Below are 143,147 nucleotides of genomic sequence, written 5' to 3' on the forward strand. Positions count from 1 at the left end.
TCTTGTTCAAAACACTCTTCCCTATCTTTCTTACTTTCAATTTATTGTCTTGTGGCATAGGAATTTAAAGAAGCTATTTTATTCCATGACACCAATGCAATGAGTCAAATAGAGCAGGTATTCTTGTCACCTTGAATGACAAATGAGCAAAGCAAGAAACAGAGTTCAAGTGCTTCACTTCAGGGTGGTTACCTGTGAGCCTGTGCATCCCACTTTATCAATACTTTCTATCACTCTTGCTACCAAGAGAAAGAGAACACTGAACAATCATGGCATTCATTAAAGACAACTCCCCTGACCAATTTCTCAAAGCTTTGATACCTTGAGCATTTTGTGATTTCAAGAATAGTATCAGAGGGGAAAACGTACCAACTGCTGTCACAGCACTGGATTTTAATTTAGATACTGTCATTTCCACTTATTCCACCCATTTATCTTTATTGTCCAAATTTCCATGCTCCAAAATTCTCTTCTATTCCATTCAATTCAGCAAACGTTCGCCGAAGCTCTGTCATGCTCAAATACTACCAGGTGATACGGTCTGGTCTGTGACTGGCCCAGGAAGAGACGTCCCCAAAATCATGAATAGATGTTGATGCTCAGTCACTCAGTGGTGTCCGACTCTTTGTGGCCCTGTGGACTGCAGCACACTGGGCTTCCCTGTCCTTCACCAGCTCCCAGAATTTGCTCAAATTCATGTCCATTGGGTCCGTGAATAGATGAATATCGAATCCATGAATAGATGAGCAACCAGTTATCCATTCAAGAAATATCTAGGCATCCCTCTTCCACCGGCGAAGCTCCTTACTGGTTGCAGTAGAGAACAGAAAGCCAAGTCCATCGGGAGAGCCCATCCTTCTGGAGCTTGTTGCTGGAAGAGAACTGGTAAGGTCATTGATTACTGATGAGTGAGGCAGAAAATGACAAGTGGCAAAGTGGACTCCGCAAGGACAAAGGAAGAGGGGCCAGATTCAACCAGGAGACCAGCCCAGAAACTCTGGCGAGATTCCTGGTAAAAGCTGATACAGGCCAGCCTTTGGTAGGGGCTTCAGAAATGAAAGGAGGAAAACACAGTCCCGAGGTCACTTAGAGGGTGAAAGACCACAGTCAGAGGTGACACCCTGTTGCCGCTGGAACATCAAAGCCATCCTCAGCAAGGAGAGAAGACTGTTTCTGCTGGGAAGTCTTTCTGTGTGTTTGGGGGGGATGTGGGGAGGGTTAGCAAGAGAAAGGATATTTTCACTCTAATCTGCAAGGTGAGTGGATCTGAGTATACCGTTGATTGAATGCCCTTCAACCTACCCATAGAGGAACTCAGTAAACACTGAATTGAACTGACTAGTCATCCAAGGAGAAGATTTGATTATTGATAAAAATTGTAAGGAAAGGAGTCTGAGTTCAGACTAGGACATAACTTAGAATAATGATTCAGTTTCAAGATCAAGATTGTTATCAACCAGCAAGGACCTACTGTACACCACAGGAAGCCATACTAATATTTTGTAATAACCTATAAAGAGAAAAGAATCTGAAAAGTAATATATAAATACAACTGAATCACTGTGCTGTATATATACAAGTATCACTGTGCTGTGATACTTGAAACTAGCATAATATAAATTGACTTTACTTCAATAAAAAATATTTTAAATAAAATGAACAAAAAGTTTAAAAGTTAATAAATGAAAGATTGCTTTCCAAATCTTTTCACTGTTTACAAAGCTTGCACTTACAGGTATTTTGGAATTTGCCTTTCTAAAGATTTCCTTTGACTATTTTCCCTCTCATTCCCCTTTGAGTCATGCCAGATACCACCCTTGATTTCTTCACTTATTCCTTCAATTCCCATGGAGGACCCACAGAAACCCACACGAATCTAGACTTCCAGGCTGAGGTCCCGGCTGAAATAACACAGAAACCATGACAATGGCTGTGTTAGAATGGACAGATCACTTCTAAAACAGTGACCTTCACACACATTCCCAGAAAGGCTGCCTACGCTGATTTTAAATTCAGGCTTGCCAATGCCCTTCCTTTTCAGGCATTTGGCCACAAGAGTGCTTCTGTGTTATCAGGAATTGGAGGTACACCAAAATAATCTCTGACAGGCAAAGAACTGAAGAGATGCTAATCTCTCTCCTGCATCTCCTTGTTCTTTGGTTGAGTAAAGCAGCCAGCACATTGCTACCTTTGTGATTTTAAATCCACAGCATTTAAAAGGATTAGATATATGTAAGTGTAAACTGGATAGACAGAGTCTAAAAAAGTAAATAAACACAAGGGAAACGTTTGTATTCAAATGTAAACACTTTATGTGTAGATTTAGTGTTCTTTCTTAGCCATAAATAACATTCCAGGCTGTAATTAATTTATCCATGTTCCTATCGGGCCAGCATTATTCCAGGGCATAAAGGGGTGGAGAAAGGCGGGGTGGGGGTAGGGGGTAAACCAACACTGTTATTTCTTTTGGAAAAGCTTTCTTAATTGGATTTGTGCTCTTGTCATAACAAGGTGAAGGTTGTTATTTGTCAAACACAAGGGCAGCTGTGATGCCTGGATTCGAGGGTCTGTAGCCAGATGTGTCGTCTTGTTTGGATGACTCAAGGGTGACAAAAATTAGTGCAGGTGCCCCCAAGACCTGGACAGTTGCAGCTTAAATGAGTATTTTAATGGACGAACTTGCCATCCACCCATCAGGCAACATTCAGTGGAACCAGTCACAGTAGCGCCCCCTAGAATTGATGCTATAGAATTGAATTTGTTTTATGGGAGAGACAGTCTCTGCTCTAAATCCTAATGTAACAGCCATGAATCACCCAGCATATCAGGGGTCCATAGGTCTGCAGAGGTATAGGTAAAATGTTGCCCATGTGTGCCTTTGGGGTAAGGGTTGGGGAGAGCCATAGCTTTTCTCAGATTCCCAAAAGAATCCTGAAAATTCAAGAACTGTTGCTCTGAAAGGATAAACAGAACATATACATCAGTTCAGTTCAGTCACTCAGTTGTGTCTGACTCTGCAACCCCATGGACTGCAGCATACCAGGCCTCCCTGTCCATCACCAACTCCCGGAATTTACTCAAACTCATGTCCATCGCATCGATGAGTCCATCCAACCAGCTCATCCTCTGTCGTCCCCTTCTCCTCCCGCCCTCAATCTTTCCCAGCATCAGGGTCATTTCCAAGGAACAGCCAGAGAAAAGGCTTTTGCAGAAACTTTGTTCTGGAAGGGACCTAGAACAAAAGAGACAAACTGAATACCCACAGAACCAGGCAGGACATTCCATAATGTCCTGGAAGCAGGCAGGCCTGCTAAGTGTCCTTGTTAGTGAAAGTGTTAGTCAGTCCATGTCTGACTCCTTGAGACTCCATGGACTGTAGCCCTCCAGACTCCTCCGTCCATGGAATTTTCCACCAAGAATACTGGAGTGGGTAGCCATTCCCTTCTCCAGTGGATCTTCCCGACCCAGGGATTGAACCCAGGTCTCCTGCATTGCAGGTGGATTCTTTACTGTCTGAGCCACCAGGGAAGCCTCAGGGAGAACACAGAGTTTGCATTTTTCTGAAAAGGGGCTGTGCCATCAACTCCAGTCACTTGCGGTTCTGATAAATACAGGCATGAAGTTTCTAGATCCACTGGGTTTGATGAGAGAAGCCAAACATCTAGATATTTAGTATAAGAGCTCTCAATTTTTTAATCTGAAAAACCAATTCAGAATTAAAGCAAACAAACAGACCCTCTGCCTGGAGGCTTGAACTGGCCCACGTTCCCTCCTCTAAGACCTTTGCGGAAGATCTGGGATTTGACCAAGTCCTGAGCCCCAGTTGGAGGATGATCCTCGACCTGTGGTTTGGGAAGCTGGAAGCAGAGGGCCGAACCCAAGGAAGGGTGTGGGGCAGGGGAAAAGATGGGCCGTGCACGGAGGGGCCGCGTCTGCTGCTCCGGGAGCTCAGGGGAACAGAGAGGTGGGAAATGAGGTTGGGGAGCTGCAATGGCCTGTAGGCCCCGTGCAGGCTGGGGATGGTTTCCTTTTGGACCAGGAGCAGCCCTTGAGAGGGTGTTAGGAAAGTGCTTCCATTGGGAAAGATGTATCTTACGGGCAGGACTCCCAAAGAGGAACCCCAGGAGGAAACTGATGCTGGCTTCCTGTGACCAGGTGAATCAGGTGGGAGATGCCGGCTAAAGGAAGAGGGACAGATAAGATGTGAGTACCTAGTGGCCAGCAGAGAAGACACAAACAGGTTCACTCATCTGTGAGGGATGCTGACACGGCTGCAGCAGCACTTGGCGGCGGGGGCGGGGGGGTCAGGTCCCAGATGGCATCACCAGGCTGTCTTCCACCATCCTGCCTCTCCCCACCTGACACCAGAGGCAGGACGGGGACTTCAATGTCCTCCTCCTCCTCCTCCTTGTCCTTCTGGGGGGAGGAAGTATTACAATTTCAGCACAACGCAGCACCCAGGTTATGCCCTGTGGCTGCTCAAGAAAAGTTGCTGGCTTTCCAGGCATTCTTATTGAGAGGCGAGAGCTGCAACTGGGGATAGTAGCAGCCCGGGGGAAGGGGTCCAAAAGCAAGAAGGAAGGGGGCCTCGGGGGAGGGAATGTCCCCAGGTTAATGCCAGGGCATCTGGACACCCATGGGACTGCAGCCAGAGGGAACAGAACTGTCTCCATGATGCCAGGCTCCATATGTGCATCCAGGATGAGTTCCAACAAAGACGGTCCTCTCTGGTGAGGGTGGCAGCGGGCGTGCGGAAAGGACTGGGAACGTGACCAGGCTCTCCAAGCTGTGAGCTGAGATTTGTGATCTCGCTCAGAAAGAATGAGAAGTGGCCGGAGCTCTGGTCTGATTGAGGTGGAATGCAGGAAGAAGAGGAATAAATCCACTGAAAAGAACAAGGCTCCAGTCTGTAGACCTTCTTCCTGAGACCAAGAAGGGAGAAGGTGGAAGAGCCAGAGGAAAAAAAAATAAGGCAATGACTCAAGGACTCTGCAGCTCTGTGGTTAAGATTGTTTAAGGCCAATTACACCTGTTAAACGGGAAGAGGCAAAAATGAAAGAGTAAAAGTAGAAGGAGAGAAAAGAAGCCACTTCAAGTTCGCCAGAGGCAACAAAAGACACTCTTTCTCATCCATAATCGTGTTTGTCATTACAAACAGGAAGTGACAGCAACGGTATCACCAGCGATAAGATGGCTCACCACAGGTGGGACGGAGAGAGTCCGAGAGAGAAGGAAGGACACCAGCGTCCATCAGAGCTCTGCGCTCGCCTCCACGCACCGCGGCGCCTGCTGCGCGGCAGAGAGGACTCACCCGTCACCCCGCTACTGCGCAGACTCTACATTTGTATGTTTGGAAGTGTCTTCAAACAGCTATTCTGTGGATGGCAATATTTTTCTTCCCATGCCTTTGGGCATGCAGGATCTCAGGTCCTCCGCCAGGGATTGAAACTGGGCCCCCTGCAGTGGAAGCAAGCACAGGGTCCTAATGAGCGGGGATGCTCTTATTTCTCTCTCTGATTCCATCCCACGTGTAAGGAATTACTTTATTGCTGATAATACTGTCAAAGGTTGAGACACTGCCCCAACCCCTGACAGGGCGGGGTCTCTGCAGATGTGCTGGGGTGCCCCATCCATGCGTGCTTACCTGGTCCACAGGTTATTACTGAAAAGGGGAGCATGTAGGTTCAAGAGGACAGAGTTTTGCTTCAGTGATCCATCTTTTCCTTCTTGGTGTGGTGAGCAAAAAACTACTACATACATACAGCATGACCTTGAGGGAGTAGAATCTAAGGAATTTTCAGATATACTTTATGGATTTTTCCTAGATATTAAAGAATATAGTTGCTGCAAAAAAAGGAAAGGAAAATACACAATGGTATAAATATGAAAATGAATCCAATGGAAGCCATCAGTAGCAGATAATGTTAAGATTGTGGTATGCTTTCTTACAGTCTTTTGAAATAATGCAAATAAAGTAGGGAAAACCACTAGACTATTCAGGTATGACCTAAGTCAAATGCCTTATGGTTATACCATGGAGGTGATGAATAGATTCAAGGGACTATATCTGGTAGACAGAGTGCCTGAAGAACTATGGACGGAGGTTTGTAACATGATACAGGAGGTGGTGACCAAAAGCATTCAAAGAAAAAGAAATGCAAGAAGGCAAAATGGATTTTTGATTAGACCTTACAAACAGCTAAGAAGAGAAGTGAAAGGCAAAGAAAAAAGGGAGAGATGAAATATCAAGGAGAAATAAGAAAACCTTAAATGAACAATGCAAAGAAATAAAGGAAAACAATAGAATGGGGAAAACTAGAGATTTCTTTAAGAAAACTGGAGATACCAAAGGAATATTTCGTGCAAAGATGGGCTCAACGTACCATTTAGGGTTTGCACTTTTCACTTAACTGTACAAACTATTTGTCAACATTGTCCATTACGTTGTTACCAGCTATTTATAAGCATTATGCTCATGACCACATACAATGTTCCAGTGTGTAGGATAACATTATAAAATACCTACCGTAATGCAACCACTTTTCTATTTTGAGACACTTCAGTTCAGTTCAGTCGCTCAGTCGTGTCCGACTCTCCGCGACCCCATGGATCACAGCACGCCAGGCCTCCCTGTCCATCACCAACTCCCGGAGTTCACTCAAACTCATGTCCACAGAGTTAGATTCTAGTTATTTAAAGTAAAACTGCAAAGAACTTTTCCAAGCATAAAGCTATTCTACAATTCAGATTCCCACCACAGAATAGATTTCACACAGTATAAGTGCACATCAAGGCCATGGACCCTTGAGGACTTTCCAGAGTGGCTGTATGGTTTAGACTAGCAACTATGGTGCAGGGTAGTGCCAGCTTCACTTGTACCCACTGGGCTGTGTCCTAAGATGCCACACCCATTGGACTGCTTACCAGAGCCTTCAGTGGGGTCCTCCCCAAGAGAATTCCCAGGTGAAGGAGCAAGAAGCGACTGACATCCTTGAAGGCTTTAGGCACAGGAGAAAATGTCTTGTATCTCTAGGTCAGGAATCGAATTTCTCTGCTTCCTGCCTGCAGACTGCAAGCCTGGACCTTGTTCCCTAGCACTTTCAAGGGACTGTCATTAGGAACTATCCAAGCTGGTCTCCCTCACCACCTCCACGCTAGTGGGCAGCTGCTGGGAGATCTGCCTGGAGGTTACTGGGGTCATGGCTTAGTTTTTGCCCCTAATGGCCCCAAAGTCTGTTCCCCACCACCCCAGGAACTTGGGATCCAGGCTGCCAGGGCATGGGTGGCTCCAGTCACTGACACCTGTGCACCCTCCTACACCACCCACCTCCAATCTGTCTGGTCCATAGCTGCACCCCGAACTCAGGACAGGACACCTGGTCAGTAAGTGCTCAATAAAACCTTGCCGAACAGATGCATGGCCACTCAGTTCAGTTCAGTCACTCAGTGGTGTCCGACTCTTTGCGACCCCATTAATCGCAGCATGCCAGGCCTCCCTGTCCATCACCAACTCCCAGAGTTCACTCAAACTCATGTCCATCGAGTTGGTGATGCCATCCAGCCATCTCATTCTCTGTCGTCCCCTTCTCCTCCCACCCCCAATCCCTCCCAGCATCAGTCTTTTCCAGTGAGTCAACTCGTCGCATGAGGTGGCCAAAGTATTGCAGTTTCAGCTTTAGCATCAGTCCTTCCAATGAACACCCAGGACTGATCTCCTTTAGGATGGACTGGTTGGACCTTCTTGCAGTCCAAGGGACTCTCAAGAGTCTTCTCCAGCACCACAGTTCAAAAGCATCAATTCTTCTACAATCAGCTTTCTTCACAGTCCAACTCTCACATCCATACACGACCACTGGAAAAATCATAGCCTTGACTAGACAGACCTTTGTCAGCAAAGTAATATCTCTGCTTTTTAATATACTATCTAGGTTGGTCATAACTTTCCTTCCAAGGAGTGTCTTTTAATTTCATGGCTGCAATCAGCATCTGCAGTGATTTTGGAGCCCCCCAAAATAAAGTCTGACACTATTTCCACTGTTTCCCCATCTATTTCCCATGAAGTGATGGGACCAGATGCCATGATCTTAGTTTTCTGAATGTTGAGCATGGCCACTAGTGGGTTTCAACTGATGCTTTTGAACTGTGGTGTTGGAGAAGACTCTCGAGAGTCCCTTGGACTGCAAGGAGATCCAACCAGTCCATCCTAAAGGAAATCAGTCCTAAATATTCACTGAGAGGACTGATGCAGAAGGTGAAACTCCAATCCTTTGGCCACCTGATGTGAAGAGCTGACCCCTTGGAAAAGACCCTGAGGCTGGGAAAGATTGACAGCAGGAGGAGAAGGGGACGACAGTGGATGAGATTGTTGGATGGCGTCACCTACTCGATGGACGTGAGTTTGAGTAGGCTCCGGGGAGTTGATGATGGACAGGGAGGCTTAGCGTGCTGCAGTCCATGGGGTCACAAAGAGTCAGACACGACTGAGCGACTGAACTGACTGACTGGGCACAGGTAACAAGGGTCAGCTGGGGTTTTGAACCTAGCTTTGGTACATAGACACAATGGAGTATTTTTCAGCCATCAAAGAGAATGCATTTGAATCAGTTCTAATGAGGTGGATGAAATTGGAGCCTGTTACACAGAGTGAAGTAAGCCAGAAAGAAAAACATCAATACAGTATACTAACGCATATATATGGAATTTAGAAAGATGGTAACCTTAACCCTGTATACGAGACTGCAAAAGAGACGTAGGTGTATAGAACACTCTTTGGGACTCTGTGGGAGAGGGTGAGGGTGGGATGATTGGGGAGAATGGCATTGAAGCATGTATATTATCATATGTGAAATGAATCACCAGTCCAGGTTCGACGCATGATACAGGATGCTCGGGGCTGGTGCACGTGGATGACCTGGAGGGAGGATATGGGGAGGAGGGAGGTGGGAGGGGGGTTCAAGAAGGGGAACACATGTACACCCGGGGCGGATTCGTGTCAATGAATGGCAAAAACAACCAATATATTAATGTAAAGTAATTAGCCTCCAATAAAAAAAAAGTGAGAGAAAAAAAAAAGCGTCCTTGAAGTGATTGTTTGGAGCTGTTTGCAAAGGAGTTTAGTGAGTGTCTGGCTGAGAGTCGGGGGTCTCCGGGACTGATTTCTCTTGGCCATTGCGGCCTCTTGTTTGCCAACTCCACCCCCCACCCCCCACCCCCAGGAAGGTATAGCTGTCTGGCTGTCCTGCTATCTGGCAGTTCTAATACAAACTCTCGGCGGGCTCTGCGCCTACTCCGAGTGCCAGAGCATTTGCTGGGGCTAAACACAGGGTGCGGAGGATCGGGGTGACCCCGGGGCTGGACCGGGGTGGCCCGGGGGCCGCGGGCTTGGCCGGGACGCGCAGGGACGGGGCGGGGCGCCCCGTGGCTCCGAAGGCCCCGCCCGCCGCGCCGCGCTCCCGGCGAGCGCGCTGCCTGCCCGCGGCTGCCGCTGTCTGTGCGCTGCGCTCGGCCTGTGCGGACCCCGCTGAGCGCCCGGCTCTCTCCGCGCCCCAGACGCGGTAAGTCGAGGGCTCCTGCCTCGCGGCTTCTCGCCTCGCGGCGCGCGATGCCCTAAATCTGGAGACCCTGAGGGGAGGGTCCAGGCACAGGGTTTCAGCCCCTCTGGGCTGCCGCGGGTGCCCCCAGGCAGGGGCACCGCGTCCCCCTTCTTGAAAGGCAGAGTAGATGACCCGGGCTCACGCCTGCTTCCCCTCTGCCCTCTTCAGTTCTAGAACGCATGCAGAGAAAAATCATCTCAGGGCCGAATAACAACTTTCCCCGTTATTAGTAAATGTCAGTCGTTCCTGTAGAAAGTTGGGGAAATACTTAAAAGCGTCCAAAGAAAACTAAAACTGCCCACCATCTTAGCCCCCGCTTGGGTTCAGAGACCTCCAGATCAGGCAAGATGCATACACACCAGCCTCAAAGGGGACTTTTTCCTTTTGGAGGACCAGAAAAGTTCTTGGGCCTTGGCATGTCCCCAGGGAAAAGGCATGGGACACGGAGGACATTACTGATATCTGATCTTGATTTTAAGTGGGGAAAGCCTGGAACTTTTAGAAGAAAGTTGACCTGGTACCAATCACCTGTTATGCCCCCAGGCTATTAGATGCTAACCCACCCAGCCCATCCCCATCACTCCCAAGCTCCACCCTCGATTTTTTTAGATTGCTGTACCTGAACTGACCGTTTGAGTCCCCTTTCAGGTTAAGAAAGAGCTTCTAGCTCCATAAAGGATGGTCTTGTCAATAACCACATCTGTTACTTATGGTCAGGATGATGGGGAACTTTGCTGTTTTCCACCACTGCTTTAAATCATGTGATCAATAAATTGCCAGCTGGTGCAGTGGTTCTGATCTACGGGCTTCTAACCAGGGTGCAAAACCCCTCAGCTTGCTCTGGTCTGTTTCATGCTGCCCATCAGAGATGAGCTGAGGTTGGGTCTGAGGAAGGCAACCTTGGTTTCCAGAATATTCAGGTTATCTCTGGCTTTTGACAGGTTCTTAGGAAGTGGATTGTTTTGAAAACAAAGTACACTGTGAAGACCTCCGAGGGACTGGCTCTTGTCATCTCAACTCTCTGAAGGCAGAGCTGGTGAGACAGTTTCTATGTGTTTTGGGCTTTCTGGGAGTTGAATGTGCCATTTACTCACTCAAGTATTCATGCATGCATGCCTGCATCTGTGAATATTGACTCTGTTCCTGCCGTGTGCCAGACATCGTTCTAGTCTTTGGGGTACATGGGAACAAGACAGGCAAAGATCCTGGCCCTCCAAAGCCCTCCACAGATAGGGAAGAAAAACAAGAAACAATGAACACAAGAAACAAGAAATCTATACTGGGTGCAGTTGATAAGTACTATGGAAAAAGGCAGAGCAAGATAAGCGTTACGGGAAGTGGATGGCAGGAGTGAAAATGTTGCTGTGTTATTGACAATTACTGATGGCCTTAAACCTTTTTAGGAAAAGAAGAGTTGCATATATATATATATAAAACTATATTAATATTATATATAATGCATGCTATATATAATATAATATACAACTATATTAACATAAAGTTTAATATATAAAATAAATAATGGTAATTAACTATACATAAAAATAATTTAAATTTTATTACATAAAAACAGACTACATTGAAAGAGGTTTTCATTTGGTTACCCACTAAGGGCTTCCTTGGTGGCTCAGACAGTAAAGCGTCTGCCTGTAATGCGGGAGACCCGGGTTCGATCCCTGGGTTGGGAAGATCCCCTGGAGAAGGAAATGGCACCCCACGCCAGTACTCTTGCCGGGAAAATCCCATGGACAGAGGAGCCTGGTAGGCGACAGTCCATGGGGTCGCAAAGAGTTGGACATGACTGAGCAACTTCACAAGCTCTTTCCAGTGTGAATTCTACTTTATTGGTTATTTGCTCCTCACATTCATGTCGTAGTTGATTGCACTTTCCTATTTAATTCGGCAAACCCTTACTGAGTCATTCTGGAGGGGTTGAGTGAGGTCAAGGTGAACAAGACATTCTCTGACCTTCCTGAGCCCCCTGGAAATGCACAGAAATGTCTACAAAGGATTGCAACACAACTTAGAATCTGGGCAGTAGAGACAGGGTGCTAGAAGGGCCCAAAGTAGGGGAGGGTACTTCTTAAAGGGGCTTCACCGGTTGGCATAGACATGCACTTATGGTGGACCCATGGAATTTTGACAAGCAAACACCGGGGTCTCGCCTCTTTTGCAGAGAAACCAGCAAAAGTAAAAGACAGGAAAGCTGTGGGCTCGTTCCACGCCTCCCTTAAACCCTGTAGTATAGTCAGGGGGAATCCCATTAACCTCAGTTTTCAGATGAGGAAACTGGGGCTCCCCGAGTTCATTTAATTTGCTGCAGGTGAGATTTTTCCTTCTCTGTGACTTCAGGCGTCCTCCCAGAGAATGCCCTTCCAATCTCCATGCCAAAAGGCTCGTCCTTTTCACATGCAGAGTTTGACCTGGTCCCTCTCATCAGCTCCCTGGTTCCCATCTCCACCCTTCACACCTCAGAGTTCCTCTCTGTAACCCACAGAGTCTGAGAAACTCTTGGTCCTGTGACCAGACTCAAGAGCCAGCAGGGAGTCCTTTTTTGATCTCAAGTCCTTTTCCAATCTTTGAGGGCAGTTGGATGTTGTGTCTCTGTACAGGTTTCATCCTGATTTTTTGAAACTGTGGGAGGGAAGGAGGTAAAAAGCCCAAAACAAAGCCAGCTGATTGCCTGGAAGGGTCTGAGCCCCTGTCGGCTTCTTTGCTGCCAAGAGGCAATTTAGACATTCGGTGTTCAGTCACCCAGTCGTGTCCAACTCTTTGCGACCCCTATGGACTCCAGCATGCCAGGCTTCTCTGTCCTTCACTATCTCCTGGAATTTGCTCAAATTCATGTCGATTGAATTGGTGATGCCATCCAACCATCTCATCCTTACCCTCTTCTCCTCCTGGCCTCACTCTTTCCCAGCATCAGGGTCTTTTCCAGTGAGTCAGCTCTTCGCATCAGGTGGAGAGAGTATTGGAGCCCCAGCTTCAGCATCATTCCTTCCAATGAATATGCAGAGTTGATTTCCTTTAGGATGGACTGGTTTGATCTCCTTGGACATAATGTTGTGATAAAGATGAAAACAGTTGACAGTTACTTCTGAGGAAAATTGGAAATTTCCTCACCGAATTTTGATTCAATAAGATCCTGTTCACCCAAATGAAGCTTATCCATAATTGTTTGTCCCTAGTTCTGCTTCCTGAAGCAAAGAATGTTGTTTCAAAACTGGTTGCTCTTTCGAGGAAAGGCTTAGGGAATGCTGTCAAGCGTGACGGGAATGTCACCCCCATCCTACCTAGATAAGTCCGCTACAGTCCCCGGGAGCCTCCTGTTTCGCTAGAACTGAGCCAGGGCTGGAATTTGTATCCCTGACTTCCTTCTTCCTGGACTCCACCCCAGAATCTGGCCCTTTCAGCAGAGAGCCTAGAGTCAGCCACAAAAGCCCTTTCAGCAAACAAATAGGAAACAGTGAGAGGTGCAGTGCTGGGAAAACTGCTCTAAAAGCCTGTTATCAGTGCTGATACGTGACAGAGCCGGAACTCCAGGGAAAAATGCAGAAGGTGAGGCCTGCGCCAGGAATTCAGCGACATCGCTTGCTGCCCCCTCTTCCCCCGGGTACAGGGGGGCAGTGCTGGAGGCCCACTTGGTCTCCATTTGCGACTGTTCAGCTCACCCCAGCGGCCCACAGTCATGAATCCTGAGTGAGTCTCAGTGGACCAGAAGCCCTGGGACTAAGCTTTGGAAAAAAAAAAAAAAATTGTACTAACCTTAACTGGGCACAAGGAGATCCAACCAGTCCATCCTAAAGGAAATCAACCCTGAATAGTCATTGGAAGGACAGATGCTGAAACTGAAGCTCCAGTACTTTGGCCACCTGATGGGAAAAGCCAACTCATTGGAAAAGACCCTGATGCTGGGAAAGATTGAGGCAGGAGGAGAAGAGGGTGACAGAGGATGAGATGTTGGATGGCATCACCGACTCAATGGACATGAGATGGTGATGGGCAGGGAGGGCTGACATGCTGCAGTCCATGGGGTTGCAGAGAGTCAGACATGATTTAGCAACTGAACAACAACAAACCTTGATTAGGGGCAGTGAGACACTATGAAAGGTCTCAAACCCAGGCAGAAGCAGAAACTTCTGGAACCAATCTTCCCCTCTTTCTGGGCCCAATAAGGCCAGTTTGAAAATGTTCAGCACAAGCTGAGCATCAAGCTGGTTGTGTTTGGAGTTGGACCTTCCTGGTTCCTACTGCTTCTGCCTCCTCCAGCCCCATATTCCCTGAGCAAGATACAAAAAGCTGTGGTTCTCCCTGGTCCAGGAGAGGGCTCTTCCCTATTGTTGCCTATTTAGATCAGAAGCCAGTCCCCACTTGGGTAGACCCAGTTTTATCTGATACAAATGGCTGGCTTCTCAGTTTCTCTGAGCCTAAATACAGATCCACCTTCTCTCTGCAGGATCAGGAGAACTCCCTTTTCTGTGCTAATAAAATGTGAGTCCATGGGTAAAAGATTAAAGTTTACAGATGCATTTTTCATAGGAGACATGACCTCAAGCAAGTCAGCTCACCTCTATTCAGCCCAGTTTTCTAAAAAGTTAAGGTTGTTGAATCAGCTGGTCTCCAAATCCACTGGAATCCAACAGTATTAACTGTGGCCACCAGGCAGTGCTTTGGCATTATAATGGATGTGAACTTAGGGAATGGGCCATAAGCCCCCAGCTGTCGTGCAGATTAGGTTCTGTGTCATTTGTACCGTGCTGATTATTAGAGGATGTTGCCAAGCTCATCCTGTGACTCATTATGCAAACACACCATGTGACCCAGCAGGCAAGCCTTGGGGGCACAGAAGGCATTTAGCAAAAGCAATACAATAAAAGTGTAAAGTCAGAAAAGACTTTTCATTAAAAATAACAGCATTGTTATTTGAAAGGCAGTTAATTCACTTGGCTTTTCTGGTTTGTCATCAAGTTCTGACAGGCTCAGCAGAGATGCCAGCGTGAGTTCAGATGGGGGCAACTGAGGTCACGGTGATGACAGGAATTTTTCTCCAAAACTCCTGTTCAGGTTGTGTGAGGGATGCACAAGACTGAAAACGAAAAGCTGAAAGACAAACAAGATTAGAAAATTATGCTATGAAATTGCTATTTCTCTTCTTATAAAGTTCTTCCAGGTATTCAGGGAGCACTATGGAGCCTGGTGGGCTGCAGTCCATGGGGTCGCAAAGAGTTGGGCACGACTGAGCGACTAACACTCACTCACTCACTCACTCACTCACTCACATACACTGATTGGTCAGTTTCCTAAGGGTTAGGGTTCTCAATCATGGCTACCAAGTAGGATCACCTGGGAAGTTTGGAAAAGTCACAGTGCCAGACAGGAACCCAGGCCAAGGGTCTCTCTTCCTCTTCTTTATACGGCCACTGCCCTGTCAGATTAGGGCCTTACCTTCAGGATCATACCTAGGTAGCTCCGTGGTAAAGATTCCACCTGCCAATGCAAGAAACCTAGGAGACGCAAGTTTGACCCCTGGGTTGGGACAAGCCCCTGGAGTGGAAAATGGCCACCTACTCCAGTATTCTTGCCTGGAAAATTCCAAGGACAGAGGTGCCTGGCCAGCTGTAGTCCGTGGGGTTGCAGAGTCAGACACGGCTGAGTGACTGAGCATACACGCACAACCTTAATTAGCTCCTAAAGACCCTACCTCCGGCTGCATTAGGGGTTGGGGCTTGAACATATGAGTTGAGGGGGACACAGTTTGGTCCATAGCACGTAAACTAAAAGATACACCTATCACACAACATGTGCATTCAAGGAACTCTTTCTGCTGATCACCTGTGGTGACAGGGGCTGGAAATGGTGAATAGAAATAAACGTGAATCAATCAATCATTTGATAAATCAAGAGAGGGCACTGGTGCAGATCCCAGGTGGCACATCCGTAGCAGAGGAGTGTGGTTTGGGGTTTTTAAAAACTCTTTGTGGTGTGTGGTGGTGGTGGCGGGGGGTGGGTTTGGGGCCAATCTATATTTTGTGATTTCAGGTTGTGCTTTTCTTTAAGACAGTTTTCCTGGGAAGTTCCCCCTCCGGGAGTGAAACCTTGACTCTCAGGATGATCCTGTCTAACGCCACGGCCGTGACACCTGTGCTGACCAAGTTGTGGCAGGGGACAGTTCAACAGGGCAGCAACATGTCTGGGCTGGCCCGCAGGTTCCCAGGCCACGAGGATGGCAAGCTGGCAGCCCTCTACATCCTCATGGTCCTCGGCTTTTTCGGCTTCTTCACCCTGGGCATCATGCTGAGTTACATCCGCTCTAAGAAACTGGAGCACTCCCATGACCCATACAATGTGTACATTGAGTCTGACACTTGGCAGGAGCAGGACAAGGCATACTTCCAGTCCCGGATTCTGGAGAGCTGCAGGGCATGTTACGTCATTGAGAACCAACTGGCTGTTGAGCGACCCAGTGCATACCTTCCTGAGATGAAGCGGTCAGCCTGACCCCGGGACCAGCCAAAACTGGACAGAGCCTCCCTTTTAAGCTGATGTTTCTAATCACATGTTCCTTATTTTCTTTATTGTATGAGTATAATTGGTGTTTTTGTCTATCATAAGGGGTGAAAAGGGGATTTAATATCACTACATTTCTAAAATCACATTCCTTCTATAATAGATTGTCAGTTGTTCCCCAGTATCTGTGACTGCCTTGTTAATTGCAGCAAAATCCCTGCGATCATGGCCTCTGAGAATAAGAGCCGTAATTCCCTGACTCCCTTGCAGCTAGGAAGGTCATGTGTATGAAATTCTGGCCAGAAGAAGGGGGAGTGATGAGTACAGTTTCCCAGTGAGCCTTGAAAAGGAAAGGATATGTCCCCCAGCCCCCTTTCTCCTTTCCCACTAGCTGGGACATGGATGAGGTGGTGATCCAGCTTTGAATCTGGAAAAGGACTGTGTTTTCGCAGATGGCAGAGCAACAGGAGTCTAAGTTCCTGGGCAATGGCATAGGCCAGGGTCTGGTCAATCACCAGAATGGGAAACCAACTCTGATGTTCCTTAGCCCACTGTCATTTTGGTTTCTGTTAAAGTAACAGAATGAGCTTCCCCAGTGTCTCAGTGGTAAAGAATCTGCCTGCAGAGAAGGAGCCTCAGGAGATGCAGGTTCAATCCCTGGGTTGGGAAGATCCCCTGGAGGAGGGCATGGAAATCCACTCCAGTATTCTTGCCTAGAAAATTCCATGGACAGAGCAACCTGGTGGGCTACAGTTCATGGGGTTGCAAAGAGTGGGATATGACTGAAGCAACTTAGCATGCACGCACAAAGTAACAGAATCAACATCCTGATCAACACACCTTTCTTATGAGACTGAGACGAAAGGCATAACATTTCCATATTGGTCACAAGCATGTTACAAGACATCCTTTGCCCTTTTCACTTGTTCCCTCACTGCAGAGGCTCCATCCTCTCTCTGCTTTCCTGCCTCCCACTCCTCCGTTATAACCATCCTACACACACACACACACCCCCCTCCCAAAACACACACAGACACAGGCTCACAGCTGCAGGCACACACATGCACACAAACACACAGATACGTAAGGGCACACACGTTTCCTACTCGTGTAGCTTTGTCTCAGTGCTGCAGGACTGAGATGCAGGAAAAAAAAATCCCACTTCAGAATGTGTACCAAGGGGGAAGGTTCTCAGGGATCATGGTAGGAGGGATGGTGGCACCCACCACCTCAAGATCCCCGGGAGGGACTTCCCTGGTCTTCCAGTGGCTAAGACTCAACCTTCCCAAGGTAGGGAGCCGGGGTTCACTCCCTGGTCAGGCAAGTAGATCCCACATGCCACAGCTAAGACCCAGAGCAGCCAAATAAATAAAGAAGACCCGAGGGAAGGTGTGAGTGTGGGCAAGGGGCAACCCAGAGGACTAGGGTGGCAGGGCCTTTTGAGATGATGTGCCCACCGTGGTTGAATTGTGTTCCCCTCCCCCCTCCAAAGACACCTTCAGGTCATAACACCTGCACCTGTGAATGAGACCTCACCTAGAAATAAGGCCTCTGCAGGTGTGATCAAGGAAGGTATGGTCATTGTTGTTTCATCACTGAGTCATGTGTGGCTTTGCAACCCCCACAGACTATAGCCTGCCAGGCCCCTCTATCCAGGAGCTTTTCCAGGCAAGGATACTTGAGTGGGTTGCTATTTCCTCCAGTGAATCTTCCCCAGCCCAGGGATTACACCCTCCTCTCTGCATTGGCAGGCGGATTCTTTACTGCTGAGCCACCAGGTGGACCCTAAGCCAATACAGCTGATGTCCTTATAAAGTAAAGTGAAATGAAGTCGCTCAGTCGTGTCCGACCCTTTGCGACCCCATGGACTATAGCCCGCCAGGCTCCTCCATCCATGGGATTTTCCAGGCAAGAGTATTGGAGTGGGGTGTCATTTCCTTCTCCAGGAGAAATTCCCAACCAAGGGATTGAACCTGGGTCTCCTGCATCATAAGCAGACACTTTACCCTCTGAGCCACCAGGGAAGTCCCCGATGTCCTTATAAGAAGAGGGAAGTTCAAGCAGAGACTGGGTGATGCAGCAGCAAACCAAGGGCTACAGAGGATTGCGGGTCATGACCTGCACCTGGGAGGGGCCAGGCAGGACTCCCAGACAGCTGTTAGGGTAAACGAGGTCCCGGACACTGTGCTGTCCCACTTCAGGCCTCCAGAACTGCACAAACAAGGGGTTTGTACTGGTTGAATCCCCTCAGGCAGAGTTAGTGTGTTTCAGCAGCCACGGTAACTCACACAACTCTCCCCAACCACCCCCACTGGAGACAGTGCGTTCCTCTTGGCTCTTCTCCTCATAAGACAGAGATTCCCTCCCAGCTGGGGGATAGGGAAGGGATTCAGGGGTGGAGGCAGATGGTACCAGGGACTTGTTCATGGCAGCAGAAAGATACTCATGAGCCTAGCTGAGAAATTCACAGGACATACGCCCTTGGTCTCAGCCTTCTTCCCCAGAGGCCCTGGGTCACCTGCCCTGTCCAGAACACTTGCCTGCCCAGGCATTCCTAAAGAGGATGGAATCCTTACGGAAAACATACTTGTTAGAAACCTGCATATAAAATAATAAAAATAAAATAATATAAATATTTATGTTATAATAAAAATAAATGCACATAGTATAAATTCGAAGCAATACACAAGGATTGCAGGTCATCCTCAGATAGACCACTGGTACGCAGTCCTTGCTTCATGTAATAGACAGTGATCCCTTCGTGAGCTTGAAGGTGGGGATCCTGACGGAGCATCTCTGAGGCGGAAGCCGGGCAAGGTAGTCTCCAAGAGGAGTGGTTATTTGCATCAGAGTACTTTGAAAATCTGATGAAAACCATGATCACCCCCCTTCCCACCCCCCTGCCAAGTTGTACACAGACACATTGTTACCCACCATCTTGGGGTTCTTGGGCTGGTGGAAGCCCACCTGTGATGGCTGGTATCTCCAGCCCCATATGATTGCCCTGCTGTGACAGACACAGATGGCCCCTAGTGCAGGAAAGCAGGCTGAGCACGCAGGTCTGGAGAGGGACCCAGAGCGCACGTGGTCCACAATGTGACCCTCAGTGGCAGGCGGGCTCGGGGATTCCAGGCACACAGAATAGTTCTTTATCACTGGTTCACGTTCCCCCACTGAGATGCCTGCCCCTTTTAAGGCAGGATTCCTGCCCCATGAGCTATAGCCTGTCCTTGAAGGGCCAGGCGTTCAACTCACTTCCCCATGTCCATCAAACCTCTTATAAGCCACACAGTGTTCAAATGCTTGTTACCAAATTTAAAATTTTGGTTTAACAAGCCTGGAGTGCTATCTATGAACCAGGCACTGTTCTGAGCTCTTTAAAACCAGAATTTCAGTGGTTCGTATGCAATAGTTGATGAGTCCATTGGATAGGACAACAGGTGTTTTGTGGTGATAACAACATCTTTTTTAAAAAATTAGAGTTTTTTATCATGATATGTGGTGTGTGTTCTGTTAATAGCACTCTGATACTTTTTAAAAAGTCAGTGTGGGTTCTTGGGGGTCTCTGCCCAGGCAGTGCAGGGGCTCTGGAATAAGGAAGTGTGATTGCCTATGGATAATTGCCATCGACACCCCAATCCTATAGCGAGAAAGTAAAGGAGCAAAGTCCCAGGTGGAAGACTGCTTTGAAGGGAGGGCTGAGGCTGTCACTGGGTCCCAGGTATTCTCAGCCAGCCAGAAATTCAGGCAGAGTCTTTCTCCCTCTCTTTTTTTATTGTAGTTGATTTATAATGTTGTGTTACTTTTGTTGTACAGCAAAGTGATTCAGTGTTATATATATATATACATACATATAGACATTCATTTGGACTTCCCTGGTAGCTCAGCTGATAAAGAATCTGCCTACAATGCAGGAGACCTGGGTTCAGTCCCTGGGTTGGGAAGATCCCCTGGAGAAGGGCATGGCAACCCACTACAGTTTCTGGCCTGGAGAATCCCTATGGACAGGGAAGCCTGGTGGGCTATAGTCCGTGTGGTCACAAAGAATTAGACACGACTGAGCGACTGCACACAGCTCAGCACAGACGCTCATTTCCATATTGTTTTCCACTATGGTTTATCACAGGGTATTGAATGTGGTTACCTGCACTGTACAGTAGGACCTGGTTGCTTATCCATCCTGTACATAATAGTTTGCATTTGCTGGCCCTGAACTCCCAGTCCCTCCCTCTCCCACCCTCCTTCCCCCTTGAAAACCACAAGTCTGATGTCTACATCTGTGAGTCTGCTTCTGTTTTGTAAAAAAACCTTCATTTGTGTCAGTTTTAGATTTCATATAATAAGTGATATCACAGAGTATTTGTCTTTCTCTTCCTGACTTCATTTAGTATGATAATCTTTGGGTACCTCCGTGTTGCTACATGGAATGAAAGAATGCCGCTGGATTACCTTTTTGTGATTGAGTAGTGTTCCATGGTATTTATGTACCAAACCTTTATCCGCTCATTTGTTGGTGGACATTTAGCTTGTTTCCATGTCTTGGCACTTGTGAATAGAGCTGCTATGAACACAGGGGTGAATGGGTCTTTTTGAATTATAGCTTTGTGTATGATTTTTGGGCAGAGTCTTGGTGGACTTGTTGGTTTTGAAGAGAAGTTGGAAATCTGGATGTTCATTTGAAATCTCCTGATTTTTAAAGGTTGGCAACTAATTCAATTTTTTTAAAAATTTGTAGGCCAAACAAAATGTGCCCTTGAACTGAATTCTGCTCAAAGACCCACTGATGTACAACCTCTGCTTTGAGGAGGAAGAATAGCCCCAGGCCAGCCCCACACCACACTTGATAGAAAGCTGAGTCAAGGAGAAGATCCTGCCTCTGCGGGGCTGCCCACCCTGGTGGCAGAGGCAGGCAGGATCACTGGCAGCAGCTGACAAGGTGTGGTCCTGGCCAGGGACCCTCAGAGCCCAGTCCCCATGATGAAGGACACTGCATCGAGCTGTCTTCACTGACACCTCCCATTCGGGTGCCAGGCCCCTCACTCTCTTTGGTATATGGTGGTGGTTTAGTCGCTAAGTTGTGTCCGACTCTTGTGACCCCACAGACTGTAACCTGCCAGGCTCCTCTGTCCGTGGGATTCTCCAGGCAAGCATACTGGAGTGGGTGGCCATTTCCTTCTCCACTCTTTGGTATAGAAGAGGGCATGAACTCCAGCTTTGCTCTGTAGACTTGGAACCAGTTGTGGAGTTTGCCCTGGAGAAGTGGACCCACTCCATGAGCAGACAATTCAGGCTTGTGAGCCTCCTACAGGACTGAGGACTGACCGTGGGCTGGGCTGCACTAGCCACTTCAAAGAATGGCAGGGCACCTCACCTCTGCGGGGGTACGAGTCTGGCTGGGTGAATGGCTCCACATTAGGTATGACGTGCAGTTCACTGGACAGTTGGCCTCAGAGAACAAGCTCCCTGAGGGTTAACTGGACCACACCTCTCACTCCCATGCTGGGGAGACCGGGCCTCAGCGAGGTTCAAGGACACACCAAGGCCAGCAGGAGGTGTGCTTCCTTAACTTCTGCCCTCACTGACCAGTCAAGGGCTCCTAGGAGCCTGTGAGGGGCCTCTGACTTTATTATTTTATACACACGAACTCTACTCGATCATTTTTTAATGAGATATCATTTAGTAATATGAGACAATTTACTCTCAAAAACAACCCCAATACCATCTGCACAGTATACCTAGAGGTCTGCTTAGACAAGACAGAAGATAGTAAGGCATGCGGGTTGGCACATTAAAAAAAAAGCAGACTGAGCCCCAAAGAAGGCAATTGCAAATTCTGATAATATGACTTGAAATATTATCTTTGCACTGGCTCTGAACTTCAGCCTCCCCTGAGGATACTATAGTAATTCGATAGCAGCCATCACAAGAATTAGAAGTAAGGTGACAGGCAGAGAAAATTGTTATGGATTCCACAGTCTTTGAATCCCCAGGCAAGGCTGTGCGGAGAGCAGGTTAATGGCCATGACTCTCTCCAGGGGGATGCCAGGTCTTAAATCCACATCAATAGATGGGTTCGCTCTGGGCGCACAAATGCTGAAAAAAGAAAATGAGACGTAAATACTAAATCAGATTAAGGGAGGTAATGAGGCTATGAGGATTTGAGAACAGAAGGCTATGAGGATTTGAGAACAGAAGAAACGTACCGGAAGTGAAGGATGGATTAATAATGAGTAAACTGGTAAATTCTTTAACTGATTCCTTGGATATATAAATCTAAAAGCAAATACACAAAGGAGTCAGGGAGTTAGAGTCACTGGGCCGTCGGTTTCCTTGGCTGTGTCTACTTAAGGCCACAAGTATCCCAGTTACTTCAGAGATGCTGGGTTTTGTCTGCGGGTCGTGGAGGAAGGCGCTCTGCGTGTGGCTGCCCCCTGGTGGACGCCTTGAGAATTTCCCATTGCGCCGGGAGCCAGGTTGGGTGCAGGCTTGGGGCCCGCTGAGGTCCTCCAGGTGGGCTTTTAGACATCCGCAGGGAGCTAGACGTCTACTCACTCGTCAAGTCCAGCGGGACGGACGCACCGTGGTCATTATTATGAAACCAGAGGGAGAGAGACAGAAGCAAGCCTCTGGAAGGGCCTTCCGAGCAGGGGCCTGGGGGCCCAGAGTCCTGAGAAGCCGCTAAGGCCCACTCTCCCTCCCTTGGTGCTAGAACCTCACCCCTCCTCCTCTCCCAATCTCTTCACGTCTTTCCCAGCCCTTTGGAACCACCTCTCACCCAGACCTAGGGCCCTTTAGTGGTCCAGGCCTGCGGCCGCTGGTCTTCCATGAAGATGCAGAGCGCATTTGGGTGCCAGGCACCCGGGGACCTGGTTCAGACACCGTCGCGGTGGGGGCGGGGAAGCGGCTGCTTTAGGACCCCGCACTGCTCGCCCCCGCCCCCCTGGGCACCGTCCTCCCACTCCCGACAGTCCCCAGAGGCAGCTCCGCCCAGAGCACACACTGGGCGGGAGTGGGAGCAGGCCGGGGCTGGGCGCTGGGCGCACCCCGGGGGCGGGCGGGGCTTCCCCGGGATGAGAAGGGCTCGGCCGGCACGAAGAACGGAGAATGTGGCTTCTTTGCGGGCAACGCGGGAGATCCATAGAAAGGAGCCCAGGTCTCCTGACTGCTGTTTAAACCTTTGCTGTTGTTTAGTCGCTCTGTCCTGTCCGACTCTTTGCGACCCCATGGACTGCAGCACGCCAGGCTTCCCTGTCCTTCACTGTCTCCCGGAGTTTGCTCAAACTCATGTCCAAATGGTCAAACTTGTGTCGGTGATGCCATCCAACCTTCTCATCCTCTGTCATCCCCTTCTCCTCCTGCCCTCAATCTTTCCCCACATCAGGGCCTTTTCCAATTAGACGGTTCTTCGCAAATGCAAATTAATTAATTTTTTATGTTTTTGTCTGCACCGCGAAGCATGTAGGACCTTAGTCCCCTGACCAGGGATTGAACCCACAGTCCCTGCAGTAGAAGCGCAGAGTTTTAGCCACTGGACAGCCAGGGGAGTCCCCCCTCACTGCTTTTTAAAGATAGCTTTTCTGGGAGAATTCAGTGAACTGTCGTGTTAACTTCCTGTGGCTACAGTGAACAATGGCCACGGAATTGCGTCTTGAAACAACATAAATGTATCCCCTCGTGGTTCTAGAGTCCAGAATCCAAAATCTGGTGTTGGCAGGGCTCTGCTCCCTCTGGGGCTCTTGGGGAGGACCATTCCTGCCTCCTGCACTTCTGGTGCCTCCTTGGCTTGTGGTCGCATCACTCCAGCCTATGTCTCTGTCTCACTTGGCCTTCTGCTCTGTGTGTCCCCTCCTCTTCCTATAAGGACACCACCCTCTTCCAAGAGGATCTCATTTAGCTCCTTACCTTTATTACACCTGTAATGACCCGATTTCAAAATAAGGGCATATTTTGAGATTCTGGGTAGACATGGATTTTACTCAATCCGTTGTAGTGATTCTGGGCTTCCCTGGTGGCTCAGATAGTAAAGAATCTGCCTGCAATGCAGGAGACTCGAGTTTGACCTCTCGGTCAGGAAGATCCCCTGGAGAAGGGAATGGCTACCCATTCTTGCCTGGAGAATCCCAGGGACAGAAGAGCCTGGTGAGCTACCATCCATGGGGTTGCAAACAGTCAGACACGACTGCGCGACCAACACGTTCCACTTTGCACTTTCACAGTGATTCTAGGCCATGGGTGTAGACAGTGTCTGTTGCTGCTGCTAACTCGCTTCAGTCGTGTCTGACTCCGTGCGACCCCAGAGACGGCAGCCCTAGCACATAATAAACTCTTAGTATATGTCAGTATCACCTGTTTTCACCAGCTGAAAGGTGCTACTATTAACCCAGGTGTGATTTTTCTCCAGTGATGTCATCACTGCATATTTTCCTTCCTCCACCACGGGCCTTATCAGTTATTTGTGTCTGATCAGTCACAGTCCAATCAGGAAAAGAGAAACCCCACTGTTTGTTTTAGCAGAGAAATTAATGGGAAGAAGTGGGTTAAGCAGGTGTTGAAGAACTGAAAATGGGAAAAGAGACTAAGAAAACAAGGAGGTATTAACAGCAGCCAGCAGCCAGCAACCAGACGGCATGAAAGAATACCCTGTCTCTTCTTGGAAGGCGATTGCCCTGTCAATCCTCACACAGGCTGCCTGACGCAGGGAACTGGAGGGAAGATTGATTATTTGGGGCTAAAATGTAAACTGACCCATGGGGACTGCTGCTGCTGCTGCTGCTAAGTCGCTTCAGTCCTGTCCGACTCTGTGTGACCCCATAGACGGCAGCCCACCAGGCTCTCCCGTCCCTGGGATTCTCTAGGCAAGAACACTGGAGTGGGTTGCCATTTCCTTCTCCAATGCATGAAAGTGAAAAGTGGAAGTGAAGTTGCTCAGTTGTGTCTGACTCTTCACGACCCCATGGACTGCAGCCTAGCAGGCTCCTCCTTCCATGGGATTTTCCAGGCAAGAGTACTGGAGTGGGGTGCCATTGCCTTCTCCACACAGGGACTACTCCTTGGATGTCAGAGGCTGCCTTCCACGGCTCCATGCTGGATATATACTAGGTGAAACTTCCTGCATGCTTTACTAAAGTAAATGGTGGACTTCCTGATATTTGTGGCCAAAAGGAAAAAAAAAAAAAAGAGAAGAAAAGAAAAACTCCAAAGTTTCAGCTGTTAAGCAACCCCTTGAGAGCTGGCAGGACTGACCCCCTCCCTGTTAGGGATGTGTGAATTCAACGAGCAGCTAAGGGCACACACACACACCCAGGCTGATGCTGCACCAAAGGAGGAAAAGACAGGGAGAAAGAAACACATCCAAAGGTTGGGACTTCCCTGGTGGTCCAGTGGTTGAGACTTCACCTTCCAGTGCAAGGGGTACAAGTTCGGTCCCGGGTTGGGGAGCTGAGATCCCACGGGGATCTTTCATGGGGTCCCAAAAGTCCAACACATCTCAAAAAACCAAAACATGAAACAGAATCTATGTTGTAACAAATTCAGTAAAGGCTTTAAAAAGAGTGGTGGCTTGTGGCTCAGACAGTAAAGAATCTGCTTGCAATGCAGGGGACCTGAGTTCAATCCCTGGGTCAGGAAGATCCTCTGGAGAAGGGAATGGCAATCCACTCCAGTATTCTTGCCTGGAGAATCTCATGGACACAGGAGCCCCGAGGGCTACAGTCCATGGGGTCGCAAATGAGTCCGACACGACTGAGCAACTAATACTTTCAAATTTCACATCAGAAAATCTTAAAACAAAACAAAACATCACCTTGCAGTCAAATCAAAGGGAAGGAAGGGGGCCATGTGGAAACGAGGTAGAAGGTGTGTTTTCCCTGTGCCCACGTGTTCACAGGATCTTTGGGAGAAATTGAAGCAGGTGTGGAAATTGTGTCTTTTGATGACACCAGAGGAGGATGAGGATGTTTGAGGACTGCATTTTTCAAGTTGATTTCTGGGATCAAAGACTTTGGGGACTTATAAAAGAACTGAGGCCTTCAGGGTATCACTTCCCCTCAGTTCATAAAGGTTACAAGACGTCAGAATGTACTGACCTTGGGACAGACTCAGAGCGGACTCGCCAAAAGGGCAAATTGCAGCCCCTGACCCTGTGGGTATCCCACTGCTGGACTGCGCTCAACTCCGTGGGAGGGCAGACCATAAAATTTACACCACCGACAAGGCACAGCGTCATCGCTGTAAAGATGGGAGGAACGTTCTAGACCAGGGCTTGGCCAAGTATTGCCCATAGGCCAAATCTGACCTGCCACCTGTTTTGAAGTTTTTTGTTTGTTTTTTGGCTGTGCTGCATGGTTTATGAGACCTTATTTCCCTGACCAGGGACTGAACCCAGGCCACAGCTGTGGAAGCACTGAGTCCTAACCGTGAGAGGCTTCCCTGGTGGCTCAGTGGTAAAGAATCTGCCTCCAGTGCAGGAGATGCAAGAGTTGTGGGAGACATGGGTTCCATCCCTGGGTTGGGAAGATCCCTTGGAGAAGGAAATGGCAACCCACTCCAGTGTTCTTGCCTGGAGAATCCCATGGACGCAGGAACTTAGATGGCTACAATTCATGGGGTCCCAAAAGTCCAACACATCTCATCAACTAAACCACCGCCACCACCTAACCACTGGACCACCAGGGGATTCCTGTTTTTACAAATAAAGTTTTATTGTGACACAACCGCACATTTATTTACATACTGTTTAAGATGGCATGCCTGCTACAGATGCAGAATTGTCTTTGGGACAAAGATCACACTGAATCACAAATCCAAAACTATTGACTATCTGGCCCTTTACAGGAAAAAAACCAAAGATGCCGACTCCTGTTCTGGAATCACCCTGAGGTTTCCGACGACTTGCCAATACCCGGGAATGTGGCCCCACGTGGCCACGAGGAGGTCCATTCTGCAACAAGCAAATACAGTAGCCACAGGTGAGAGGCAGGTGAGCTCTCTCTGGAGTCAAATGGAGGCAGGCATGGGCTAAACGTCCTTCATGGTTCTTTGAAGAAATTTTGCCTGTTAAGCATGGAATAAGATAATTTGCATTTTTAAAAAAAATCAATGACTGTTGAATTATGCACTTGAAAATTTTTTGAGTGCTTTTGTACGCGTCATGTGTGAAATTCACATATCTAACCATTGTTCTAGGAAGCATGGAGCAGGTCCCACAGTAAACAGGGCTGTCTCATCAGTGCCCTCCATTGAAAACCCTTGGGCTGGTCATCCAGGGAATCCTTTTTGGGGCCGCCCCGTGGGGATGCCTTGTTGCTATAGCAGGCTCTCAGCACAAGGTGGCAGAGCATCCATGGGTACCATGGAGCCCTGGCCCGCAAGAATCCCTGAGTCCAGAGTCCTCAGGGGCCTCCTGGAGTGCCCTTGGAGAGAGGAAGGCTAGCAGTGGTCAGGTCAGGAGAGCTGACACTGAGCTACTGAATCAGCGGTTACTGACGGTGCCAAGTCAGAGGGAGAATGAATTACTGCATTTCAAAGGGCTTTTGCGATAAAGTCAGGGCAACCTGTACACACATAGTTTTCATCCCTCTTCTGAGTTTCCCTCCCGTGAGGCAGGCTGTTTCTCTTATACAGTGGGATGTTTCTACAAGAAGATGGAAATCAAGGGCAGAGATGGACGTCTAGGGCATTAGATTTTAAAATATTTGAAAGGTAGAATTTCAAACATCTTTAGCACACTAATGGCTGCTTCCCTGTAATGAGTTAATATGTTCACTGCAAATTCTCCACTCTTAAAAAATGGATTTGCTTTTTAATCGGTAATAGAAACATAGTAAAAAAAAGTAATTTAAAAACAAACTGCCCAGAGGACAGTAACAGGATTCTTAGGTCTTTTCAGAAATATTCTTTGCATATACAAGAATATCCAGCTTTTACATACAAATGGTGAACAGCATGCCAATCAGCCTCTTGCTTATTTTCCTCCTACATATCAAGATGTTGAAGGCTGTCCCTCTTTCACACACAAACATCTGCCTCATGCCTTGACTAGGATCCCCCATTGTGTGGATTTCCATACCATCTTTTTTTTAATTTATTTTTAATTGGGGGAACATTGCTTTACAGTATTGTGTTGGTTTCTGCTGAACAACAACGCAACACATACCATTTTTACTCCTCCTCTCTTGATGGACAAGTTTAGATGGATTCCAGTCTCTTGCTTGCAATGACCTGCACGTATGTCCTGGAAATACTCTCAAATCACACCTAAGTCCCCCGAATTTCCCGGAAGATGACTGAGTGGTCAGAAGGTTATAAAATTTTATATTTATATTTTTTAAATTTTATAAAATGTATGTCATAAAATGTGAATAATGCCCTTTATCCTCAATAATGACAGTAATAATAACTGACTTTGTGACCTATCACTGGGGTTAGACGCCATTCAGACGGTTTTGTCTACTGAAGGGAACACGCTGTGGATAGACCCACTTTGCAAGTGGTTTTCACTCTCCTGTGTGCTGTCGCTTCAGGCGTGTCCAAATCTGCAACACTGTGATCTGCCAGGCTCCCCTGTCCATGGGATTCTCAAGGCAAGAATACTGGAATGGGTTACCATGCCCTCCTCCAAGGGATCTTCCTGATCCAGAGGTTCAACCCACATCTCTTATGTCTCCTGGCATTGGCAGGCAGATTCTTTACCACCAGCAACCCCCGGGAAACCCTTTCCTCTTCTACTAGAGGTAAATGAGATTGCTTTATAATTTGAATTTGCATCGATATTATTATAAGTGAGAACAAGTATATTTTTTCTACTAAGTCATTCACATTTGTTTTTCTTTCTTTATATATTTTTAAATCATTTTTTTTTTTTGTATTTCTTTTTCTGTGACATAGCTGTCTGTGTCCTTTGACCATCTTTCTGTTGAACTGTTGACCTCTGTTTTTAATGTTAGAAACCTTTTAAATGTTAAGAAGTCTGACATATTACCTTGTATGTTGCTAATGCTTCACCCAAGTTTATCATTTATTTTTCTTGTCTTGACTTGGTTGATAGTATTTTGTGTGTTTTTTGCCACAAATAAATGTTCAATTCTTATGTAGTTGGACTTATCAGTCTTGTCTTTTGTGAATTTTGACTTTTGTGTCATGCTTGGAAAGATTGCCACAATCTGGGATTTCAAAAATAAATCTCCCATGTTTGTTCCAGCTCTTTTATAGCTTTATTTTTTAAAATCATAATTTAGCTCCATCTGGAATTTATTTTGATATACTAAAGTAGAGATCCAATTTTACTCTTTCCCAGATGTTACCCAGTTGTCCCATGCATTTATGAGAAAACCGATCTTTTCTGCACTGGTCTGAAACTTCCTCTTTATTTTATACTCTTTTCCTAAAAGTTTTTGGGTCTGTTTCTGGAACTTCTTCTGTTCCAATTGTCTGTCTGCCTGTTTATGTGCTAGAATCAAGCACTTTTAATTTCTGTGGTTTTACAATTTGTTTTGGTTTCCCAGGTGACAGACATGGTAAAGAATATGCCTGCAATGCAGGAGACATAATGAAGTGTGGGTCTGATCCCAGGGTCAGGAAGATTCCCTGGAGAAGGGCCTGGCAACCCACTCCAGTATTCTTGCCTGGAGAATCCCATGGATAGAGGATTCTGGCGGACTGTAGTCCATGGGGTCACAAAAAGATTTGGACATGACTGAAGTGACTTAGCATGCATGCCCACAATATGCTTTAACATATTGCAGGGATGTTTCATTACTTTTTTTCCACTAGAAAATTCTTGGCTATGCTTGCATGCTCAATTTTCTGTATAAAATTTAGCTTTAACTTATCTGTGTGAATTTGAATGCAGCAAGGCCCTCAAAGTCTTTGTTTACGTAAGAAATTTAGTGGATTTATTTACCTTATGCTTCAGGCAGAAGAAGAGGAAATCCAAACAAGAAAGATAACAAGGCTTACAGTGATGCTTTTGAGGAAAGAGTTATCCATTTTTACCTTTGCCAATGTCACCATAAGTTAAGTAAAATGACCAGCTTGAATGATAGCCTTTGGGAAATCGAGTTTACTTTTCTCGGGGCACAGAGACACCTTTGGGAATCCAGGTGGTTCACCTGTTCCTTTGTTGCAATGATCCCTGCAAGGATGTGTGTTGAGGATGAAGGATGCTCTCTGCTGTTCTCTCCAGCTGCAGGGGAAGGACCATTTGTTCCTTTAGACTTTGCTGAGATTTTGCTGTGATTTTTTCAGGCCAAAAAGCTGACATTCCATTCATTGATGCTGAAAAAATGATGGGCCTGAAAACATGAAATATATCATTGGAGAAGAAAAGAGAAGAAAAAGATCATTAACAAATGGAGTAAGGGCTCCAAAAACTTGACATTCAGTGTAGTTTTGGAAAACAAAACAAGAACAACAAAAATCCAGAAATGTCCGTTGATATTTTGTTGGGATTATACTAAATCTACAGAAGAGTCGACTTATTAGAAAAGACCTGATGCTGGGAAAGATTGAAGGCATGAAGAGAAGGGGCTGACAGAGGATGAGATGGTTGGATGGCATCACCAACTCGATGGACATGAGTTTGAGCAAGCTCCAGGAGATGGTAAAGGACAGGGAAGTCTGACATGCTGCAGTCCATGGGGTCGCAGAGTCAGACACCACTTATGGACTGAACAACGGCAACAAAAACAACAACAGATGAATTAGAAAAGAATTGTCATCTTTACATAAACCAGTCTTTCTAAGGATAAGCAATATTTGCATTTAGTCAAATCTTCCTTTTTGTCCTTCTTTTCAAAGATTTTGTCTGTATGAATCTTCCACGCTCATTCTGTTCATGGGTGTTTTATCTTTTTTGATTCCAATTGTAAGTAGAATCTTTTCTTCAGTAGTATTTACAAAGTTACTGGTGTTAACATAAAGTCTTAGATATTCATTTTTTTAGAACTTATCTTGTACCCACTCAACTTACTGAATTATCCTCCTGTTTCTAACAGTTTTGCAATTTATTTTTCCAATCATACAATCAATGATAATTTTTTGTCTTTTCTTTTCCAGTTTTAGTACCTCTTATCTAATTGAATTGAATAATTCTTCCGGCACAATATTAAATGACAGTGGTGATGATGGGTGATTGGAAAGGAGTACATCAGGGCTGTATGTTGTCACCTTGCTTATTTAACTTACATGCAGAGTGTGTGTGTGTTAGTATCTCAGCCGTGTCCGATTCTTTGTGATCCCATAGACTGTGGCCCATAGTGCTCCTCTGTCCATGGGATTCTCCAGTCATGAATATTGGAGTGGGTTGCCATTCCCTTCTCCAAGGGATCTTCCCAACCCAGGGGTTGAACCCAGGTCTCCTGCATTGCAGGCAGACTATATATGCAGAGCACATCAAGCTGGATGAAGCACAAGCTGGAATCAAAATTGTCAGGAGAAATATCAATAACCTCAGATATGCGGGTGACACCACCCTTATGGCAGAAAGTGAAGAGGAACTAAAGAGCCTCTTGATGAAAGTGAAAGAGGAGAGTGAGAAAGCTGGCTTGAAACTCAACATTCAGAAAACAAAGACCATGGCGTCTGGTTCCTTCACTCCACGGCAAATAGATGGGGAAACAGTGGAAACAGTGACAGACTTTATTTTCGTGGGTTCCAAAATCACTGCAGATGGTGACTACAGCCATGAAATCAAAAGACGCTTGCTCCTTGGAAGAAAAGCTATGACCAACCTAGACAGCATGTTAAAAAAAAAACGTGAGCGAGCTGTCGGCAAGCAGCCTACTTGGCCCGGACTCCGCTGAAGAAGCAACCTGGAAAGTGAAAATGCTCCTTTCACTTCTCGGGGTGAAGCAGTGTGCTCACGCTCACTCACTTCAGTCGTGCTGCACTCTTTGCCACCCTGCGGACCGCAGCCTGCCAGGCTCCTCTGTCCATGGGTCTTCTCCAGCTGGGTCAGCGTGTTATGATGCCGTCTCATACCAGCCTGGCTACTGGAATTCCCAGTAGCAAAGTGGAATACTCAAGGCTCTCTTGTACAGATGATGGCTACATTGACCTTCCGTTTAAGAAAAGCCCGCCCAAGAGGCCATATAAGGCCACTGCACTTGCGACAGTGCTGTTTTTCATGGGTGCCTTTCTCATTATCATAGACTCCCTCCTGCTGGCAGGCTGTATCGGCCAAGAGGGAGCAAACCAGGCTGTTCCTGTCCTGATCGTTGGCATCCTGGTGTTCCTGCCAGGATTTTACCACCTGTGCATTGCCTACTATGCATCCAAAGGCTACCGGGGATACTCCTATGATGACGTTCCAGACTTTGATGACTAGCATTCACCCCAGCCCTGAAGAAAAGAGTCACAGATGGAACTGAGCCCAGCTTTAAGACATTGAGCAGAAAGTATGACTGAGGGCTAAGGAGTTCTCCAGTTTGCAGATGTTTAGCAAAACAGTGGCCAAACTTTATGGATCCATCCTAAAAGATGTTAACTAAGCTCACAAGTAACTGTCATTAGGGCATTCTCTATTTTTCATTTCCTGGCCCTTGCAAAATCTCCTGACAAGTTTTCCACATGAATATGTCAGATTTCTTATTACTAAGTAATTTATTTGGAAAATATCTTAAGTGTCTTACCTCCATACTCTAACTTTGTGTTCTAGTGGAAGACTTTGGCACAATCAAATATCAGTGTAGTGCATCTATAATATTTCCTACTTGCTTTCTTATTAACAACAACCAGGAATTTTTTAAACCTCAGAGCAAATTTTCAAAATGTAAACACTTTTCTCTGTTCACTGACCCTTGGCCAGCTCTGATCTTGCTCACTGATAGGCTGGCCAGCATGTAATTTGGATCATTCTGTCCTGTGTAGATCAAGAAGTTCTGTATATTATACCTTTATGGACTAGATTTTTAGCTGTTTCCTAAGGAAAAAATGTAGATGAATGGTTATTATTCAGAGTTTATAACTCTGTTTTTACCACCTTGTATGATGGCAAGCCACTCCAGTACTATTGCCTAGAAAATCCCATGGACGGAGGAGCCTGGTAGGCTGCAGTCCGTGGGGTCGCTAAGGGTCGGACACGACTGAGCGACTTCACTTTCACTTTTCACTTTCACACATTGGAGAAGGAAATGGCAACCCACTCCAGTGTTCTTGCCTGGAGAATCCCAGGGACGGGGGAGCCTGGTGGGCTTCCGTCTATGGGGTCACAAAGAGTCGGACACGACTGAAGTGACTTAGCAGCAGCAGCAGCATGATGATGTCATTCTGCTGAAGATTTTAAGAATTGGCCTGGATCTCTGGAGGACTGGACTGCCTTAGCTTGATCTGCCTCCTAGCTTGCAAAAAGTGACTTGTATTCAAAAGAAATTAAAATGTCAAAATCTAAAAACAAAAAACAGATTACTGACAAAGGTCTGTATAGTCAAAGCTATGGTTTTTCCAGTAGTCATGAATGGATGTGAGAATTGGACCATAAAGAAAGCTGAGCACTGGAGAATTGATGCTTTTGAACTGTGGTGCTGGAGAAGAGTCTTGAGAGTCCCTTGGACTGCAAGGAGATCAAACCAATCAATCCTCAAGGAAATCAGTCCTGAATATTCATTGGAAGGACTGATGCTGAAGCTGAAGCTACAATACTTTGGCCACCTGATGTGAAGACCTGACTCATTGGAAAGGACCGTGATGCTGGGAAAGATTGAAGGCAGAAGGAGGGGACAACAGAGGTTGAGATGGTTGGATGGCATCACTGACTCAATGGACATGAATTTGAGCAAGCTCCCGGAGTTGGTGATGGACAGGGAGGCCTGGCATGCTGCAGCCCACAAGGTCACAAAGACTTGGACACGACTGAGCAACTGAACTGATGTCTTTCTCCTTTCAGTTTTATTCAGGTATAATTGACATACTATGTAAGTTTCAGGTGTACAGTGTAATAATTAGACTGACATATATCATAAAATTATCATGGGCTTCCCTGATAACTCAGTTGGTAAAGAATCCACCTGCAATGCAGGAGACCCCAGTTTGACTCCTGTGTCGGGAAGATCCCCTGGAGAAAGGATAGGCTACCTACTCCAGTATTCTTGGGCTTCCCTTGTGGCTCAGCTGGTAAAGAATCCGCCTGCAATGAAGGAGACCTGGGTTTGATCCCTGGGTTGGGAAGATCCCCCAGAGAAGGGAAAGGCTACCCACTCCAGTGTTCTGCCTGGAGAATTCCATGGACTGTGTAGTCCATGTGGTCGCAAAGAGTTGGAGACGACTGAGCAAATTTCACTCACGTCATGAAATGATTACCACAGTAAGTTTAGGGAACATCCACCATGTTATATAAATTCAAAATAAAAGAAAAAAAATTTTTCCTTGTGATGAGAATTCTTAGGATTTACTCTAAACTTTCATATATATTAAAATATCAATGTTTATTATATTTATCACATTGTACATTGCATTCCTAGTACTTACTTATCTTAGAACTGTAATTTTGTACCTTTTGACTGTCTTCATCCATTTTGCCTTCCCCCCACCTCTGGTAATCACAAATCTGATCTCTTTTTCTGAGTTTGTTGTTGAAGCATAATTGACCTGTGACTATTTTAGTTCCTGATCCAGAAAATAGTGATTTAATCTCTCTATATTTCAAAATGATCGCCATGATAAGTTTAGTTGCAATCTATCACCATCCAAAGATGTTACGTATTATTGACTATATTCCCCACACTGTGTTTTTCATGCCCACGACTTGCTTATTTTGTAATTGGAAGTTTGCGCTTCTGCACACAATTCCCTCATCTCCTCATTCTCCTCCCCTCTGGAAAGCACTTGTTTGTCCTCTGTATCAAGACTCTGGTTCTGTTTTATTATGTGTGTTCATTTGTTTTGTTTCCTAGATTCCGCATATAATCAAATCATACAGTTTTTCTTTCTCTGACTTATTTTACTTAGCATAATACCCTCCAAGTCTATCTTTTTTGTCACAAAAATAGAAAGATTATCTTGGCAGTTGTGAACAGGGCTACAGTGAACATAGAAGTGCATGCATCTTTCACATTCGTGTTTTCATTGTCTTTGGATAAATATCCAGTGGAATTGCTGGATTGCTCAGTTCAGTTCAGTTCAGTCACTCAGTCGTGTCCGACTCTTTGCGACCCCATGGACCGCAGCACGCCAGGCCTCCCTGTCCATCACCAACTCCCGGAGTTTACTCAAACTCATGTCCATCGAATCAGTGATGCCATCCTGCCATCTCATCCTTTGTCGTCCCCTTCTCTTCCCACCTTCAACCTTTCCCAGCATCAGGGTCTTTTCCAATGAGTCAGCTCTTCACATCAGGTGGCCAAGTATCCAGTGGAATTGCTGGATTGTATGGTAGTTCTATTTTTAACTTTTTGAGGAACCTCCACAGCGGCTGCACCAAATTAATTCCCATCAACAGTTCACAAAGGTTTCCTTTTCTCCACATCCTCACCAACACTTATTAGTAAATTTACACAATTATGTGCCTTGCATTCAATACAAATGATATGAACAGGGATATTTCTGCCTTTATATTTGCATTTTCTTTGTGTGTCTGTGCCCATTCTTTGATATAATTAAGTGATTTAGATTAGTTAATAACTGGAAGCTGGCTGTGAACATGCCTAGCATGTAGCAAGTGCCAATTAAGTCTTTGCCGAAAATAAAAAATAAAAACAAAGCAAAGCCCTTTTGTATTTCTGAATAGGAGTATAATTCGCTGTTGTTTGTGTTCTTTTTTTTTTTTTTCTATCTGCAGTATATAGATAGGACAAATATATTTAGGCTTGGTTTATGATCTGGTTTTAGATCATGCTTTTTTGTTGTTAATATTTTTTCATTTTTCGAAATTTGTCCTATTTTCTTCTTTAATTCTTCTCTGTGAGCTCTAATGCAGTGTGGGGCTTGATTTCCCCACCCTGTATCCAGGTTGGGGAAATGGTCTTGATTCAGTAATTATGATGTGCAGTCTCATGTCATAATCAAAATTCTGAGCTCACTCTCAGGTTGGGGCTCCCCGGCTCCAGCTCAGGCTGCAGGGTAGGAGAGCTGAGGTGGGAAGGGGGAGGCCTTCGTCCTCCCGTCACTGCTCTTCCGCGTCTCCTCTCGGCTTGTGACGGCGGCGTCTGACCTCCGTGGCCTGAAGCGGGGGGAGCTGGAGCCAAGGAGAGCAGTCTTAAGAGTCAGTTTTCTGGTGTGGGATTTGCAGCATGACAGATCCTTTTTTGCTGCAGTGTGTGAACTCTTCCCTGGAGAAGGAAATGGCAACCCACTCCAGTATTCTTGCCTGGAGAATCCCATGGACGGAGGAGTCTGGCGGGCTATAGCTCATGGGGTCACAAAGAGTCGGACATGACTGAAGTGATTTAGCACATGTGAACTCTTAGTTGGGGCATCTAGATTCTATCACAGTTTCCCTGACCAGGGATCGAACCCAGGCCCCCTTGCATTGAGAGCCCAAGGTCTCAGCCATTGGACCACCAGGAAATCCCTTGGGTTCATTTTTTTTAAGTCTTTGAAGATTTGCTCATCATCTTCTATGACTATGCCAGGACTGTGTTCAACAGTGGTGCCATGTGGCACCTGGAGGCAACAGCAGCAGAGGATGTTTCTGGGTCCTCTGGGCTTGGCAGAGGAAGCCAGGCTGCCCTGTCCCTACTCTGGACAAAGTTCCTGGGACTCCTGGTCAACCTGGGAGATCTTAAGAGGGAAAAAAATACGGGAGTTGCTGTGAACCAAGCAGTTGAGGGCTGAAGGAATTAACTGGGAGAAGATGAGATGGGACTGTATTGGCCCCTTGGAGTCCCTCATGGCATCACAATTTATCATCCTTTGTTTACAGTGAGGTTCAGGGCAATGAAGTAACTTGCCCAGAGTCCCTCAGTTAGTAAGTGACAAAGCCCCATCTAGAACCTGGGTCCTCCAGTTCCGAAGGCTCTGAGCTCATCTCTGCGTCTCCCTGGACACAGCAGTGACCTCCGTGCTGGAAGACACCAGTGAAGGTGAAAGGGAATGCAGGAGTGACCGATACATTCAAGGCTTTTTAGAAACACGCAAAACATCTTTCTAAAGTTCTCTGGGAGGCTGTACCCCCTGCAAAGGCAGACACATCTGGAATCTGTGTTCTTGGCAGTTGAACTCAGGCATCAGTTTTAATGTTCTCTGGTGGTGCTGGGTGTCAGAACTGGTTGGTGGGCTCTTCCTTCCACCCTCAGAAAATACTCCTCAGAAAGAACGTCAAGTGTGGATATGGGCATTTATTTAATGACACTTTTAAATTCTCCTCTGGTCCCCTGAAATGCAAAAGCATTGGTTTGTTTTCTTTTTCTTTTATTTTGGAGAGTCAAATACACATCACTGCCACCTTGGATCCCAATTTAGACATCCTCTGAGCTGACGGGCTCTGTGAGTGACAAAAATAAAAAGTCATGGCCCCTTGGGAGAGTTCAGGTTCTAATGTCAAAGGAACTAGAGGGTACTGGGGTCCTTCTCCCCAGATCTGTAGCTCAGACAAACATTTACTGGGTGAGTGGTTTCTCTTGATTGCCTTGAGGTCGGTATTCGTCTAGACTGAACCAGAAGGCCAGAGGAGACAGACCCAAGAGGTAAGGAAATTCTTGGCCCATGTGGGGGTACGGTTTGCTGTTATGTAAGCATTTGGGAATGACAAACACTGCCCAGACCCTGTGACCGTGATCTTGACCACCTCCGCTGCCCCCAGGCACAGGGCACTTTTCCTTAGATGGTATCATGTGCCCACAGCCATGATAGAATATATAACCCTTTTTTAAAAACAGCATTTACTTTTTTCTAGGTAAAACTTCGAAACTTTCAACTTTATTTTCCTATTGCTTATCAGGGCTTTCCGTGTTAAACAGCAAGGTGAGGTTTGCCATGAAGTGTAACAAACATGGACATGAATTTGAGCAAACTCCGGGAGATGATGATGGACAGGGAAGCCTGGCGTGCTGCATGCAGTCCGTGGGGTTGTGAAGAGGCAGACACGACTGAGAGACTGAACAACAACATAACATACATACTGAAAAGTGAACCCAGTTCTAGGAAGTGTCCCAAATCGAATAAACCCCTGAAACCAGGACATGGCCAGCACTTTAGAGCTCCCTTTCTGACCCCTCTAGTTACCTTTACTGAAGGATATACATTGCCTTGACTTTTAACATCAAAGTTGAATTTCAGCTAACTATGGGAGGGCCTTAAGGTCATGGTTATGTCTCAGCAGGGACCATCTACAATTCAACATTTTCGGCAAGCAATCAGGAGAATTCTTGGGACTCTGGGTCCAGCTTGAAGGTGAGATTCAGGGTATGGAAGGAGAACTCCTTTGGTGCCAGACTACCCAGCTCTGACACCCAGGAGCTGTGTAACATCAGGCGAGTCTCTTCTCTGAGCCTCTTTAAATGAGACTGGTACTCCTGCTTCTCATGGGTTCTGAGACGGGGCTCAGGAGGAAAGTGCCTCGTTGTTCTTCAGTCGCTCAGTCCTGTCCAGTTCTTTGCGACCCCAAGGACTGCAGCATGCCAGACCTCCCCGTCCTTCACAATCTCCCAGAGTTTGTTCAAACTCATGTCCGTCGAGTCGGTGGTGCCATCCAGCCATCTCACCCTCTGTCGTCCCCTGCTCCTGCCCTCAGTCTCTCCCAGCATCAGGGCTTTTCCAGCGAGTCGCCTGGCACAGAGCTCTTTCCTAATGTCAGTGCCCCTTGATGGCGTGGATGAGACCAAAGCCCCCATTTCCTTGCACCTCCCTTGTTTTTCCGGAGCTCATTTTTCCCCACATCCCACGCTGACATCCTGCCAAAACTTCTGATTTCCCAGCTCATGCACGCTCCCAAGCCTCCACTTCTTGGGCTGCAGCGGCCTGATTGTGTCCTCCCTGTCCCAGGGCAGCCGGTGCTGGCAGCCTTCCTGTTCAGACACCTACAGGAGGAGTAGCTCTTCCCTACGCCCCGGGCTTCTTCCCTGTCTCCATGGGATCAGAGGGTTTCAATCCTGCTGATTCTCCATCTTGCAGGTGAGAAATCTGCAGGGTGGGTGGGGACTTGCCCAGGGTTACACAAGGGTGCATCGGGGACCAGAGCGCTGACTTACATCCTTCGTCACTGCCTTTAGCCCTTGATTGTGAAGGATCTAGCCCCTTCTCACCTCTCACGGTTGGTATTGAAAACCCCTAACTCTGGGGCAAATTTGGAGGTGCCAGGGTCCAGGCATCACACAGCCAGGACAGCAAGAGCAGAACTTTGACCAAGATTTACATGAAGTGAAGTGAAAGTCACTCAATCGTGTCCAACTCTTTGCGACTATACAGTCCCTGGGATTCTCCAGGCCAGAATACTGGAGTGGGTAGCCTTTCCTTTCTCCAGGGGATCTTCCCAACCCAGGGATTAAACCCAGGGTCTCCCTCATCACAGGTGGATTCTTTACCAGCTGAGCCACCAGGGAAGCCCAAGAATACTGGAGTGGGTAGCCTATCCCTTCTCCAGCGGATCTTCCTGGCCCAGGAATTGAACCAGAGTCTCCTGCATTGCAGGTGGATTCTTTTACCAACTGAGCTATGAGGGAAGCCTCAGATTTACATGAATGAGTGTGTTTAACACAGTCAGAAAGTGGGTGTGTGTGCTTAGTCATTCAGTTGTGTCTGACTACTCTTTGTGACCTCGTGGACTGTAGCCTGCCAGGCTCCTCTTTTCATGGAATTCTCTAGGCAAGAAACACTGAAGTAGGTTGCCAGGGGCTCTTCCTGGCCCGGGGATCACATCCGAGTCTCTTGCATTGGCAGGATTCTTTACCACTTGTGTCCCCTGAACTTCTTTGTATTCATAAGGAATATACAGTAAGAATTCTCCTTCCCAGCCTGCCCTCCCTCTAGCCAGTTCTCAGCTCTGCAAGTCCCTCCTGCTCTTACTTTGTCAAGCATCCTTAAAGGGGTTCTTCAATGCCCATATGAACAGAAAAAAATCTGCATGATTTTCCTCCTACTTTTTTACATAGATGGTAACATACTCCCTTCTTGGCTATTTTAATTCAGCAAAACATCTTGGAGTGCTGCAGCTTCCCAGGTGACTCAGTGGTTAAAAAATAAATCTGCTTGCGAATGCAGGAGATGCAAGTTTGATTCCTGGGCCAGGAAGATCCCCTGGAGGAGGAAATGGCAACCCACTCCAGGATTCTTGCCTGGAGAATCCCATGGACAGAGGAGCCTGGAGGGCTACAGTCCACGGGGTCTCAAAGAGTCAGACACGACTGAGTGACCAAACAACAACGACACAAGTAGCTTCCTCAATCTGTTTCACAGATGCATAGTATTACACTGTTTACCTATATTATATTAGTAAAATGCAATTCACATCCCACAAAATACACCCACTTAAAGTCCACAGTTCAATGGATTTTAGTATGTTTACAGATTTTCACAAATATCACCACAATCAATTATAAAACACTTTTATCACCCCAAAGAAGCTATCCCTTAATTATCATGCCCCAGTTCCCTACATCAACCCAAGGCAACCACTAATCTACTTTCTTCCTTTATAGGTTTGCCTGTTCTAACATATGCACAGAATTGTGTAACGTGTCCTTTGTAGCTGTTTTCCTTCACTTAGCATAGTGCTTTCAAGGTTCATTGGTGGTGTAGCATAAGTCAGTAGTTCGTTCCTTTTTATTGCCAAATAATATTCCACGGTACGGATAGATCACATTTTACTTTTCTGTTCACCAGTTGGACATTTGGACAGTTTCCACTTTTTAGCTATTTTGAATCATGTTGATGTGTACGTTCATATGCAAGACTTTTGTCTGGATGTACATTTATGCTTATCCTGAATATACACCTAGAAGTGGAATTGCTGAAAGATGATGCTGTGAAAGTGCTGCACTCAATATGCCAGCAAATTTGGAAAACTCAACAGTGGCCACAGGACTAGAAAAGGTCAGTTTCCATTCCAATCCCAAAGAAAGGCAATGCCAAAGAATGCTCAAACTACCGCACAATTGCACTCATCTCACACGTGAGTAAAGTCATGCTCAAAATTCTCCAAGCCAGGCTTCAGCAATACGTGAATTGTGAGCTTCCAGATGTTCAAGCAGATTTTAGAAAAGGCAGAGGAACCAGAGATCAAATAGCCAACATCTGCTGGATCATGGAGAAAGCAAGAGAGTTCCAAAAAAACATCTATTTCTGCTTCATTGACTATGCCAAAGCCTTTGACTGTGTGGATCACAATAAACTGTGGAACATTCTGAAAGAGATGGGAATACCAGACCACCTGACTTGCCTCTTGAGAAACTTGTATGCAGGTCAGGAAGCAACAGTTAGAACTGGTCATGGAACAACAGACTGGTTCCAAATAGGAAAAGGAGTACGTCAAGGTTGTATATTGTCACCTTGCTTATTTAACTTCTATGCAGAGTACATCATGAGGAACGCTGGGCTGGAAGAAGCACAAGCTGGAATCAAGATTGCCGGGAGAAATATCAATAACCTCAGATATGCAGATGACACCACCCTTATGGCAGAAAGTGAAGAGGAACTCAAAAGCCTCTTGATGAAAGTGAAAGAGGAGAGTGAAAAGGTTGGCTTGAAGCTCAACATTCAGAAAACGAAGATCATGGCATCTGGTCCCATCGCTTCATGGGAAATAATTGGGGAAACAGTGGAAACAGTGTCAGACTTTATTTTGGGGGGCTCCAAAATCACTGCGGATGCTGATTGCAGCCATGAAATTAAAAGACGCTTACTCCTTGGAAGGAAAGTTATGACCAACCTAGATAGCATATTAAAAAGCAGAGCCATTACTTTGCCAACAAAGGTCTGTCTAGTCAAGGCTATGGTTTTTCCCGTGGTCATGTATGGATGTGCGAGTTGGACTGTGAAGAAAGCTGATCGCCGAAGAATTGATGCTTTTGACCTGTGGTGCTGGAGAAGACTCTTGAGAGTCCCTTGGACTGCAAGGAGATCCAACCAGTCCATTCTAAAGGAGATCAATCCTGGGTGTTCGTTGGAAGGATTGATGCTAAAGCTGAAACTCCAATACTTTGGCCACCTCATGCGAAGAGTTGACTCACTGGAAAAGACTCTGATGCTGGGAGGGATTGGGGGCGGGGGGAGACGGGGACGACAGAGAATGAGATGGCTGGATGGCATCACCAACTCGATGGACATGATTTTGAGTGAACTTCGGGAGTTGGTGATGGACAGGGAGGCCTGGCATGCTGTGATTCATGGGGTCGCAGAGTCGGACACAACTGAGCGACTGAACTGAACTGAACTGACTTATCTAGTCCCTTACTGATGAAAAAATGATCAAATTACATCTTAAAATCCAGTGACCCTCATGAGTTAGGCAGGTCAGGGCCATGTTAGTGAGGATTCAGGAACAGTTGCTGCATCAGAGAACCTGCCCAAGTCTTCTGACCTTTTCCTCCTGGTGTTCCCGTTTCTCCCAGACACTTCTCCTCTTTTCCAGTTAACTTTAATTCCAATGTGGTCCATGACTCAGGGGTGTGGGAAAGAGCAGCCCCATTCCTCATGGCCTGGCTTCAGAGTCCATCACCCACTGATCCCGCAGGGACCCCGGGCCCTCAGCTGTGTCTTCCTGCACAGACTCCTTCCTGTCTGGGTTTCTGCATCCAGAACAGTCCAAGAGGAAGCTGGTGACTTCTTCTGGCCCTTGACAACGGGTCTCTGCCACATCTGACCATGAGCACACCTGCCACAGGTGCAGAACAGGGAATTTCAGGAACCATCCAGACTATGACCCAGCCTCGGAAAGCTTCCTGCCCCCACCGCCCCAGATGGGACCTGCAAGAGCCACCGTGTCCTTGGTTATAGCATGTGTTTAAACAGTTCCTGGGCTTTGGATCTTCTCAACAAGCCAACAGCAGGAGGTGCTTTTTATTCTGTGCCAACAGAAGACAGATCAACTTTTGATTCTCTGATTCATCGAATGAGAGAAAATGAGTCCAGTTTCTCTCTGCTAAACTTCTATTCGTTGCTGCCCTAAGAGTCTTCGGATATCAAGTGACTCTGCTCTTGAAACCTCAGTGTTGACTTTGAAAAGACTGATCATTTGCACAAAGAAGTTGCCCTCTTTCCATGGCTGATATTTAATTTGCCTCCTTAAGGGTCAAGAAAAACACCACCTCATGGAATGTGAGTATTCTGCTCTGACACAAGGATGAGCATGTTCTAGAATTTCTTACATGTTTACATTATTGATTTAGATTTTCAAAACAACACAGATGAAAAGCTTGGTCTCTTCTACAGGATATAGAAGATACCATCTAACTTATTCTTCTATATTTTTTTAAAAAGGTAAAGAACAATGTACTGCCCTAATTAAAATAGTGAAAATCTTTCATGTGACAAATGGACTGGTTTTCAAATAATTTTATGCTCCGTTGTTCTTGGCTTTACTTTATATATATTTGAACATAGCACATCATTCTGCAACAATTCACAGAAAGGTCTATGAGTTTATCCATGTATTCCAAGTTTAAGCAAGTTCTCTTACCCTAATTAAAGTTTATGATGTTCTTATTGGGTTGATTTGTTTTTAATAATGATGGGAACCTTTTTCTCTTCCTTATTTAAGTTCTCAAACCATGTTATCAACAGCAGTAGGAAAATTCCTGATCACTGTACTGTTTCTTATGACTGACCAATTTTATATAATGAAATCTGTTAATTTGGACTTTGTCACATGTGGTTTGCACAGTTATTTTTAAATGGTTTCTCCCTTAATCTCAAAGTAATAAGATCATTCATTCATTCAACAGTTAATTATAATAAAAACAGAATGCTGGTCTCCCTGAAATTTGTATTAGCAAAATGAATTAACAAGCAGGTATGAAACAGAAAACACTTAATGCAGCGCCTTTGGGCTCCTCAGCAGACGATGGGATTTATCCTGTGGCATGTCTGGACACATCTATATGCACATAGAGCAAGAAATTAGAATGTGAACCTATAAAACTCCGCTGGAAAATGTCTCACAGGATTAGGTACTACTTCTCTGACGTTTTATCATTGCATTTTCACCAGCTCTCCTAGTAGAGAAAACAGTTTTGAGGTAAACAGCAGTTAAGATCTTAATCTTCTGGTCTTGGAAGGGCACAGTGTCTTTACCCAGGGGCACTTCCCCAAGGAGACCAGAAAAGTGCCCACTTGAACTCGTCCATTTTTAAATTAACTTCATTTTGAAAATAAATACACATGGTACAAAATGTACAAAAGGGCATCGGTGAAATGCACACCTCCTTCCCCCAGTTCTGCTCCCCATGGGCAACCCTAGATACCAACTCCTTCTGTATTCCCCCAGAGGTGTTTTAAATACGCTCAAGTTTCAAGCAAATAGCACACCCCACTTTATATATAGGCTCTTTTTCATTTGTTAAGGTTTAGCACCAAGAAAGCTCTTTGTTACTTTTTTTTGGCTGCATTGTATCCCACTGCATGGAATTTCCAAAATGGATTAAGCCATCTCCCAGTTGACCCTATTCAGGCTGTTCTTAAACATTAGTCATCACAAGAGTGCTACAAGGACTAATCGTAAATATACATTGTTTTGGACTTGTTCTGGCATATTTTTGGATAAATTTCTACAGGTAGAATCACCGGGTCAAAGGTAAACGTGTTACTAATGTCAATAGATCTTCTCAATGTGCCCTCCATATTGGTTGTGTAAATTTACACCCTCACCAGTCATTAAGCAAAAGCCTGACAGCCCTGCTGGCATATCTAGACTGTCTTCTGAGACATCAGGAGTTTGCAAACCTGATAAATAACAAAATATTACCTTGCTATAGTTTTAATTTGCATTTCTTCTATTATGAGTGTTACGGAGAAGCTTTTCTTATGTTCAAGGTCCATTTCTTTTCCTGAACTAATTGTCTACATCCTTTGCATAGTTTTGTACTGAGGTTTTATACTTTTTCTTATAGAACTGAAGCTTATTAAGAAGTTCACTGGGATAAATATCTATTTTTTTCTAGTTTGTCATTTGTCTTTTGTATGCCATCACTTAAAAATTTTTTGTGTAGTTAGGTTTAACATTTTATTTCTTCTTTTTTTCCACCTCTGAATTTTTGTGTTATGCTTAGAAAGGGATGTCCCACTCTGAGATGATAAGCTTAGTGCTAAGTCGTGTCTGACTCTTGCAATCCCATGCGCTGTAGCCTGCCAGGCTCTTCTGTCCATGGGATTCTCCAGGCAAGAATACTGGAGTGGGTAGCCATTCCTTTCTCCAGGGGGACTTCCCTACCTAGGAATTGAACCCAGGTCTCCCACACTGTGGGCAGATGCTTTACCAACTGAGTTACACAGGAAGCCCCTAAGAGATGAAAAGGGGGAAAAATCTACCATGTTATTTTCTAGTACTTTAAATTGTTTTAAATATTAAAACATTTAAATTGTTTTTAGTATTAAATTTTTTAAATATTAAAATCTTTCATTTATCTGGACTGTTTTGGGTGAGAGAGATGAGGTGAGAGATGTGGATTCATTATTATCTTGTTTTAATGCTACCTATTGAAAATTCCATCTTTTCTCTCCTGATCACAAATGCCCCTTTATCTACTAAATTTTAATTCCTACTCTATCGATGTTTTACTCTGTTTGGTCTGCCAATCTATGGATCTTGTCACACTGTTTTAGTTATTGTAGTTTTACAAGGAGGACTTTTCAGGGAAAAATTACACCTGGTTTGGAAGAGCCCCTCATGCCATTTGCAAAGCCCAGCAAGCCCCAGCTGGACTGTGGGCAAATAAAGCACTCATTCATTCAAAAAAATTGTAAACTTATTTTTCTGGCTGGCTAGTTTTAAATTTCTCGCTAGACTAATTTCCACTCATTTCGACTCTTCCTTTCAGAGGTCTCCTAATTAGTCTTGACAGTTGCTTTTTCAGTATGCATAGCTTGTTTATTTCACAAAGAAATCGTACTGATGTTTTTATTGCAACCATGTTAATTTGTATAGATTATCTTAGGGAAAATGGATATCATTATGATGTTGTGTCTCCTCTTCAAGAACTTGATGTTCTGAACTCTAAGCAATGATACAGATCAGCCTATTTGCAGGGCAGGAGTAGAGATGCGGACGTAGAGAACAGACGCGTGGGCACAGTGGAGTAAGGAGGGTGGGGAGAACTGGGAGATTAGGACTGACATATATATGTATACTGCTGCTGCTGCTGCTGCTGCTGCTGCTGAGTCGCTTCAGTCGTGCCCGACTCCGTGCGACCCCATAGACGGCAGCCCGCCAGGCTCCCCCGTCCCTGGGATTCTCCAGGCAAGAACACTGCGAGTGGGTTGCCATTTCCTTCTCCAATGCGGGAAAGTGAAAAGTGAGAGTGAAGTCGCTCAGGTGTGTCCGACCCTTAGCGACCCCACGGACTGCAGCCCACCAGGCTCCTCTGTCCATGGGATTTTCCAGGCAAGAGAACTGGAGTGGGGTGCCAGCGCCTTCTCCGATATATACACTGCCATGTGTAAAATAGGAAATATAGTAACGCAGTGCTGCGGTCCACGGGGTCGCAGAGTCAGGCACGACTGAGCAGCTGAGCTGAACTGAACTGAGTGAGAACAGCTGGTAGCGCAGGGAGCTCAGCTCAGTCTCTGCGATGGCCTAGAGAGATGGGACGGCGGTGGAGGGGAGGTTCCAGAAGAAGGGGGTGTGTGTTACAGCTGATGCGCTTCACTGTACAGCAGGGAGGAACACAGCGTTGTAAAGCAATGATGCTCCAATTTAAAAAAAGATTTAAATATATTGACATGTATGGTGTTAGGCTTCTACCTATTGAGCAGAAAAGCCTCTTTCAGCAGTCCCATTTCCCCACTGACGTGAAAACACTGCCACTGGCTTGGCCAGGCAGCCTTCAGCCCAGAACATGGGTCTCATGCGGACGTCTCTGTTTCTCAGGGGATTGGGGAGTCCCCAACCAGACCCAACCCGGCCCTGTCCTGGGGCACCTGCTGGGGAACCACACAGAGGGAAGAAACAGCAGCAGCTCCACCAGGGCCATGAAGCTTCCGGATGGGACCAGCGCCGCTTGGTATATCCTCACCATCTTTGGCATCTACGGAGTGATTTTCCTCTTCCGATTGGCCAGCAACATCCTCAGAAAGAACGAAAAGTCCTTGGAAGACATTTATTACTCCAAACTGACATTTGAACTTGAAAAGAAAGGGCTCCAGAGCAAGGCAGCCAGATGCTCTTCACTGACCATTAGCAACAGAGCTGTCCTGCAGCCCAACCAGGCCAGCCTGAAGACAAACGGTGGGAACAGCAGCCCCCACACTGAAATCCAAGAGATCCCTTGAAAGTTGAGGCAAGGAGGCCTCCACCAGCTGAGGTTCAGACTTCTTGCTTGAGGGAGCAGCTTTGGGCTTATCTGGAACCTTGAGAGGTGAGTCGAGCCCTTGAGCAGGGCTGAGAGAGCATCACTGAGCCGCAGGTGCATGGGGGTGTGCCCAAAAGCCAGCATCCTGTTTCCTTCTCAGGCTTCCTGATTCTCTGAGATGAGCAGGAGTAGTGGCTTTCAGTCCTACTCACCCTTCATTGGAAAACTTTATGCTCCAGGCAAGGATGTGGGACATCCAGTGTCCTCAGAGGAAGGACTTCTGGTCCTTCTGGGGTAGGCTTCTGGGGCATGTGTGAAGGTACTGAATTTGGAGTCAAATGCCTTGGATGAAATTCAACTTCTAGAGGGTCACATGAACTTTGACTGGCTGGTGGCTCATGTGGAACATGTGAGGGTTGGGATACATGGTCTCAGAGGGCCATTCATTCTGAATACTCTGTCTAAAATATTGAACCAACATAGTCAATATCAACATCCTAATTTTCAGAAATTCTTCATTTTCATTGAGACTGCAGGGACCATTCAAAAAAACGTATTAGTTCTGGAGTCAGAAGAATCAGACTCTACTCTGAGTTAGACTCTTGACCACTTTGATGTCCTTGCACACACCACTCACCTCTCCCAACCTTAGTTTCCTTACAGACAATGAGGATAATGATGCCAGTTTTCTGCCAACCTTGCAAAGCAGATGAGAGCTAATGAAATCATGTATATGAACGTATTTTGAAAACTAAAATAAATATGCTATTATAAACCTCATTGAGGTGGTGGTGATGATGGTGGCTGATGTTAAATTATGGTGATGGTAGTATTGGTGGTGAATGGTGGTAGTTGATGGTTAATGATAGTGGGGTTTGTGGTGGTTGATGGCTGATGTTGATGATGGTGGTGGTGGTGATTAGTGTTGTTATTGATGGTGTTGGTGGTGGTTGGTGGTCAGTGTTGATGACGGTCTTGGTGGTTGATGTTGATGGTGGTGGTTGTGGGGGTTGTTGATGGTTTTGGTGTTGGTAGCTGGTGTTATTGATGGTGTGTGTTGGTGGTGGTTGATGGTCAGTGTTGATGGCCGTCTTGGTGGTTGATGTTGATGGTGGTGGTCGTGGGGGTTGTTGATGGTGTTGGTGTTGGTAGCTGGTGTTATTGATGGTGTGTGTTGTTGGTGGTTGATGGTCAGTGTTGATGGCCGTCTTGGTGGTTGATGTTGATGGTGGTGGTGGTGGTGGTTGTTAATGGTGTTGGTGGTGGGGGTTGGTGCTGTTGTTGATGGTGGTGGTGGTAATGGTGATGCTACTGTGGTCCAGGAAATGACTAGCCTACTGGTAATAGCTATAAGTAATGGCTGCATTACTTGATTCTAGAGGAGAACCCATCTGCATCAAAGTTGATGACGGGTGCTCTGAATCAAGTCCGTGAGATTCAAGCTGTACACGTAGACAAAATAGTCGCTTTTAGTTTTCATTACTGTAGATATCATATGATTCATTCAAATGTTTCACAAACATCTGTTACTTATATTCTTATCTCTGCTTCAAAAAGAAATAAGATCTTGCCTACATGACTGATGCATTTAGAGAGATTGTGATTAGCTGAATTTCTACAAGTGACTTTCAGTAGACAAAGAGAAAAAGTATATTTTGTACCAACCTCTGTGAGGTTTATCTGGTTTGGCTTTTGGAGGGGTCCCCTGAACAACAAATTAAAAAATAATTTTCACCTGTCTATGTACAGTCAGTTCAGTTCAGTTCAGTCCCTCAATCGTGTCTGACTCTTTGCGACCCCTGAATCACAGCACACCAGGCCTCCCTGTCCATCACCAACTCCCAGAGTTCACTCAAACTCATGTCCATCGAGTCTGTGATGCTATCCAGCCATCTCATTCTCTGTCGTCCCCGTCTCCTCCCACCCTCAATCCCTCCTAGCATCAGACTCTTTTCCAGTGAGTCAACTCATCGCATGAGGTGGCCAAAGTATTGGAGTTTCAGCTTTAGCATCAATCCTTCCAATGAACACCCAGGATTGATCTCCTCTAGAATGGACTGGTTGGATCTCCTTGCAGTCCAAGGGACTCTCAAGAGTCTTCTCCAGCACCACAGTTCAAAAGCATCAATTCTTCGGTGATCAGCTTTCTTCACAGTCCAAGTCTCACATCCATACTTGACCACGGGAAAGACCATAGCCTTGACTAGACGGACCTTTGTTGGCAAAGTAATGGCTCTGCTTTTTAATAGGCTATCTAGGTTGGTCATAACTTTCCTTCCAAGGAGTAAGCGTCTTTTAATTTCATGGCTGCAATCAGCATCTGCAGTGATTTTTGGAGCCCCCCAAAATAAAGTCTGACACTGTTTCCACTGTTTCCCCATCTATTTCCCATGAAGTGATGGGACCAGATGCCATGATCTTTGTTTTCTGAATGTTGAGCTTCAAGCCAAACTTTTCACTCTCCTCTTTCACTTTCATCAAGAAACTTTTTAGTTCCTCTTCACTTTCTGCCATAAGGGTGGTGTCATCTGCATATCTGGGGTTATTGATATTTCTCCTGGCAATCTTGATTCCAGCTTGTGCTTCTTCCAGCCCAGCGTTCCTCATGATGTACTCTGCATAGAAGTTAAATAAGCAGGGTAACAATATACAACCTTTCGTACTCCTTTTCCTATTTGGAACCAGTCTGTTGTTCCATGACCAGTTCTAACTGTTGCTTCCTGACCTGCATACAGGTTTCTGAAGAGGCAGGTCAGGTGGTCTGGTATTCCCATGTCTTTCAGAATGTTACAGTGGTCTATAATCAACCACATGATTTCATAAAGGTTAAATTAAATGCCATGGGTTTTTTTTGAAAGGATGAGATAGATTTCCAACTATTTTTTTCCCCATATTTTCCACATGATCATCTCACAGGCTCTCCAGCAAAAGTGTTGGTTTGTTTATATAGTTAGGGCTGGGCATCATCCACATTTGAGACTCTTACAGGACAGGATAAAACTGTAGACACAAAGACAGACAAAAATGTAATCCACAGTGAATAGGAATGTGTGTGTGCTCAGTCATTTCCATCGTGTCTGACTCTGTGTGACCCCATGGACTGTAGCCTTCCAGGCTCCTCTGTCCATGGGATTCTCCAACTCAAGAATACTGGAGTGGGTTGCCAAGTCCTCCTCCAGGGGATCTTCCCAGCCCAGGGGTCGGATCCTTGGCATCTCCTGTGCCTTCTGCATCGCAGGTAGATTCTTTACCACTGAGCCACCCGGGAAGCTCAAATAGGAATGCAGAATGCACTAAAATGGGAGCGCAAGGTCAGAACTGAAGTGAATTTGAAGATAAAAATACATACTCTGTCTTGTTGGTTGCTTCCTTCTAATGGGGCTTCCTCTTCCTCAATCCAACACCTCCTTAATTTGCATTTGGGAATGCAAATGGCTCTAAGAAAGTTGAAACTGCTCCCAGTTCAAGGACCTGATCCAATTAGTGCATCTCATCTCCAGCCTCACTAATAGGGACCAAGCTGGACCCATGACCCAAGTAAGCCCACCCCATCAGAATGATGGGAAGGACTTCCATGGGGAATTCTGGAACACAGAAGCCCTCTCTTATGCTGGATGGTGTTAAATCCAGAGCTGAGTCTGAAATTGATGGATCCATCCATCTGGCACCCTGGTGAAAGCCAATGTGAGGGCAAAAGTCAACATAAATGGAGATACAAGAAAATTACAGAGGCTAGACTCCTAATCAGACTGTGCCCAAAGCACATCTCCCCCTGGATTGTTTCAGTTAATGAGCCAATGAATTTCCCTTATTAAGTCCTTTAGATATAGGCTTCCTGTCCCCCTCAACCAAAAATACCCTTCATGATACCACTGGAGAAATAATCTCCTGAAGGAAGTGGACCTTGGAGTAGAATTAGATAAAAGCAATGTGATGTGGTAAAATGGGATCACATCTTTCACCAAGATTTTTTATCTTTATATGATTTTGTGTTTACGGGGAAAACACACTATGCTTGTGTCAGCTCACTAGTTACTTGCAAGTTCTTATAACTTGACCTCTCAAAGGGCATTCAGTGAGATTTCATTCCATTTAATCCCCATCCCTGACTCTTGTCATGGAAGCTCCTAAGAGGGCCTGTCATGTTAGGTGTGAGCTCAGGACTGGCTCCGAAGGTATTTCCTAAGGAGCAAAACCGCTGTCTTCCCCTTGACAATCGGACACAGGTACATGGGATCCAAGGACATCTTCCCTGGCCACTTAACTCCTGCCTGATCCAACTGCATCACTCTCTGGGGAGCTGGTCTGAGTGTTTGCCAGGGAGATGTGTTCTTGGATGAGAATTGTGTAGGCTCCATTTTAAGCTAGTCTGGTGGGAAAGAACCTCAGATATTAAGGATATTTTGTGCCCAGTCCCTTAAATCTAAACTGTTCAGGCTCATAGCAATTAATCACTTCCTGTGCAAAGCCTATGTAGTTGAACCAGGAGGGAAGGGACCAGCACCATAGCCTGTGTTCAGTGAGTGGGGAAGAGATATGCATGTTTCACCAACCTTGGTGGAGACGGGAGAACAGCAAACTGAGTCCCAACATTCTAGATACTTTTGTTTTCATTGTCTGATGGTAAATTTCCCCCAAGATTAGCAAATCAGGTCAGATGAACGTCTTCCTCTGAAATGGAAATAATTTAAAACTGATGTAGAATGAATCTGGTTCACTGTCTCCAGGAATGGCTTCCTCTTGGATTTGTGGCTTATGGTCCTAGCGAAGTGAAAGAGTTCTGTCTGACTCTTTGTGACCCCATGCACTGTAGCCCTCTAGGCTCCTCTGTCCATGGAACTCTCCAGGCAAGAATACTGGAGCGGGTAGCCATGCCCTCCTCCAGGGGATCTTCCCAGCCCAGAGACTGAACCCAGGCCTCCAGCACTGCAACCAGATTCTTAATAGTCTGAGCCAGGGAAGCCATGAATGGTTTGTATCTCAAATAGAGGTTACCAGAGCTTTCCTGGTTGATTGCAACACACTGATTCATTTTTTTTTTCCCCACTGTGTCTTGTGGGATGTGTGATCTAGTTCCCCAGTCAGGGGATGAACCTGTGCCCCCTGCATTGGAAGTGCGTAATCTTAACCACTGGACCACCAGGGAAGTCCAGAACACATCTATTCTAAATAAAAGTCTAATCAGCTCTGTTGCATTATGACTTACCTGGTGTGACATAATTATCACAAGATTTAAGTATTCAAAACAAATAATGTAGAGGGGAAACATTTGTTAATAGTCACCTGACTCTTCATGTAATGGCAGGTGGCTCTGATTCTCAGAAATGATTCTGAGTGTCTAGACCTCAACCAGAGCGGAAATGTCAACTCGCCCTTCAATAAAGTTAGAGTTCTTCTTCTGGTGAAATTGAAACCAATTTTAGCTCACTCATGAAAAAAAAGGTGGGGGGCGGATCTGTGAGAAGGCAGCTGAGCGAGCTCACAGAATCAAGAGGGCAGCAGATTTCTGATTTCAAGAGGGCAGATTTCTCCCAGCAATCTTGATTCCCAGGTCTCGGGAAGAAGAGAGGTCAGTCCACCCAAGGCCCTCACTCAGTGGCCCCAGCTGAAAGGCCTTCTCTCCAAGGCCCTCCCAGAAGATGGCGAGCTCCATGCTGTCTCTTTGTGCCTCTGCTCATGTTTCAAATGTTAGAGGAGAACATTGCATGGGATCAGGTATACCAGGTGTCTGCCCCTTGGACCAAGGAGGACCCAGGGAGTGCAGAGCTCTGATTGGCTGAGGTTGGGTCACATGCTCACTCATAGGACCTGCAGGGGCACTATGTCTATGAAGAAAATGCCAATAAACAGAGCCATTGCTCAAATATCACCCCCTTAAACTTTTTTGACCCCAAAGGCAGACTTGTTTGCTCCTCCAGGGTTGCCATCAGTTCAGTTCAGTTCAGTCGCTCAGTCGTGTCTGACTGAGACCCCATGAATCACAGCATGCCAGGCCTCCCTGTCCATCACCAACTCCCAGACTTCACTCAAACTTATGTCCATCGAGTTGGTGATGCCATCCAGCCATCTCATTCTCTGTCGTCCCCATCTCCTACCACCCCCAATCCCTCCCAGCATCAGAGTATTTTCCAGTGAGTCAACTCGTCGCATGAGGTGGCCAAAGTATTGGAGTTTCAGCTTTAGCATCAATCCTTCCAATGAACACCCAGGATTGATCTCCTTTAGAATGGACTGGTTGGATCTCCTTGCAGTCCAAGGGACTCTCAAGAGTCTTCTCCAACACCACAGTTGGAAAGCATCAATTCTTCGGTGATCAGCTTTCTTCACAGTCCAAGTCTCACATCCATACATGACCACGGGAAAAACCATAGCCTTGACTAGATGGACCTTTGTTGGCAAAGTAATGTCTCTGCTTTTCAATATACTATCTAGGTTGGTCATAACTTTCCTTCCAAGGAGTAAGCATCTTTTAATTTCATGGCTGCAATCAGCATCTGCAGTGATTTTGGAGCCCCCCAAAATAAAGTCTGACCCTGTTTCCACTGTTTCCCCAATTATTTCCCATGAAGCGATGGGACCAGATGCCATGATCTTTGTTTTCTGAATGTTGAGCTTCAAGCCAACCTTTTCACTCTCCTCTTTCACTTTCATCAAGAGGCTTTTTAGTTCTTCTTCACTCTCTGCCATAAGGGTGGTGTCATCTGCATATTTGAGGTTATTGATATTTCTCCCAGCAATCTTGATTCCAGCTTGTGCTTCTTCCAGCCCAGCATTCCTCATGATGTACTCTGCATATAAGTTAAATAAGCAGGGTGACAATATACAACCTTGGTAAACACTTGGATGGGTCAAAGAGAAAACTTTATGCAATAGAATTTCTCTGTGGAGGGAACTGCATTTGTTTACCAAGGATTTGGTACAGGAAGTGAGACCTCAGAGCCTTCTGAGTATGGGTGGGACTACCCTACAGGAGAAAAGTAGTAGAATTTGCTTCTCAAGAGAGTTGGGAGGAGGAAAAGATGCAGAGAAATTTAGGGATCTCGCTGGATGGCAGGACACACTGAGAAAATGTCTCCAGCGAGCGGCCCACCGTCACGCCCACCAGTCCTGATCTACAATGATAGGAAACTCATGCTTGCAGTGAGTGGTCCTGGAGACTGTGAAGGGACTCGGTGATGGGCTGAGTCTGAGGCAGCAGGCGGACACGGATGCAGGGGGCAGAGGCGCTTTAATTCCAGTTCAGCTTTAGCTGAAACACCTGGAAGTAGCAAGTGGACCTGTGGACACAGAGGGGTGAAGGGAGGGTGGCACAAGTTGAGAGCGTAGCATTGACACATATATCATACGTATGCTGCCATGCGTGAAGCAGATCGTTAGCCTGCAGCAGCTCTATAGCACAGGGAGCCCAGCTCAGTGCTCTGCAATGACGTAGGGCGTGGAATAGGGGGTGGGGGAGGGAGGCATATGAGGGAGAGGACATGTGCATGTATATATAGCTGATTCACGTTTTGTACAGCAGAAACCAACACAACATCGTAAAGCAATTATTCTCCAATTAAAAATAATAAGATTTTTTTCATTAAAAAAAAGAAGAAACAAAAGTCATGGGGAAGCTGGTGTCAAAGCAGGGAAGTGAAAGTGTGGAGTGAGAGCCTTCGGGGGAGACCTGAAAACTCAGTCCATTTTTACAACATGTATCATGTAAGACTGCAAATATCGGTCCCCAGTCTGTGTCCCTTAGTGGCCCATGAAAACATGACTTTAAGAACAAGGACAACATCTTGTGAATTTTGACATCACCCACTCCTTGCAGGACACACAAGAAATGTTTGCTGAATGAGTGAATGATTCATACATGAGCGTGCCGGCTTAGTTATTTACAATGAGTGCTATTCCCTTTGGGACAGTAGGTACAATTTTTTCTAGGCACTTTCTTCTGGTGGAAATGTCCAGTCCTCAAAATATAATGAGCATGGAATTTCTACTAGGAGGCTGGTTGTCCTTTAAGGCCTGCTTTCAATAAGCAAAAGGAGTTGGGTTATTATTGTTTATAATTTCTATGTTGGCAAAGTACACTTATCTTTCCAATCTCATTTTAGTCCTTAGAACAACCATGGGAAGTGGGTTATCCTCCTGGTCTTGGCCCTGATGGTACCCTTTCCACCCATACTCCAAACTCATTGGTCTGTCTTCAAACCAGCTCAGACAGCCTCTCCTTCAGGAAGCCTTCTCCCTTTGCCCAGTATCATGCTGAGCTGCTAAAAAAAAAAAAAAGTAATACTTGTTTAAAAATAGCAGCTAAAATAAAAGGACCTGGTGTATACCAGGCACTCGTGTTCTACATGTGTTATTTCATTTGCCCTGTTTCCCATACTCGGCATCCCAGATGCAGACCACCTCTATGTTAACACCCATAAGTGAAGCTGGAGATAAACCACACTGTCATGTGAACAGAGGCAGTTTCTATAAAGAATGATTAAATGATGATAAGTAAGAAGCTATAAAAACGCAGAGAGAACACTAAAGTATATCTTAGAGGTGAGGGAGAGTGCTCAGGGAAGAACAAACTTGGAAGCGGGGGTCACTTCCCCAAGGCTCCTGTTACAGAAGATGTAGCTGCAGCCACGGAGTGGTGGAGAGGCTCACAGGGTTGACTGGTCCACAGTCTCTGAGCAGCAGTTAACAGTTTCTCTGGCCCAGGAGAGTCAAGGCTGAAGGATGCTTGGGTATGGAGAATCAGAGTGTAGGGAGCCCACTCACTGGCAGGTTCACACACAGTCTGGTGTGCACTGCACCCAACTTGGGAAGACTACAGAAAACAGCTGTCCAGGACAGAGGCCAGCAGAGACTAGTGGATGGCTGGTAGGGGAGTGGGTCACTGGTACTGTGCATGGACTAAAAATTTGTGCCACCTCCCACCAAATTCCTGCGTTGAAGTCCTAATCCCCAATATGGTTATATTAGAATGCAGGGCTCTGGGGATAAGCGCTTTTGGATGTAGGGCTTTGGGGTGATAAGCCTTCCCAGGTGGCACAGTGGTGAAGGACCCATCTTTCAATGCAGGAGATATTGGTTCAATCCCTGGGTTGGGAAGATCCCCTGAGGAAGGAAATGGCAACCCAGTCTAGTGTTGTTGCCTGGATAATCCCCAGGACAAAGGATCCTGGCAGGTTACAGTCCTTGGGATAGCAAAGAGTTGGATACGACTGAGCATGCACACATACAAGGTTTAGATGAGGTCATGAGGGTGTTTACGAACATTTAATGATCACTACCAAGTGATCACTAATCCCCTACCATGGGATTAGTGTCCTCATAGGAAGAAAGACACAGGCTATGCACTTGTTGTAAGAGAAGCATGTATAAAGCGTCAGTGATTCGGGACAATGTGTTACAACAGAACTGAAAAGTGGCTGAATGAACCTCAGGTCAGAGCAGAAAAGGGAATTTACGTCATCCACCATCAGCATTAGCAGTAAAATTCGACACACTGGCAGATTTAATGAAATGAAACCAACCAGCAGGCTCATGTTGATGAGCCTCCAATAAAAGACACAAATGTTAAATTAAGCCACATCGTTTCCATGACATGGATTTTCTGCTCTCATGTGTGCACAAAGCCTGAAATTCTTCAGAGATTATTGTAATCATTATTTGCCAGGGAGACGCTGAGCTATCTGCCCCCGAGTTGTGTTCCTCCTGGGTTGTTTGAAACCCTGACTGCCTTGTGCCTTCTGCGCTCAGTTAACCCAGAGCCCAGACAAGCGCTTTCATGCATGCGTGTCTTCATTAGCAGGAAGTGCAGAGGGGCGCCCCTCTAGGCCAGGCAGGGTCCTTTATAACACATCCACTGCCTTGCAAACCCACTTAGCACGAGTTGTATTAGAAATTCTAATTAGCAGAAAACAAGTAAGTGGGGGAGGGGTCCCATCTGGATCCCAGGCTGTGTCCCCTGCTGGGTTGGATGTGTTTGACCAAGTGTCGGCGAGGATCTTTGCCCAAAGGAAAAAGAACAGATCTCCTCCTGGGGAGAGAGAGACGCAGGGAACTAAGTGTAGGACTCTTTTGGGTCCTGAGGGCCCAGAAGTCCTAGCAAGAACCCTGAGATTTACTTGGGGCTACTAACATCACTGCGGATGCTGATTGCAGCCATGAAATTAAAAGCTGCTTACTCTTTGGAAGGAAAGTTATGACCAACCTAGATAGTATATTAAAAAGCAGAGACATTACTTTGCCAACCAAGGTCCGTCTAGTCAAGGCTATGGTTTTTCCCATGGTCATGTATGGATATGAGAGTTGGACTGTAAAGAAAGCTGATCGCCAAAGAATTGATGCATTTGACCTGTGGTGTTGGAGAAGACTCTTGAGAGTCCCTTGTACTGCAGGGAGATCCAACCAGTCCATTCTAGAGGAGATCAATCCTGGATGTTCATTGGAGGGACTGATGCTGAAGCTGAAACTCCAATATTTTGGCCACCTCATGCGACGAGTTGACTCACTGGAAAAGACTGATGCTGGGAAGGATTGGGGGCGGGAGGAGAAGGGGACGACAGAGAATGAGATGGCTGGATGGCATCACCGACTCGATGGACGTGAGTTTGAGTGAACTCCGGGAGTTGGTGATGGACAGGGAGGCCTGGCGTGCTGTGATTCATGGGGTCGCGGAGAGTCGGACACGACTGAGCGACTGAACTGAACGGAACTAACATCACACCTGGAGAATAAAATGGCAACCCACTGCAGTATTCTTGCCTGGAGAATCCCATGGATAGAGGAGCCTGGCGGGCTACAGTCCATGGGGTCGCAGAGTCGGACGCGACTGAGCGACTAAACCGCCACCCCCACCACTAACATCACAAGCACTCTCCGAACCACATGGGCCACTGGCTTCCATCTGGAGCAGTAGTTGACACAGCCTCTTCCGAAAGAGCCTGCGCTTCATGGGAGACAGGTGAACACTTCAGCTGAACTCAGGGCACTCATTGGAGGGGGTTTGGAAAGATGGAAAGAGGGAGGCAACCACTAAAGGTGCCATAGGAAGAGAAGAAAACGAACATTTAATGATCACTACCAACACTGGGCACTTTGATGTACACTAGCCAGGTGGTCCTTTCACAAACATCTTGAGGTGGGTGCTATTAGGGAGCTGAGGAGCAAAGAGTCTAAGAAACCTTGTATATTGTCAAACAGCAGGCAAGAGACTCAAAGCTAAGTTCATGCAATGTTTCCCCAAATTATTCGTCCAACACATGCCTTAATTTTCATCCAAGGTGAGGAATGGGAAGACTACGGCTTCAGGCTAAGTTCATTTCTCTCTCGGGTCCTGTGCACACAGTGGGCTGGCTGGGGCTCTGCTCCGTGTCCTGCTGGCTCCGCTCTGAGATGTGGGTTTCTGAAGCAGTCACTGTCTCTCTTGATGACTAAATGCTCCAGCCCAGGAGAGACACACGTCACATGAGCCCACCACTCACAAGCTAAAGAAGCCCTTGGTCCTCCCAACCACAAGGGGGAGGGCAAGTGCCCTCCGGGAGTTGGTGATGGACAGGGAAGCCTGGCATGCTGCTGTCCGTGGGGTCGCAAAGAGTCGGACATGACCGAGCTACTGAAATGGTCATTAATCTTAAGCCCATACAGCTGGTCCATGGTAAAATGGTCAGAGAGCATGAAAAGATTAAAGGCAGGAGAAGAAGGGGACGACAGAGGATAAGATGGTTGGATGGCATCACCAACTGATGGTTGGATGGCATCACCAACTGGATGGACATGAGTTTGAGTAAACTCTGGGAATTGGTGATGGACAGGGAGGCCTGGCGTGCAGCAGTCCACAGGGTGGCAAAGAATCGGACACGACTGAGCAACTAAACAACAACAATTCCCGGTGCTGAGTGTTCAGAAACACTACCATCATCCCCAGTGGCCAACAGAGAAGGGGCTTCGTGATCTCATATGAGAGATGTGTCTCATTGGGGGTGACCCCCAGCAGCGGGCTGGGGGAGGGTGAAAAGTGAGACACCTGCATGTGTGTGCATGTGCCCGCGTGTGCGCGCGCACACACACACACACACACACACACACACACGCGCGCGCACACACACACACACACACACACGCGCGCGCACACACACACACACACACACACACACACACAGTGGTGGATCAGCTGCTGGGCAGTGAAGTTAGGTTTCTTCCTAACAGTGTTTCCTTCCTGCCGTTTGTAGCGGGTGCCGGACTCATTGCCCTGGAGGAGAACAAAGACATCAGGCCATAAACCTGAGGGCAGGCCCTCTTCCTGTGAAGCCCAGGCTGAGTTTCTTTCCTGCAGAGGGAGGCAGAGGACAGGGCCGACTAGAGGAGAGTGTGCGGGGAGAGGAGTTCCCATGCCTAGGCCCGGAAAGACCCTCTTTCACTGGGGGAACAGAGGGTCCTCGGCCGATTCACTCTTGGACCCCTCAAGGAGGCTGGGGCCTCCTGGGGCAGTGGCCTTGGGGCACACACCTCTGTGGGCTGGATCCTGGCCAGCAGGACTCCCAGCAGGACTCGTGTCCGGGAGCTGGGGCCACAGGGTCAGATGTGGGCACACCCATAGGTCCACACAGTTAGCGTAGGACAGCGGTGGCCTCAGCGTCTCGCAAACACTCTGGCCTTGGAGGTGGGGTAAGGAGCCCCAAACGATGCTGGAGTCCAATGTGATTGATTTAAAGCAATAAGTCTAATGTTTCTTGCACAACCAACTTTGTGGAATAAGACTCAAGATAGTGCATGTAAGCGCACATCTATATTATATATATATATATATGTGTGTGGCGACTGTTTTAGTTTAGGGGATCTTTGTGGAGGCGGGTGTTGTGGTTGGTAAAACCAGTTACCAAAGGTTCCCCCTTTTTTTGGTGACAAGCACGATTTGTGCCAGGTCTGAACCACGCTAATACTTACAAACTGAATTCAGATTTCTGCTACTATCCATCTTTGAACTGAAAAACTTGATCTCCCAATTATACAAAATTAGTTTCAGTGAGTTAAACGTGACAGACAAAAAAAAAAAAAAAGTACAGAAGTGTTTTCTAGAAAAGCAGATAGTGGTAACTCTTAGGGCCCAGGGGGCAGGCTGAGATTGGGAAGGGGGTGTAGGACTGTGAGGCTCCTGAGAAAGCAAGGTTCTATCTCCAGTTCTGGGAGGTACAGACAGGGTGTGGCCTAGTAAGTCGCCATGGAGACATACACATACTGCCCCCTGGTGGTCCTTCTGCCACCCTGCAAAAACCTTCAAAGGGTCAGCAGCTCCAGCAGCAGCAGCTCTAGCAAAGCCTTGTTCTTTCTCCCAAGCCCTTAGCATCCCCCAGTGGAACTTGAAGTAAAGAAGAGGACATCCACAAGGCTTCCATCAGGAGAAGGAGTGAAGGGAAGAGTTCTATGCATTTCTCCAGCCATCCATGATGCAATACTTTGCTTCAGTCCAAGCTTGAACTACAAGGAGATCCAACCAGTCCATCCTAAAGGAAATCAGTCCTGAATATTCATTGGAAGGACTGATGCTGAACCTGAAACTGCAATACTTTGGCCTCCTCATGCAAAGAACTGACTCATTTGAAAAGACCCTGATGCTGGGAATTATTGAAGGCGGGAGGAGAAGGGGACGACAGAGGATGAGATGGTTGGATGGCATCACCGACTCAATGGACATGAATTTGAGTAAACTCCGGGAGTTGGTGATGGACAGGGAGGCCTGGTGTGCTACAGTCCATGGGGTCGCAAAGAGCTGGACACGACTGAGCGACTGAACTGAACTGAAGCCCCACATTGCTGTCTGGCAGGCTACTTCTTGGTCCTGCCTGGATGCAGGCTTGGCCCCTCCCTGGGCCAGTGAGGGTGGATCCTGATGGTCTTTGTTGGCTTCTTTTTTGGCAGGCTGAACAAGATGTTCCAAGCTCATCTTGTACATTTCCTTTCCCAGACCTAGAATCAAAGGGTCCCTGATTCTTCCAGTAGGAAATACTATGTGAAAGTCACTCAGGCATGTCCAACTCTTTGTGACCCCATGGACTGTACTGGAGTGGGTAGCCGTTCCCTTCTCCAGTGGATCTTCCCAACCCAGGGATCGAACCCAGGTCTCCCGCATTGCAGGCAGATTCTTTACCAGCTGAGCCACCAGGGAATCCCAAGAATTCTGGAGTGGGTTGCCTATCCCTTGTCCAGCACATCTTCCCAAGCCAGGGATTGAACCAGGGTCTCCTGCATTGCAGGCGGATTCTTTACCAACTGAGCTACCAGGCAAATACTATAAATAGACTGTAATCTGGAGGGTAGGAGTATACATTGCTACTGGATTTGTTTCTTTTGTTTACTGACATGATAAACAATTAGGTTCATTAGTTTCATTTTTCTAGCATATTATAGAGATCACTATGTTTTTTCCTTTTTTAACTTTTTTTAAAATGTAAAATGTTTACATTTTCTAGTCAAAGCTATAAAACAAGGTGCATTCAGAAAAGATTTCTTACTTTTTTCCTCGCTCCTGTTATATCCCTTCCCCATAGATAAGCATTTTTATTTAGTGTTAGGTTTATTCCTCTGTTGTTTATATTTGAAGATACAAGCAAAAATGCATATTATTGATCATTTACACACATGTATTTACACAAAGGTCACATTATACAGTCTCTTCTATATTTCTAAGCATGTTTCTCACATTCATACATGACTGAAGACTGGATGAGAGAGAAGAAAATAATTATTGTCTTGGAATTGACTACATTGTATTAAATAATGTTTTCACATTGTTCCAGGTCACAGGGCCCTGTGGGGTAGAGGGGAGAAAGGGGTGGTTGAACAGGGGGGAGGCTCTAGGATTACCATTACCACTTTACCCAAGTAAACAGACTTCTCTTCTCCATATTAAGCAACCATATCAATTTTGATCTGACAGTGGTTCCCGTTACTAAAAGACAAATTCCAAAAGAAAATGGCCACAATTGTCAACCCAAATCCACTGATTCTATTCTCTGAGAAAGGTGCTTGGAGAGCACAGGATTCAATCCTATTGTCTGGTCTTGCCTAAACTTGAGTCCCAAGAAAACCTTCTTGGGAAGAAAATCCCAATCCATTCAACAGTCAAATAAAGGAACTGCTAAATCATTTTGTCCATATCTTCATTTGACAGAATCCATTATGCACATTTATGAAACACCTTTAGCTCTAAGGAGATAAGAAAATACAAAGGAAATTCAAGAGGCTGCTGGAGTTTGACGTGAACTGTCATTTTGCCTCGAGTGTACAAAATTCAAGTATTTGTAGGCAGGGTATTGAATTAGCTCAAGAACTGGCAGCCCCAGTGAAAGACAGGCACACAGGCTGACTTTCTTTTGCTATTCACCATACCCTCTTTCTGCCACCTGGAAAAAACACTCTTGATTGTTAAAATGGGCAGGCAGTGGGCACAAAGTCCATATGTTCAGTTCAGTCGCTCAGTCATGTCTGACTCTTTGCGACCCCATGGACTGCAGCACACCAGGCCTCCCTGTCCATCACCAACTCCTGGAGCTTGCTCAAACTCATGGCATCAATCAGTGATGCCATCCAACCATCTCATCCTCTGTCGTCCCCTTCTCCTCCTGCCTTCAATCTTTCCCAGCATCAGAGTCTTTTCCAGTTCTTCTCCTCAGTTCTTCCAATGAATATTCAGGCCTGGTTTCCTTTAGGATTGACTGGTTTGATCCCCTTATAGTCCAAGGACTTTAAAGAGTCTTCTCCAATGCCCAATTCAAAAGCATAAATTCTTCAGTGCTCAGCCTTCTTCATGATCCAACTCTCATACCCATATGCGACTACTGGAAAAACCATAGATTTGACTATGCATACCTTTGTCAGCAAAGTGATGTCTTTGCTTTTTAATATGCTGTTTAGGTTTGTCATAGCTTTCCTTCCAAGGAGCAAGTGTCTTTTAATTTCATGGCTGCAGCACTGTCCACAGTGATTTTGGAGCCCAAGAAAATAAAATCTGTCACTGCTCCCATTTTCCCCCCGGTGTGTTTGCCATGAAATGATGGGATCAGATGCCAAGACCTTCATTTTTTGAATGTTGAGTTTTAAGCCAGCTTTTTCACTCTGCTCTTTCACCCTTATCAAGAAGCTCTTTAGTTCCTCTTCACTTTCTGCCATTAGAATGGTATCATCTGCATATCTGAGGTGGTTGATATTTCTCCTGGCACTCTTGATTCCAGCTTGTGGTTCATCCAGCCCAGCATTTTGCATGATGTACTCTGCATAGAGATTAAATAAGCGGGGTGACAATATACAGCCTTTTTGCACTCCTTTCCCAATTTTGAACCAGTCAGTTGTTCCATGCAAGGTTCTAACTGTTGCTTATTGACCCACATACAGGTTTCTCCGGAGACAGGTAAGGTGATCTAATATTCCCATATCTTGAAGAATTTTCCAGTTTGTTGTGATCCACACAGTCAAAGGCTTTAGTGTAGTCCATGAAGCAGAAGTACATGTTTTTCTGAAATTCCCTTGCTTTCTCTATGATCCAACAAATGTCAGCAATTTGATCTCTGGTTCCTCTGCCTTTTCTAAACCCAACTTGAGCTTGAAGGATTTTGAGCATAACCTTATAAGCATGCAAAATGAGTGCAATTGTATGGTAGTTTGTACAATTAATCACTTGTTGGAGTTATTGATACTATTCCAATCCATATACATGAAGTCAGTAGATTTTTAGTTTGACTTTAAATAATTGGTTGGACGTGAATGCACAGAGATGTCAGTGGATGGAGTGACTGGTGAAGCCCACACTCAGGATCCCATCTGATTGCATCTATCCAGCCCTTCTCTGGACCATAATGGAGAATGAATCTTTAAGAAGAACACCATCCCTGGGCAGCTGGACGATGTTTCAAAGAGCGTGAACTGAAATCTGTGTCCTCCACACACAGGAGAGCCTTAAGATCCTATGTAATCTTATTAGACGAGTTCCTAACACAATTGGGAGTGGGGATTGGATTTCAACCTTAGGTCATACTAGAAGCAGAAATGAAGAAAGGCTGTTAGCAGCACACATACCTCAGAGCAAGAGAGATAGCCTGTGAGCAGCAGACCAGGCTTCAGACCTTGTCTGTACGATCACCGAGCCCACATCATGAACACCACTTGTTTTTAACCCGCTCGGGATGAATCTAGTGGTTAAGAAAGGGTGAAAGTTTGCTTAACGAGGCAGAGACGTCCATAATGTATTTCGGCAGCTAAATATTTCAAACAAAAAGTCTGGGGTGCTTATTAAAAAGGTCACCCTTGCCAGTTTAGCTCCGAGATTATCATCTCAGGGAAACGCCTGAGGACGTCTTCCCAACCATCTGAAGGGGCCCGGGATGTGCTGAGATCCTGCAGGTCTCCTCTGCTCCGGAGGGAAGTCAGGGCTGATGGAGCATCTGCAGGGAAAAGAGGATTGAGGCTGGGTTCTCGCACACAAGAGGCTGTTTAAAATGCAGGTTCCTGGGTTGGGCTCCATATCCAGCGTGTCAGAACCTTGTGGGGGAGACTGGTAATCTGTGTACAAATTTGAAGCCCCCCTCAGGGGATTCCGAGGAGATGGTCCTTGAACTTCCTTTGGGGCTTTAAATATGGGCAGTGGGAGGTGAAGCTAAGCCAGGCTGGGAAAGAGCATCCGGAGAGGTAGAATGAGGAGGGGGTGAGAGAAGGGAGCCCCGAATCCTCGTTCAGCCCTTCACTCGATCACCCGCTTGACACCGATGACCCCCAACGGTTGTCATCTTCCCCATCTCACAAATGAGGATGCAAAGGCACAGACAGGCTGGCCTCTCTGTCAAAGGCGAGAGGATGCGGACCTCTAGGTCAGTTCTGCATTTATCACCCCCGAGCAAGGACTGGGCAGGTAGTTCTTGGTCTTCAAAGTTGTGGGTCATCGTGTCTTCAAGAGGACACGCTGAGAACAGAAGCCAGGCTATGAAGAGCGGGGAGGGTGTGAGGAAACAGAAATCGCCCACTTGGGGGACTGCCCTGGTGGCCCTGTAGTTAAGAACCCACCTTCCAAGGCAGGGGACGTGGGTCCCATCTCCAAGCAGGGAGCCTAGATCCCACATGTTGTGGGACAACCAGGCCCGGGGCAGAAGACAAGATCCTGACACAGACAAAAATAAAGTGAACAATTAAAAAAAGATACAGTGCCATTTGCATTCTTACTTCGAGTGTGTGTGTGTGTGTGTATGTGAAGGGGTGTGTGTGTGTGTGTGTGTGTGTGTGTGTGTGTGTGTGGTCTGCAAAGTCAGGAAACCAATTATGCCTGAGCAATAGGTTCATTGTTGTTTAGTGGCTAAGTTGTGTCCAACTCTTTAGTGATTCCATGGATTGTAGCCAGCCAGGCTCCTCTGTCCACTGAGCAATGTTAGTTACAAATAACTAGTTAGTTTTCAAATAATTGACCCAATATTTTCCTTGGCCATGCTAGCTCAGTTGGTTAAGAATCTGCCTGCGGTGCAGGAGACCTGGGTTCGATCCCTGTGCTGGGAAGATCCCCTGGAGAAAGGAAAGGCTACCCCACTCCAGTATTCTGGCCTGGAGAATTCCACAGTCCATGGGGTCCCAAAGAGTTGGACACAACTGAGCTACTTTCTCTTTCACTTTTCACTTTCCTTGGCCCAATCCTTTCCAGATGTGTTGAACACTAATATAGTGATTTTTTTTTGTACTGTACTTTTTTTTTTCAGATTCGCAATTAGCCCCACTGAATTAAATTTAGAGGGACTTCACCTGAAAACACAGCAAGCTGGTTATTTGAAAATTATAAAGAAGTTGTCCCAGCTTTGCTGCCTGCTGCACACTCACGGGAGGGGATGAAGCCAATGGGAGCCGGAGGGAGAGGTTTTTCCAGGAGTAAACCTGCGTTGGGTCACAGGGTGTGGAGACACAAAAGGAATGTGGCGGAGGGAAGCTGGCTGGGTGGGGGTGGGTGGCATCGGGTGCTTGGGCACTAAAGGCCTGGGTAAATGTGGGCCAAGGGGGTGTCCAGGGGACCTGTGCTGGTGGCCTCAGTTTCCCCTTTGGCTTGAGGCAACACCTTCGGCTCCAAGCATAGGAGGGGTGCCCACGGCCCCAGTGGGCAGAGGCTGGGGGCCTGAGGTCTGCAGTCCCCTCTCCCTGTAGACCAGGGTGGCCCTGAGTCCTCGACTACAGCTCCCTGCAGAGACTGCAGGGCGTGGGGTGTCTCCAAGTCTGCTGGGGGAGGGCAGCCTTTGTCCCCACGAGCCCTGCCGGGTGACGCCTCTGTAACTGCTGCTGTTGGGCCTGGAAAGCCACACAAGGGTGTTTAACCAGGAGCTGGACTCCTCACTGGGAAAAGTTGTGCTTCCCCACCCTAACCTGGAAACCGTAACCCACCACCCTGCTCAGCACCCTCCGGTGTCTTTCCTTTCCTTTCCACATTTGCATTCTTCCTTTCATTCCACTCACACTGCTCCTCACTCTCCATATGCCCCCTTACACACACACACAGCTTCATCAGGACCCGCAAGGGACCACGACTAGGGAAGCTGGGAGCCAGGCGGCCCCTTCCCTCTCCCCCTCTGGGCTCGGCTCCAGCTTCATCTCTTCCTGCCACTCTGCCCACAGCTCCCCACACCAGCCCTGCACTCTGACCCCTCACTTCCCTCACCTCCAGTGTCTCACTGACCGAGGCGCTCCTCACCACCAGCCTGACTGCCTCCAGGGCCCGAGCTTGCTTTCTTCAGACCCTTGTCCAGGCACAGACGACAGGCACATAGAAGGTGCTCGCGCTTTTGCTGAGTGGACAAGTGGCCGCACCACAGGAAGGAAAGCAGGGATGCTCAGCTGGCCGCCTCACCACCCAAAGTAAAGACTACCTTTCCCAGCTTCCCTTGAGCCTAAGTCTGGTCGGTGAGACTTCCTGGAAAGTCCCTTAAAAGTAAAAGGATGGGTCCTTCTTTCCACTTCTGCTGGGAATGCTAATGCAATGACTTGGTCAGCAGCTGTTTTGGACTAGGAGTTCAAGGATGCAACCAAGTCTGGGACAGTGGAAGAAAAAGATGCTGAGCTCTTTGTGACGACGGATCCATCCTGTTAACCGTGAACTTCAGCACCTTAGGGCTTCTTGTGTTGGTTGCAGGGTTAGGGGGTTAACTCCTACTTTGTTTAAACCTCTGTGGTTAGGGCTCCACCACTTGTAGCCTGGCCTGATCCTGGCTGACCCATAGAGCCAGCTAGAGAGGGATATGAGGGCTTTCTAACAGGAAGACGTGGATTCTAGCTTTGACCCTCCTGTTCCTACAGGGGTGTGTGCATGCCCCTAGGTGAGTCAGTTACCACCTGGCCTCATCATCATTTGTAAAATGAGCTTCAAGGTCACTGCCCTGCCTATATACAGGGTGGTTGTCTAAACGGAATGAGGTCAAGTATGTAAAAATGTTCTGTAGTACCGCCTAGGGTGGGGGTGCAGCTTGGTGCCCTGATTGGCCAGGTGTGGGCTCCATCAACCCAACTGAGCCTGCACTGTCCTTGAGTCGGCAAAGCCAGAGCCAGGAGGCATCTGGCTCCATGTTCCTGTTTACTTCTGCACTCATCCCAGGGCAGGGCCATTTCCCAACATCTCGCCTCCTGGAGTGGGGGGCGTGTCGGGGAAGCGCTCTGGCCTGTGGAAGGGGACTGGTGACGTGGTTGTTAGTGCTGGTGAGGACCCAAGAGGACAAGAGGGTCCATCAGCCAAGCTCTCGGAAGGAGTCGGTGCCACTGACACCACAGAGTCTCCGCCAGGGGCATGTCCATGCACCCAGGGGCGCTGTGTCTAGACACACACTGTTCACTTCATACAAGCGCTGCCCCCCAAAGTTCCAGGCTATCCTCACCACCCATTCTGGTCCACCCTACCAGGAGAAACTTTATTATCCTTATTTCCCTAACCTATCACAGATGGTCTGAAAAGAAATGCCAGTGAACATCATTTCCTTTTATCAAAGTATCTTAAGATGGCTGTGTCTACCCTTATCACAACCAAATGATAAAAAGCAGCAAGAGCTTTCCCAAAAGAGTGAAAAGGAAATGAGGTCAGCAACAGTAGGTCTAACGGTGGCTGTGTTTCTGGAACCCCAGCCTGTACTGTAAGAACAGGAATTCCTGAGGTAGTGGCATGGCTTGTGCTAAACATTTAAAGCCCTTAATTCTAGTTTACAAATGAGCTAACTGAGCCTCAGGGAAGTAAAGTAACTTATCCAAATTCTCCTAGTTAACAAGCTGGAAACGTGAGCTTCTACCGAGATCCACCTGGTTCCCGAAACCCAGTGCCCTTTCCTTCTTTTCTGCGGGAGCTTCCACGCTGGGCATAGAGCAGCGTTTCTTAATGGCAAGCGCGCTGCTACATCCCCGCAGCACACTGGCGGCGCCCTTTGACCTGTCTGTGTTCTCTTTCCCCTCCTTGTCTCCTAATGATTGAACAAACCCTCGAAGGAACACAATCCTAATCTCATTTTATTCCATCATTTTGGCTTTCAAAGAAAAATAGCTCCTGTTGGTCTATCTTGTTCATTTGATAACCTGAAACCTTTTATTTATTTTCTCATTGCAAAATCATGTGTCTCGAAAAGGCATCTCCTCTGGCTCGACTGTGTGCTGAAATACATTTTCCTGTGGTGTCCAGGTAGAGGCAGTTCTTGTGTTGGTTGCTGCCTGTCTGATGTCAGCGGTGAGCCTTACGCCTTGTGAATTGCGCAGTGAGAAGGAAAAGGCAGGCTTCATTAAGCAAGCCAAGCGTGCAGCTGGACTCGCGGGCGTTAGTATCTGACTGGCCAAGTGTCTGCCCACGGTCTCAGGTTCCCCATCTGTAAAACGGACGGATCGTTATGAATGAATGAATGCTCACTGGTGGAGGGGCTGTGTGAATAACGACTCTTAACCGGGAACTCTGGATTTGAAACTCAGCTCCTCCACACTGGAGCGAGTTATGTGTGTTTCTGTGCTTCGGTTTGCCCTTCTGAGAAATGGAGACAATGGCAATTCCTGCGCCATCAGCTGTTGTGAGGATGAAAGGAGGTGAGTCTGTGTGGCTCTGAGTGCTTGCCACTGCAGACCTCTGGACAGGCAGGAGAGAAATGTGATGTGGGGGCATTCAACACCCCACACTCAGGCCCCTGACACTGAAGTCACCAGCAGATCTGAGGCCTATTACTTGTCGTCAAGAAAAAAAAAAAGAGGGAAACAAAGGGAGATTTGACACAGAAGAGGAGAAAGTCATGTGACCACCGAAGCTGAGTTTGGAGTGATGTGGCCACAAGTCAAGGAATGCTGGCAGCCATCAGCAGCTGAAACAGGCAAGAAGTGTATTCTCCCCTAGAGCCCGTGGAGGGATGGTGGCCTTGCTGACAACTTGATGTTGACTCAGTGGAACTGATTTCAGACATCAGGCCTCCAGAATGGGGAGAGAATAAGTTTTTGTTTGTTTAATCTAACAAGTGTGTAGTCATTTGTTACAGCTGTCACAAGAAACTCATACAGCACAATAGGCTGTAAAGTTGGAGGTGCAGCTCAGACTGTCTGGTTCCAAGTGACTGGCAGTGGTGGGCGAAATTTATCCCCAGATAAAATGCATGAAAACAAAATGCTGTGGGAGTCCACCACTTAGTTGCTGAAAATCACTGAACATCTCTTTTCTGACAGAATGTTTCTGCATAATCCAAGGACTTTTAGCAAGTGAGTAGGGCAGGGCAACAAGTAAATATTCAAGTTTGGGGCTGCTGTTGATGGTAGTTGTAAGGATTAGTGGTGGCATTTTTCACTTTTATATTGACTAGCAGAAACCTAGTCTCACCATCTGACGTATAGGCAAGTCTGTTGGGAGTTGGGTAGCAATTTTCAGATGTTATTTTCAACATACCCTAACATAATCACTTCAATTATAAAATTAATGCTTGACCATACATAAACAAGTGTAAGTTTTGTGATATGTTTAATAGGAGGCAGGTGTTTTTCTATGAAAGTGAAAAATGCCACCACTAATCCTTACAACTACCATCAACAGCAGCTCCAAACTTGAATAGGATGCTGTTGTATCAACCACAGGTGGCTCAGCAACCAGAGTCCCAAGATGGAAATGAATGATGCTCTAATGATCTCCTGTTGGGATTCTGCAGATGGTGAGTGCAGGCATGAAATTAAAAGACGCTTACTACTTGGAAGGAAAGTTATGGCCAACCTAGACAACATATTAAAAACCAGAAATATTACTTTGCCAACAAAGGTCCGTCTAGTCAAGGCTATGGTTTTTCCAGTAGTCATGTATGGATGTGAGAGTTGGACTATAAAGAAAGCTGAGCGCCAAAGAATTGATGCTTTTGAACTGTGGTGTTGGAGAAGACTCTTGAGAGACCCTTGGACTGCAAGGAGATCCAACCAGTCCATCCTAGAGGAACTCAGTGTTGAATATTCATTGGAAGGACTGATGTGAAGCTGAAACTCCAATACTTTGGCCACCTGATACAAAGAACATCTGGAAAAGACCCTGATGCTGGGAAAGATTGAAGGCAGGAGAAGGGGAGGACAGAGGATGAAATGGTTGGATGGCATCACCGACTCAATGGACGTGAATTTGAGTAAATTCATGCAGTCCATGGGGTGGCAAAGAGTTGGACATGACCTAGCGACTGAACTGAACTGTTGGGATTCTTGCAGGTGGAATGGGAGATGAATTGGATAAGTAGGTGCTGTAGACACTCTTGTTTATGTCACCTGGTCACCCACCAAGTCCTACTTGAACCAACTACTGTCACAGCTTCCCAGGTTCCTTATGGGGACCACCAAGTTGCCTTGGAGGATCTGCATGGGATTTTGCTTCCTTGGATGTCTCTTGCTCACCCCTCTGCCTCCTTGCTTTCAAGGAATGGAAGGAAAAAGCCAGTTCAGCCACCACCTAGACCACAGCTGTCGATGGCACACTGCATCCCCACGGATCCCTCTGGTGGGCTGAAATCAGTAGGCACACTAGTTAATTTCAACTTTTTATGCCCACACACTTGGTTCTCTTTCTCTCCCAGACCTAACTTTCGACCATACAACCTTTAGCTCTGTTCACCTCTGCTCACCACCAGGCTACTTTGGACTGGGCTAACCTGACTCCTCCACGGACATAATAGCCCTCAAAGTGGCCTTGACGAGAATGAGAGTCAAGATTACTAATTTACCAACAGGATTTAATGAGACCCTTCAGCAAACCATAAGTACTTTACTAAAGCCCTTAGGCACGTCAGTTCTCACAGGATCCCTGTGAGGTCGTTATTAGAGTGTCTTTGGCCACAGTGGTCCAGAATCAAGGCCAACAGAATCAGTAAAGGTCATGCCCACAGCACTGTCCTACCCCTGGTTGGGGGATCACCACCCTTAAGAAAATTTACCAAGATAGTAGTTTTCCCATCTTCGTACTTTGTTAGTTATTGTCCTCCATTTGCTGAGGTTTATCCTTTCAATTCCTTTGCTGACTAAATCACTAAAGAGTATATACTGGTAAGAATAGACACCGTCCACAGACTGCAGACAAAACTCCTTCCTGTTATTGATGATGAACCATTTCAGAGAAGACCAGGCTGAGTCCAAAGGGTTCAGATAATTGTAAGGAGAAGGCAGAGTGAGTAGTTCATGGCCGTAGGACTTGGCTGCCTCAGGACAGCACGTGGCGCTCGTCAGGCTCACCGCTGAGCGGACGTCGGCCTGGACCTCGGTCCCTCGGCCCTCCTCTGGCCTCGTCCCGTGCTGCCGCCTCCCCTCTTTGACCACAACGGCGCACTTGCCATAGGCCTTCCTCACCGCATCACAGAACTCCAAGAAGAGGTGGTCTTCCTGCCTGACGCATAACTCATCCCTCAGGAACATTCGATATTTCCACGGCGCCCATCCTTGACTACCGCCGGCATGCACGACACACCAGGCTGGAGTCGGCACGTAACAACCATCACTAAAATCTTCCCCAGTGACGAGACTCTCAGGGATATGGGTTTCCCCAAAATACACTGTTGTAAACCCATCGTATTGCAGTGTTCTCAGTGTTTGCAAATACTGGAGACATTGCTTCTTCTTGATGCTATGGAATAGATTTCTGGTAATGATGTTTGTCAACAGAGGTTTTGCAAAGTGAGGCATGGGAGGTCTTCAAGTCTTTTTCAAAACTTGCCTGTCTCCCTCTGGCCGGCGTAGGATGATGACCTCATAAAGGGCTTTCTTACAGCTGAGCTGGTCCCATGGATACACTGTGGATTTCAAAGCATCATGGAACACACTGAGAACAACTCCTGTCTGGCTGATATGGGAATGGGAACTGCTAGCCATCCATGATAGTTTACATCACATCTGCAGTAGGTCTGGAGAGAGACTCACAGTTGTGTTAGTTTGCTAAGGTTGCATAACAAAATAGCTGAAATTAATTTTTTTGCAGTTCTGAAGGCTGGAAGTTCAAGATCAAGGTGTCAGCAGGTCTGGTTTCACCTGAGACCTCTCTGCTTGGCTTGCACACGCTCACCTTCTTGCTGTGTTCTCATTCGGACTTTCCACCCGTCTCTGTCCTAACCTCCTCTCCTTGTAAGGTCACCAGTTCTTTGGGATTAGGGTCCATCCTTTGCACCTCATTTTACCTTAATCACCTCTTTAAAAACCCTATCTCCAAGTATAATCACATTCTGAGGTGCTGGGAGTCAGGGCTTCAACATGAGATTTGGGGGAAACACAGCTCAGTCCGACAGCAACCTGTTAACAGTGATGAGCCAAGTTCCTGACTCATTTCCACATGGGTCATGAGGGCCATGTTTATATTTATTCGTTCATCCATTCTGAGTGCCTCCTATGCAGCAGGCATTGTGCCGGCTTCGGTCACGGCATGTCTAGTGAGGCCGGGACAGGTATGTGGTTCATGTCTGTGTAAATAGCAGACACAGTACTTTGCCCACAAAGGTCCATCTAGTCAAAGCTATGGTTTTTCCAGTGGGCATGTATGGATGTGAGAGTTGAACCAAAAAGAAAGCTGAGCACCGAAGAATTGATGCTTTTGAACTGTGCTGCTGGAGAAGACTCTTGAGAGTCCCTTGGAGAGTAAGGAGATCCAACTAGTCAATCCTAAAGGAAATCAACCCTGAATATTCACTGGAAGGACTGATGCTGAAGCTGAAACTCCAATACTCTGACCCCCTGATGCAAAGAGCCAACTGATTGGAATAGACCCCGATGCTGGGAAATATTGAGGACAGGAGGAGGAGACGACAGAGGATGAGATGGTTGGATGGCATCACCGACTCGACGGACATGAATCTGAGCAAACTCCAGGAGACAGTGAAGGACAGGGAGGCTTGGAGGGCTGCAATCCATGGGGTTGCAGTCAGGCACGACTTAGTGACAGAACAGTGATTAATTATCTCCTCCTAGTGGTAGAAGAGAGTATCAGACAGAAATTAAACCCCCAACAGTTTACAGAAAATCCGTGGGCATGGTCAGTAGTTTATTTCCACGCTTAGGTCATCTGTTACCCAATTTTTTGAGATGGCAAGATGTCCCACAACTTCCCAAACTGAGGTTTAAACCCCAAAGTCTAGGCAATCACCTGTGTTTAAAACAAACCTGAACTAGGCAGGCATAGATTCTCCAGGAAATGTCAGGGTGAAGTCCCCCTCTGATTATTTTGGGACTTGTCGTTTATAGAATCAAAATCTCCCGTATTTAAACTTTGTGTGTGTTGTGTGTTCAGTCGCTCAGTCGTGTCTGACTCTTTGCGACCCCACGGACTATTGCCCGCCAGGCTCTGCTGTCCATGGCAAGAATACTGGAGTGGGTTGCCATTTCCTTCTCCTGACCCAGGGATCGAACTCGTGTCTCCTGCATAGGTAGGGGGATTCTTTACCACTGAGCCACCTGGGAAGCCATTTAAAACTTTGATTCTCTATAAATTGTTTTCTAAGTTGTGATAAGGAGCATCCAGCAATCATAGCAAAATGTAAGAAAAATGTTTCCTTTTATCCCTTGTGCTTAAAAATCCAAGTTCCACCAACTGGGGCCAGGGTGGCGTGGGGGTCGGGGTGGGTATCTACTAATAGGCACTCTTGCAAATTGTCCATGTGGCTGCCAGCAATGAGACCAAATATTCCACCATATCTGTGGCTTTGGTTAGTTTCCTTATTCCCCATCCTCTCTGGTATCTTGAGAGAAGTGAAGAAACAGGAACTTTTTAGTAGAGACCTCAATCTGTTAGATGCAGAGAGAAATACTTATGGACCCCCATTCTCCCAAATCTGAACGTCGTCTCGGTATCCTGTCCTTCATCTCCTATCAGCAAATCCCAACAAGCAGACTGGTGGGAAAAGGACAGATCACACCTGGGCCCCTCTTTCTTCTTTGCAAAGGGATTTGGCAGCCTGACTTCTTCCTAGACTTGGTTCCCACCCTGGCAGGCAGGTCTCACCTCAGCTCCTCCCTGCAAGGACCTCACAGGCTCAGCAGAGGTGCCGATGCTGCTGGAGGGGTGAACAGCCTCCCTCCACGCCAAGGATGCAAACACGAGGAAGGGCCACAGAGCTTGCAGGAGGAGCCAAAGAGGAGACGAGGAGTGGATGCACCAGGGAGCGGATAAGGATGGAGGGCTGGGTGATGGGGACCATCTACAGCCCAGTCCTCTGCGGAGGGGCACCTCTGATCTGGCGCCCACGGCGAGGAAATGCTGGAAACGCAAAACTCCCTCCTCCTCTGATGACACAGAGGAGAGCGGGGGGCGGGGAGAGACAGGCACACGTACTCTGGCTTATTCTACAAAGGCTATTTTATTTTAGCAAGCAAAATACTGGTTCTTCTAAAAGCATATAAAAAGTCACATCATTTTCAGTTAGGCTAGAGGCTGCGAGTTTGTCTTCTGACATATCGTTCAATAATTAAGACTTTCTTCCCAGCTGGAGTCCACTCGGGCTGACATTTACACCACAAAATCTAGAAAGGAAGACCAAAGGGATGAGGATGAACTGTTGAGCAGACTAACTGTGAGTGTTTTACTTGCTCAGCATCTATGTTTACGCTCAGCCACTTAACCTGAAACAGAAACCGCGGAAGCTTGTCTATTGATAAATGTATTTTTAGCATCACAATTTCCTTTCATCTAAAAATCCCTTGGGTGTAAAACAAGGCTCCGGGCTAAGTGTCGATAAGACCCCAGCCTGGGGGGGTGCAGAACCGGAGCCCCCTGGTCAGTTCTGGGCTCAGGTGGGCAAGCCAAGCATCTCTCCTTCACATTGGGCTGCCATGGACGTTTGGGGAAGGGAAGAAGTATCTGTGATCTCACATATAATCTCTGCTTCCTCTCCACAGTTAATGCACAAAATGATGACTCTGTCTGGATTAGAAATCCAATGGAAACTGCCTTACCTCACTTTTTTAAATTTCCAAGTACTCCCCGTTTCTCTGCTCTAGCACGTGCTAGGTTGCTTCAGTGGTGCTCGACTCTTTGTGACCCCATGGACTGTAGCCCGCCAGGCTCCTCTGTTCATGGGGATTCTCTAGGCAAGAACACTGGAGTGGGTTGCCATGCTCTCCTCCAGGGGATCTTCCTAACCCAGGGATCGAACCCATGATTCTGATGTCTCCTGCACTGGCAGGTGAGTTCTTTATCACTTGCACCACCTGGGAAGCACCCCGCCCCCCCCAGCCCCCACTCTAGTGCCTGCTCCTAAATTTCAGTCAATAAAAATGTTTTTTTTTTTTTCAGAAGGCAAGGTTTAATAACAGTAACTTCCTTTGCCTGCAATGTGTACAGCTCACCAAGGCCCAGGGAGCAGTGGGCGATGAGAGGACCATCCCCTATCCTGAGGGGAGGACCAGGAGCCCAGTGTTTACCACGGCTCCATCCTGAGTTTAGGACACAGTGCAGCCAGAGGTGAGGCCCTGAGGTTGGATGTCCGACCTGGGTTCAATTCTGCTTCTGTCCTTGACCATGTACAGGGTGGGCCATGTTCTCAGTCTGAATGGACCACTCAGGGCTGCCAGGAGTGGTCAGTAATGTGGCTGTCTGTGAAATGCTTAGGAAAATGCTACCTCAGTACTCTTGCCTGGAAAATCCCATGGATGGAGGAGCCTGGTAGGCTGCCGTCCATGGGGTCGCTAAGAGTCGGACACGACTGAGCGACTTCACTTTCACTTTCCACTTTCATGCATTGGAGAAGGATATGGCAACCCACTCCAGTGTTCTTGCCTGGAGAATCCCAGGGACGGGGGAGCCTGGTGGGCTGCGGTCTATGGGGTCGCACAGAGTCGGACACGACTGAAGTGACTTAGCAGCAGCAGCAGCACAGAACAATCATTCAAGACATATTACAATTATTATTTATGAAAAATCTATGAGTCCTGTAAAGGAAATCATCTCTACAGAAGCCTATGTCAGGGTTAACAGGGCTTTTGGAGATCACCAAACCCAGCTGCTGAGAAGACAGTGGAAGAATCACCTGAGAGGTTTTCGAAAGAACAGGTGCCCAGATCCAGCCACAGACATGACGGAGTCACTCTGAGGCCGGACCCTGGGAATCTGCATTGTAACAAAGAACCCAGGCAAGTCCTGATCATTAGTCAACTTTGGAAACCACTGATCTAGGATTCCCTGCTACCATATGTGAATCCTGTCATTTTTAAGAGAAAAGCACAGAACTCAATCTGAGAAGTGATGAAACTGGGTGAGCACAGGAGAATGAAGGAACCTGTTTACCGTCATTAGTCCAACCTGTAAGCTGCGGGGGGGGATGGTGAATAACTTCCTGGTGAGTTAAAAACAAACACGTTCTGAGCAGCCCCTGTGCTATGGGACAGCTCCCAGGTGGCTCAGTGGTAAAGAATCCGCCTGCCAATGCAGGAGCCTGGGTTTTATCGTTGGGTCGGGAAGATCCCCTGGAGTAGGAAAGAGCAACGCACTCCAGGATTCTTGCCTAGAGCATCCCAGAGACAGAGGAGCCTGGTGGGGGCCGCAGAGTCGGACACGGCTGAGTGTGTGCACGCACACACATGAGGTCTGAGACAGGCACCAGACTACAGTGATGAGGGGATTTTGTGCTGGGGGAGTGGACATAAGGAAGGCTCTCTGGGCCAGGGGACTAACAAGCAAAGGCCAAGAGAATCTACCGTGGGCAAGGTGGTCTGCAGGAGCGTGGGGAGAGGCAGCAGAGGGGATACGTGAGCTGGGTGAGGACGAGCAGAGAAGGACTTAGATGCCAGATCTAGGAGTCAGACTTCATTTCGAGGTCAGCAGGGTTCTTAATCGTGCGTACAGGTAGGGGTCTTATGGGACCTGCGATCCCACGTCCTCCCCATCCCTGTCTCAATGTTAGGTCCAATTCAGGTGTTTCCAGCATGTGAGCCCCTCCAGGGAGAAGGGCCACAACTTCCTGAAAGGCTCAAGAGTCCTAGGACCCAAATCCTGTCAAACGTCCCTGCTCCTGGGAAGGGAGAACCGTTGCAGGCTCAGAGCAGAGACGAGGATATGTCCATCCCCCATGGCCCCCTGAGCAGATGGGGCTCAAAGGTCAGGACCTGCACTCGGACCTGACACACAGCTGCTGACCTCCCGGGGCAGGTGGGGCCTGCGCCCTCCCAGAGCCTCAGGCTCGAGGGAGGCAGAGTTCTCATCACATCAGGGCAGGCCCGCCCTAACCCGCTGTGTAGTTCACGTCTGCAAAGCCCATACCTTTCGCTCCCCTTTAGCGCTCCTTCTTCTCCACCTGCTTGCTCTTCTCAGCTTCCAGCTTTTGTTGCTTTCCTTCCAATCGTTTCCTCTGGTAGACTTTGACTCCGGCAAATGCCAGGCAGAGGATTAGTGTTTTCGCCGCCAAGATATACAGCAGCAGGGGGAAGTGTTCAAGCACCTTAAAGAAGAAAGCAAACTCGTGGAGACGTTCGATCATGGATAAGGAATTTTCCTTCACGTCCCTTCACTCAGCACACATTTCCTGTGCACCGTGTTAAGCACTGGGCGCCAGGCTGGGTGGGGGGCCTCCCAGGCTCAGGAGAGATGACGGCCCAGTTCCAGGTTGTGGGCAGCCTGGTTTCAGGTGCCCTTCACCACCTGGCTTCACAAATGCCATGGCTGTGCTCTCTCACAACCAGACCGTGCACTTTGCCCCTCACCCCCTGAGCCTGAGGCAGCGGCACGGTCTGCAGTGAGCAGCTGGAGCCGGAAGACCGGGCACAGCCCCGCTCGGGCCACGCACTGACCCATGCACAGCACGTGCGACCCACATCGGTCACTTGACTTTCCTCAGCTTCTGCCTCTTCACCTGCAAAGGGAGGCTGGACCAAATCTTCTTCTGAATCTCCACCCTTATGGGATGCTATGATGGGCTCTTGGTTCCAGCTATGCATTAGCACTGGAATTTGAAAGTAAAATAAATATACGAGTAAAATACCGCAAAACTTAAAACGTTAAAGCTTAGCTACTTAATTCACTGTCCCTGTAATTCTTTTGTTGGAGGGAAGTTTTAACCCACTGGCTAAAACGAGATCTGGGGAATAACCAGGGGATTGGAATTACTCACTTTTTGCATAAGCAGGCTTTATTATGAAATTCTATATATCACAAGTATCTCAAGGCAAATAGTATACCAGTTTGGGAAACATGATTAGTAGGACCTGAATAATAATTATGAGCTTCTTGTGTGCGATTAAAATTCCCTTCCCAGATAAAGTGGAAAGGTGCGCCTTTGTTGAGAGATCATTGCTCTGGAGGGCCGAGTGGGATTTGGTCCAGTGGACTGCTCAGGTGAAACGCCAACCACCAGCGAACCATACGCAGCACTGGGACAAGGAGACTCCTCCGTGGAGGCCGCATCTGTCCCTCCCTCTGATGGCGTAACTGACGCTGATCGGAAGCAGGTTAATGAAAACTCCAGCTGAGAACAGTCCACTCCGACGCGGAGGGCTGTGAGAGGATCCATCGAGGACTCGGTCGACACCTCGTTCCACAGACGAGAGTAAAGCTCAGGGCGGCGGCGAGGCCCTGCGTCACACGACTAACGCAGGAGAAGCGAGAGTTGGAACCAGATACTCTGACTCCTACATCAGTCGTCTTCCCACTGACTCTTGATCTCAATGCAGTGGCATTAAGTGACATCAACAAATTACGTCCCAAGAACACTCTGAGTAACTAGATAAGTTTTCAACCACAGAATCGGGTTAAACAGTAAAGAATAAGCATAACCTATACACTTCAGAAAGCTCACTCTGGCAAACAGTATAAAAGATGAAAAAGGTTACAAAAGCAAAAACCTTTTACCCTGACAAATACTAGCTGTTTAGAACACTGACTTGGTGTCCAGGCCCTTCCTGCCTCAGACCTATGGCTAATCTCTCCGACTTCCCCCCAACAACCCTCCAGCTCATCTAATTCATCTACTTTCTTGAAGGGTCACATCTTAGAGGTGAGGCTTGGCTCTACATTCATAAGCCAGCTAAGAAAGGAAAGATGCTAACTTTTACCTCCTTGGAGACAAAAATCATCGATGAGTTTGGAGATATAAACTTCATTTTATGTTCACGGGGACTTCTCCAGGCTGAGCCCTAGTTGGCCTTAGACGCTGGCAAGTTACTCCCTCCCAATTCTCTCCGTCCCTATGGATGAGCCCCTGGAGTCCTGTCATCATCAGACCCCTATCACAGCCCACAGTTCATGCGTGAGTGCTGAGTCTCCTCAGTCGTGTCCAACTCTTTGCGACCCCAAGGACTGTAGCCCGCCAGGCTCCTCTGGTCATGAGATTCTCCAGGCAAGAATCCTGGAGTGGGCTGCCATGCCCTCCTCCAGAGGATCTTCCCGACCCAGGGATGGAAGCTGCATCTCTCGGGTCTCCTGCGCTGCAGGCAGGCTCGTGACCACTAGTGCCACCCGGGAAAGCCCAGCCCACTGCTCTCTAAGATCCACACCCAAAACTAAGCTCTAGCAGCGACAGGATGCACATGGAAAGCAGAAGCTAGAAACCCACTGAAATGGAAGCATGTCAACAAACAAACCCAGTGAAGTGGTTTCGGTATTTACTTTTTTTTAAAGGCTGCGGGGAGGAGGCGGCAAGAGGCAGAAGTTTCGGGACTGAGAGAGGGCAGTGCAGTGGGAGTCAAGGACACTACACGGGCTAAAGCGAAACCTTTCAGGGCCACTGATCCTGCAGCCTCTCAGGCAGGGTGCTGGATCTTTCAGTTCAGTCCAGCTCAGTCGCTCAGTCGTGTCTGACCCTTCGACCCCATGAACCACAGCACCCCAGGCCTCCCTGTCCATCATCAACTCCCAGAGTTTACCCAAACTCATGTCCATTGAGTCGGTGATGCCATCCAGCCATCTCATTCTCTGTTGTCCCCTTCTCCTCCCGCCTTCAATCCTTCCGAGCATCAGGGTCTTTTCTAATGAGTCAATTCTTCACATCAGGTGGCCAAAGTATTGGAGTTTCAGGTTCAGCATCAGTCCTTCCAATGAATATTCAGGACTGATCTCCTTTAGAATGGACTGGTTGGATCTCCTTGCAGTCCAAGGGACTCTCAAGAGTCTTCTCCAGCACCACAGTTCAAAAGCATCAATTCTTCAGTGATCAGCTTTCTTCACAGTCCAACTCTCACATCCATACATGACCACAGGAAAAACCATAGCCTTGACCAGAAAGAGCTTTGTTGACAAAGTAATGTCTCTGCTTTTTAATATGCTATCTAGTTTGGTCATAACTTTCCTTCCAAGGAGCAAGCGTCTTTTAATTTCATGACTGCAATCACCATCTGCAGTGATTCTGGAGCCCAGAAAAATAAAGTCAGCCACTGTTTCCCCATCTGTTTGCCATAAAGTGATGGGACCAGATGCCATGATTTTAGTTTTTAGTCATATGAAGTCTCTTCCTTTGATTTCCCTTCTAACAAAACCCTCAGATAAACTCCCAAACCTTCAGGGAAGTGAATCAAGAAAACACAGCTGGGTGGTGGAGCTCTCTATCAGTTTTTTGAATAAACACTGATACTTGTGTAGTAAGAATGACTGCCTTTTTAAATTTATTCTTGGCCACGCCCTGCGGCATATGGAATCTTAGTTCCCTGACCAGAGATCAAATCCCTGCCCGCTGTGTTGGGAGCTCGGAGTCTTAACCACTGGACCGCCAGGGAAGTCCCGCAACTTAGTACCCCAAGTTGCTGAGGTACTAAGGCACTGGGTGCTTGCTGTCGCTGACTGCTGCTCATGGCCACAGGCTGATGGAGGTAGACAGGGAAGCACAGGATGTCTTGGGGGTCCCATAGTCCTTTAACCTCCTGCAGGGGGCAGGGGGGGTCACCGCAGTTTGAGTGGTAGGCCATTCCTTTCAGACACTACCTGGAAGGGCTCCCTGGTAGCCCTGGAGCTGTGTGTCTGCCTGAAGGTCGCGAAGGTACAGGCGGTTTTTGTACAGTTTTCTGTACAAAACTGTGTTCCTGACACAGGAAGGGACTCCTTCTGTGACAAGTCGGGTCGACCTGAGCGGTCAAGTGGGTTGCTGTCACTCCACAACTAAAAAGAAAGCTCTCTCTGTGCAATGGCTCACCGGGATACATCAGCGCCACCCGGGAACTCGTTCACCCCCAGGCCAACGCGATCAAACTCCAGTGGGTGGGGCCACAATTCATATTTTAACTCGTCGAGGTGGTTTTGAGACACACTCTGGCCTCGGAGCACCAAGCACACACGCTGACCCTTCTGACATGGCCTCAGGTACCAGCTGCCGCCCCGTCACCAACCACTCACCTCAGGCTCTGCCCACGCTGCCAACCCTCTACTGAGTCTCAGCACGCACTGCACCCGGCCCCTAAAGACCCACGCGCTCTCAGCCCCCGACTATCCTTCCCGGCCTTTCTCCAGGCAGCTCTGGAACACCCCACACGTGCGACATGCACGTTCCTACCTCTCTAAGCCCTGAGAGAGTCTTCACTCCACCTTCTGAACCTTGGCTGGGCTCCTCCTGGAGAAGAGGCCCCAGAGAACCCCTGCACGGCCCCCAGGCCCCACAGGGCTGGGGAAGGAGGGGGTCCGAAGCTGAGCGCCGAAGAATTGAGGCTTTTGAACTGTGGTGTTGGGGATGACTCTTGAGAGTGCCTTGGAGTGCAACGGGATTAAGCCAGTCAATTCTAAAGGAAATCAACCCTGAATATTTGGAAGGACTGATGCTGAAGCTGAAGCTGAAGCTCCAATACTTTGGCCACCTGATGCGAAGAAGTGACTCATTGGAAAAGACCCTGATGCTGGGAAAGACTAAGGGGATGACAGAGGATGAGATGGTTGGATGGCATCACCAACTCAATGGACATGAGTTTGAGTAAACTCCGGGAGTTGGTGATGGACAGGAAGGCCTGGTGTACTGCAGTTCATGGGGTCACAAAGAGTCGGACACGACTGAGCGACTGAACTGAACTATAGTCTCCTGACTCCCTGATCCTGCTTCCAGATCTTTCCATTTCCTGTGATGAAAGCCAGTGGCTGTTCTGACCAGAAAATGCTTATGATAACATTTGAAACAAATACATATAATGAAATCCTAAGTTTGGAGATATACACATTACACACATATATATGAAAAACATGGGGAGAAAATACACCAAACTCGTTCATATTAATAGCAGCCATCGGTAGTGAAAAGATATATGATTCTGACTTCGTCTGACCCTTTCCAAAGCGCCTATTTTCATGACAACACTAGTAGCCACCCTGCACCTACCCTCTCCACTTCCTTGAAGGAGGTAACGTGATACCCCCCTGCCCCCGTAAGACCCACTGTCCATGGCCCACAGCCTTCTGCAGGCTTGCAGCTCACAGGACATTCTTTGGTTGCCCTTGAACTTCTGCTTCCACCAGCTGTACTGAAGGTTTTACAGGGGTCAGCTGTGTTTATCCCACAGTCAGTATATTTAAGTAGCACTTGATGTCATAATGGATAATCTATCTAAACATGGCACTCATGAAACATGACCACAGAAAAGAAAGGCTGTTTCCATGAAGACTAAGGTGTCTGTTTTGAAAGACTCATTTGAATTAAAAAAAAAAAATACTGTTTGCAACACAAATGGGAGAGATTAAAGAAGAAAAGTGTAAAAATCAGGAAGGATTTTGAATGTCGATAGTTTCTTAAGATCTTTTTCATCCACTTTGAAGAAACCAAACTGTGAGATTATAGGTGAAACGTCAAAGGGTGGTTTTTGCGAACGAGGTGAGGCACGTCTGAGGGCAGTCGATGTCCTCCCCAAGATAAGGCCTTCCTCCGAAGGTCTGGTGAAAAAAATGTACATTTACGTGTTCACTTAAAGTATTATATATCATGATTCCTGCACTTTCTTCTTTTGTTTTTTTCTTAGTCCACTTATCTCTACAGAACTATTTTGAATTTTTACAATCAGGAGAAAGAAAACCCACAAGCCATAAATGTTTGATGATACTCTTACCTTCCAGTTCATGCTGGACCAACTGGTGTTCCACTCCTGGTCCTGTGGGCCACGCAGACAAGAAGGAGAGGGAACCTGGTTGGGGCAGGTCCACTGTTCTGATGGGGAAGAGAAGTAGCAGGTCAATTTGAGTTTTCTAGACAGACCGCCTTAGGAAGACTTCTCTTTGATGGGGAGAGAGGGCCCACGAGCCAAGACAGCAAGCTCTGCAGAGAGGAGGGTTAGGCCTCCTCAATGAGCGAGACAGCCTTGGCTCTTGCTGAGCAGAACAATCTCCTTGGTCTTGACCAGGGAAGGGAGCACAGCTAAGCAGAAGTATTGGCCCCGCTCCTAAGGGAAAGTGTGCTCCCACTCCATTCATCTGTGGACAAAGGTGCCCAGGCCCTAATCTGATCCTCTCCCCACCTCCTGCCCTGAACAAGAGCTGGTCTGTGGGTGGGGGTATCATTTTATGTCTCAGGTCCTGTGAGTATTAATTAAAGGAATACTGTTTTGCTTTAGTATTCATTTATTGATTTATTTATAAATTTGGCTGCATCAGGTTTTAGATGCGGCATGTGGGATCTTTTATTGTGGCTCTCAGGCTCAGCAGTCAAGGTACGTGGGCTTACCTGCCACAGAGCGCGTGCAATCTTAGTTCCCTGACGGGGTCTGAACCCTGCATTGGAAGATGAATTCTTAACTGCTGGAAAGCTAGGGAAGCCTCAAGGTAATATTGGTTTTCAAAAATATCTGGTGGGAAGGGAATCAAGGATGGGGAGAAATGGTATTAAGAAAGTTATTCCAATCTTAGAATTCTCTCTAAAACATCAGAGAGATGGAGGGGAAGGTGAAGCGGAAGAGACAAGGCAGGGACCTGACCAGGACACAGGATTTGCTCTGAGGCCTCCCACGTCACAATTTTTAGACCAGGACACATACCCCATTAGTCAGAAGACTTGAGCTCTGGATGAAGGGCCTACACGCTCTGGTAAGTGACTCCCCTCTGGGGGCCTCCGTCCCATCTGTAAATGAAGACAGGGAGTGTCAACTACATGGGCTCTGAGGCCTCTACTTCTGCAATTCGGAGACTTTCAGCGTTAAGAATCACAGCTTCACTTTACTGTGCCAGCCATGCTAAAGTGCACTGCGTGCCAATAACTCGGCTAGTCTTCACACCTGCCCCCAGAGTTTATAGTTTATCGTCTATACTTTGGAGTGTGTGTGTGCGCGTGCGCATGTGCACTCAGTCGTGTCCAACTCTTGCTGCAGCCCCATGCACTCCTCGGTCCACGGGCTTCTCCAGGCAAGAACACTGGAGCAGGTCACCATGTTCTCCCCCGGGGGCCTTCCCGGCCCGGAGACTGAACCTGCGTCTCTTAGGTCTCCCGCACTGGCAGGCGGATTCACCACTAGTGCCAGCTTACGTGACAGTGACACGTCCAGTCACAGTAAGGACTGGGATTGTAACTCATCCAGTCCGGCCCCAGGGTCTGATCCTAATGCAGACAGAGAGCTCTGCATTAAAAAGTCATGCAGATGCCCTTCTTTAAATGGACTTACAATTAGGATTAAGAAAAACTCACAGGCCTTTAGAATGGGGAAAATGAGATAAGCCTCAGACATGTTTTTTTGAAAACTTTCACTTACAAAAGCATCTAAACATAAAAAGTTCAGACCTCCTTCACATCCAAGGTCACAGTATCTTGAACACAAGCGAGCAGCTGGCACAAGATAGCCAAGCTTTCCCCAGGACTTTTTCAAAGTCAGATAAGTTCACGACAGGAACTCACACCATAAATCTGTTTAAATGAGATGACCATGATTGAAGGCATTCATTGTGCTAAGTCGCTCAGTTTTGTCCGATTCTTTGCGACCCCATGAACTGTAGCCCACCAGTGTCCTCTGTCCATGGGATTCTCCAGGCAAGAACACTAGAGTGGGTTGTCATGCCCTCCTCCAGGAGATTTTCCCAACCCAAGGTTCAAACCCAGGTCTCCCATACTGCAGGTGGATTCTTTACCATCTAAGCCACCAGGGAAGCCCGAAGGTGCTCATTACCTTTGTGTATAAAAGATTCCTTTGTCTATAGGGAGCAGTAGATTCTGACCTGCCCTGGAGAAATATGTTCCTAATAGGTTACAACCTGTTGCTGGAATTTTCACTTTGAATAATTTCTGATAATCTCAGGAATGATCCATGTTGTAAATTAAAATGTCTATGCTGGAAAAGATTGAAGGCAGGAGGAAAAAGGGATGACAGAGGATGAGATGGTTGGATGGCATCACTGACCCGATGGACATGAGTTTGAGTAAATTCCGGGAGCTGGTGAAGGACAGGGAAGCCTGGCGTGCTGCAGTCCATGGGATCTCAAAGAGTCGCACATGATTGAGCAACTGAACTGAAAGTTGTATCAATTTTATTTTTCTCACCTCTATTTTTATTGTCTACATATATAAGTAGACAGGTTTGGCTGTTTCCCACACATTTTCTGAGACCAAATGACTCACTTAGTGAAGTCGGTTAGATATTAATTTCCAAGGTCAAGGACCACAAAAAGGTCCAAAAAAACTTATAGGAGGAAGTAAAAAGAATGCCTGGTGATCTGGCCCTCTGGCAATCATGTGCTAAGTTTACTAGTAGTATCACTTGGCCTCTCCAAACCTCAGTTCCCTCCTCTGTAAATTCTCCTTCAAAGGCTAGATTATGAAAACATTAAGCACCAGCCTCAGCACTTGAAAAGCACTAAATAAATACCAACCATAATTGTTATGATAAATGTCTTTCCAGTAACGGACATGGTAAGCTGAAGAACGTAAGCAAGTGGTGGCCATGGCAAATGAGACAGCAGGGCATGGGATAAAGAACCTTCACCGGATGACCAGGAGAACTGGAGATCTGGACTCTATGCTTGGAGGCGCCAATGACAAGGCATCTGACCTGGGGGGGCAATCCATTAGCCTCTCTAAGCCAAAGTGTTACCATTTTAAAACTCCAAAGAACAACACTGCAACTCTGAAAATCCTAAGTCACATTCTCTCTGATATCACAGCATCTAACTGTAAAAACATTACTGGCAGCTGCCTCATCGTATCTAGAGTAACAAAATTCCATCTCTTCAGGAAAGAAACACGTCTAAAAGTCCATCTGCAAAGCGGTGGAAGGAGTGTGTTGAGGGTGGGAGAGAGGGCAAATTAATCAAACTCGTTCCCACCCACTGCCTCCAAATGATAACTCTTCCCCAATATCCCTTACAGGCTACAACTCAGCCATTTTTGCAGCTCTTCAGCAAGTGAGAACAACTGAGAAAGCTAAAAATATCAGCAGGCTAGTCGCTGTGCTGCCATATGTACACCTGATGCAATCTTAAAACCAGGAGGCAGCTGGTGTCTGAGGGCTGAACTACAAAAGCCAACCAGATGGGGACAGTTTTGAAAGACATAAAATCTACGAAGTGCAAGAAGTTTTAAAAACTTCCCCTGGAACTATCCAGTCTTAGCTTTAAACTCAAAGATAACAATGGCTTAAAAAGAGATGTCTCTATTTCCTTTACTGCAAAAATATCCTGATTTTTCCTTTGCTAGATTTCTCCTACTGGCTTATCTTGATTAGGCTAATTAGAGCAATATGGACAAGGTATAGTCCACAGTTTTATTCTTGGTCCACCTAACAGCCTCAAGGGTCGGTCCGTCTCCGTGTCTCACTCCAGCCACTCATTAGGCTGCGTCCTTATCCTGAACTTCCCGAAATTGCTCTCATTCCCAGCCTCTTTCCACCCCAATCCTTCACCCCATCATTTGAAGTAGCGATGGGTGCGCAGTGGGGGGTGAGGGGGCGGGCCCCAGATGAAGCGGGGTTTATCAGTGGGCTGACTTCTGAGCCCCACGCCAGGGTCGGCCGGGGTTCCCAGGGCGAGGGGCTGGGCCTCAGCCCCTCCGACGTGGAGGGCCAGATAAAGGTCCTCTCCAGCCTCCACACTGGGGTTGGGGGCAAAACCTGCCCCGCTCAGACCCGAGGATGAGGGCCAAGGGCGACCACCGCTTACCCCACCTACACAACAGGGCGTCTGGGACATTGGCGCGCCCCCAAACCTCTCTGGCTTGGAACCACATCTGGGTCCCCCGCTTTCGGCCTGCGTGCCAGCCTCCACATGCCGCCCCCCTCGCACCCCAGCCACCGGATCCGTGCATTTTGGGGTGCCTGCACAAGCCAGCCAGGCCGGACGCTCCGCGGGGGTGGGCCGTGGTGGCTGGCACCCTCGCGGTCCCGCTGGAGAGCGTCATGGAGAGAAAGCGCGAACGCGATGCCTGGGCGCCCCCCAAAGAGCAGCCGGGTTTCGGGTCCGGATCCGGCGGACAACGACGCCTCCCACTTACAGCTCAAGGCCGCGGAGGATCCAGCTCCCGGGCCGCGCGCAAACCACCACTCCCACAATGCCGCGGGGAAACTACATGTCCCGAAATGCACCGCTCCGCGCGCCGGCGCAGGGAGCCTGCGCCGCCATAGTGGGTAGGCGGCTCCGCGCCACGATGGGTAGGCGGGGGCCGCACACAAACCACCACTCCCACAATGCCGCGGGGAAACTACACGTCCCGAAATGCACCGCTCTGCGCGCCGGCGCAGGAAGCAGGTAGGCGGTTCCCCCGGCGCAGTGGGCCCGGGCCGGGGAGACGGTTTCCCTCTTCTGGAACCGGCGCTATGGGCCCAGGCGTCTTTCGTGCGGCCGCGACATGTGTCCCCGGACAGACTTGGCAGGGGCGAACTTCCGGAGCGTGGGCCAGGCGTTTACGTCCCCGCCGGGGGTGGGGGGTGGGGCACGTTCTTGTTCACTGACCTGAGCTGGAGGAGGAGGACGGCGGCGGGAGAGCGGGGCGTCGCGGGGCCCCTCCCCCTCCGCTGTCTCTCATCCGTGGGTGTTCCTCTCTCTGTGCCGCTGAGGGCAAGAGGGTACCCAGTTCAGTCGCTCAGTCGTGTCCGATTCTCTGCGACCCCATGGACTGCAGCACGCCAGGCCTCCCTGTCCTTCACCAATCCCGGAGTTCACTCAAACTCATGTCCATTGAGTCGGTGATGCCATCCAACCAGCTCATCCTCTGTCGTCCCCTTCTCCTCCTGCCTTAGTCTTTCCCAGCATCAGGGCCTTTACCAATGAGTCAGCTGTTTGCATCAGGTGGCCAGAGTACTGGAGTTTCAGGTTCAGCATCAGTCTTTCCAATGGATTTTCAGGACTGATTTCATTTAGGGTGGACTAGTTGGATCTTGCAGTCCAAGTGACTCTCAAGATGTCATCTCCAACACCAGTTCAAAAGCATCAATTCTTCAGTGCTCAGTTTTCTTTATAGTTCAATTCTCACATCCATACACGACTACTGGAAAAACCATAGCATTGACTAGACGGACCTTTGTTGGCCAAGTAAATATGCTGTCTAGGTTTGTCATAGCTTTTCTTCCAAGGAGCAAACATCTTTTAATTTCATGGCTGCAGTCACCATCTGAAGTGATTTTGGAGCCCCCCAAAATAAAGTCTGTTACTGTTTCCACTGCTTCCCTATGTATTTGCCATGAAGTGATGGGACTGGATGCCATGATCTTAGTTTTCTGAAAGTGAAAGTGAAGTTGCTCAGTCCTGTCCGACTTTGCGACCCCGTGGACTGTAGCCTGCCAGGATCTTCTGTCCATGGGAATTTACAGGCAAGAATACTGGAGTGGGTTGCCATTTCCTTCTCCAGGAGATCTTCCCAACCCAGGGATTGAACCCAGGTCTCCCTAATTGTAAGCAGGCACTTTACCATGAGCCACCAGGGAATGTTGAGCTTTAAGCCAACTTTTTCACTCTCATCTTTCATCAAGATCCTCTTTAGTTCTGCTTCACTTTCTGCCTTAAGTGTGGTGTTGTCTGCATAGCTGCTGCTGCTGCTAAGTCACTTCAGTTGTGTCCGACTTTGCGCGACCCCATAGACGGAAGCCCACCAGGCTCCTCCATCCCTGGGATTCTCCAGGCAAGAACACTGGAGTGGGTTGCCATTTCCTTCTCCAATGTGTGAAAGTGAAAAGTGAAAGTGAAGTCGCTCAGTCGTGTCCGACCCTTAGCGACCCGACGGACTGCAGCCTACCAGGCTCCTGATGTACTCTGCATGTAAGTTAGATAAGCAGGGTGACAATATACAGTCTTGACATACTTTCCTGATTTTTGAACCAGTCTGTTGTTGGAACCAATCTGATGTGAGTCCTCAGAAGTTTCTAAATTTAGCCTTTATCTTCTCTGCCAAAAATGCATTCCTTTTCCTTTGGGATAGTGGTAGGGTGACCGTTACTAAGTTCCCAGATTCCTTCATTCAACAAGTGCTTAGTAAACCAGAGTGGAATTTGAGCCCACTACCAAGTGAGGGTGCCGAAAATTCCAGGGTAACAAGAGGGCAGTTCACCCTTTTTTGGTTGAGGAAACTGAGGCAGGGGGAGATTAAGTGGTTGATTCAAGGAAACGTGTGAATTGGAATGGCAAAATTGATATTTGAATCCACGCAGTCTTGTGGAATCCCATTGGGAGTGCAGAGGAAAGGACAAACTGAGGGACTGGGGAGCAGGGGGTTAGTTCTGTCAACAAGTTCTGCGAAGTTTTCCTGGAGAGAATAACAAAAATAGCTTTGCTCTAAGCACTTTCGGAGAAGGCAATGGCAAGCCACTCCAGTACTCTTGCCTAGAAAATCCCATGGATGGAGGAGCCTGGTAGGCTGCAGTCTGTGGGGTCGCTAAGGGTCGGACACGACTGAGTCACCTCACTTTCACTTTTCACTTTCACACATTGGAGAAGGAAATGGCAACCCACTCCAGTGTTCTTGCCTGGAGAATCCCAAGGACGGGGGAGCCTGGTGGGCTTCCGTCTATGGGGTCGCACAGAGTCGGATACGACTGAAGTGACTTAGCAGCAAGCACTTTGCAGCTATTGTCTAATAAAAGTCTTACAAGCCTATGAAAGACATGATGTGACTATAACCATTTCACAAATGAAGAAACGGAGACACAAACAGATTAAACTGTCCAGGGTTTTAAAGCCAGCAAGTACCAGAGCTGGGACCTGACTCTGGGTAATCTGAACCTCGACTATCAGGGCAGCCACTGCCATGGGTTCCTTTTCAAATGGCTTCTGAGCTCTGCTGTAAAAAAGTGAGTGGAACTCAGTTTATATAGATCAACCGGAAAGAACAGGTGGGAAAGAAAACCAGCAACTTGTTGGAACTGGCGTTTTTTAGTTGCCAGGTTGAATGTGGCAAGGCTGGGTTCTGTGGGAATTGATGCTGGAGTAACAAAGTGGAGCAGGTACCAGCGACTGTAGACCTGAAATGCTGGTAAATACTGGGCGTTTCTCCTATTCCCCCAAAGTAAAGTTGGCTGCTAACCATCTGTGTTGGCCCCAATATACTTTAAGTGATGATGATAAAACATACTTAATTGGGGAACCTAGATATTTTCCCCCTTAATTTGTTCTCCTGTGTCAAAGATAAACAAAGTTGGACACCAGTTGAAGTGTAAAGGATGGACTTTATTCAGTAACTATCACAATAGGGAAAAGAACCCAGCATGAACCAAGCTTGGTTTGTAGAGGTAACTGAGCATTTTAAAAGGAGAAGGAGGGGGACTTCTCTGATTTGATCCCTGGACCAGAAACTAGGATCCCACCTACCTTGGGGGAACTGAGCCCATGTGCTGCAGTAAGAGAAGTCTGTCTGCCTCAACAAAGACCCAGTGCAGCCAAAATTAAAAAAAAAAAAAAATGAGAAGGGGTTGGACAGCTGGTACTTGAGCAGAGTCAGTGGAAATTTACAAAAAGTGGAGGGGACTGGGTCAACAGCATCTGGGTCTGTCAATAGATGCTTACCTGGAGGAGAAACAAAGTTCAGCCTTTATGACTGGAGGCAGTGGTGCAAGTTAAAGCTGTTACCTCCTTCAATGCTAGCATATCAAAGAGACAAGGCAGTTCTGGGTGGTAAATGATTTATACCTCGAAGGAGGAGAAAAAGGATTTATAATAGAAAGGCTTCCAAAGTAAATGCTCTATCAGGGATTCAAGGGGCTGATTTGCCTACCACCAGGTTTTGGCCTGAACGAATAGTTCATTCTCCTGGCTCCTTCTTAAGTTTTCCTAGGCAGGCACCTTAAAGCAGGCTAGGATCTCCTTAGGGATGTAGGCAGTGTTTGTTCAAGTCTCTTAGTGTGGGGAGGTGGATGGTATCTTTTGTGCCAAGAGTCTGCAGGGTTTTTAGGCCAAGGTTGAGGTCAATTCAAAAAGAGGGTTCAAAGGAGCCTGACCAGGGTTTGGTCAAGGAGATAAATTTGGTCAATTAGGAGAAACCTTGGATTCCTGTCTGGATCCAGACCCAAAGCTGAGATTTTGTTGCCCGAGTTGCTGCTCTGGCTGTTGTTCAGTCACTCAGTCATGTCCAACTCTGTGACCCCATGGACTGCAGCACGACAGGCTTCCCTGCCCTACACTATTTCCTGGAGTTTGCTCAAACTCATGTCCATTGAATTAGTGATGCTATCCATCTGCTGCTCTGGGCACATTGATTAAAATGTTCTGGAGACTTCCCTGGCAGTCCAGTGGTTAAGAATCTGCCTTCCAAACTGCTCTCTTCTTTTGTAAATGTTTAACACAATTTTTCATAATAAGGTTAAAAAAGAAAAAGAGTCTACCTTCCTATGAGAGGACGCGGATTTGATGCCTGGTCAGGGAACTAAGACCCCACACGCCGCAACTGAGACTGAATGCAACCAGAATAAACGTAAATTAAAAAAATTTCTGTGTGGTTCAGCATTTCCGGGTTTCTCACCTAAGGAGAGAAACTACTCTTGCCATTATGTTATTGGAATGTTGGTGGCTTTCCTTAACAGTGTATTGAATGCTTCTGTTAGCACAATCGCATGCTTGTTTTTAGGAAACAGACCTAATATCTTTCACTCTAAAGAGACAAATCTTGTAATCCATATAAGATGCTGAAAAAGGACTCTTGTTTTCAATTTTGTCTCAGTGCTCTGAGACTTGAGGCTTTGTTCCCAATGCCCTGTCTTGATGCCCTGAGTAGATGGGGAGCTGGGGAAGGAGCAGAGAATAAGCAAGGGGGCACGAACCTTCATGAGGCTACACCCCATATGTGTGTCTTGCTATTGCCTTTCCCCTCTCAGCCCTCTCTGGACATTAACCCGAGTTAGGCAGGCCCTCTGTCCTGGCTCCTGCCATTTTGTGTTGGTCTCCAATATAACCCCGTCACATTATATAATCAGGATGTTCTGACTCCCTCTCTGTGCCTGCCTCCCTTTCTGCTGAGTGAGTTCCTCCAGCTCAGGGAATCATGTTCATCTGTATACTCCTGGTCTAGGCCATTGACCCAGGAAGTGAAAGTGAAAGTCGCTCAGTCGTGTCCAACTCTGTGACCCCATGTACTATACAACCCATGGAATTCTCCAGGCAAGAATCCTAGAGTGGGTAGCCTTTCCCTTCTCCAGGGGATCTTCCCAACCCAGGGATTGAACCCAGTTCTCCCGCATGGCAGGTGGATTCTTTACCAGCTGAGCCACAAGGGAAGCCATTGACCCAAGCAGACAGATAATAAATGGTACTTGATTGAATTAAGGAATGAAGTCACCTAAATCTGTGAACTGGAGTTGCCTATCCATAAATGAAATGGTCTGACAAGGATTCTGTTATCTCCAAGGTGCCCTTTGGCCTTGACATTCTATAATATAGTGACCCCCAGAGTCAAAATATTAAGCAGTTATGGTCTAGCTCTTCACTGCTGCTGCTGCTAAGTCTCATCAGTTGTGTCTGACTCTGTGCTACCCCATAGATAGCAGCCCACCAGGCTCCCCCGTCCCTGGGATTCTCCAGGCAAGAACACTGGAGTGGGTTGCCATTTCCTTCTCCAATGCATGAAAGTGAAAAGTGAAAGTGAAGTCGCTCAGTCATGTCCGACTCCTAGCAACCCCATGGACTGCAGCCTAGCAGGCTCCTACGTCCAGGGGATTTTCCAGGCAAGAGCTCTTCAATAGACCTCAGCAATTCAGCCACTTTCCATACATTCATGAAAATAAATTTCTTGAAACATAAAATAAGTAATTGTAAACCAAGAAAATAAATTGAGTGAAAAGAATGAGTGGTTTATTAGGCAGCATTTTCACGTATTATTATTTTTTTCTATAATGGCAAGAACTTTTAAATTAGTCTTCTGTAAAATTTAAAATGTTAATTAAAAATGTGTTTCTGTTACACCTAAAGATTCTATTTATCTGGTGTGGACTCTGCCCTTATGAAATGTTGGTTCTGTCTTCCCACTTCCAAATAAGCTCAATGCCAAGGAAGCAATACACATGAAGGAAACCTGTGGTTCTGTTCATTTGTCACTTCAGACTCTGTATTCATGAATTAATAAACAGATGCTCCTGCTTTAATCTAGTGAGCAAGTGATAGATTTTTGAACCTCCGTTTTCTGAATAATACACCTTGGTTACTTATAAATTGAATCAGTCAAACATACAAAATAAGGTTTCACAAGGGAGACCATTCAATGATTTGTTAATTTCTCCTTCCTATCCCCACTGTCACTGCCCAGGCACATTACTTCAAATTTGGTTTTATTTTCACTATTGACATTGATTAAAACGACATTGACATTGCACAGAAAAGGAAAGAGGTCTTTGGCATAAGTTATTGCTCCACAGAGCAAACGTGAAGCATGAGATTGAAATGTCTCTTAGCTGATCAACTACGTGATATCGATGAAAATTCTCAACAAAGAGTGAGGAACTCAGTGTCTTCGAAGCATGGCAACTTGGATTGACTCCATGGAACCAGCAGATCTTCCTATTCGCACATCAGATGTTGCCTCCGTGCCCCCACCTCTGGTCAAGGAGACATCGTGAGCGCTGCTGCACCGGTGTTCTCGGGGACGGCCACCCTTGATTCTTCTAGGTTCACAATTTGACTTCTGTACTTCCCTTGCCAGTCCTCCACAATGTACTGGTGGTACGGGTCATTGGAGTGCTCTCGTCTCTTGGATTTCACTGTGCTCACCAGGATGGCTACAATGATGAAAGAGAACATTCCGATCATCACCATAAGGTACAAGATGACGTAGTAGAAGTTCTCAGCATCAACCTTGGCTTGCAGGGCCTCTTGCTCAACCGTTGTGTTCCTGCGCCAGTTGTCCATGTAAGTGATAAAAATCCTTTTGAAGACATATTCCAGTGTCTGTGTCAGATTGGATAGAGTTGGCATATTTCCGTCCTGCTGCAATTTAAATAGTAAAATAGGTGAACAGTTTAAGAAATGAATTCTTTCTCTATTTGGCTGCCTTAAGGAATGGAGGGAGGGGCAGACAAGGTTGAGGGGGGGAGTAATGTTATTTCTTCTTTACCTGGCTGGTGATTAAGTGCATATTTTATTATTCTTTAAGTTTTGCATGTTTTATGCAGCAGTTTTTCATGCACAGTATCTTACAATAAAAGTAACATAAGCACATAAAACTACATGATCCCAATTTGCATATGTAAATAAATAGTATATGTAGACAAAAATGAAAAAAGACTGGAAATAAATAAGTTTAAAGTGTTAACCTGGCTGGTATACTCAAATTTTTTTCTTCCTAATATTCTTCTTACCTTCAAAATTTTCATCGATAATCTTTCATCCATGACTTTGTTTCTAAATAGCGGGTCACCTCACAATAGCTAGCACAATGCCTTATTCATAATAGATATTCCACAGACATCAGCTGAAGGAGGCAATGACTGATGTATGTTCTGTGTTCTTAGAGAATTATGGGGCAGACGTTTGCAAGGGCCATGGACAGACATTGTGATCCACTCCGTTTCCTATGTGCAGGCTGTGATTTATTCCAGGTATCCCTAAGATGTGAGCATGTCCTTCCGGATTTGAAAGAAGCACTTTTGGTAAGTGATACAAAGGAACAGCGTGAGAAATACTCATATTTCTCGACTCCATCTGTGTTTCCACTGCCCGGCCACCAGCGTCTCTCACCTGGCGGACACAGTGCAGTGTAATACAACCCTCCCTAAAACCACCTCCCCAGGGTCACATCTGCCCATCTCTGCCCAGTCAATGTGCTCTTTTTAAGAGGGAAATAGGCACATAGCGTTCCCTTGTTTTGAAAAAATGCAATACCTTCCTGTTGTTCTCAAAGTAAAATCCTCCTTCCTGGCCTGGCCCGGCCAGCCCCTAACCACATCCCCAGTTATTCTTCCCTTATGGCAACTGGTCTTACTGGCCTGGCCTGCCTTCCTCCAGGTGAGTAAACATTCTTCTGCATCAGGACATTTGCATATTCTATTCCTTCAGCCTGGAATACTTTTCCCCATCTCTTCCCTCTGCCACCTCCTTGACCTCTGGGGCCCAGCTTAGCTGCTGCTTCTGAGAAAATATCCCTGGTCCTGCTCTCAGCCATTCTCCCCTCCCCCATTTTTGTCCAATGGTGTCTTTTTCTATTGTTGTTTGGTTGTTTTAGTTGCTAAGTCACGTCCAACTCTTCTGCGACTCTGTGGAGCCTGCCCGGCTCCTCTGTCCTTGGGATTCTCCAGGGAAGAATACTGGAGTGGGTTACCACTTCCTTCTCCAGGGTATCTTCCCAACCCAGGGATCGAACTCACATCTCTTGCATTAGCAGATGGGTTCTTTACCGCTGAGCCACCAGGTAGGCCCAGTGTCCTTTAACTTTTCTTCAAAGCACTCTCTCCAATATGTGGTAATTATGTGTATATGTCACTCTGTGTATGTGTGTAATTATTGGCTTGTGGCCTCATCTTTCCCATCAGTCATCATGTCTCTGAGGGCAGGGCTCACATCACCTCTGTCTACCCTGGTTTAGCGAACGTTGGCACAGAGCCTGGCACACACTGGGCACACAATGGATATTTGATGAATAAATGAATGTGCCAGGTATGTGCCAGCATTGGAAATGCAGCAACAGCGAATATGAGAATTCTACCTTTGGAACCTCAGTGTTGTGGGAGAGATGGAAACAAAGGATCATGAGAGGTGCAAAGCGTCATAACAGGTGTGAATAGAGCGGGTCAAAAAGAAATTTAACAGAGGCGTAAGATTGCCCTGAAGCACTCGCCATGCACAGTCTGTGGGGTCCCAAAGAGGTGGACACAACTGAGTGACTAAACAATTTGCCAAGCACATTTTCCAAGCAATGTGACAGAGGTGTGCTTGTCCCCGTTAAAACAGCAGTTCACTGTTTAAGAGTGTAGCTGAACTGACTTTAACCAGACTCAAGACGTCATCACCACTGGCTTCTGCAACCTTGAAGAGCCCAGGTCTGCCCATCTGGGGGCCTCACATGTGTTGCACGCATCAACAGACAACCAGCCCTTCCCTTGTTCTCTGGGGCTCACCTCGCAAATGCAATGGAGCCTGACACCTTACCCACCATTGTTCTCACCCTCTGGTCCCTCCAACCCTTTCCCACAGCTTCAGCCAATAAAGAAAACTGATTTCCCAGTGTATACATCCCCCTGCCACACCCTCTAGAGAGAATTCTGTTTCCTTCAGTTAAGTCAAATAGAAAAATGGTTGTAACATAGAGACAACGGGGAGGGGGGGGACAGCAAAACAAACAAAATCCCAGAAGAGCTAAGTTTACAAAATAAAAAGGCTGGTTGGGGGATGATGAGGGAAGTTTAGTCTGGGAGAAGACCCTGAGCGACTGTGGAGCAGGAGGCAACTGAGAAGGGGAAGAAGGGACCTCTTCTGGGCAGAGAACTGGATCCCCTTCATGTTTTGTTGTGTGTGTGTGTTTTTTTTTCTGTCGAGATGACAACTATTCTAGTTGTTTCTGCTCACTGAAGTGCTGTTCTGTGAAGCAGCTCCAGCATGCCCTGAGCCACCCGAGGCCCACCCTGGAGGCCCACCTTGGATCTGGGTTCCCCCAGAGAGGTGGTCACATTACAAGCTCCTCCATGCGCTGAGCTCCTTGGCCTACCTGCCTTCCATGAGTCTCCTTTGTGGGCTGTCTCTGTGCCTATAATTCCCGTCTCCTCCAAGCGGAGGCAGTAGAGTCCCGGTGTCACATGGGAGGGACGGTAGAGTCGGTCACACTCACTGCCAACACTGCTCATGTTTGCTTGCTTGCTTAGTTTCAATTTCCCATTTATTGTGTACTAGTCACAGGATGATCAAAACCTCTCTAAAATGTAGACAATTACCTCCTTCTCCAGAAGGCAGTGATCAAGACCATCCCCAAGACAAGAAATGCAAAAAGGCAAAATGTTTGTCTGAGGAGGCCTGACAAATAGCTGAGAAAAAAAAAAAAAGAAGCTAAAGGCAAGGTGAGAATGAAAGATATACCCATTTAAATGCAGAGTTCCAAAGAATAGCAAGGAGAGATACGAAAACCTCCCTCAGTGATCAATGCAAAGAAATAGAGGAAAACAATAGAATGGGAAAGACTAGAGATCTCTTCAAGAAAATTAGAGATACCAAGGGAACATTTCATGCAAAGATGGGCTTGATAAAGGACAGAAATGGTATGGACCTAACAGAAGCAGAAGATATTAAGAAGAGGTGGAAAGAATACACAGAAGAACTGTACAAGAAAGATCTTCATGACCCAGATAATCATGATGTTGTGATTACTCACCTAGAGCCAGACATCCTGGAATGTGAAGTCAAGTGGGCCTTAGGAGGCATCACTACAAACAAAGCTAATGGAGGTGATGGAATTTCAGTTGAGCTATTTCAGATCCTAAAAGATGATGCTGTGAAAGTGCTGCACTCAATATGTGAGCAAATTTGGAAAACTCAGCAATGGCCACAGGACTGGAAAAAGTCAGTTTTCATTCCAATTCCAAAGAAAGGCAATTCCAAAGAATGCTCAAACTACCACACAATTGCACTCATCTCATACACTAGCAAAGTAATGCTCAAAATTCTCCAAGCCAAACTTTCATAGCACATGAACTGAGAACTTCCAGATGTTCAAGCTGTATTTAGAAAAGGCAGAAGAACCAGAGATCAAATTGCCAATATCTATTGGAACATGTAAAAAGCAAGAGAGGTCCAGAAAAACATCTACTTCTGCTTTATTGACCATGCCAAAGTCTTTGACTGTGTGGATCACAACAAACTGTGGAAAATTCTTCAAGAGGTGGGAATACTAGACCACCTGACCTGACTCCTGAGAAATCTGTATGCAAGTCAAGAAGCAACAGTTAGAACTGGACGTGGAACAACAGACTGGTTCCAAATCAGGGAAGGAGTACGTCAAGGCTGTATATTGTCACCCTGCAGACAACATCATGAGAAATGCTGGACTGGATGAAGCACAAGCTGGAATCAAGATTGCCAGGAGAAATATCAGTAACCTCAGATACACATATAACACCCCCCTTATGGCAGAAAGTGAAGAAGAACTAAAGAGCATCTTGATGAAAGTGAAAGAGGAGAGTGAAAAAGTTGGCTTAAAGCTCAACATTCCAAAACTAAGATCATGGCATCCAGTCCCATCACTTCATGGCAAATAGATGGGGAAACAGTGGAAACAGTGACAGACTTTATTTTGGGGGGCTCCAAAATCACTTCAGATGGTGACTGCAGCCATGAAATTAAAAGACTCTTGCTCCTTGGAAGGAAAGTTATGACCAAACTAGACAGCATATTAAAAAGCAGAGACATTACTTGGCCAACAAAGGTCTGTCTAGTCAAGGCTATGGTTTTTCCTGTGGTCATGTATGGATGTGAGAGTTGGACTATAAAGAAAGCTGAGTGCCAAAGAATTGATACTTTTGAACTGTGGTGTTGGAGAAGACTCTTGAGACCCCCTTGGACTGCAAAGAGATCCAACCAGTCCATCCTAAAGGAAATCAGTCCTGAATATTCATTGGAAGGACTGATGTTGAAGCTGAAACTCCAATACTTTAGCCACCTGATGCGAAGGGCTGACTCATTGGAAAAGACCCTGATGCTGGGAAAGATTGAAGGCAGGAGGAGAAGGGGTCGACAGAGGATGAGATGGTTGGATGGCATCACCGACTCAATGGAGATGAGTTTGGGTAAACTCCAGGAGTTGGTGATGGACAGGGAGGTCTGGCGTGCTGCAGTCCATGTGGTTGCAAAGAGTCAGACATGGCTAAGCAACTGAACTGAATTGAACCTGTTTTACAAATGAGGAAACTGATGTTTAGAGAATAAATCCTTTGATTCCAAAAGACACGAGAACGGAGCTGCTGGAAGGCAGGGGTCATTTTATGCATCTTTGAATCCAGGGACCTGCACAGGGGTTGTTGGGTGAAATGAAAGTCAATCATGTCCAACTCTTTGGGACCCCATGGACTGTAACCCGCCAGGCTCCATTGCCCGTGGGATTCTCCATACAAGAACACTGCAGTGGGTTGCCATGCCCTTCTCCAGGGAATCTTCCCAACCAGGGATTGAACCCAGGTCTCCTGCATTGCAGGCAGATTCTTTATCATGTGAGCCCCCAGGGAAGCCTGGGGTTGGTGGGGAGCAGACTGGTTTGGTGAATGAATAAACATTCCTATCCTGTGTTCTGAAGATTTCACCTGGAATCTACAATAGTGATTCTTAACTTATTTGTGGGAGAGGAGGGTAGGGAGGGTCCCCAGATTCCTTGAAAAACAAAATTGAAAAATATGACTATTTTTCCCCAGAAAAGTATGTATGTGTAGATACGAAACTCTACATTCACTTTCTGGGGATTCCTGGGCCCCTGAAACCCAACCAAGAATCTCTGCCACAAAGTGTCTTTGAGATGAAGGACTTCAGAGTTCCCCTGGAGTTGGCTTTGTTTCTGGGTGTGGACAAAGCTGCATTGACCAGCCTCTTAGAGCTGATACAGCTGATTATTTGTTCAGCTCTTTTATATGGTCAGAGGCCATTGATAAGCAGATCAGAAGGTGCTTTTTAAGCACAGAGCTGAAAAGGGTCTCTGGGGATAAAATGCCTCAGTGCTGACTCCTGGCCAGACTGAAAAAGTCAAGGCCAAGGAGGATTCACTATTCAGATGCTGTTGCCTGACATAGCTGGGCAAGTCATTGTCTGTCCCATCAGTCAGTTCAGTTCAGTTCAGTCGCTCAGTCGTGTCTGACTCTTTGCGACCCCATCAATCACAGCACACCAGGCCTCCCTGTCCATCACCAACTCCCGGAGTTCACTCAAACTCATGTCCATCGAGTCAGTGATGCCATCCAGCCATCTCATTCTCTGTCGTCCCCGTCTCCTCCCACCCCCAATCCCTCCTAGCATCAGACTCTTTTCCAGTGAGTCAACTCGTCGCATGAGGCGGCCAAAGTATTGAAGTTTCGGCTTCAGCATCAGTCCTTCCAATGAACACCCAGGATTGATCTCCTTTAGAATGGACTGGTTGGATCTCCTTGCAGTCCAAGGGACTCTCAAGAGTCTTCTCCAGCACCACAGTTAAATATGGTCAAATATTGGCAAGGTCATATAATTTAATACAAATGGGTCTACATTTTCAGGCATTCTTAATAGATGGTTCTGGCTCAGTCAAATAAAAGGATGGGTCCCTAGAGATTCTTGGGGCTTGCCTGCTGCTTTAGGGAGTAGAGTAACTATAGCCCGAGACAAGCTTGAATCCTCCGTCCAAGGTCACAGTGCTGAGTCTCAAAACCCAACTCACCCAGGCTGGCGCCCAGCCCCTGCTTTATCCTAGCAGAGGTCACGAAATCCAGAAACTCCCTGTTTCCATTGCCTGCAACCGGTCAGCTCACTGGGCAAAAAGAAATGAGACCAAGATCCAAGCTTGACTCCACACACATCAGTGAGTTCAGCCCTATCTTCAGGACACATAATAACCCCTAAACTGTCACACAATGCAAGTGTCAATGGCTTAGTCGTGTCTGACTCTTTGTGACCCCATAGGCTGTAGCCCACTCGGCTCCTCTGTCCATGGCAAGAATACTGGAGTGGGTTGCCATTCCCTTCTCTAGGGGATCTTCCCGACCCAGGGATTGAACCCGGGTCTCCTACACTGCAGGTAGATTCTGTACTGTCTGAGTAGCCAGGGGAGCCGCTGTCATAAATGTGCATAATTCATGACAAGGACAAAGAGACTCTATGAGGAAAGCAACATGCCGTTGATTCTCAAACCCAAAGCTCTCTTTCCTGCAAAGACTGTGGCTCATCCAGACCTACGAAAGGCAGCAGTCTTTCCCTTTTGTAACACGAAAGAAAAAGACGAGTATGCATTTACCATGAAACTTCCATTTAGAAAATTAAATACTGAGGGACTTCCCTGGTGGTCCAGTGGCTAAGACTCCACCCTCTCAGTGCAGAGGGCCCACGTTCATTTCCTGGTCAGGGAACTAGATCCCACATACAGCAACTAAGACCTGGTGCAATTAATTAAATAAAATATTTTAGAAAATAAATACACATTCAAAGTGCTCAGGCAAAGGCAACTACTGAAGAAACAAGTACAGAAAGCCCCACAAAAAGGAGGAGGAGAGAGAGGGAAAGGAGAAGCAGAAAATAGGAAGGGGAGGAAGAGAGAAGAGCGAGCAAAGGGCATAGGAAAGGAAGGAGGGAAGGAAACCAGGAAGGAAGGAAGGAAAGGCCAGGTCTTGTACCAGGAAAATCATTCCTCTTATCATTTTCTGGGGGAAAAAATAGCTTTGTTATTTAATTCCTCAAACAATAAAGAATTTGTGCTGGAAACTTGCCTGTGTAGTGTGTGAGCGGTAGGGAATTCTTTGCTGCACCTTCTTGCTGGCTTAGGGAGCTTCCAGGGTGCTGCATAAATCTGGCCTCTGTGCAGCTTCAGCCTGTAGCCAGCCGAGCCCTCGCTGTCCGCCGTCTGCAGTCCTAGATATTTATGAACGCAAATATTTAATCTAATCTTATGTGGAAAGTCAAATACTAACCAGCAGTTGGGAATTCACCTTGGTGTCTGGAGGGAGTGTGCCTGGGTGGAGTCTGGCCTTGGGCACATTCCTCCCCTCCAGCCCTGTGATGCCAGCTCCAGTCGGGGTACCGGGAGCCGCCCTCCCCGGGGCAAGTCTCGGTGGACAGCACCCTTCCCTGCAGACCTCATGAGGAGGGGATGTGTCCCAGAGAGCTGACATGAATATGGCCGCGGGTGGTTGCTGTGGGTTGAGCCCTGAATGTTCATCGGAAGGACTGATGCTGAAGCTGAAACTCCACTACTTTGGCCACCTAATGCAAAGACCTGACTCCTTGGAAAAGACCCTGATGCTGGGAAAGACTGAGGTGGGAGGAGAAGGGGACGACAGAGGATGAGCTAGTTGGATGGCATGAGTTTGAGCAAGCTCCAAGAGTTGGTCATGGACAGGGAAGCCTGGCGTGCTGCAGTCCATGGGGTCACAAAGAGTTGGACACGACTGAGCGACTGAACTGAACTGAACTGAAGTGAGAAGATGGTCAGTATATTTCAAGGCAGGACTTCCTATTCTGACCACCTCCTCATAAGCCAAATTTTGTTTAAATACTGTGGGCTTCCCTGGTGGCTCAGCTGGTAAAGAACCTGCGTGCAATGAGGGAGACCTGGGTTCGATCCCTGGATTGGGAAGATCCCCTGGAGCAGGGAAAGCCTACCCACTCCAGTATTCTGGCCTGCAGAATTCCATGGACTATATTGTCCACGGGGTTGCAAAGAGTCAGACACAACTGAGCGACTCTCACTTCACTTCATTTCACCTCTCTCTGGGAACAATTTCCAAATGAATTATAACAACACTGTTGTCTGATAAAATAGAAACTGGTCACAAAAGGTGTTATATGGAGGAAATGGAAGCAAGTCTGCAAAAAATATGAAAAACTGAACAATACTTACTGAATGATCCTTTCTATGATAGTTGGAGACATTGAAACTGAGCAGAGTGGGACTTGATAGAAACTGACACACTTGAGCACTTACCATGTGCCAGGTTCTTCTCAAATGCATTTATTGTATCAGCATCATGTGATTATTTCCACAACCCAGTGTGAAAAGTACTGTGAACTTGACAGCTAGGGAAGCCAGGCACAGTAAGTTCAACAGGTCAGAATGAAATAGAAGTAGGGCCAGGGAAGTCCCCCTGGTGGTCCAGGGGTTAAGAATCCACCTTGTGATGGAAGGGACATGAGCTCGATTCCTGATGGCGAAAATTGATTCCATATGCCACAGAGCAACTAAGCCCTCAAGCCACAGCTAGAGAGTCTGTGTTGTTGTTGTTTAGTTGCTAGGTTGTGTCCAAATCTTTGGTGACCCCATGGACTGCAGCCCACCAGGCTTCTCTGTCCAGGCAAGAATACTGGATTGAGTTACCATTTCCTTCTCCAGGGGATCTTCCCAACCCAGGAAAAAAACTCACATCTCCTGAGTCTCCTGCATTGGCAGGCAGATTCTTTATCACCGAGTCACCTGGGAAACTCTATGGGGCACAAAAAAAATGTCTCCCAAGACACAGGAGGATTCTTTGTCCCACAGCTGAGGCCTGACACAACCAAATGAATAAATTTTAAGAGTAAGTTTTGTTTCTTTGTTTTCAAAGAAGTAGAGTCAGGGTTTGAGTCTGGTTCCTGAATGGCGGCTACAGAAGTTCATTTCAGTCGCTCAGTCGTGTCCGACTCTTTGCGACCCCATGAATCACAGCACGCCAGGCCTCCCTGTCCATCACCAACTCCCGGAGTTCACTAAAACTCATGTGCATCGAGTCGGTGATGCTACCCAGCCATCTCATTCTCTGTCATCCCCTTCTCCTCCTGCCCCCAATCCCTCCCAGCATCAGAGTCTTTTCCAGTGAGTCAACTCTTCGCATGAGGTGGTCAAAGTATTGGAGTTTCAGCTTTAGCAACAGTCCTTCCAATGAGCACCTAGGACTGATCTCCTTTAGAATGGAGAAAGTTACAGTTACAGAAGTTACACTCCACCAAAGTCACTTGAGAGTCACAGGGCTGGTCATTATTCAGTAATGTTCCAGTGTAAAGGAACGTTAACTTTGTTTCATCTTGGATTTTCTCATTAAGTGGTGCTCTGAACAATAAGTTTTGCAGTACTCTGTCTGGCAAGTGGAAGAGGGGTGGGGTTTAAAATGACCTACAAAGTACCATGGCCACCTGATATGAAAAGCAAACTCATTAGAAAAGTCCCTGATGCTGGGAAAGATAGAAGGCAGGAGGAGAAGTGGACCACAGAGGATGAGATGGTTGGATGGCATCATTGACTCAATGGACATGAGTTTGAGCAAGCTCCAGGAGATGGTGGAGGACAGAACTTGGTGTGCTGCAGTCCATGGGGTCACAAAGAGTTGGACACTGAACAATAGCAACAGCCAAGTACCATAGCTAATGTATTAGATGTGATCTGAAGAAAAACAATGTATTAGATGTGATCTGAAGAAATTCAAATTCAGACTGAAATTGAAAACCACTAGACCATTCAGGTATGGCCTAAATCAAATCCTTTATGATTATACAGTGGAAATGAGAAATAGATTTAAGGGACTAGATCTGACAGACAGAGTGACCGATGAACTATGAACAGAGGTTCGTGACATTGTACAGGAGACAGGGATCAAGACCATCCCCAAGAAAAAGAAATGCAAAAAAGCAAAATGGCTGTCTGAGGAGGCCTTACAAATAGCTGAGAAAAGAAGAGAAGCCAAAAGCAAAGGGGAAAAGGAAACATACCCATTTGAATGCAGAGTTCCAAAGAATAGCAAGGAGAGATAACAAAGTCTTACTCAGCGATTAGTGCAAAGAGATAGAGGAAAACCACAGAACAGGAAAGACTAGAGATCTCTTCAAGAAAATTAGAGATACCAAGGGAACATTTCATGCAAAGATGGGCTCAATAAAGGACAGAAATGGTAGGGATCTAACAGAAGCAGAAGATATTAAGGAGAGGTGGCAAGAATACACAGAAGAACTGTACAAAAAAGATCTTCACGACCCAGATAATCACGATGGTGTGATCACTCACCTAGAGCCAGACATCCTGGAATGTGAAGTCAAGTGGGCCTCAGGAAGCATCACTACAAAGAAAGCTAGTGGAGGTGATGGAATTCCAGTTGAGCTATTTCAGATCCTAAAAGATGATGCTGTGAAAGTGCTGCACTCAATATGTGAGCAAATTTGGAAAAGTCAGCAGTGGCCACAGGACTGGAAAAAGTCAGTTTCCATTCCAGTCCCAAAGAAAGGCAATGCCAAAGAATGCTTGAACTACTGCACAGTTGCACTCACCTCACACGCTAGTAAAATAATGCTTAAAATTCTCCAAGCCAGTCTTTAGCAATACATGAACCGTAAACTTCAGATGTTCAAACTGGTTTTAGAAAAAGCAGAGGAACCAGAGATCAAATTGCCAACATCTGTTGGAATATCGAAAAAGCAAGAGAGCTCCAGAAAAACATCTATTTCTGCTTCACTGACTATGCCAAAGCCTTTGTGTGGATCACAACAAACTGTTTAAAATTCTTAAAGAGACAGGAATAGCAGACCACCTGACCTGCCTCCTGAGAAATCTGTGTGCAGGTCAGGAAGCAACAGTTAGAACTGGACATGGAACAACAGACTGGTTCCAAATAGGAAAAGGAGTACGTCAAGGCTGTATATTGTCACCCCGCTGATTTAACTTCTATGCAGAGTACATCATGAGGAACGCTGGGCTGGAAGAAGCACAAACTGGAATCAAGATTGCCAGGAGAAATATCAATAACCTCAGATATGCAGATGACACCACCCTTATGGCAGAAAGTGAAGAAGAACTAAAGAGCCTCTTGATGAAAGTGAAAGAGGAGAGTGAAAATATTGGCTTAAAGCTCAACATTCAGTAAACAAAGATCATGGCATCTGGTCCCATCACTTCATGGGAAATAGATGGGGAAACAGTGGAAACAGTGGCTGACTTTATTTTTTGGTGCTCCAAAATCACTGCGGATCCTGATTGCAGCCATGAAATTAAAAGATGCTTACTCCTTGGAAGGAAAGTTATGACCAACCTAGACAGAGTGTTAAAAAGCAGAGACATTACTTGGCCAACCAAGGTCCATCTAGTCAGGGCTATGGTTTTTACTGTAGTCATGTATGGATGTGAGAGTTGGACTATAAAGAAAGCTGAGTGCAGAAGAATTGATGCTTTTGAACTGTGGTGTTGGAGAAGACTCTTGAGAGTTCCTTGGACTGCAAGGAGATCCAACCAGTCCATCCTAAAGTAAATCAGTCCTGAATATTTGTTGTAAGGACTGATGGTGAAACTGAAACTCCAATACTTTGGCCACCTGATGCAAAGAGCTGACTCATTGGAAAAGACCCTGATGCTGGGAAAGATTGAAGGTAGGAGGAGAAGGGGACGACAGAGGATGAAATGGTTGGATGGCATCACCGACTCAATGGACATGAGTTTGAGTAAACTCCGGGAGTTGGTGATGGACAAGAAGGCCTGGTGTGCTGCAGTCCGTGGGGTCGCAAAGTGTCGGACATGACTGAGCGACTGAACAGACCTGAACTGAAGATATACAAGGATTTCTAAAACTCTGCACTAGCTTCTTATGACGCCTTTAGTTCTCTAAAATTGCCTTCTCTGAACAAGACAAGGCAAACTCCACCAGAAAGGATGGATCTGATGGCCCCATCGGACTGAGAGTGCCTTCATAGAAACAGAAGCAGGACATTTAAATGTCTCCCTGGGAAATTCCATTGAGAGGACTGTGCCCCCTGCTGGTGAAACAGGGAAAAGATGCTGATCTCCCTTCTCAGGCAGCCCTGGTGGTTTAACCTTCATTTCAGTTCAGCTCAGTTCAGCCTCAGTTCAGTTCAGTTCAGTTCATTTCAGTTCAGTGTCCGACTCTTTGCGATCCCACGGAGTGCAGCACACCAGGCCTTCTTGTCCATCACCAACTCCTGGAGTTCACTCAAACTCATGTCCATTGAGTTGGTGAGGCCATCCAACCATCTCATCCTCTGTCGTCCCCTTCTCCTCCTGCCCTCAATCTTTCCCAGCATCAGGGTCTTTTCCAAATGAGTCAGTTCTTTCCATCAGGTGGCCAAAGTATTGGAGCTTCGGCTTCAGCATCAGTTTAACCTTATAACTTGAATTTTTCTGGTGCAGAGCTCAGAAGAACCAAAGGAGTGAGTGAGTCTTTGATAATTAGAGCAAGACTGGAAGGTGATATATCCTGGAGGCTAAGAGCTTGGCTTTGGAGGTTGACAAACCTGGAGAGCAAATTACATAGTGTTCCTGATCTGTGGATTCTTCAGCTGCAAGATGGAAAGGAGTTTCTATCTCATTGGGTTATCATAAAAATGACAATGATAAAGAACATAAAGCACTTAGTACAGATCTGGCACATAATAAGACAGTAAGTGCCTTACACATATTAACTTTTGCTATTATTTTTCAGAGAAATAAAAAGAGGACGTGGAGGTGAGAAGCACAACTTGACCAGCCTTATTATGAGAAGGGTAGCTCTTTTTGTTTTAATTGAGGTATAGCCAATTAACAATGTTGTGATAGTTTCAGGTGATCAGCAAAGGGACTCCCCATACATATACACGTATCCATGCTCCCCCAGACTCCCCTCCCATCCAGGCTGCCACATAACATGGAACAGACTTCCCTGTGCTATACAGTACACTCTCTTTGGTTATCCATTTTAAATATACTCATAGCAGTATGTATATGCTTATCCCAAACTCCCTAGCTACCCCTTCCTCCCTCAGTCCCCCGGGCCACCATAAATTCTTTCTCTATGTCTGTGATTCTGTTTCGTACGTAAGGGGCTTTCCCAGTGGCTCAGATGGTAAAAAATCTGCCTGCAGTGCAGGAGACCTGGGTTCGATCCCTGACTTGGGAAGATCCCCTGGAGAAGGAAATGACAACCCACTCCAGTATTCTTGCCTCCTGGAGAATTCCATGGACAGAAGAGCCTGGTGGGCTACAGTCCGCGGGGTCATAAAGAGTCGGACACGACTGAGCGACTCACACTTTCACTTTCTTTGAAGTATCTGTTGCAAGCTGGAGAAGACAGTGGAAAGGGGACAGAGCTGTCCCCTGTTTCCCTTGATGGACATCGGCCTTCTTGACCTCTGCAGAAGGCTCTCGATAGACCTACTCTGCCTTGTCCCTAATAATAAAATGCTACCTGCCCAGAAAGCAAGGGACATGAAAGTAAATATCCTCTTTCAAAATATTGCAGTTCACATCTTCATATACAGCTTTACTTAACCTCTGCCTACACAGGACATGTTTTTAAAATCTAGAGATCTGAATCTGCTTTTGGATTTTAAATCAGTCTGACATCTAGCACTAACAAAAACCAAAGTTCCTTTGAAAGAGAAGAGCGTAGAAAACTTTGTTTAGAACTGAGTCTGCCTTTCAACTATAGAAACTCAGATGATAAGTTGGTTAAAACAGAGTTATGGAATATTTGGAAAACTTGAACATCAAATCTAGTGAATTTCATACATGCAAAATAGCACTGTGTTTGTGTGTTTAGTTGCTAAGTTGTATCTTGACTCTTTGTGACCCCATGGGCTATAGCCTGCCAGGCTCCTCTGTCCATGGGATTTCCCAGGCAAGAGTACTGAAATGAGTTGCCATTTCCTTCTCCAGAGGATCTTCCCAACCCAGGGATCGAACCCATAGCTCTTGCCATGTCTCCCGCATTGCAGGTGAATTCTTTACCACTGAGCCACCAGGGAAACCCTGTAAAATAGCAGTATGCTAGCTTAAATACTTATAAGAACTTAACACTGACCCTTTTTTCAAGTCTATTGGATTTGATTTTTATCCAAAATATCAATGAGATGAAACAAATTTAATACCTGGAGTAAACACATAGGCTTAAAACCATTTTATCCTGAAATATCTAAATGACTTATGCAAAGAAAAGTACGTCGGCTTGTTTGTTTAGCTTGAACTGGATAGCTGCCTCAGTTTTCCTTCTCAGCATTTAGGTATCTGTTGTCCCATCAGACAGTTACTGAACACAGAATATGGCTGATCTGAATTGAAACGTTCTATAGGTGTATAATACAAACCAGATTTTGAAGACTTATGACAAGTAATACAGAACGTCTTATTAATAATTTTTATATCAATGTGTTATCAAAATGATAATATCTTGGATATATTAGTTTGCATTAAATGTATTGTTAAATTTTTTAATAATTTTATTTATTTATTTTATTTCATTTTTTGGCTGTGCTGGGTCTTTACTGCTGCTCAGGCTTTTTTCCGGTTGCAGTAAGCAGGGGCAACTGGACAGTTGCAGTGGCTTCTCTTGCTGTGGAACACAGGCTCTAGGGCACGTGGTGGTGGTTTAGTCGCTAAGTTGTGTCTGGTAACCCCATGAACTGTAGCCCACCAGGCTCCTCTGTGCATGGGATTTTCCAGGCAAGAATACTGGAGCGGGTTGCCATTTCCTCCTCCAGGGGATCTCTCCAACCCAGGAATCGAACCTGGATCTCCTACACTGCAGGCAGATTCGTCACCAACTGAGCCACCAGGGAAGCCCTCTTTTTCGTGGCTTGTGGAACTTCATTGCTCCATGGCATGTGGTATCTTCTCAGACTACAGATCAAACCCTGATTTGATTGAACTCTGGTTTGTCTCCTGCATTGGCAGGCATATTCTTTTCCACTGAGCCACCAGGGAAGCCCCAAATGTATTGATAAAAATTAAAAAAAAAAAAAAAGAATTGTCTGCCTTTCAAGCTCCCTGCAGTGTTCTTCAGGAACCACTATGGATACAAACCAAGAGGCTACCACCACTTCTTAAGAAGAACATAACTCTGATGACAGACGATGGGGAAGGTGGAGGGTTGCTAATTGTCTTTGGAGAATCTCAGATCAGTCAGTCTCTGCCTCAGTCCTTCGAGGAGAGACACCCTGCACAGTCTGCCTCTGTTGTCTTCCTGTGACGGCCGGTGGCTGTACCTCCACACCTGCCTTCCTCCACACCCTCCAAATGCAGTTACGCCACACGCATGCGAAGTCACTTCAGTCCTGTTCGACTCTCTGCGACCCCGTGGACTGTAGCCCACCAGGCTTCTCCGTCCATGGGATTCTCCAGGTAAGAAGACTGGAGTGGGTTGCCATTTCCTCCTCCAGGGAATCTTCCCAACGTAGGGATCGAACCCGTGTGTCTTACATCTCCTGCATTGGCGGGTGGGTTCTTCACCACTAGCGCCATCTGCGAAGTTAGTTACATCACAATTTAGGGTTAAATCCGATCTCAGAGTTTGCATTTCTACGGTAATAGAAACCTTGTTCCTTGATGGCTCACACTGTGAGCCGTAATTACATCTTTCCTGTACAAGTTTTTTCCCCTCGCCTTGGAGTTAATCATTATTTCTTTTCTTTTTTAGCTACCCTTGAACTTCTTCCTATACCCCTCAGTGGCTCAACATCATTAGTCAGCCAGGAAATGAACTTATGAGCACAGTGAGATGCCACCACTCATATACTAGAATGGCTAAGCTTTAAATAAGACTGACAGCACCGATAGTTGGTGAGGCTGAGGAGTGACTGGAGCTTTCCTCGTCGCTGGTGGGAATGGAAAATGATACAGCCACTTGCAAACAGTCTGGTAGTTTCTGAATAACTTATCAAAAGGGCCTGAATGGGAACTTCCCTGGGGGTCTAGTGGCTAAGACTCCACACAGTGCAGGGGGCCAAGGTTCAATCCCTGGTCAGGGAACTAGATGCCATATACTGCAATTAAGAAAGATCCCACGTGCCACAACTAAGACTGGCCCAGCCAAATCAATTAATTTTTTAAAAGGGCCTCAACAATTTCCACTTCTATGTATTTACCCAAGATAAATGAAAAAGCAAGTCCACACGAAGACTTATGTATGAATGTTCATAGTGTAAGGTCGCGAAAACGGGCATCTCAAGCTGTAAGGAAATAACCCAGACACCAAGGGAAAGTAACAGGCTTTATTGGCAGTGTGCTCCCGGGCAGAACCCAGTGACCGCAAGAATGGCCACGAGGAGTTCTGCCGCGAACAGAGGCAGAGCGCGGGTTTTATGTCTTCGGGGCAGGAAGTGACATCATATACGCTGGACAGGCCTAAATAAGGCAAAGCGCGGGAATGCCAGACGGAGAGTGGTCAGCTAGCCGAGGCGGCGAGACCGGGTTGGTCGCTCTGGAGGTCAGGAAGGGGGGCAGATCTCGGCAGAGGGTTCTTACCTCAGAGATTCCTCAGCGGTTTGGCCGGACTTTTTACCTCCGGCGGGAGATGGAGAGGGGAAGAAGGAGCCAAGATGGCCACTGGGAAGGGGAAGCCAAGAAGACCACCAGGGTCTGACCTTACACATAGCAATTATATTCATAATATAAACGCTGGGAATAACCCACATATCCTTCAACAGACAAACAAGTAAACAAATTGCAGTCTATCTATACAATTGAATAGTGCTCAAAAAAAAAAAAAAAGGAACAAACCAATGATACGTGCAACCACATGGATTATCCGAGCGAAACACGTCAGACGAAAAAGGGGTTTGACTGTGTAAGTGAATCTCTAGAAACTCCGGAAAGGGCAAGCGTAATCTATAGCAACAGAAAGCAGGTCAGCTGCTTCCTGGGGCCAAGTGAGGAGAAGCGTTAATGCAAAGGCTGCAGGGAGAACTCCTGCGGGTGACTGTTCCGTGTCCTGGTTGCAGTGGCGGTTACCCGAGTGTACACGTTTGTCATACAACTGTACGCTTGAAATGGGCGCGGGTAACTTGATGTAAGCTATACCACAGTTAAGTGGATATCTTCAAAATCCATATTTACAAATTTATGTCTCCAATCCAATTCTCTCCTCTGAACTTCAGTCTCAAATGTCCAGATGCTTTCTTGACATTTCTGCTTGTTTGTCTGATGACATCTTGCCTTAAAGGTCAAACAGAACGCTTAATTCTCCACCAGATCTTCTCCTCCACCATCACAGTAAGGGTACACTCACCATCCTCTCAGTTCTTTAAGCCAAAAACCCAAGGATAAGCTTCAATTCCTTTCTTTTCCTTACCTCCCATATCTAATCCATCAACAGATACTGTAGATTCACTCCCATCAAGAAAAATCTCTCCAAGTCTTGAGCTTGGATGTGCAAGTGTGACCTCTGGGTAACATTGAACTATGGCTCTGGAACTATGGCAACGCAACTCAGCTTCACTGGAAACTGCGTCCAGGCTTTTGTGTTGTAACTGGTGTGATGGCCAACTGCAAAGAAGAGTTGCAGTCCATCTCATACACCAACTGGACACCTGTTCTCAGAAACCTGTCCTCTTCTGTTGTAATTTTTTTTTATTCTTACCCTAAGCTTTGTTCTTCCTATTTCTGCACAGGCAGACCTTTTGATCGTGTCCTTTTGTCTGGCAAGCAATAGATTCAGCTTTATTTCTTACTGCTTTTGTGGTTTCCTGTTTTAATCTGGCGCTTCAAAGCGTATCCCAACTCAGTCTACTGTGAGCCACCGCCTCGTGGTTTTGTCGTGGCTTGCTCTCTGCCTTCAGCTTTCTTCTGTTCTTTGTCCTCATTCATCCAGGTCTAAGAGCAACCAGCATGACCTTTGAGAAACATAGATCAAAACACGATATTGCCCTGTATAAAACTCCACTGGTTTCCCATCACCTTTGGAGTAAAATCCAGACTCCTTAGGGCAGCCTGCAAGCCAATACAGGACCCCTGGTCCCCTCTCTGATCTCATCTGCCCTTGTAACCTGATCGTGCTTCCCTGTTCTTCTGGTTTGTACCTTAGCATCTGTCTCAGTTTCTCATTGTTGTTGCAATAAACTGTCACAAACTCAGTGGCTTAAAGCAACACATATTTATTATCTCAAAGTTCTGGAGGTCAGAAGTCCAAAATGGGTCTCGCTGGGTTAAAATCAAGGTGTCAGTAGGGCTGAATCCTTCTGGAGATTCTGCGGGTTTGGACCTGCTTCCTTGTCTTTTCCAGTTTCTAGAGACTGCCTACATTCCTTGGCTCACGGCCTCTTCTTCATGTGACTCCAACCTCTGCTTCATCCTCACATTTCTTACCACTCACACTGACCTTCTTGCCTGTCTCTTACAAGGACCTTTGTGATTACACCTAGCCTGAGCAAATAATCCAGAATAATCTCACCTCAAAGCTTTTCACTTACTCACAGCTGCAACATCCCTTCTGCCATGTAAGTTAACTCTATTCATAGGTTCCAAGGATCAGGAGCTGGGCATCTTCGAGGGGCCATCACTTGGCCTGCCACAGCATCTCTGCATCAGCTGTTCTCTGCCTGGAACAATATTCCTGCAGATCTTAGTATGGCTTGCTTCCTGTTCACTTCAAATGACGTATTCTCAGACAAGTTTTTCCCCTGCTCACCAGATCTGTAACATGGATGCCCAGCCCAGTCATCAGTCACTCAGAACAATTTTAAATTATCTGCATTGTGTAGGCGGAGAAGGCAATGGCAAGCCACTCCAGTACTCTTGCCTAGAAAATCCCATGGATGGAGGAGCCTGGTAGGCTGCAGTCCGTGGGGTCGCTAAGGGTCGGACACGACTGAGCGACTTCACTTTCACTTTTCACTTTCACACATTGGAGAAGGAAATGGCAACCCACTCCAGTGTTCTTGCCTGGAGAATCCCAGGGACGGGGGAGCCTGGTGGGCTTCCATCTATGGGGTCACACAGAGTCGGACACGACTGAAGTGACTTAGCAGCAGCAGCAGCATTGTGTAGGGCTGCCCCATCCTGTTCCATACACTGTCAGTGCACAACTGGGAGACACCCTTCACTCAGATCGTTAGAGGAGTTTGCGCACAGACTGTGCCACCTTGCATGGTGGCATCTCTGAATTCTGAAGTGACCCTGTCTTATTGACCCCCATGCGCTGTCTCTAACTGGAACTTGAGTTCCACGACAGCAGGAATCTTGTCTCTAATTTCTCATTCTGTGTCTGGTTGAACAAAAGCTCTCAGTGCTTTCCAGATTCATGGGTGTGCTAAGTCCCTCAGTCATGCCTGACTCGTTGTGACCCTATGGACTGTAGCCCACCAGGCTCCTCTGTCCATGGGGATTCTCCAGGCAAGAATACTGGAGTGGGTTGCCACTTCTTCCTCCAGGGGATCTTCCTGACACAGGGATCAAAGCTGAGTCTCCTGCAGTTCCTGCCAGGTATTAAAGCTGTCCTTTCCCACTTCACCCAAATCTCTGTCTCTGAGATTCCATTCAGCACCCATGTACCTAGAAACTGAGCTTTCGGCATCATTTCCTCCCCTGCGCTAATCTGGAATGAACGATTGCCTTACTGTGATACCAGGATTATTTTACAAAGACGATTTTCAAAGACGAGGAGAATCAAAACAAAGAGAAAAAAATCCTCAACATGTGGGCCACAGGTGTGGGGGCGACTGAAACTGGATGGAAAGTTGAGAAGGGGGACCATGGGGGCTTTGTCTCCCCTAGAAGTTGTGGGAGGCCTTGGACCCTTGTAGGGAAAAACAGATCAACCCCAATAGGGGAACAGAGAAGAGGATTCTCACAAGCAAACTTTGTCTTGCTTTTCAGTTTCACCAGGAATCAGACCTGCCTTTTGGTCTCCACTTAGAACCCAGCTTCCCGTGAACGCGTCCAGTGAAACGCTTCCCGGATGTGTCCTTGACAACGTCTCTCCTCAGTCCTGACTGCTTCATTTAGGCAGATTGTCGAGTCGGTTTTCTTTGGAACTTTTGTGTCTGATTCAAAGACAGAAGCTTGGGATGGGGAGTGTCCAGGGCTGGAAGAGACCCCCAGACACCCCAGCAACCCCACCTCAGCCCCATCACTGTGGACACCCAGCCCTTCTGCCCTCCTGATACACTCAGATTGTCCCTCAAGGAGGAACATCCACCAAACTCAAGTACCCGCTCCCTTAAGAAGTGATTTGTAAGAATTCCATCTCCTTGAACATTTAGAACAAGTCCTTGCCTTGTCTGGGAGAAAACTGTCTTCAGGACTCTCCTAGATTCCAAAGTGTGGTAGCTTGAAGAATCTGCTTCACTTCACACGTGTCAGGATGGCTTTTATTATTTTTTAAAAAAAGACAACAAGTTTTGGAGAGGATGTGGAGAGATTGGAACCCCTGCACACTGTTGGTGGAAATGCAGAATGGCCATGTCTGTATAGACAACAATACAGAGGCCCCCAAAAAATTAAATCTAGAGCTACCATGTGATCTAGTGACCCCAGCCCTGGGTATTTATCCAGACGGATCCAAATCAAGATCTTGGAGAGATATCTGCACCCCCAGTGTTCATCTCAGCACTGTTCACAAGAGCCAGGACATGGAAACTACCTAAGTGCCCCTCAGTGGATGAATGGATGAAGACCATGTGGCAGACACCTATAATGGAACACTAAACAGCCTTTAAAAAGAAGGAAATTCTGTGATATGTCAAAACACAAAGGAGCCTTGAGGGCGTCATGCTGACGGAGATTCACCAGTCACAGAAAGATAAACACTGCATGCTTCCGCTTACATGAGACACTTGAAATAGTCAAATTCATAGAATCAAAAAGTGGAATGGTGGTTGCAGGGGCTGGGGGAGGGTTGTAAATGGGGAATTACTAATCACTAGGCATAAGCTTTCAGTCAAGTAAGATGAATAAGTTCTAGAGATCTGCTGTACGACATTGCACCTAGAGTCAACAATAATGCACACTTAAAATTTATTTTAAAGGGTAAATCTCCTGTTAAGTATTCTTACAACAATGAAATTAAATTAAAAGCAAAAGAATTTGCTTCCGATTAGCAACCTCAAGGAGACAAAACAGTTTTATGGGTATCCAGAAGAGAGATGACCCAGAGGGATGACTCCTGCTGTCGGGAGAATTCCTGACCACCTCTATCTTGCCGATGGCCTTTCAGACCTGACTAGGCACGGTGTTTATTATAGGTTCTCCTCGGCTCAGGCTAGGGAAAGCATATCTAATGTATGGCAAAACCAACCAATATAATGTAAAATAATTAGCCTCCAATAAAAAAAAATAAAGTTAAAAAAAATAAAAAATAAAAAAATAAACCAGAGGCTGTGGTGCTCAAAACGACCACAGTGTGTCCCCACAGCGCTGTCAGGCGTCCAGCTGTGGTCATCACTGGGCATCAGAGATGCTCTGTGCTCTGGGCAGTGGGCTTCCCTCCCTGCTGGATCTCACAGCCAGTAGCCCTGAACAAGGTCTGGGCTTATTTATTTATTAAATTTTATGTTAGACAGTGATGGATACAACTGTTCTATACATTTCTTTTTCATCATTTTTATTTTGAAATCACTGTAGAGTCAGAAGACGTTGCAAGCATGTTGAGTCCCATGTACCCTTCACTCAGCTTTCCTCAGTAACTGACACCTTATAAAACTACGACGAAATATCAAAACCAGGGAATCTATACCAATACAATGCTGTTAACTAGACCACAGGCCTTATTCAGATTTCACCGTTTTTACCTACATTCATCTCTGCTTGCTGCAGTTGTCCGGTCACCAAGTCGTGTCTGACTCTGCAGTCGCATGGACTGCAGCTCGCCAGGCCTCCCTGTCCCTCACCATCTCCCGGAATTCGCCTGAGTTCATGTCCATTGAATCGATGTGTGTGTATAGTTTGGTGCATTTTCCTCTAACGTGTGGATTCATGAAACTACCACCACCAAGGTACAGAACTGCCCCCATCTCACCTTTAAGAAAGCCTCTGTGTGCTCATTCGAGCCCACTCTGTGTGACCCCGTGGACTGCAGCCTGCCAGGCTCCTCTGTCCGTGGGATTTCCCAGGCAAGAACACTGGAGCAGTTTGCCGTTTCCACCTCCAGGGGATCTTCCCGACCCAGGGATCGAGCCTGTGTTTCCTGCGGTTCCCGCATTGGTGGGCAGAGTCTTTACTGCTAGCGCCATCTGGGAAGATCAAGAAACCCCCTAACAACCCCCTTTACACTTGAACCCCTCTCTCCCACCCTCCATCTTCTGTTTTCATCCTCTATAAATGTGTCATTTTGAGAATGTCTGTAAATAGGATCATACGTAAACAACCTTCTGAGACTGGCTTTTTCCCACGTGGCTTAATGTCCATGTGATCCATCCGAGTTGCTGTGTATGTCTATGCTAGTTTCTTTGTGTTTCTGAGTAGTATTCCATTCTAACGAAGTTTCACCTTTCACTTGCAGAAGGACATTTAAATTGTTTTCAGTTTTCTGCTATAGCAAACAGAGTTACTATGAACATTCGTGTACAGGTTTGGGTGTGAATGTAAGTCTTTCATTTCTCCTAGATTAGTGTTCAAGAGCTCAATTGCTGGGTCATACTGTTGCTATTCAGTTGCTAAGCCATGGGCCTCCAGGGACTGCAGCATGCCAGGCTTCCCTGTCCTTCACTGTCTCCCAGAGTTTGCTCACATTCATGTCCATTGAGTTGGTGATGCTATCTCACCATCTTATCCTCTGCTGCCCCCTTCTCCTTTTAACTTCGGTCTCTCCCAGCATCAGAGTCTTTTCCATGAGTTAGCTCTTTGCATCAGCTAGTCAAAGTATTGGAGTTTCAGCTTCAGCATCAGTCCTTCCAATGAATATTCAGGACTGATCTCCTTTAGGATGGACTGGTTGGATCTCCTTGGTCTCCAAGGGACTCTCAAGAGTCTTCTCCAACACCACAGTTCAAAATCATCAATTCTTCAGCGCTCAGCCTTCTTAATGGTCCAACTCTCACATCTGTACTTGACCACTGGAAAACCTATAGCTTTGACTCTACAGACCTTTGTTGGCAAAATGATGTCTTTGCTTTTTAATACATTGTCTAGGTTTGTCATAGCTTTCTTTCCAAGCTGGGTCATGGGGCAGATGCTTATTTCATTTTCTAAGAAACTGCTAAATTAGTTTCCAGAGTTGCTATGCCAGTTTACATTCCAGCCAGGAAGGAGTGGAAATGCCAGTTTCTCCATAGCCTCACCAGCACAGCTTTGTGGTTTGTATCCATACTTATGCACCCTGGGTAGAACGTTAGGACCATCTGGGGTCTTAAAGGTCTTCCAGTCCAGCACAGAGAAGAATCAAGACACAGGGAAGGGTCCCAACCATCATTTCCACTTTCTCCAATTCTCCACTTATCACCGTCTTCCCTGTTTGCCCCGACGACAGTCTCAGGCAGAGCTGTCTCCTCTCTGATGGCTCTGTGAACTTGTCAAAGTTTGGGCAGGACCTGAGAGTGGTGTTCAAGCCTCAGGGCAAAGTCTTGCTCAGGAAGTTCAACCTGGCACTTAGCTGTCATCGAAGAAACCAAGCTCTGGCTGCACTTGTGGTTTCTCGCACAGATTTAACAGACCATTGCATCCCTTTCTCTCAAGAAATCACTAACAACACCAAAGTTCAAATACTGTCGAAAGTTGCAGCCCACCACCAGCTTTCCCAGGTTCCCACCCTACCCCCCCAACAATAATGTCAAAGCCATGGCCACTAGCTCAGCTGCTCCTAGTTATTGAGCACCTGCTATATGCCAGGCAATGTTTGAGGCACTTCTGTTCTTTACCCCAACCTGCAAGCCCCATCTGAGACTTGACAGATGAGGAAGAAATGACCACTGGAAGTCATAATCTTGGACTAAAAAAGGTTAATTCTTCACATATATTAGCTCATTTGAGGTTCACAATAATCCCGTGAAATGGTTTTCAACTATACAGATAAGAAACCCCAGGCACAAGGCATTGAATTCACATGCTCAAGTCGCTTGCATCATAAAGGAAGGATGAGGTCTTCCTGTAGAGCACAGGGAACTATATTCAGTATCCTGTGATGAATCATGTGTGTGTGTTCAGTCCTGTCTGACTCTGGGGACCCCATGGACTGTAGCCCTCCAGGCTCCTCTGTCCATGAGGTTCTCCAGGCAAGAACAGTAAGAGTGAGTTGCCACTGCGTACCCCAGGGATCTTCCCAGTCCAGCTATCACACCCACATCTCTGGCGTCTCCTGCATTGGCAGGTGGGTTCCTTAGCACCGCGCCACCTAGGAAGCCAAGTGATAAATCATAATGGAAAAGAACATGAAATAGGACTCATATGTGTGTATAGCTGAATCACCTTGTTGTACAGCAGAAACCAACACAATGTTGTAGATCAACTGCACTTCATTTTTTAAAAAAACTTAAAAAAATAACAACATAAAAGATAAAAAATTGATGCATGATGGCTTCATAGACCATTTTCCATCGGACTCAAAAGTTTTATAATGAAAGAAACAGGTCCAGGTCATTCTTTTGCACAACTGCTCACAGTGCAAAAACTCATGATATAATGTTTTCGATGACCTTAGGGACCTTTTCTGTCACTTTCTGAGCTTAAATGAGCAATAGGCCTCGCTCTTATTTAGGTGAGTGCCACCAGGTGGCGCCAAAGCTGAGCTTTTTCATCCCGTGGACCAGCCGGACTTGTCTCAGTGGACGGTCACTGATTCTGACATCCTGCTGCTGCCCACTCAGCGACAGCATCTCTAACACATTAAACTCTTAATTAAAAGAGCAGACACCGCTGCTTCCTTAAAAATCAAATCACTAAATATTAACACTCACCCACCTTTCTAAAAGGGTTACACTTTACAGAAAAACTAAAGAAATAAAACATCTAGGTAGAACATAGAACCTTTACACTAAACATTAATTGCTTTAAGTTCCTGTTTATTGTAGCTTCAGTTTTTCCTTCTATAAATGCTCCTGAAACATAGGTAACCATTCCAGACACATACAACATTTTCAGTGACTCAAAGTCCTGATTTCTCTGCCATTCTCTGCAAAGATAAAATAAAAGGCTACCTGTAGCTTTGTTTCGGAGAAGGCAATGGCAACCCACTCCAGTACTCCTGCCTGAAAAATCCCATGGGCAGAGGAGCCTGGCAGGCTGCAGTCCATGGGGTCGTGAAGAGTCACACACGACTGAGCGACTTCACTTTCACTTTTCACTCTCATGCATTGGAGAAGGAAATGGCAACCCACTCCAGTGTTCTTGCCTGGAGAATCCCAGGGACGGGGGAGCCTGGTGGGCTGCCGTCTATGGGGTCGCACAGAGTTGGACACGACTGAAGCGACTTAGCCGCAGCAGCAGCTTTGTTTACTGTGGAGCTTGTTTGAGAATATTTTAAGAACTGAAGCTCTCTTGTTTTGCTTGTCAGTGCCCAATTCCCCATAACCTACTAATTTCCCTGTGTCTTTCTACCTGGGTAAATTGTTTTCTGCTTCTTTGTTCTCCTAAAACGTGAAAGGAGAGACACAACTGCTGAATATATGCCATATGTCCCAATGACCTCTGATTTTTCCTCCCGTTTCCCCCCAGTTCAGGTATTTCTTCGACGGGAACTTTTCTTCTTCCTATTTCTCTTTCCTTCAATGTTTTGAGCAGGAGGAGCAATTTGTGCTGGTTTGCCTGGGAATTGCTTCCATCCTGCCCCCTGAGTTCCAGGCTGAAAGGGACAGCTTGTGACTCGAGCTTTAAGTCTGAGCAAAAGCGAACTCGCAACGAAGTTGAGACTAGGACTCGACTGCGGCCTCGGCAGGCTTTGTTCTCAGTCACAGGCCTGCTGTTCACTCATCCACTCGCTGATTCACTCAGCAGACACGTCGTGCTAGGTAAAACTCGACTCCCTTTGCCAGTCCAAATCCATCTACGTGACTCTTCATGTTCCCACCTTTCGCTGATGTTGTCTGATGCTGACGGTGTGTGTTAGACATCTTCTAAGGCTCACGGTGCTGAAGGCAGCATCTAATCTGAATAGATGGTTCCTTAATGGTTGTTCCGTGAAGGAAAAGGAAGAACACCCCTCTCACCCTTGAGGCTACCACTTCTCCGTGGCCCCAAGCCTATCTTCATTCTAGAGCCTTCCCAGCCCCTGCTTGAAGCTGAAGAACCTTCTTAGGCGGGGGTAGCAAAGGGGACGTTGTGATGTCACACGGGGTCTTGGCCCTGATGGAGACGGTGGCGTCCAACAGCTTTTAGAACCTGCCTCAAGCTTCATAATCCCTTGTTATCCTTCCGAGAATAACATCTCCCCAGATTTGTTTTGCGTGAGGTTGATATTTATATTTGTGAGAAGCTAGTATTTACGAGGGACTCATAACTCAGGAGCAGCCTTCATTCCATACCAGACCTCAACATTTCAGAAGAGGAGGTGGTGGTTGAAGAAACGGGAGAGAGGAATTTGCCTGAGAGATTGTCTCCTGTTCCCAAATAAGTTCCGTCTCCCTTTCCCAGCCAGACTCTCTATAAAAGGGAAAACTGGACAACAGGCAGTGGGAAAGGAGCATGTCCTGGCAACTTTCTGTGAGACGCGTACGCCACGCTGTTTACAAATTCCTGCAGCCAGCCCCGGAGTCCAAATGTAGACAATTCTGTTTATGTAACTAAAATAGACGCTTATACCGTGTGATTAAGGTGGCCACGGTCTGGAGACATTTGCTGCAGCTGAGACCAGAGGGGAGCACAGGGCACAGTGTCCCCTGGGACCCTGGGCAGGTATGGGTGTTTTTTTTTTTTTTAAAGGTGAGTTTTCTGGTCTAGAAATCTCCCAGGGTTGTCATGTCTAAAATGCAGGGCAGGAGTCATAAGCTGACATCCTTGGCCTCCCATCCATCACGGAGGATGGAGTGCTCTTCATAGAAGAGGGACCAGCCCAGCCTTGCTCCCCTCAACCAGCGCTCCTCTCTCAGCACCGTGTTTGGCATGAAGCCCCCCTCCTGCATCAGCAGGAGAAGGCTGGTGCCAACATGTGGTTCCAATCAGTCGCCCACTTTCTGGGTCAGTCAGGAGGCTCAAATGTTCTAGGTGAAGGGGCCAGACAGCCCAGTTAAACATGGCCTGCAACCCCTGGTCTCAAACTCCCCATGGCCGTCCTACCTCTGGATCTCAAGCCTTCAAGCGCGAATGGCTTCCTCCACGAGACTCTTTCAAGTTTCCTTTCCTCCCCCAGCCATCCTCCCACACCCTCCCTGCCTAGAACAAATCATGGCTCCCTCCTTGGGGTGACAAGGGCACCCACCTCCAGGTCCATGCACCCACTCATAGGTGAGCTCCTCGGAGTCAGGCCTCGGTCTTGTCATCTTTATGCCAGCCTCGGCCCTGGCACAGTGTCCACTGTGGGCAGTCACTTTTGGCCAATGGCTTGTCTTGCTGAGTTAGGGGGAGACAGTATCCAGTATTCTTGTCTGGAAAATCCCACTGACAGAGGGGCCTAGCATGCTAAAGTCCACGGGATCGCAAAAGTTGGACACGACTTAGCGATGAAACCACCACCACAAATATCCAGGGACCACAGGACGGGATCAGGAACAGCGATGCTATGAACTGAGCTTCAGTTCACCCCACGGCTCCCTGCATCCTGAAGAAGGAGGCCCTGGTTCTCCAGACTCATGAGGCCAGGCGTAGCTGCCCTACTGCCTGCTGCAGCTCACCTAGTTCTGGGCTTCCCCAAACTGCCACCCTCGATGCTCCGGTCTCCATAGACTTCAGTGGTCGGAGGGAACCGTGGGTCTTGGGGGGCCTTTGTACACTATTTCCTCTCCTGAGACCTGCTGTCCCACCACCCAGATCCATTCTCTGCTTCATCCAACTCCCGCTTCAGCTCTCTACTTAAAATGACAAGGAAGCTAGGGACCACTTCCTTTCTGAATGTTCTAGATCATGAACTGAACGTTCTAGATTGTGTTTCCTCCTGACAGGTTTGCACCACATCCCGAGCGGTTGCTCCAGCATCTTCTGTGCACTCACTCCCCTGTTGTGGGGCGGAGCTAGGTCTCACCCTTGAGCATCCCCTACCTAGCGCTGGCCACGCGGTCCTTGGTTGTTCCTGTAATTATTTGCTTACTCTCTACTTTCCCGCTTCACTCCCAGAGGGCAGGAAATCCTCCGCCCCTTCACGGTCAACCAGATGTCCCACCTAGTTGTCTGGCTTACTGGGAGCAAATGAACACATGAATGGAATGGATAAACTCATGAATCAACTGAAGGAGGCCTGAAGGAACTTAGGACAGAGAGCCCTGAGCAACCAGAACTGAGGTCACCTTCAGGCAAGACCAAACTGGAACTCGCCCCGTGGTCCACCACAAAACTCACTCCTCGCTTCCAGGGAACAAAGAGCGACTGTTCTCTCCCTGAGTTAATGGGATCTTACAAGGCAGTAGGGTCAGAGGAGAAAAGGCAACAGAAAACTCCCAGAGTTTTAACCTGAATGTCTTTCTCTATTTTTCTTTGGAAAAAATAATAATAATAATAAACACAAGTGTTCTTCACTGAGTTCTGAAGAGGAAGCGGGTGGCCGTGGTGTGGAGCAGGAGGAAGAGAAGCTCTTGACCATCAACATCTCTGATCTCAGAGGCCGACTCAAGGAGAAGGAGGCCCCACTGAAGTCACATTTGGTTGCCAGGCTCCCGGCACAGGGGAGGGTGCCGTGGCTGCCAGGACCAGCCCGGGCACGCACACGGGCATTCACGGCCCCGCCCGCCCACCCTGTGTGCCCCCAGCAGCAGACAGGACTCTCTGTCTCGGTTCCTAGTCAAGCCTGTACAGAATTAACTGTAATAATTGGCAGGTGGGCCGCTGGCTTCTGGGTTTCAACTCAGCAGGGGCTCGTGGAAAAAAAAAAACAAAACTGGATGTTCTGCCGTAGCCAGTATTTAGCTTGGGCTCTGAGAAGTTTCAGCTTTCCATGACAAGAAACAAACTGTGTGACTGCAGCTGCCCTGGGCAAACAAGAGCTCCAGAACAGCCTTGGAAAAAGAGACCCTTGCTGGCAACCATCAGTTCGCTCCTCGGGGGAAAGAGGAGGAAATGGCCCTTGACCTGCTGCCCTTCTCAGGAGCTCAGATAATGGAGAAGAAAGGCGTCTTTCTGGAAGCTTTTTTTCCTCAAATGGAAGGGAGAGATCATCACCTCCAAAGATTTTTCGATGGCATGAATGCCCTGTGTGTGTGTGCTGTGTGCTCAGTCACGTTTGACTCTTTGTGACCCCATGGACCATAGCCCGCCAGGCTCCACTGTCCGTGGGATTTCCCAGCCAAGAATACTGGAGTGGTCACTCTTTATAGGAATATCTGTAATATTAGGAGTTGTCATCCCAGCCCACATCTGAGCCACCATTTATCACATACTCATTTATTTGGCTGCACCAAGTCCTAGCTGTGGCATGAGAACTTAGTTTGCGGCATGTGGGATCTAGTTCCCTGTCCAGGAATTGAACCCAGGCCTCTTGCATTGGGAGTTCAGAGTCTTAGCCACTGGACCACCAGAGAAGACCCCTGAGCCACCCTTTGACAGCATCTACTGCCCACAGGACAGGAACCAGCCGCCACTACTGTGTTGCTGCTATTCATCCACTGCAGACCTCACTAATCAACAGTAGTTATCTTTTCCACTGAGCCTCAGACAGGGGCTCAGAATCTTTCTCGACATTGTACCCCAGGAAGCCACTAGAAATGAACAGGAATTGGCAGGAGAGCTGACAAATATTTGCCACTTCTATTTTGGTAACTCAGAAGAGGCCAGAGTTACAATCTCACCAAAGTTTCTGCGTCGACAGGAATCCGGTGATGTCCTGCTTCAGGACTGTGGCCTTTCATGCCAGTTACCGACCAAACAGAGAACGCTTATCGCTGCTCTCCAGAGAGTGGGCTCTGGTGATGATCCTCCTTGGAGATGACACAGGACGGGATTTCACTGGAGACCCGGGCGCAGTGGCCCAGGACTGGGTCAGCCGATGCCAAGGGCATGTCTTTTCTGTTCACTGTGCTTGTACCTGAAGCTTGTCCTTCAACTGGGGATTAAAAAAATATTATTTCAATTTAGCTTTTAAGTTTTTAATTACTTATTTTTGCCTGTGCTGAGTGTTCGTTGCTGCATGCGGGCTTTCTCTAACTGCTGTGAGTTGGGAGTTACTCTTTAGCTGTGGGGCTCAGGCTTCCCATTGTGGTGGCTCCTTTCATCGTGGACACCAGCTGTACGGTGCAGGGCCTTTAGTAGTTTCAGCCCACGGACTTCACTGCCCTGAAGCACATGGAATCTTTCTTCCCCGACCAGGGATCGAACCCGTGTCCCTTGTGTCGGCAGGCAGATTCTCCACCACTGGACCACCAGAGACTTCCTCAACTGCAGATTTTGCCTCCAGTCTGCTACAGCAGGGACAGAGCGGCCACCACCCTGAAAGGCTCTCACGCTGCCCCGTCCGCAGTGATTCTGGCTGTGGGTTTCTCCCTCACTCTTTCTCAGCAGCCCCGCGTGCCCTCTTTTTCATAAGAAACTAGTATGTAGCACTGGTGTGGGGTCACTCTGGCCATCTGGGCTGGGAATTGCTTTAGAAGTTGGCTTCCCTTGGGGTCAGGTCCACAGTCTTCCCAGAGGAGAAGGGCCTTAGTTCAGGATCCAGGCAACACCAGCTCTTCCCTCCTGGATGACAGTCCTTGGGTTTCCTTCCAACGGCCTTTGGATGTACCTCCTAGATCCCTTTTCCTCTCAGCGTTCGCTACATGAGAGAGCAAAGTCGGAAGCAGTTGCAACGATGCCTTCCCTTTCTCAGCCCAAGTCTGAGGAGGACCCTCTTCTGCCCTCACAGGCTGGATGCCATGTCCTGAGCGCTTACCTACTACTCCAAGAACAGGGGTTGCAGGAGACGCTGGCAGCTCCTCACTCTCTCACCTCGCTGCATGGTGAGAGGGCTAACTGCTTGGGGTCTTGGGTGAGTACTTCAGCTCTCTAAATCTGCTATCTCACCTGCAAAATGGGAATAATGGCACCACCTCCTAAGACTGCTCTGAGGACAAAATGAGATGATCTATGTAAAATGCCCAGCATGCAGTAAGCACCCCATGGATACAGGCTGTTATCAGCAGAGGGTAAATATTTCAGCCATAGCCTCACTCCTACAAATTCTTTTAAATTATGGTAAAATATACATAACATAAGGGCTTCCCTGGTGGTTCAGATGTAAAGCATCTGCCTACCAATGCAGGAGACACTGATTCGATCCCTGGTTAGGACAATCCCCTGGAGAAGGAAACGGCAGCCCACTCTAGTATTCTTGCCTGGGAAATCCCATGAACAGAGGAGCCTGGCAGGCTATCATCCATGGGGTCGCAAAAGAGTTGGATATGACTTAGCAACTGAAACAACAAAGAACACATAACATAAAACATACTATTTTGAAGTGTGTGATTCAGCAGCACGAAGTATGTTCACAATGTTGTATCACCATCACCATGTTCTAGTCCCAGAATTTTCATCACCCTAAATGGGAACCCTGTACCCATGGAGTTGTCCCTTTCTATTCCTCCTCTCTAGAAATCACTAGCCTCCATTCTGCGTCTATAGATTTGCCTACTCTGATTATTTAAATACATGAAATCACACAGCATACAGTCTTTTGTATATGGCTTCTACACTTAGCCTGATGTTTCCAAGGTTCCTTCTTGCTGTAACATGTATTGGTATTTCATTCTCTTTATGGCTAAATAATGTTGGAGAAGGAAATGGCAACCCACTCTAGTGTTCTTGCCCGGAGAATCCTGTGGACGGAGGAGCCTGGCGGGCGCCGTCTCTGGGGCTGCACAGAGTCGGACACGACTGGGGTGGCTCAGCAGCGGCGGCGGCGGCAGCAGTGTTCTGCTGTGCTGTTGTTCAGTCACTGAGTCGTGTTCAGCCCCACTGTATGGGTGCACTATATTCTGTTATTCTCTTCCTCTGTTGATGGGCATTTGGGCTCTTTTGAATTTTGGGGTGTTGTGCTATGGACATTTGTGAACAAGTTTATATTTGAACACCTGTTTTCAATTTGGGGGTTATGTATGTAGGAGTTGAATTATTGGGTGGTATGTAATTCTATATCTAACTTATTGGGGAATTACCTGTTTTCCAGAGTGCACCACTTTATATTTCAGTCAGCAATGCATGAGTGTTCTCATTTTTCCCCATCCTCACCAGCACTTTCTATTTCACCCTTTAAAAAACTTCTTGGCCATCCTGGTGGATTTGAAGTGCTATCTCATTGTGGTTTTGATTTGCTTTTCCCTGATGACTAATGACATTGAGCAACTTTTCATATGCTCCTTGGCCATTTATACCTCTTTTTTTTTTTTTGGAGTCCTTTGTTCATTTCAAGTCCTTTGCTCATTTTTTAATTGGGTTGTTTGTCTTTTTGTGGTTTCTCCTATGAATTTTGGGTCATTTTCTAACTAATGGGGTCAGGAAAAAAATCAAAAGACATGAAAATGTGTGTGTGTGTGTTTATGTGTATTCAAATTCCTTGTACAGCTTGAATATCCAGGGAATAAAACTAGCTCCTTTATTTTGTCTGTAATTTGTCTTCCTTTTTGGTCTTTACTGTTGGCTAATGGAAGAAACAGTTAGAACTGGTCATGGAACAACAGACTGGTTCCAAATAGGAAAAGGAGTACGTCAAGGTTGTATATTGTCACCCTGCTTATTTAACTTCTATGCAGAGTACATCATGAGGAACGCTGGGCTGGAAGAAGCACAAACTGGAATCAAGATTGCTGGGAGAAATATCAATAACCTCAGATATGCAAATGATACCACCCTTATGGCAGAAAGTGAAGAGGAACTAAAAAGCCTCTTGATGAAAGTGAAAGAGGAGAGTGAAAAGTTTGGCTTGAAGCTCAACATTCAGAAAACTAAGATCATGGCATCTGGTCCCATCACTTCATGGGAAATAGATGGGGAAATAGTGGAAACAGTGTCAGACTTTATTTTTTTGGGCTCCAAAATCACTGGGGATGCTGATTGCAGCCATGAAATTAAAAGACGCTTACTCCTTGGAAGGAAAGTTATGACCAACCTAGATAGCATATTAAAACGCAGAGACATTACTTTGCCAACCAAGGTCCATCTAGTCAAGGCTATGGTTTTTCCTGTGGTCATGTATGGATGTGAGAGTTGGACTGTGAAGAAAGCTGATCGCCGAAGAATTGATGCTTTTGACCTGTGGTGCTGGAGAAGACTCTTGAGAGTCCCTTGGACTGCAAGGAGATCCAACTAGTCCATTCTAGAGGATATCAATCCTGGGTGTTCATTGGAAGGACTGATGCTAAAGCTGAAACTCCAATAGTTTGGCCACCTCATGCGACGAGTTGACTCACTGGAAAAGAGTCTGATGCTAGGAGGGATTGGGGGTGGGAGGAGACGGGGACGACAGAGAATGAGATGGCTGGATGGTATCACCGACTCGATGGACATGAGTTTGAGTGAACTCCGGGAGTTGGTGATGGACAGGGAGGCCTGGCGTGCTGTGATTCATGGGGTCACAAAGAGTCGGACACGACTGAGTGACTGAACTGAATGGGAATAGATTAATTTTTAATCCACTCTGCTCTATAATTTGATGCCCAAATTTAAACAGTCCTGTCAGTTATGTTCAGTCTTTCCAGAAAAAAACAAAATGTACTCAAATTCTAAATCTCAGATTTCTCTTCCCCGGTCACAAGATAGTCATGGCCTCTGAGAGCATGGGGTGGTGATGGTTCAGTAACCTCAAGGCAGAGGGGACATCTCATCTTTAGGGTGGTGACTTTTGCTTCTGCTTGGCTCCAGGGCCATGGCCCTATCTGCAACTTGAACCTCATCATGCCGGAAATGGTGGCCAAAAGCTGAGGCCATGTGGTCAGTCTTCAACTCTTGGCTCCATCCAAAGCCACCCGCTTCCTATGACTTGACCTCCCCTTTGAGGTCTGGTTGTGACTTCCCCTATTCTACTGTAACCAGACCCTTGGCTCCTCCTTAATCTCACCTCACCATAGGTAAACCAAAGACAGCTCAGGAAAGCTAAAGCCTCAGGGACTTCCTACCAAACCACCCCACACCACTGTGTTTGTACAGAGACCTGCCCCCAGGGTGGCTGCAGCATCCTTCTAGGTCCCCAGAGAAGGAGCATGTGGAAGGACAGGATCCTGGTCCCTTGGAAGAGGGGGAATTCAGGATATGGCAACTGAGCCGGTCCTTGAGGGTCAGGCAAAGCATCTCCAAGTGGGAACTCTGCATTCTGATCATGCTTTGCTCCTCACAGCACCTGACATCATGTTGGACAAGGCAAAGATGGATGTTCAAGCCATCGATTGTTTTAGCTTACCATGAGAGATGAAAACCCGGGGAGGTTGAAGGACATAGCCCAGTGGCTATTTCTCTTTGAATCAAAGGAACAGTCAAATGGCCACCCCAAACACATCTCTGCCATGGACCATGAATTCCCCCAATTTACTGCTCACAAAATGACAAGTGCAGTGTCTGTATTTATAACCCCTCCTGCCAGTCTTGTGGGTCAGAAGAAGGTATATTCTCCTCCTCTTTGGAGCCAATTCTCCCACCTGTGCTCTTAAATTCCCACCCCTTCATCTTCTTTAAGATCTAGATCCTGGTTCTGGGAGCTTAAAGAAAGGTTGATCAGTTCAGAGCTATAGAGAAGCGGTTGATCAGTTGACTTATGGCTAGCTCCTACAAGCAGAAACTGCTGAACTGTCCCTTGCCTAGGGGCTTTGCCACTGCAAATGCTTTCATCCTGATCCATCTGCCAGTGGACTACAAAATCAGGAACATTTAAGGGTCTCTGTGATGAGGGCTGGAAAGACCAAGCCACTACCCCCGTTGGAGGAGGACTGATGAAAGAGCTTGAACAAACAAGCAATGAGGATGCTCAGAGGATACAATTAGAGTCTGAGAAATGGACTTCTTGGGACTATTAAAAGAAAATTATTCTTTATTTTATAAACTTCAGAAATAAACTGAAGAGAGGATAATCACTGCTGAACTGTGAATTATAGGCCTAAAAGACCAAGGGAAAGAAATAGCTCATGATATGGAAACACAAAGGGATGGAAACCAGTCGAGACCAGTAAGACTTAGAGGACCAAACAAGAGATGACTTTCAAACAGCACCAGTTTCAGAAGTGGGCTGGGAGGAGGGGACAGATGATGAAGGAGAAACAATAGTTAAATAAAAGAAGAAATTTTCCATGTTGTGACACCAAATTTAAGCCTGTAGATTGAAAAGCCCAAGTTCCAGATGGGATTATTTTTTAAAGGCACACACCTAGACATAACTTGGAGAACCTCGGAATTCTAAGGACGAGAAAATTTGTTTATGAAGATGAGAGGAAGGAAGGGAGAGACCAGTTTCTCTTTCTGTATCTTCGCATTGTTTTGCAAATAAAAATGAGAACTCATTATTTTAAAATTGACAAAGGAAAATATTTTAATGCCCTTTCATGATGCTCATTTGTCAGTGGACACTCTTAGCCCAGCATCTAACGACATGGCGTGGCTCTGGACCCAATTCCCAACTGTCCTGATATCTTTGGTCCTTCCTCTCAGACTTGGGCCCTGGCCAGCCTGGACTCCTTCAGCTCAGCAGGCACTCCTTGTGCCTTGATTTTGAGCCTGGAACTGTATTTGACACTGAAATGACATGATGAGTAGGTATGGTCCCTGTTCTCAAGGATCGTAAGTCAGGCAAGAGCTGAATTTGTTCCACTGGGTTGAGCCTCTGGGCCTTTGTTCTTTGCTGATTTTCAGGGGAAATGGTAAGATTGCAGAAGATCATGTACATTTCTTCCATCTGCCTACCTAAGGCCCCTGTTAAAAAAAAAAAAAAAAGGTGACCTGACACTACAGTAAATTCCCTACATACAAACTCTTCAAGTTGCGAAATTTCAAAGATGTGAATGTGTGTTCATATGTCCAATCACGTAACTTATTGGCATACGTTGGCATGGGCACTCAAGCCCTACAAGAGGTTGTGCTTTTGTGTACTTTAGAGCACTGAGTGGCGTATAATAGTACAGAGTCTTTATTTCAAGCCAGATCTGCAAGAGGAGAGCTTCACTGAACGCCTTGTTGTGCAACACAAACTGCTCACTAATGAAGACCTGACAGAGTTGGAGACTCAGAGGAAGGATGCAGAGAGAGAAAGGAAGAAGTAACTGAAGAACCAACGAGATTCACGACACGGGAGACCGCAAGGGAGCTTTCTTTATTTGAGGGGGTACCGTTAGATTTTGGGACCCAGGGCCCAAATGTAGAACGGTTCATGAATGGTACAGCAGCCATTCAGAATGCAATCCAGTGCTGCCCTGTCGTCTATGATGAGAGAAAACAGCTGCGATCCAGACAGCACTGGATTGTGTTCTTTTTTTCCACGTGTCCCCTCCCTCCTGAACACTCCTCGCACCTCCCTCCCAGTCCCATCCCTGCAGGTTGTCACAGAGCACCAGCTTTGGGTTCCCTGCATCATACATCAGACTCCCACTGGCTATCTATTTTACATATGGGAATGCATGTGTTTCAGTGCTATTCTCGCAAGTCAACCCACTCAAGCGGATAAATAGAATTGAATCAAGCAAGGAACCCGAACCTGTGCCATCAACATCAGCTGTGAGTGAAGTTACAGCTTGCCTGCCGTCTCCTATTGGTGATGATCCTTCAGCTCTACCATCTCCCGCCCCCCCTCCCTCCCCTAGTCAGTAACTCTTCGTGCCTGTTCACTGCCTGCCAGCCCTGTGTGCCAGCTGTTGTACGGTAGTACTGTACTTGTCAAGGAACTGTACTGTAAGATTAAACATCTTTTCTTCACTATCTTTCTAGATTCTATGCTGCTGCTAAGTCGCTTCAGTCGTGTCGGACTCTGTGTGACCCCATAGACGGAAGCCCACCAGGCTCCCCCGTCCCTGGGATTCTCCAGGCAAGAACCCTGGAGTGGGTTGCCATTTCCTTCTCCAATGTGTGAAAGTGAAAAGTGAAGTCGCTCGGTCGTGTCCAACCCTTAGCAACCCCACGGACTGCAGCCTATCAGGCTCCTCCGTCCATGGGATTTTCCAGGCAAGAGTACTGGAGTGGCTTTCCACTGCCTTCTCTGCTAGATTCTATACATATGCATTAATATACGGTATGTGTCTTTCCCTTTCAAGGCAGCAGTGGAGATGCAGACATAGAGAGCAGACTTTTGGACACTGTGTGAGGAGAGAGGAGGCGGGATGATTTGAGAGTCACGTGGAAACATATATGTTCTATGTCATGTAGATGCATGCACCGTGTGCTCAGTCACTCAGACTGAGGACACTCATCAGTCGCGGTGTCGGACTCTTTGTGACGTCATGGACTGTGTAACTCTCACCTCTGACAGGGCCTGAATTCCCCCTTTGGAATGTATGCGTGCATGTGTGCATGCTAAGTCTGACTCTGAGACCCTTTGGACTGTAGCTCACCAGGCTCCTCTGGCCATAGGATTCTCCAGCAAGAATACTGGAGTGGGTAGCCATGCCATTCTCCAGGGGATCCTCCAAGCCCAGGGATCGAATTTGCGTCTCTTATGTCTCCTGCATCGGCAGGCGGGTTCTTTACCACTGATATCCAATGGGAATTTGCTGTATGACACAGGGAACCTTGTTGCTCAGCTGGTAAAGAATCTGCTCGCAATGCGGGAGACCTGGGTTCAATCCCTGGGTTGGGAAGACCCCCTGGAGAAGGGAAAGGCTACCCACTCCAGTATCCTGACCTGGAGAATTCCATGGACTGTATAGTCCACGGGGTTGCAAGAGTCAGACATGACTGAGCAACTTTCACAGGGAACCCAGAGCTGGTGCTCTGTGACAGCCTAGAGGGGTGGGATGGGGAGGGAGGTGGGAGGGATGTTTAAGAGGGAGGGGACATATGTATACCTGATGCTGATTCTTCTTAATGGATGGCAGAAACCATCACAATATTGTAAAGTAATTATCCTCTGATTAAAAAGAAAAATTATTTTAAGTAAAAAAAATATTTTGTGTGTTTGCTTTGTATGTGTTATTTGTGTGAAAAGTATTATAAACTTTAATAAACCTATCACAGTAGAGCGCTATATAGTCAATTATTTTAGTTGGGTACCTAGACTGCCGTTGTTGGATTTAAAAACAAATGGACTTACGACGTGCTCTCAGGATGGAGCTCATGCGTATGTAGGGGCTCACTGTGTAGGCCGGAAGTTCCCATGACAGACCTAGAGGCACGTCTGTGACTCAGCTGAGGTCCTCCTGAGACAAGATGACTTGCCACCCCGCCCCACCCCACCTAGTTCCCTTCCCTGATCCTTGCCCCTACCCTCCACCTAAGTCCCCCGTATCATCCCAGTCACAGTGGATGTGCGGATTCCCTTATTCTTAAGAACTGAATTTGAACTTGGACTCGCCTCTCGGGCTGACTTTCCAAAGACAGTGAAATCAGGTCCCCAAAGTGGGCCGTCTTGAAACAGTGTCACCCAGCTGGGGCAAGGGACTGCTGGAGGTTAGGAACCAAAGAAAGAACTAAAGGAGGGAGCTCCCTCAAACAGGAGGATTTTCCCCTTCTTCTCTGGTGTCTTTCGGATAAGGGGAGAGCAATGCGGGTACAGAAAGCTTTGACATGGCTCAGACGGTAAAGAATCTGCCTTCAGTGTGGCAGGAATCGATTCCTGGGTCGAGAAGATCCCCTGGAGGAGGAAATGGAAACCCACTCCAGTATTCTTGCCTGGGGAATCCCATAAACAGAGGAGCCTGGAGGGCTGCAGTCCGTGGGGTCACAAAGAGTCGGACACGGCTGGGCGTCTAACACACACACCACAGGAGAAATGGTGGAGAAGATGGAGGCGATCCCTACAGGAGGAACTGTGGACCACCCTGCAGTTCCAGGATCTGCCAGGGGACAGCCTGTGAGTGGTTCTCAGTAGGGCTGGAGGTCGCCACGTTGGGTGAAGCATCTTATATAGCTGCAGAGCTAATGCAGTTGCATGTCTGGGGGGGGCACCTGGCCTTTGCATGTCGGGGGGTACCTGGTACTTTCATGTCTAGGGGGGTTCCTGGCCCTTGCATAAAATCTGGGGGTTTACCTGGCCCTTACATGTCTGGGTGGGTGGTACCTGGCACTTGCGTGTCTGAGAGGTACCTGGCTGAGTGAAAGGATACAGTTCCCCGAGCTCTCAGTGACTCTGAGTGACACCAGATGCGCCTTCAGCACAGGATGACCAACACGGACGGCCTGCTTGTTCTCCAGCTTCCCGCCCCGTCTTGTCGCTCTAAAGCCTTCCTCCCTGACTCCCATTCCACTGTCTTTTCAGAAACCAGACTCTTCCTATTTCCAAAGCTTCTCTCAATCTCCGAGGCTGAGAACACCTCCTTCCTGCTCCCTGAGACAGGCAGTCGAGTTGGAGTCTCGATGCTGGACACTCAAATGAAGAAATGTCGAGGTACCCCAGGGCCACGCAAGGCCACGTTGCCAACATTGGCCAAGGTCTGAGCCAAACAATATAAAGAAATAGGCTTTCCATGGAGGGTATCTTCAAGGATTTGCACTCCTGCCCAGTTGACACAAGCCCCAAAGTGTTGGCCCTGGGGAGGGAGTGGCAGCTCTCTGTTTAGTCTGGCTCTGTTCTAACAGGCCTGCAAGAATTAGCAAGCTGCAAGGATGGATTTCAAGGCCCCTGAGTACCCATGTTTATCTTCAGGCTCAGATCCAGGCGCTCAGCAGTGTGTCCATTTCAAAATAATAAAGACAACAATAGCCTATCTTCAGTAAGACGCAGACTTTGGAATCCATGTCAAAGTACAGTAGAACCAAACACCCGTGGAGCAGGCGACTTTGTCTCATGTCTCTGGTGCATGAAGAGGGGAATTCAGCCTGAGAATTCCCAGAATCCATGGGGCCCTCAAACACCTCCATGAGAAGAGGATGGGAAGACATTGTAATCGGAAGAGATAATTGGGCCAATGGCTGGCGCGTGACTGTTCTGCAAAATTGAGTGTTTCAGCTGGCCCTAGTCATCGGACAATGGAAGGGCCAGCATTTGGATATTCAATCACCTCCCAAAGCTGAGGATTAGTTGAATATATTTGGTTCCGGAAATGTCCCAATGAAGCAAGAGAAAAATGGGACAAAAGGCCTTGGCAGAGGCCGAGCCATCTTCCCAGCTGCAGAAATGAAAGACGAATCCCAGAGTACCCCCCACGCCACCCCAACCCCAGCCCCAGCCTCAAGGCAGCCTCAGGAGACTGTATACAGCAGGACTTAACAACAGCCTGCTGCTAGCAGGAGACATTCACAAGCCCCCAGGAAGACTCCGGGCCCCTCCCTACCCGTGATGGCAGACTCTCTAGTTTCACTAAAACTGAGAAATACTGAAACAACCTTTCTCACTGTTGGCATCAGACATCCGGTCACTTACCAACTGACTTCCCTTCCTCCTAGAGAAAAATGCCAACTTCCCAACCACACACTGACATTCCTGGCAGCAGAAAACCTTTTTATTCCACCTGAACCCCTGAGAAACAAAGCCAGTCAAGAAATGTGCCTATTGGGATTGCAAAGCTTCAAATGCCATCAGTCATGTGGAAAACGTGGAGCTGAGCCTGGCATTGTCCTCTGAGGACTTCATGCAAACAACGAGAGCCCACTGAAAGTTCTCAAGCCCACATGGAGGAGAACAGCTAATCACAAAACCGGGTCCTGGCCACCTCCGATAGCCTTAATGAGGACCAGGTGACTACAGATGAACGCGACCACACTGCGCTTGCATTTGTCAAGTCTGAGATTGCTGCAAAGCCTGGAATGAATGAGTCTGCAAACAAGAAGATGTATCTGTCCAGGAGGAAAGGGGGTGGGGGGGGGGACGCATCATCAATTACTTGTGGTTCTCAGACAGCCAAGAATTATGCTTGGAAGTACAACTTCTGAGCATCTGGAGACGTCTTTGGTCAGCGTCCTAGTCTTCTGGATAATCTCACCATCATTCAGCCTGTCCAAGCCAGGCCAGATGGAGGCAATATTGTGTAGTGGGCAGACTCGTTTTGGGCTCCTCTCTGCCTTCTTCCTGCTTCTTGTCCACCCTCCTGCTGGTCCACAACCCCCTCTCCATCAGCATCACCACCACCACCACCACAAGAATGACTTAGGGTCTCCCTTCCTTCCCCACCTCAATCTGCTCCTAGGAAAGATCTGATGGAACTGTCCTTATCCTGATCACAGGTCAAGTACCAGTGTATTGACATTACAGAGAGAGTAAACGCCATCAGATAAAGGGTTGCAGGGGCTCCCAGGTGGCTCAGTGGCCAAGAATCCTCCTGCCAACTCAGGAGACCGGGGTTCGATCTCTGGGTGGGGAAGATCCCCTGGAGAAGAAAATGGCAACCCACTCCAGTATTCTTGCCTGGGAAATCCGATTGACAGAGGAGCCTGGCGGGCTACAGTCCACGGGATTTCAAAGAGTGGGACACAACTGAGTGACTAGACAACAACAAGAAAAGGTTACAGCTCTCACTGAGGAAACGGAAGAATGAGCCAGAGCAGGAGAAGGCAAGCGTCACAATGACCTCTCCAGCTTCTCTTCCCGGGATGCCTTGTGTGTCAGCTTCTTTCGCTAGGTCTCAAGTTCCTCCCCCAGGGTGAGGAGAGGGAGATACCATGTAGGGGACTCTGATGTGGCTTCCCTCGTGGCCAGCCCTGGGTGGCAGGTCTGCTGGAGGGTCTCGGGAACCCCTGAGAAGGAGCTGGGCATGTTTATGAAGATGTAGTCCCATGGGTAGCCTGCTTCTTAGAGCCTGAGAGCTGTGGCACCCCCTCGATGGAGCAACGTGCCACAGCCTCCAGGAAGGCCACCAGGGTGTCTGCTGGGCCCTCGGGATGGGACATAAGCTGCCGGCTCTCAGCATGTCTGGGGGAGCATTTTGGTGCCATAATGAAGATTTGGTAGGACACATTCTAGGGCTTCTCCTGTGTCCCTAGGGAAGCCCCTAGACAGGGACTACCCAGACCTCTCCCACACCTTTCTTTCCGGTCCTAACTCCTTGAGGTGTTCCTTGGCTCCTCAGCCCTGTTTTGCACCTCCTCGGTTTAACTCTCCCAGAGGGTTTCCTCTCATATGGCATACATGGTCGCTCAGTCATGTCAGACTCTTTGCAACCTTTGGACTGTAGCCCACCAGACTCTTTAGTCCATGGGATTCTCTAGGTAAGAATTCTGGAGTGGGTTGCCATTTCCCTCTCCACAGGAGTTGAGACAAATAGCTGAGCTTTGCCGAGGTGGAGGGCGCCCCCTGGAGTTGTGTGCTGGGGAGAGATCGCTGCTGTCCTTCACAGCCGGTTTCCAATGGCTCGTCCTGTCACGTGCTCAGCCCTCAAGGCAAGAGACTTATCCTTCTTCCTTGTACCTCTCTCCAAGCCTCACTCAGGAGTAGACACCAAAGTGAAGCGAAGTGAAGTCGCTCAGTCGTGTCTGACTCTTTGTGACCCCATGGACTGTATCCTACCAGGCTTCTCCGTCCATGGGATTTTCCAGGCAATACCAGAGTGGGGTGCCCTTTCCTTCTCCAGGAGATCTTCCCGACCCAGAGATCAAACCCGGGTCTCCCGCATTGCAGGCAGACGCCTTTACCCTCTGAGCCACCAGGGAAGCCACCTTGATCAGTCGTGAAGCTGGGGCTACACATGGCCATTCGTGCCTATTCATAAGTGCTGTGAATTTTTTTTTTTCTTCTTCTTTTTATGATAGGTATTTGGGTGTCTGGGAAATAGTTTTTTAAATAACTTTCCTAGCTAATGAAGAAGCTTAAAATAACGTTCGGGGCAAAAGTCCTCCTTGAAGCCCAGTCCACAGAACACCGGACACAATGGGTGCCCTGTTTACTTGCTGCAAACTGTTTACTTTGCTACAAATTGAATGCAGAGAGGTTTCCTGTGCTTTGGGTGGCACTGGAGTCGGCCCCATTCTGCACATCCCACCTCAGCGCTGTGCTGTGGAACAATGCTCTGCGAGGCCTCCCTCCAGCAGCTCTGACTGGGCCCTGAGCTGTGGTGGGGGAGGCCGGGTCTCCTGTTGTAACGCTGTGTTTTTGACCCTGGGGTGAAGGAAAGGAATAGCGTGACTCAGCACCTCTAACCTAGAGGAAAGACTTGATTTGGGGATGGAAGGAGGGGGAGAGAGAGGCTTTCACCTCCTAGCAAATTCTGGAAGCTTACTGTGGGGTTCATTTACTGTCCGCACCCTCCCCAACCCCCTGGGGAAGAAAGCACACCTTCCCACCTTCTGAGAGGGGCGCTAACAAGGCTCCATGGCCAGCTTACCCTGGTTTCCCCTTATGTCACTCTACTCGCTGTCCACTGTGGACTGAACTGCATGCATCCCCAGATCCACATGTTGAGGCTTAAACCCCAAGAACCTCTGTGTGTAACTGTCCTCGGAGGTGGGCCTTCAAAGAAGTGTCAAGTTAAAAGCAGAGACTACTTTGTGGACAAAGGTCTGTCTAGTCAAAGCTATGGTTTTTCCAGTGGTCATGTATGGTTGTGAGAGTTGGACCATAAAGAAACCTGAGCACTGAAGAACAGATGCTTTTCAACTGTGGTGTGGGAGAAGACTCTTGAGAGTCCCTTGGACTGCAAGGAGATCCAACCAGTCCATCCTCGAGGAAATCAGTCCTGAATATTCATTGGAAGGGCTGATGTTGAAGCTGAAACTCCAATACTTTGGCCACCTGATGCGAAGAGCCGACTCATTGGAAAAGACCCTGATGCTGGGAAAGATGGAGGGCAGGAGTAGAAGGAGATGACAGAGGATGAGATGGTTGGATGGTATCACCAACTCAATGGTGTTTTAGCAAATTCCAGGAGATAGTGAAGGCCTGGAAGCCTGGTGCAGTCCATGGGGTCACAAAGAGTCGGACACAACTTAGCTACTGAACAACACAACGACTAACCCTATCTGATTGGTGTCCTTATAAGAAGAGATTAGGATACAGAGAGGAAAGACCACTTGAGGGCACCACAGGAAGACGGACATCTACAAGCCAAGGAGAGAAACCTCAGGAGAAAACAAACAGGTTGACGTCTTGATCATGAACTTCCAGCCTCTAGAGCTGTGAGAAAATAAATGTCTGATGTCTAAGCCACCCAGACTGTGGTATTCTGTATGCAGCCCTAGCAATTTAATACAGTGGAGAAAGAATAGAAATCCAGGAGCCCTCTCCAAGCTTCTGCTGCTCATCTGTAAATTAGGAATATTTGTTTCTGCCTTGCAGAGCTCTTGGGAGGGTTAGGATTACAGATGACAAGGCACCTGGAGCAGGGCCTGACGTAGAGCAGATACTTACTAAATTCTTGTGAATCTTAGGATTGTCATTACTATTATGAGAGACCAATCGATGTGTATGTTTTGCTTCTGCGTCCATGAGTGCTCAGTCATGTTCAACTCTGTGCGACCTCGTGGACTGTAGCCTGCCAGACTCCTCTGTCCATGGAATTTTCCAAGCAAGAATGCTGTAAGGGGTTGCCATTTCCTTCTCCAAGTGATCCTCCCAACCCAGGGATTGAACCGGTCTCTCCTACATCTCCTGCATTGGCAGGCGGATTCTTTACCACTGTGCCACCTGGGAAGCCCCATGTGTTGCTTATTAAACATATGAGAATCCCTATTTAATGTAGCTAGGGTCTCTATCCATTGATTTGATGATTTGGTACCAAAGAATTTAGTGTTTTTGGCAACCCCTGGAGATGTCACTTTCTCTGGGCCACCAGGCTGCCTGACTCCAGAGGGTACATTCACTCCTTAAACTGACCCCTTTTCATAACTTTACATCCTTACCTATTTCACAGAAAGTCCATATCACATAGTACACTGACAAGACAAAGCCGTGTTGAAATTCTATACAAATTACTTTCAGAAGACTACTCACCTTCATGTCAAACTCTAATAGATTGGCCCAGCATGATTTTGTTCTTGTATAATCTGTTTTCTTTCCACTAAAGAGATCATTTTATTTTAAAGATCGGTGACTCTGTCTTCTCTCAATTCTGTGCCATGTGACATGCACACTGAGCCTTTTCTGTGGAGTAGGGTTTCCGGGGACACTGTGACCACACTTCACCAACAGTCCTGGCCATTGATGTACATTTACTTTTCTAGTCGTTGAAAATACTGGACTTTGACCACTTCTGAATTTAAACCTTCAATCTGATTAATTACAATCTCCCTAAAAGTTCTCCAGCCAGCGCTGGCTCGGATCCTGGCCACACGTCTCTGCCTTCATGTCTCTGAATGAAAGGACCCTCTTAGCTCTTAGTTTCTGAGGGCTCCACCCCCTCTGCCTGAATTACTCCTTTTGGACATAACTTTCTGTAAACACTCACACCGTGCAAAGTTGCCTCAACTTGGCATCTATTTCAGACTTCTCCTCTCTATTTAAATAAGATGATGTACAATAAGCACTTGGGAAACCGTGACACCAGAGATAACTGTACAGTTTTATGTTTAATTTTTTTTTCAACTTTTAATATACTCTCTCATCCCTGGCTGATAACTTTGCCCCAGGATTTTCAGGTCATGATAAGTAACTTGTCTTCATTTACACCAACTACTTCTCTCTTTCTCTTTCTTTTTTTTTGGAGGATAATTGCTTTACAACCTTGTGTTGATCCCTGTCATACATCAGCATGAATCAGCTATAGGTATACACATGTCCCCTCCCTCCTAAACCCCCCTCCCATCCCCCACTCACCCCACCCCTCTAGGTTGTCATAGAGCACTGGGTTGAGCTCCCTGTGTCACACAGCAATGCTCTGTCTTTTAATTATTATCATTATTTGTTTCTATTCTTTTAAAATTAATTTCTGTTGGAGTATAGTTGCTTTACAACGGTGCATTAGTTTCTACTGTACAGCAAAGTAAATCAGCTGTACATATACATATACCCCTTCTTCTTTGGATTTCCTTCCCTCTGTAGATCACCAGAGAGCATTGAATAGGGCTCCTTGTGCCATACAGTAGGTCCTCATTAGTTGTCTGTTTTATACATAGTATCAATAGCATCTATTTGTCAATCCCAATCTCCCAATTCATCCCACTCCAACCTTTCCCATTGGTATCCATACATTCGTTCTCTACACCTGTGTCTCTACTTCAACTTTGCAAAAAAGATCATCTAAACCCTTTTTTCCTAGACAGGACATTCTGCGTTAATCCATGATATTTGTTTTCTCTTTCTGACTTACTTCACGCTATGTGATAATCTCCAGATCCATCCACACATCTAAAATGACCCAGTTTTGTTCTTTTCACGGCTGAGTAGTATTCCCACGGCATATATGTGCCACATCTTCTTTCTCTATTCCTCCGTTGATGGATATTAGGTTGCTTCCACATCCTGACTACTGTATGTAGCATTGCTATGAGCATTAGGGTGCACGTGTCTTTTGGATCATGGTTTCTTTGGGTATATGCCCCACAGCAGCATTGCTGGGTCATATGGTAGTTCTATTTTTATTTTTTAAGGACCACTGTCTGTTCTTGATCATTACTTTGCTCCGTGTCTGTCACCCTTTCCTTCCACCTGGTCTCAGGAAAGCAGCACATCCACCCTCCCCAGGGCCAACAACTTTGACTAAACTCTGATACAGCGCCTCACCTTAGAGGACCTTCCTCATACACCTTTCTCAGTTCCTTCCCCACCGTCTCTTTCCTGACAATACAAAACCATCTTCTCCTGAGCTCACTCTCTTCCCTAGCTGATCATCTCTCATGGCCAAATTCTTTTTTTTAATTAAATGAACTTTTTAAAATGTTATTGAGATATAATTGACATATAACATTGTGTAAGGGTACAACATATTGATTTGATACACTTATGTATTATGATGACCATGGTGGCATTAGCTCACATCTGTATCTCATCACATAATTTAGCATTTCTTTTTCGTCATGAAAACAATTAAGATCTAAACTCTCAGCAACTGTGAACTTTATAACACAGTACTGCCGAAGAATTGATGCTTTTGAACTGTGGTGTTGGAGAAGACTCTTGAGAGTCACTTGGACTGCAAGAAGATCCAACCAGTCCATCCTAAGGGAGATCAGTCCTGGGTGTTCATTGGAAGGACTGATGCTAAAGCTGAAACTGCAGTACTTTGGCCACCTCATGCGACGAGTTGACTCACTGGAAAAGACTCTGATGCTGGGAAATGTTGGGGGCGGGAGGAGAAGGGGACGACAGAGAATGAGATGGCTGGATGGCATCATCGACTCTGTGGACATGAGTTTGAGTGAACTCTGGGAGTTGGTGATGGACAGGGAGGCATGATTCATGGGGTTGCGGAGAGTCAGACACGACTGAGCAACTGAACTGAACTGAACTGAACTGTTGACTACTATCTCTACGCTGTGCATTAGACCTCTAGGACTTATTTAACTACTGGTTGCAAGTTTATACCCTTAAATAACATCTCCCTCATCAATTCTTTTCCCCAAACCCCTGG

At 47.0% G+C, this 143,147-nt stretch overlaps 5 protein-coding genes and 1 pseudogene across 12 annotated transcripts; 3 read left to right on the top strand and 3 right to left on the bottom strand.

Moving 5' to 3' along the window:
• The first annotated feature begins 9,453 nt into the window (after positions 1-9,453).
• Positions 9,454-16,360, top strand: KCNE1 (potassium voltage-gated channel subfamily E regulatory subunit 1). Of its 3 annotated transcripts, none has more exons than XM_055417545.2 (3): positions 9,454-9,554; positions 10,535-10,629; positions 15,633-16,360. In XM_055417545.2, exon 3 carries the CDS (start codon positions 15,702-15,704, stop codon positions 16,089-16,091), a length of 390 nt encoding a protein of 129 aa, XP_055273520.1. In that variant the 5' UTR covers positions 9,454-9,554; positions 10,535-10,629; positions 15,633-15,701; the 3' UTR covers positions 16,092-16,360. The 3 variants fall into 3 exon arrangements, with proteins under 3 accessions (XP_055273520.1, XP_055273514.1, XP_055273508.1); XM_055417539.2 differs by having other exon boundaries at positions 15,655-16,359; XM_055417533.2 differs by having other exon boundaries at positions 15,651-16,358.
• A 10,459-nt stretch (positions 16,361-26,819) lies between these two features.
• Positions 26,820-88,422, bottom strand: SMIM11 (small integral membrane protein 11). Of its 6 annotated transcripts, XR_016037255.1 has the most exons (6): positions 88,270-88,422; positions 84,836-84,918; positions 83,915-84,012; positions 78,171-78,348; positions 30,209-30,391; positions 26,820-27,152 (listed from the first exon to the last, which is right to left on the bottom strand). XR_016037255.1 is itself a non-coding variant. In XM_088835592.1 (5 exons), the coding sequence occupies exons 3-4, from the start codon at positions 83,924-83,926 to the stop codon at positions 78,184-78,186; spliced, it is 177 nt and encodes a 58-aa protein (XP_088691718.1). In that variant the 5' UTR covers positions 83,927-84,012; positions 84,836-84,918; positions 88,270-88,422; the 3' UTR covers positions 64,869-64,893; positions 78,171-78,183. The 6 variants fall into 6 exon arrangements, 5 of the variants coding, with proteins under 5 accessions (XP_088691718.1, XP_088691716.1, XP_088691711.1 ...); XM_088835592.1 differs by lacking the exons at positions 26,820-27,152; positions 30,209-30,391 and adding an exon at positions 64,869-64,893; XM_088835590.1 differs by lacking the exons at positions 26,820-27,152; positions 30,209-30,391 and adding an exon at positions 73,739-73,884.
• Positions 31,969-32,424, top strand: LOC148778680 (transmembrane protein 230 pseudogene; annotated as a pseudogene).
• On the top strand, positions 46,902-47,450 carry SMIM34 (small integral membrane protein 34). The gene has a single exon (XM_088829448.1). The coding sequence runs from the start codon at positions 46,902-46,904 to the stop codon at positions 47,448-47,450; it is 549 nt and encodes a 182-aa protein (XP_088685574.1).
• On the bottom strand, positions 69,325-73,554 carry C1H21orf140 (chromosome 1 C21orf140 homolog). Its single transcript, XM_055420901.2, has one exon. The coding sequence runs from the start codon at positions 72,614-72,616 to the stop codon at positions 71,861-71,863; it is 756 nt and encodes a 251-aa protein (XP_055276876.2). The 5' UTR covers positions 72,617-73,554; the 3' UTR covers positions 69,325-71,860.
• A 5,692-nt stretch (positions 88,423-94,114) lies between the features above and the next one.
• On the bottom strand, positions 94,115-101,609 carry KCNE2 (potassium voltage-gated channel subfamily E regulatory subunit 2). Its single transcript, XM_088835037.1, has 2 exons — positions 101,563-101,609; positions 94,115-95,174 (listed from the first exon to the last, which is right to left on the bottom strand). The coding sequence occupies exon 2, from the start codon at positions 95,160-95,162 to the stop codon at positions 94,791-94,793; it is 372 nt and encodes a 123-aa protein (XP_088691163.1). The 5' UTR covers positions 95,163-95,174; positions 101,563-101,609; the 3' UTR covers positions 94,115-94,790.
• Positions 101,610-143,147: the final 41,538 nt, after the last annotated feature.

The sequence above is a fragment of the Moschus berezovskii genome, chromosome 1 (genome assembly GCF_049115385.1).
Source record: "Moschus berezovskii isolate FMDL1 chromosome 1, NW_MosBer_1.0, whole genome shotgun sequence".
NCBI lineage: Eukaryota > Metazoa > Chordata > Mammalia > Artiodactyla > Moschidae > Moschus > Moschus berezovskii.

What these genes read in the sequence shown, in the direction of transcription:
- C1H21orf140 (XM_055420901.2), bottom strand. Translation starts at nt 72,616, where the DNA reads ATGCCTCACTTTGCAAAACCTCTGTTGACAAACATCATTACCAGAAAT.
- SMIM34 (XM_088829448.1), top strand. Translation starts at nt 46,902, where the DNA reads ATGTATGGTGTTAGGCTTCTACCTATTGAGCAGAAAAGCCTCTTTCAG.
- KCNE2 (XM_088835037.1), bottom strand. Translation starts at nt 95,162, where the DNA reads ATGCCAACTCTATCCAATCTGACACAGACACTGGAATATGTCTTCAAA.
- KCNE1 (XM_055417545.2), top strand. Translation starts at nt 15,702, where the DNA reads ATGATCCTGTCTAACGCCACGGCCGTGACACCTGTGCTGACCAAGTTG.